The 123,538-nt window shown below is 39.4% G+C and overlaps 6 protein-coding genes across 7 annotated transcripts; 1 reads left to right on the top strand and 5 right to left on the bottom strand.

The window, feature by feature from the left end:
• Positions 1–11,384: 11,384 nt before the first annotated feature.
• On the bottom strand, positions 11,385–38,322 carry arap1a (ArfGAP with RhoGAP domain, ankyrin repeat and PH domain 1a). 2 transcript variants are annotated; one of them, XR_013816295.1, is made up of 29 exons: positions 38,269–38,322; positions 37,356–37,391; positions 36,455–36,543; positions 36,219–36,320; positions 36,012–36,081; positions 34,947–35,067; positions 34,632–34,828; positions 34,432–34,541; positions 34,038–34,237; positions 33,838–33,923; positions 33,533–33,715; positions 33,263–33,437; positions 33,036–33,143; positions 32,582–32,717; positions 32,379–32,481; positions 30,845–31,019; positions 30,474–30,683; positions 29,388–29,603; positions 29,175–29,280; positions 28,766–28,913; positions 28,030–28,098; positions 27,811–27,894; positions 27,576–27,693; positions 24,973–25,078; positions 24,304–24,434; positions 24,062–24,144; positions 16,572–16,607; positions 11,845–11,908; positions 11,385–11,704 (listed from the first exon to the last, which is right to left on the bottom strand). XR_013816295.1 is itself a non-coding variant. In XM_079814272.1 (29 exons), the coding sequence occupies exons 2-29, from the start codon at positions 37,365–37,367 to the stop codon at positions 11,675–11,677; spliced, it is 3,276 nt and encodes a 1,091-aa protein (XP_079670398.1). In that variant the 5' UTR covers positions 37,368–37,391; positions 38,269–38,322; the 3' UTR covers positions 11,385–11,674. The 2 variants fall into 2 exon arrangements, 1 of the variants encoding a protein (XP_079670398.1); XM_079814272.1 differs by having other exon boundaries at positions 24,965–25,078.
• Positions 38,323–39,260: 938 nt separating this feature from the next.
• Positions 39,261–51,399, top strand: ercc6l (excision repair cross-complementation group 6-like). The gene is made up of 4 exons (XM_079814402.1): positions 39,261–39,401; positions 39,539–39,580; positions 42,253–44,005; positions 48,824–51,399. The coding sequence occupies exons 1-4, from the start codon at positions 39,358–39,360 to the stop codon at positions 51,083–51,085; spliced, it is 4,101 nt and encodes a 1,366-aa protein (XP_079670528.1). The 5' UTR covers positions 39,261–39,357; the 3' UTR covers positions 51,086–51,399.
• Positions 51,400–52,231: 832 nt separating this feature from the next.
• Positions 52,232–77,810, bottom strand: map7d2a (MAP7 domain containing 2a). The gene is made up of 17 exons (XM_079814137.1): positions 77,481–77,810; positions 73,988–74,098; positions 73,268–73,366; positions 73,033–73,110; positions 71,377–71,540; positions 69,428–69,527; positions 63,711–63,823; positions 62,688–62,746; positions 61,972–62,354; positions 61,192–61,342; positions 60,482–60,653; positions 59,930–60,034; positions 59,460–59,510; positions 59,150–59,204; positions 56,212–57,046; positions 54,052–54,311; positions 52,232–53,493 (listed from the first exon to the last, which is right to left on the bottom strand). The coding sequence occupies exons 1-16, from the start codon at positions 77,521–77,523 to the stop codon at positions 54,053–54,055; spliced, it is 2,778 nt and encodes a 925-aa protein (XP_079670263.1). The 5' UTR covers positions 77,524–77,810; the 3' UTR covers positions 52,232–53,493; position 54,052.
• A 1,068-nt stretch (positions 77,811–78,878) lies between these two features.
• eif1axa (eukaryotic translation initiation factor 1A X-linked a) lies at positions 78,879–84,249 on the bottom strand. The gene is made up of 7 exons (XM_079813735.1): positions 84,084–84,249; positions 82,540–82,623; positions 81,243–81,346; positions 80,567–80,617; positions 80,365–80,446; positions 79,984–80,075; positions 78,879–79,242 (listed from the first exon to the last, which is right to left on the bottom strand). Exons 1-7 carry the CDS (start codon positions 84,097–84,099, stop codon positions 79,237–79,239), a joined length of 435 nt encoding a protein of 144 aa, XP_079669861.1. The 5' UTR covers positions 84,100–84,249; the 3' UTR covers positions 78,879–79,236.
• A 7-nt stretch (positions 84,250–84,256) lies between these two features.
• rps6ka3a (ribosomal protein S6 kinase a, polypeptide 3a) lies at positions 84,257–109,546 on the bottom strand. Its single transcript, XM_079813719.1, has 22 exons — positions 109,190–109,546; positions 105,940–105,975; positions 99,400–99,516; positions 99,213–99,294; positions 97,681–97,761; positions 95,548–95,627; positions 94,610–94,716; positions 93,906–93,943; positions 93,621–93,763; positions 93,434–93,504; positions 93,271–93,359; positions 93,100–93,164; positions 90,948–91,050; positions 90,724–90,854; positions 90,508–90,633; positions 90,148–90,237; positions 89,913–90,071; positions 88,891–89,052; positions 87,995–88,071; positions 87,753–87,870; positions 86,006–86,146; positions 84,257–85,841 (listed from the first exon to the last, which is right to left on the bottom strand). The coding sequence occupies exons 1-22, from the start codon at positions 109,250–109,252 to the stop codon at positions 85,719–85,721; spliced, it is 2,202 nt and encodes a 733-aa protein (XP_079669845.1). The 5' UTR covers positions 109,253–109,546; the 3' UTR covers positions 84,257–85,718.
• A 1,282-nt stretch (positions 109,547–110,828) lies between these two features.
• pdha1a (pyruvate dehydrogenase E1 subunit alpha 1a) lies at positions 110,829–123,132 on the bottom strand. The gene is made up of 11 exons (XM_079815524.1): positions 122,946–123,132; positions 118,634–118,702; positions 116,664–116,837; positions 116,371–116,497; positions 116,072–116,163; positions 115,550–115,642; positions 114,573–114,728; positions 114,389–114,460; positions 114,082–114,149; positions 112,293–112,401; positions 110,829–112,110 (listed from the first exon to the last, which is right to left on the bottom strand). Exons 1-11 carry the CDS (start codon positions 123,000–123,002, stop codon positions 111,946–111,948), a joined length of 1,182 nt encoding a protein of 393 aa, XP_079671650.1. The 5' UTR covers positions 123,003–123,132; the 3' UTR covers positions 110,829–111,945.
• Positions 123,133–123,538: the final 406 nt, after the last annotated feature.

The raw sequence follows: 123,538 nt of genomic DNA, 5'->3' as shown, positions 1-123,538 counted from the left end.
TTCTATATTATTCTGTACTGAGTGCTTGACCTATGCTGTCCCTGTTTGGAAGGCAAAATGCAAATTTGTCTTGGTATGTATGTGTAAAGTTGCCATTTAATGCCGTAATATGTAATTTTGAATGGTTATTTATGTTGATATATTTGTTAAATGTCTTTTATTACAATATAAGACAATTAAAAACATATTTGCAAAAATAGAACAGATATACTAGCTGGTTACAGAAATCAGACTTTATTCAATCAGACTCCACTGTTGCATGGCGTCCACATACGTGTATAAAAACTACATTTTTGGTGTATAAAAACTACATTTTACTCTAAATTTTAGTTCCCTTTCATAGGGTCACTCAACACTGCGAACTGTCGCTATGGGAACGCCTTCAGTGTGACGAATGTCAGAAGCCCTTATTCAATTGATTGGCCTGCTCTTAATATACAATCATTGATGAACATCTTTGATTTTAATGAAGAAAAAAAAAAAAATTAAAGAGCGGATTAGAACCCGGAACCTTTGACACAGTTTGCAAAAATTCTACCACCAGACCACTGGGGAATTCCAATGTTACTAGCAGATCTATGTATTTAGTCACTAATGCGAAGAATCTCGGGACTAATAATATATTTGACGCAAATTAATGCAAATATTGTTTGCAAATAGTCCCAAAAGGATTACTTCCCAAATAGAATTAGACATAGAATTTTGTTCACTGTTCTGTGTCTTTATGCTTTATAAAAATAAAAAAAATTGGTCCCACACAATGTTGAAGACATGGTTACGGCCTTGTGTCACGTATGCTTCATATCAGTGTTCTATGTGTCATATCATCAGATTTCATTCCTTCAGTAGGGCCCTATGAAATCCGTTTTATTTTTTCCCAAATTCCGTTTTATTTTTTCTCAAATTCCGTTTTATCCATTTCATTTTTGCTAATTCCTATTTTTTCTGTTTTAATTTTTGGGAATTCAGTTTTTTTTACCCTTAAAGGGATAGTTCACCCAAAAATGAAAATTCTGTCATCATTTACTCTCCCTCAAGTTGTTCCAAACCTGCATGAGTTTCTTTGTTCTGCTGAACACAAAAGAAGATAGAGTGAAGAATGTTTGTAATCAAGCAGAGAGAGTAACCATTGACTACCATAGTAGGGAAAAAAAATTATATGGTAGTCAATGGTTGGTCTCTCTACTTGGTTACAAACATTCTTCACTCTATCTTCTTTTGTGTTCAGCAGAACAAAGAAACTCATACAGGTTTGGAACAACTTGAGGGTGAGTAAATGATGACAGAATTTGGGTGAACTATCCCTTTAACTGTTATTTGAGTCATAAAAAGAGTGTGTTTTTAATGTTAATATAATAGAACATAAAACATAAAATAGGAATTACCTTAAATTTATTGAGGTAACAAACATCACATTTACTTTTCAGGACAAATACCGCATGATGCAACATAACACTGCACTCTAAGTACTTCAAGTCAAAACAAAATATTAGTGCTGTGAATTGATAATAAAAAAAAACTAATTAATCTTATTTTTTCTGTAATTAATCATGATTAATTGAAATTAAAAACATTGGAGTTTTTAATATTTTGATATTGTAATAATTTCAGTTACGCTCCAAATTAATTTAGAAACAACTTAAAGACAGCATATTTTAAATGTGTGTTGTAATGGCATCTTTTTATGAATGAAGGCCAGTATCACTGATATTAATGTCTATATGAAACATTGATGACATTACATTACAGTATAACTGAAAGCTACCAATTTCAACATTTATTAGGCTTTAAAAAAAACTTTTAATTTAATTTAACTTAAAACAATCTTTACATAAACCCATTATAATAAATGTTACCTGTGGCCTTCCCTGTCAGACATAGTCTACACAGATTGAAATTGAATAAAGTTATCAACACCTTTCTTAACAGCATAAATAATAAGTGAAATAAAGATGAATCATCATTAAAGCTACAATCTTCTCTGTTCCCGTTGTTCTTTAAACTTTAATGACAGACATTATCAGTGCTACTGTCACTTTAAGATCAACCTCTGCCGAACATAATGCGGATCAGACGCGCTGTCCCAAGCATCTAATTTTCTCTCAAGTAAATTTAAGACATTATTTTCCATACAGTACATTACAGTGCATTAAAAACAAGGCAAAATATAGCAAGCACTCCCCGCGAGGGAACTGCTCGGCTCGGTACTGAGGGCTTAGCGTTGCGTTTCTTAACTTTTTCGCCGACGAAAGCAGAGCCGTTGTGAGCCGCTTTGCCATACTTTCATTGTTTTGAAGGGGGAGCTGAAATGACGGGATGGGTTGTGTTGCCCAGATTTGCTTCCCCCGGTCTGCATTTTCCCCAGACATACGTTCTTCTTCCACACAAAACCACATTTCATTTCAAATATGGGAAATTCCGCGTTAACAATAGATTCTGCGTTAATATGCCAATTCCGCAATTCCGTCTGCGATTCCGTGATCGAGGAAATCATAGGGCCCTACTTCAGGAAGCAGATTCTCTGTGCCCGTTCGAAAGCAAATTTCTCGTGTTCATAGCTACCGTTTTCAGAGCAGTTTTTACTCCTCTTAAGCAGACACAATGATCTACAAGAGATGTATCAACCCTTGCAACAGGTTCATCGCAGGAGGAGACACTCATGACAGGTGCGTACTATGTTTAGGCATTCAGCATGCTCAGACTGCACTTAACGGCCTATCCAACTGTCGTCACTGCGATAGCCTGCGCCTAAAGTGTTGCGTTCGACTTACCGCCTTTACAAAAAGCCGCTCGTCTAACCCCGCCTCTCCGTTTCTGCGGCTACCGAGGCATCGCACGAGATGGATGCTTGGGGTGACGTCGGCGAGCCAGAGCACATGGAGAGTGAGCAGACGGATATCCCTTCTTTCTCTCTCCGGTCGTGTCCGGGCATTCGAAAACCACAACAGTGACAACCCTGTTTTATTCGTCAATGACAAAATACGGCCTACCGCAGAAGCTCGTGATTCGATTTCTTTTGGCTGAGGCCTTTTTGATATGATGTACTTTCTACAGTGGCTTCTGAATCTAAATGAGGGGCTCATGGGTGAAATTTGTAGTTCTCTCCCTCCGAGTGGACCTGAGAAACGCGCTTCCTAGTCGTATAACGAGCTGTTAGAAGTGGTCACTCGCGCTGTAGATAAGCTGGGGCTGGAATGGGACAGCGAGCCTGCACAAAATCAGGCCCAGTCGAAGCTGGAAGAATGATTTTTAACCAGTAGCGCCCCAACCCACTCCCGTAGGCCTCTACCCTTCTTCCAAGACCTCCAGCATGAGGTCTCGAAGTCTTGAAAGTAGCCATTTTCGGCGCGCATTACTAATCCTGTGGTGAGCGGATTTTGTCACTGTTTCTAAAATGGCGGATCACGGTTACGTGATGATGGCTGTGCTATCAAGCTGATTAATCGAAGGAGCTAGACGAGGAAAAAGGCATGACTGCTGAGGCTGTTAAGGAGCTCAGGCGGGCCACTGACTTTCCCAGTGGGTAAATCAGAACAATTATTTGTGTGTTTTGGTTGGTTTGGTGGTAAAAACAAAGGAGCTGCCGTCATCAAGCAAAGAATGTCTCATTGGGTGATTGAGACTATTTCTACGGCCTATGAGGCGCGTGGCTTCACTTCGCCACTAGGGCCGCATTTACACTGTAGGTCTTGATGCACAATTCCGATTTGGTGACTATATCCGATTTTGTTGTCGACCCGCATACATCATCTTTTAAAAGCAACCCGTATCCGATATTTGCATTTACACTATACACTAGCGAAACAGCCCAAGACGTTCTGACCCGGAAAAGGAAGTAAAACGGCACGATATACAATGGATGCAGACAAAATTATTATTCAATGTTTTGCTTTCCGCACTATCTTTAAAGGTCAGCAAAACATTGCTCTCGTAAGGCGGAGAAAAAAAGAGGAGAGCCCTTGATCACAATTCGTGTCCACCTGATTTGACGTCATTCGCCCCTTTATCAATGACGGATGACTCGCATTTAGAGCCCTGCATTTCTGCCCCTAGGGCCAGGCTTCGGGCCAATTTTCCCCTCATACCTCAAACGCGGGCCGGGCTTCGGGCCTTTTTAGGCTTCTCCTTCATTTTATATTTTAGACATTCAATAATTAAAATAAACAATGAGATGTGCTGCGCTGGTGGAAACAACATGAGACCCCGCAACTGTCAAGACTTACTCGCACAGTGTTTAGAGGACGGCGCTATGCAAGACGCATCGCCGCAAATGAGTAAAGAAAGCCAACACGCAAACTGCCACAAGTGAAACTGAAAATAAGCTAAGTCTTAGATGCTCAAAAAAACAACCATCTTCATTCAAACTAATGAGACTAAAGGCTCTTACCAGTGTTTAGGTCGCTCGTTCTCATAATGCGGTCTTTAATGTTGAAAAAGGCTGATGAATAAAATGCTCATATCGGGTGGTTTCGTTGACATGAACTCCGTTAAATGTGCATATAGCTTGGGAATTGAAGATCGGATTTATATTAATTTTGCGGAGAGGTGTAAGGTAAGACAACCAGCATGTTTTTTTTATTTATTTATTTGTTTAGATTGTGTAGTCCGTTTCGTTTGCGTGTGCTGTTGCGATCTGCCTGCCTCATCTTGTCAAAAATACCTTTTTACTGTGATGGTGGTGATAGTAGGCTAAATGTTTAAACGATGCTTTAAGTGTTTGTTTTAAGTGCTTTAAGTCAAGTGTTGATTTGAGAGGCTAAAGCTTTGGGTTAACTCACTGTCGGCCGCTGGCCGCTTGGTCGTCACTTTAAAAAGCAAAAACTTTAATTTAACAAACAAAAAAATGCTTCAAACATTTTTCTAAATTAACTTAATAAAGAAACAAAACGAAATATAGACTAACTACTTTGACAAGTGTTGATTTGAGAGGCTAAAGCATTGGGTTAACTCACTGTCGGCCGCTGGCTGCTTGGTCATCACTTTAAAGAACAAAAACTTTAACTTAACAAACAACAAAATGCTTCAAACATTTTTCTAAATTAAATTAATAAAGAAACGAAACAAAATATGTAACTACTTTGACATTAAAAACAAAACTGATCTATTTTAATGGCTGCAACTAATATGTAATAGGGAGGATTAAAAAAAAAAAACACGGGCTCCAGTCAGACTCGGGCTGATAATTTTGATGAGCTGTCGGACACGAGCTAGGCTAGGGCCTCAGCGTCTCGGGCCAGGGCCGGGCTAGGGCCTAGTTTTGAGGCCCGTGCAGGGCTCTACTCGCATTTACTGGGGAATATCCGATTTGACCGCTTACATGGCAGACGCAAATGCACGTATCCGAATCATATCGGATTTATTACCACATATGAGTGAGGCCTGAATCCGATCGGAAGATATCGGAATTCATGTGTTTTGTTCAAATGTCATATCCGATCTGTGCCACATGAGAGGGAAAAATCGGAATTGTGTCACTTGAACCGTGCAGTGTAAATGGAGCCTAGATGAATGCGCTCATTCAACCAGAGGAATGGCGTCTTCTCAGGCTCTCTTTAAGGGCTCTTCTTTGGAGGATATTTGTGATGTGGCAAGCTGGTCCTCTCCCCTAACACCATTTCTACGGTGGACGTTGAGATGGCTCCTGGCTCCCAGGTTTTATCAACTTGAGTGGACGCTTTCCACGGTCTCCCAGCTACTCTCAGATATGTGAAGGCGTTATGGTATATCGTTGCCATAGCGGCGGTTTGCAGCGTTGAGTGAACCTATGAAAGGGAAAGTCTCGGTTACGTTTGTAACCTTGGTTTCCTGAGTAGGGAACGAGACACTGCGACTCCAGCCATTCCCCTATCTGCGAGTAGTAGCTTCCTGTATATACGTGACGTATTCTCGGGGGCGGTGCTAAGCATCACTGGCCAATCAATCGGAGTGATGGTATAAGGGCTTCAGACATTCGTCACACCGAAGGCGTTCCCATAGCGACGGTTCGCAGCGTCTCGTTCCCTACTCAGGCAACCAAGGTTACATATGTAACAAGACGTTTAAACTATACTTGAACTATAAACTATAGTGTATAGTTTATACACTGCCCTCAAGTGGTTTGAAGAAAATTACCATGATAAATGAACCCTAAATGGAGTTAAATTAACTGTCCACAAATGTGGACACCATGCATGAAAGGGTTAAAAATGGTTTCTTGTGGTTTCTCAGAAACTACAGAGCTTAAAGGTATAGTTCCCTTTCAGTCGGTCACGTTCAACGTACGTCGGACATCACCAACGAATTGGGATCACTTCAGGGAGCCCCTATCAGCTTCGAGATATAGAGAACAGGCCAATGGGCCATTGGCGTGCGAGATTTGCATCTCGTGCTCCGCCCCGCACCGCGGGTATAAACAGGAAGCGAGAGCAGCACACTATTGTCATTCACTTTGGAGCCGAATGGCATTTATGTAGCAAGACTGCTTTTCTAAAAGAGAGCCTATCTACAAGAGAGATACTCCAGAGAACGAGAAGGATGCTTTGTGTTGGCAAAAAGGCCCAATCAACGCGATTGCGTGGCCACCGCTGCATCAGCATAACAAACTGCTGTTCTCACAGCAACTGTCGGTTCGGTGAGGGCGTTTGTTTCAGTGAGTGCAGAAACAGGACTGCACTTACCTCCTGTGTGCTGCCGTGGTCTTCCCCTGGGTGCTTCAGCACTGTTGAAAGAGCGTTTCCTCACAAAAGAGCAACACGGGTGTGACACTGCGTCTTTTTCAAGACGTCATTCCACCCGTGCATTTCTGGATGCGGTTGTTTCCTGTCCTGACGGCCACGATCCCTCTCGCATAAACATGTTGAGACTGCGTTCGTAGGGGATCCATGTTCTCTCAGGGGAACGGGATCACGTCGTGTGCCGTGTGCCGTCTAGCTGCCGGGTGACAGCGCGGGTTGCCACAGCAACCCAGCGCGCGTCACTCGGGGCCTCCGATGCGTGGTTGAGACTATGATACCTCAAACGGGGTTGAGTCCCTTCGCTTATACCCTGATCTAGTCTCGTTTCTGGTGCACCAGAAAAGGGGCTACTTTGGCTGATAAGCCTGGGGGACCTGAGGATTACAGTGAGGCTTCCCTGCCGAGTACACCTCTGTGGGCCTCCCACTCCTCTATCGCATCGCAAGCATGTTGAGACTGTGTTTGTGGGTGGTTTATGTTCTCTCATGAGAGCATAACCACGTCGGCGCGTTGTTCGTCTTGCCTTTTTCATAAGGGCTTGAGTGTTCAGCGCACCGTGTGCCGTCTCACAGCCACGCTCACTATCTCACATGTCTGCTGGTAGCTTACAGATGGGATTGCTGGTCCTTAAAAAAAGGGGACCTAGCGTTTCATTTGGGGCTCTAGCAGAGGACAGATGTCAATCGCTGCATCGGAGAGAGGGCTGTTATGTGTTGAAAATGAAGATGATACTGAGATTCCCAACATAATAGTGGGCGCTCGTGCTGAATCAGATTCATACTTGACAGCCATGCTTTCCCGGGTGGAAAACCATTAGTAATTCTGTTCTGCCACTGGTGTTAAAAACAGCCAGTGGTACCCAAATTCTCAAGAGCAGTTCCAATACCTCTGGGTCTCGGGAGTTCAGGAATGGTAGCGTGTGACGCTACAAAGCCTCGCCGCTCTCATTCCCCTCCCCACAAGAGGGTGAGAATGGCAGTGTGTGACGCTACAAAGCCTCACCACTCTCATTCCCCTCTTCTCAGCGGTGCGTGGACGACAGTGCGCGACGCTATGCCTCGCCGCTCTTGTTCCCTGCTGAGGAAGGAGGTGAGGTAGACCGTGTGCAACGCCACAAAGCCTTGCCACGCTCAGCCCCTCCTTCATTTGGAAAGCGCGTGTGGCGGTGTACAATGCTCCCATGCCTTGTCAGCCTCTGGTGCCTCTCCAAATCCACAGGTACCGGCTGTGGAAACGCACACAAGCGGCCTTCCCACACTCGCGCACCCCCTCAGCGGAAGCAGGTAGTTTTGTACAGCACACTCAGACCCCACTGCGTGCCGCTACCATGCCGTCCGTCGGGTCCCTGCATGCCGCTACGCTGCCCCGCTGCGGGTATGTCTGTGGTGCCGTTGGTCCCGCTAGCGCGGTCTCTGGGAGCCTGGCTAGTGCCTCCCAGCCCGTCTCCCCGGCTCATCCGTACCATCAGACTCGGCTATGCGATTCAGTTCGCCCCCCCAAGTTCAGGGGCGTTCTCTTCACTTCAGTATCGAAGGAGGACGCCCCTGTGCTTCAGGCGGAGATCGCTGTCCTATTGGCGAAGGACGCCATAGAGCCGGTCCATCCAGCCGATATTGAGTCCGGAAGGCGGCGGGTTACGACCGATCTTGGATCTGCGATACTTGAACCTCTCCCTTCACAGGATGCCGTTCAGGATGTTAACGCAGAAACGCATCTTCAGGTGCATCCGTCCCCAAGATTGGTTTGCAGCGATCGACCTGAAGGACGCGTACTTTCATGTCTCGATTGTCCATCGACACAGACCGTTTCTACGGTTTGCATTCGACTGACGAGCATATCAGTACAAAGTCCTGCCCTTCGGGCTTTCCCTGTCGCCCCATGTCTTCACGAAAGTCGCGGAGGCGGCCATTGCTCCCATGAGAGAGCGTGGTGTTCACCTTCTCAACTATCTTGACGACTGGCTGATACTTGCCCAGTCGCGGGATCAGTTGTGCGAACACAGGGACATGGTGCTTCGGCACTCAGCCAGTTGGGTCTTCAGGTCAACTGGGAGAAGAGCAAACTCTGTCCCGCACAGAGAATCTCTTTTCTCGGGATGGAGATTGACCCGGTCGCCATGACAGCGTGCCTCACCGAGGAGCGCGTCCAGTCAGTGTTGAACTGCTTGAATTCGTTCAAACGCAGCATAGCGGTACCACTGAAACATTTTCAGAGGCTCCTGGGGCATATGGCAGCCGCAGCTGCAGTAACGCCGCTAGGGCTGCTCCATATGAGACCGCTGCAACGCTGGCTACACGACAGAGTCCCGAGTTGGGCGTGGAGTACCTCTAGAACAAGTGTCCACGCATTCTGTTGTCTCCACGGACGCCTCATCCACCGGCTGGGGTGCCATGTACAACGGGCTTGCAGTTTCGGGTCTGTGGTCGGGGCCCCAACTGCAATGGCATATCAATTGCCTGGAGTTGCTGGCAGTTCGTCTTGCTCTCAGCTGCTTCAAAACGCCGCTCAAAGACAAGCACGTTCTGGTCAGGACGGACAGTACTGCGGCCGTTGCATACATCAACAAACAGGGTGGTCTACGCTCCCGCCGCATGTCCCAACTCGCCCGCCATCTCCTCCTGTGGAGTCAGAAGCATCTGAGGTCCCGTCGTGCATGCACATTCCGGGCCCGCTCAATCGTGCGGCCGACAAGCTGTCACGGTTACCGGTGCTCCCCGGAGAGTGGAGACCCCACCCCCCGGTGGTCCAGCTGATCTGGAGTCGCTTTGGGGCCGCACAGATCGATCTGTTTACCGCCCCTGACACGACCCACTGCCAGTTGTTTCATTCCCTGACCAAGGGAACCCTCGGCACGGATGCCCTGGCACACAGCTGGCCCCGGGGCCTACGCAAATATGCGTTTCCTCCAGTGAGCATTCTCGCACAGACACTGTGCAAGGTCAGGGAGGACGAGGAGCAGCTCCTCTTGGTCGCTCCGTATTGGCCCAACAGGACTTCCCGGAACTAGTGCTCCTCGCGACAGCACCTCCTTGGCCCATTCCTCTGAGGAAGGACCTCCTGACTCCTGACCGGACCTCTGGAAACTCCATGTCTGGTCCCTGGACGGGACGCGGAGGTTCTAGGTGACTTACACACAGGCTGTGGTAGACACCATCACTTCCGCCAGAGCCCCCTCAACGAGACGGCTGTATGCGTTGAAGTGGAACCTATTCGTCGATTGGTGCTCTTCTCACCGAGAAGACCCCCGAAAGTGTTCGGTCAGATCTGTGCTCTCTTTCCTTCAAGATGGGTTGGAGCGAAGGCTGTCTCAAGGTGTACGTTGCCGCCATTGCCGCAAATCACGATATGGTTAATGCGGAGTCCTTACGCAAGCACGATCTGATCGTCAGGTTCCTGAGGGGGGTGAGGAGACTAAATCCGCCTCGCCCTCCCTCTATACCCTCTTGGGACTTAACTCTGGTGCTGACCGCACTGCGGAGAGCGTCCTTCAAGCCTTTGCAGTCAGCTGAGCTGAAAATCTTGTCTCTAAAGACGATATTCCTGATTGCATTGGCTTCTGTCAAGAGGGTAGGGGACCTGCAGGCATTTTCGGTCGACGAATCGTGCCTGGAATTCGGGCCAGGCAACTCTCAGGTAACCCTGAGACCCCGGCCCGGATACGTGCCCAAGGTTCCCACTACTGCCTTTCGGGACCAAGTGGTGAGCCTGCAAGCGCTGCCCTCGGAGGAGGCAGACCCAGCCCTGGCTTTTCTCTGTCCAGTTCGCTCCCTGCGCATCTATGTTGACAGAACTTAGGACCTCAGAGCAGCTCTTTGTCTGTTACGGAGGCCAGCAGAAGGGAAAGGCTGTCTCCAAGCAGAGGATGGCCCACTGGATAGTGGATGCCATCGTCTTGGCATATGAATCCCAAGACGTGCCCTGCCCGCTCGGGACTTCCGTATGTTGCACTGCCCAAGGACAGTCCATACGTGTATTCTCCACATGGTAACTCCCTCCGGGCATGATGTGGCTTCCACAGCGTCCCTCCGTGGCACGCTTTCCTAGCGTTATCCAATAGTCTGCTGAGTGGGTCTTGCGGAACAGCAGCAGTGACTCTCCCTGCGTGAGTTTTCCCGCCCGGAACAGACGGGGTCTGAGCGGCTCTTCGCTGGGCGCTGGAAGTGGTAGTAACTGTGGCGTTTTCCAAAGGGATCCCAATTCGTACGTCGAACGTGACCGACTGAAAGGGAATGTCTCGGTTACGTATGGTAACCCACGTTCCCTGAAAGAGGGAACGGAGACGTACGTCCCGTCGCCACAGTTGCTGTACCATCACTGCATGGCCAAGTCACTAGTTCGGCTCCTCAGTGAAAAACAATAGTGCGCTGCTCTCGCTTCCTGTTTATACCCGCAGTGCGGGGCGGAGCGCAAGATGTAAATCTTGCACGCCAATGGCCCATTGGCCTGTTTTCTATATCTCGAAGCTGATAGGGGCTCCCTGAAGTGATCCCAATTCGTCGGTGACGTCCGACGTACATCTCCGTTCCCTCCTTCAGGGAACGAGGGTTACCATACGTAACCGAGACGTTCTCCCAAAATTCTGTAATTTACTCATTCTCATGTTGTTCTAAACCCATAGGACTTTTGAACATATTTTTTATATTCTTTGAATCCACACTGAAAATTTTGTTTAAAACATTATGTATTTAACTCAGCATCCATAACATACAGAATTGAGGTACAGTATACTTTATTTGGCAATTGATGCCAAAAATACAGGAATCAAAGATACAGGAATTTTTTCATTGTCACATTACTCATAAGTCAAGAGGTCAGTGTGCTGCTAGTAATAATAGAGAATCTTAGCTGGACACAGTCTGTTTAGAAACACTTTTATGTGAGGTTTCATATTTTTTTCTTTTTAGTTTCTTCCATCAGAATAAATTGCTGTTATCCAACCCATCAGCTGCTCAGAAGTTATTTCACCAGGAGGGCCAGATGTCACCATTGTACTATGAATAAGAAATGAAAAACTTTTTCGTTGGTTCAATAAAAATGCGTCACATTTTTAAATGTATATTGTTCTGCAAATTTCAATTTATGTATATTTAACTAAAATTCAAAGAAATAAGACATTAAAAATATTTTATACCTGGATGCTGTAAAATGTGGCTGTCCATTCAGTCAACTCATCTTCATTCTCACAGCACAGATACCTTAAAGAAAAAAGATCCAGAGACAAAGTAAGGTGAGCAGGGACATTAATTTAATAGAATTTAAATGTTCAAGGATGTAACCAACTAGTAAAATAAACTGTCTAACTAGTCAACTAGTAAAGTCATTGTCTATGACAGGGGTCTCCAAACTCGGTCCTGGAGAGCCACTGTCCTGCAGAGTTTAGCTCCAACCCCAAATAAACACACCTGAAGCTAATCAGTGTCTTACAAGGCCCTAGTAAAACACAAATTAACTGGTTCAGGTGTGTTTAATTGGGGGTTGGAGCTAAACTCTGCAGGGCAGTGGCCCTCCAGGACCGAGTTTGGAGACCCCTGGTCTATGATAACAAAACAAGTCAGAACAAGGATGTCCAATAAAATGAATATTTCCTGTCATATGTAAAACTATATATTATATATGATGTTCTTACTGAGAATGAATACATTGTTACAAGGCTGCAAGGATTGGGACAATGAGGGAAACAAAGGGTCTTGTCACAAATATACTAGGGGAGAGCGGGGCACCACCTAACGCTTTTTCACGACTTTCTCAGTTTGTGTAAATCCACTTGGGGTTCAGAGTATTTATTTTTTCCCACATTAACTGCACACGTCTAGTACAATTATGTGGTTTTGTTTCATTAATAGGCCTACAGTGCAGGAACGTCGTTAGGCCTATTTTAGGGGGGCTGAAGCTACCCCAAAATGTTCCTAAGCCCCCCTAAATGATAATAAGAACAACATTTGATTTATCAATAACCGTATCCTCATTCATATTTAGACACAACAAATTATATATATCCAGCTACAAAAAAAATAGCCGAAAAGTCGGAAGTTGGACAGAAGTAGCCTAACAAAGAGTCGTGCTATCAAGATGATGCACCGCGTCTCGTTGCATTGGTGTGAACTGTGGCAGCTTTCAGAGCGTTGCAGACCGGAGTGCTACTGCAATTTATGCTGCCTTCACGTGCTATCGGAAATTTGATCATTTCGACTTCTGAAGTCGTGATTACGAGCTCATTGCATTCAAGTTTCAGAATGTGGGGGCGTTCAAGTGCCATTTTTACCTCGGAAACTCGTATTTACGATAATACCGATAGCACGTGAAGGCAGCATAACTGCCCGGAGTATTCATCTGGTCTCATCGTTACCAAGGTTATAACCGTTAACGAAAATGAACGAAAACTAGGTGGGTTGTCGTTAACTGAAATAAAAATAAAAACGAGGCATTACAAAAAAACGATAACTAACCAAATCTGTAATGTGTGTTTGGCAAAACTAAAATAAAATTATAGATTAAATGTACTTAGTTTTCGTCTTTATCAATGTCTTTCATAGAGCAAATAACGTTCAGATGCATTTCCGTTCCCTCACGCTCTCTCTCTCACATAAACGCGCGCCACACACACACACACACACACACACAAGAGAACGAGTATTCGATGTTGAAAGCAAGTTCGCGAAAGGTTGGTATCTCGTGAACACCTTTACACAATCACACATTAAAAAGTGGTATAAAAATATTTTTAATTCAGAATATAATTTTGTCAGTGTGTTAATGTCGACCCGAGAAGCGATTGCTACTTTAGAAAGTGAACTAGTCGCAAGTTTGAGGTAAAATGCACTTGGGTTGTCGATGTCAAAACACTATAGAAGCTGTGATTCAAATATTAAATAATGTTATGTCATTAGGCTATTGTATATAGGGTAAATTTAGTATAGGGTGTGAAAATTGTACAGCTGTGGTATTTGTAGCCTTAGGTTTAGCTCAATTTAGGTTTAGCTGTAGGCTATATATGTATTTTAGCTCAAAAATGGGTTGAATAGGCCTACATGCGGTTCTGTGTAATTAAATAGCATTATGTGGACAACTTATCTTATATAGAGAGGAATAGTATGCTATTACTTTATCATACATTTACATGAGCAGACAGATAGCATTTAAGTCATTGCTTATTAACTCATAAGTGTAGCTCTAGATGTGAGTGCAAAGATTTTGCAAATGCAAAGTTTGTGACGTTGTCACACAGAGGCGTTGTGTGTAAACATTAGGGATGCCACAATTCTCAATATAATATTGAACCGTTCGGTACGGCATTCACGGTTCAATACGCGCTTGTGAATTGCGTTTTTTTCGGTTTCGCATTTAATTAATTATTTTTCTACAAATTCTATAATTTGCCTCCATCCCAATACTGAACAACGCGACATACATTCACATCACACGTTAGTGGTAGAGTTATACTCACGGAACACTACAGTTATTCACAATCATGAAAGTTCATTATTTGCATGCGTTTTAAAGCCTTGCCGGTTTCATTCGCGTGCGCGGTTTTAACATGCGCTTTTCAGAGCGCGCGCACTAAAAGCCTGTCAAACACGTGAATACTGAACTAAGTAGTCGTCTTACTGCGTTAATACTGTCAAATACACACAAGGTTAACATAAACACAGTCGGTTATGTCTAAAGTGAAAGTAAAATCGCAATCGTGTCTGTATATTAGATGTGTAGCGGTCTTAAACTGACAGCAGCGCAGACAGTGAACACGCGGTCCTTAAAGGGACAGTTCACCTATAAAATTATGTCATTATTTACTCACTCTAATATTGTTTCAAACCTGTATTCATTTCTCGATGACAGAATTTTCAGTTTTGAGTGAAATATCCCTTTAATGTTAATACAACAACAAAAGAGAGAAAATCACTCACTGCTCTTGACTGAAAAACTAATACAGTAGCTAATCAGTGTATATTTTATAGTGAAGTCTATGTAGTGTTTTATTTTTACATTAATTCATTCATTTCATACTTAAATGCTGCTGTACAGCTCTGAGCTGCCAGTGTAAATCTTTATATATATTTATTGTATATTATCTAATACACTAGGAATGTGTATAAGGGTTTTTTTAAAGTAAAGTTTTAAGTTTAAGTAAGGTTTTTCAATTATTTTAAGTAAAATAAAGAGTATTGCAATTAAAAAATAGTCTTTTTTCTCTTTAACCTCTTGCGGTTCCTGTCGCCTTAGAATAGAATAACAAAAAATGTATGTGACAAGCCATCAGAACCGAACCGAACCGAAAACCGTGGGTAAAAACCGAGGTATGTATTGAACCGTGGACTAACTGTATTGTTGCATCCCTAGTAAACATGATGGTTATTGTAGTTCCAGACTAAATGTGAGCATTTATTTATCTCACTTGCACAATAAAGATTCTGTACTTCTCAAAATGAATAAAATCAGTCAAATGCAAAATCAGAATACTATGCAAACCTCCAATAATTAAATGTTAAATAAAACAACTATTTTTATGCATAATCTACCTTTATATTTAATTTACCAATGTCTTGCTGCTGACCTTTGATGATGAAAATTACTAGATTTTTTGTTTTTATTGGTAAAACTTTTTTCTCCTGCATCCTATTCTACCATTATCCAGAATGGAAGCACAGCAGAGCTGCGCCCTCTACTGTTCATGCGAGAATTTGCATTTTTACCATTTTTATTATTTCAATTTTGGTATGAAGAGGTCTTTACCGTTGCACAAAAATATAACTTTTTTGTTATAAAAAACAAAACAAAAACAAGCCCAGCCCAGGTGAGAAAAAGTAATGCAAAAGTAACGTAACGCATTACTTTTCTTAAAAAGTAACTCAATTAGTTACTTTTTAAGGGAGTAACGCAATATTGTAATGCATTACTTTTCAAAGTAACTTTCCCCAACACTGGTTACAACTAACCCCCGTTGTGCCCCGCGCTTCCCTAGTCCTATTTCATTAATGGAATTACAGAATTAAAGGGATTTAAAATACATTTAAAAAACAAGTAATGTATTTAAACTATTTGCAAATATATTTTTTTAACTGAAATACCTTTGATTAGTCATTTTAAAGGGGTCATGAACTGAGAAATCATATTTTCTTTGAGCTTTTGGCGTATAAGAGGTTATCATACTAATCTTACTATAAAAACAATCCTGTAAGTTTTAGAACTGAAAAAAACCCATCTTTTATTGTCACCAAGCCCAGCGAATTACTCATTGTGGAATGTGCCTATATAGATATGTGAAAGACTGCCTCTGCAGAAGATCAACAAGCCTACATCATCATTGCAGCCCACACACTGGTGTGTTAGTGAGATGACGAGGAAAGAAGAGGATCAGGATGGACTACAAATAACATTACCTTCCATAGGATCCTAATGCTAGGAATGTGGTTATTATTATTTATTTTTTTAACAATGACAATGTCTTTGTTGATCATTATTTATTTGTATGCGATACATTTCACTGTGGATTCTTTGGTAAATCAGTTGCAATTTTGGTGCAGGCTTTGCAAAGAAAAGACTTTTACGATATGGACTCGACAGTAATGCCACAACATTTAAGTAATGCTGCATTCATGAGCTCTGTGATCGGCTACAATGCTCATTACAACAACCTTTCATGCCACGATCTAAATATAATGCCATATAACTAAATATAATTGCTACAAATACAAAAATTTTCACGATCATGTTTGAGAAATGTTTGAGGTCCATATGTAACTGAATGTTCAAGATTGAGGAAGACTAAATGTAAAATATTAAGAATCTGCCATTTACATATTAATGCCCACGGTAGTTACAGCCCTGTTTGATGTACATAGTCTAACCCTACAGACTCACCACTGTTGCTTGTCATGAATCAGCATAAGTCCCCATCTGTAAAGAGAATAAAAGAAATTACTACACACCACAAATTGCATCTCAGTTAATGAGTTAATGGTATAGGGGTATTCCTTTAATATAGTTATACAGGGATGAAAAATCATGAGGGGTGAAAAATGTGAAACAATTGTCTTTTGTGTTCAGCAGAACAAAAAAATTCATACAGGTTTGAAACTAAATGATGACAGAATTTTCATTTCCCTTTAAGCCATGTCTGTGATCCTGGGCAGTACTAATTTACAGATACACTCAGTAAGTTTCACTGGCTCTTATTCTCATTCTTACCAGAGACTTTGATTAAAGAAATATGCCATTTAATTTTGGGGGGTTACAAATGTATACAGTTATATCTAGGTTCAAATGTAATAGAATATAACTGAAAACATTATCTATATTTGTGTTTTACATTTTGAAGTAAACTTGAGGAAATTCTAAGGAGATTACGTCAGGCTGTGTAAGTGATTGAGACATTAAGTCTTTTGTCTCTATGCATTTACTGACTATTTACCATGACAAGTTTAGAGCAATACTGCCTGAGTGATTGGATTAGCATCTATGCATTTGAATGGCACTGTTATGCTGATTGAATCTGGACGAGAGACACAGTTATGTAGGGTGTGTCCTTTTTACCTATACAACATTTGCATTGTATTGTTCAGAGTGTCCCCTCCTCTGCTGTATAACCCCTCCCCCTTTGGAATGTATATAACCTATCAGGTATACTGTTAAATTAGACTGTTTTCGGACGACCTGCAGCACAGAGAGTTCTCATTAAAAGAATCACTTCTGTTTGATCCCGACGTCTCCTGGTCTCTACTTCAAGAAACAACAGAAGTTCACAACACACACCATGATATGTACTGTATATCATGGTGTGGTAAACCATGTGATATGATATATTATTAAATAATAATATTTAGAATAACATTGCATAACCTCATTGTATTTTTCACTGGCTTTTTTAAGCACTCACATTAGGGTGTATTCTCTTTTTAGATTTACGTAACCAATTTAGCAGAAGTTAACATCCAGATTCATGTTTATTTTTACTGTATATAGAATAATGTAATTATGTCTGGGGAAAAAACGAGTATATTTATTGAGAAACTAATTTGCCTCACATTTGCTGAATTTGTAATAGCAAACGTCTCGGTTACGTATGGTAACCCTCGTTCCCTGAAGGAGGGAACGGAGACGTACGGCGGACGTACCGACGAATTGGGATCACTTCAGGGAGCCCCTATCAGCTTCGAGATATAGAGAACAGGCCAATGGGCCATTGGCGTGCGAGATTTGCATCTCGCGCTCCGCCCCGCGGGTATAAACAGGAAGCGAGAGCGAATGCACGCTGTTTTTCACTGAGGAGCCGAACTTAGTGGCTCAACCTGCAGTGATGGTACAGCAACTGTGGCGACGGGACGTACGTCTCCGTTCCCTCCTTCAGGGAACGAGGGTTACCATACGTAAACGAGACGTTCCCATTCAGTCGGTCACGTTCGACGTACGTCGGACGTACCGACGAATTGGGATCCCCTATGGAAAACGCCACAGTTACTACCACTTCCAGCGCCCAGCGATGAGCCCCTCAGACCCCGATCTGATGCGGGCGGGAAAGTTCACGCAGGGAGAGTCCAAGCTGCTGTTCCGCAAGACCCATTCAGCTGACTGTATTGGATAACGCTGGGAAAGCGTGCCTGTGAAGGCAGCTGCGGAAGCCACATCATGCCCAGAGGGAGTTAACATGTGGAGAATACACGTATGGGCTGGCCGTGGGCAGCACAACATACGGAAGTCCCAGGGGTGGCCCCGGCCAATTCGTGGAGGGGGACAACACGTACCTGGGACGGCAGAGGACACTCTGCCGAGGGAAAGACACGGGCTCGCCGTAGGGAGCCGTACCGTGGAAGAATACACACATGGGACCGCCGTGGGGGTCACTACATATGGAACCCAGCCTAACACAAGTTCCACCAATGCATACGAGTGTTAGACCTGGCGTCGAACGCTCCGCCACGTCCGACTGCCACGGGTTGCGGAGGACTCAACAGGGTTCGCCGATCCGGGGAACTCGACTGGAGCAGAATAAGCGCACGCATCTGTCTACCATAGGGGAGGGAATGGCGCAGCAAGCCGACACTAGAACGGGCACGTCGGTGTTACTGACTATGGGAAGTGAGCACACAGGAAGAAACCGGCTCTACACGGAGGCTATAGAATCTAGCGAACGTGTTAGGTGTCGCCCAGCCCGCAGCTCTACAAATATCTGTCAGCGAGGCGCCACGAGCCAGCGCCCAGGAAGAGGCAACACCCCTAGTGGAGTGGGCTCTTAACCCGAGCGGGCAGGGCACGTCTTGGGACTAATAAGCCAAGACGATGGCATCCACTATCCAGTGGGCCATCCTCTGCTTGGAGACAGCCTTTCCCTTCTGCTGTCCTCCGTAACAGACGAAGAGCTGCTCTGAGGTCCTGAAGCTTTGCGTTCTATCCACGTAAGTCCGGAGAGCACGGACGGGACAGAGAAAAGCTAGGGCTGGGTCTGCCTCCTCCGAAGGCAGCGCTTGCAGGCTCACCACTTGGTCCCGGAAGGGAGTAGTGGGAACCTTGGGCACATATCCAGGCCGGGGTCTCATGATCACATGAGAGTTACCGGGCCCGAATTCCAGGCACGATTCGTCAACCGAAAATGCCTGCAGGTCCCCTACCCTCTTGATGGAGGCCAACGCAGTCAGGAGTATTGTCTTTAACGACAGAATTTTCAACTCAGCTGACTGCAGAGGCTCAAAGGGTTCTCTCTGCAGTGCAGTTAGCACCAGAGTTAAGTCCCAAGAGGGTATGGAGGGAGGACGAGGCGGATTTAACCTCCTCGCCCCCCTAAGGAACCTGTTGACCAGATCGTGCTTACCTAGAGATTTTCCATCTACTAGCTCATGATTAGCGGCGATAGCGGCAACATAGACTTTGAGGGTGGAGGGAGACAGCCTTCGCTCCAACCCATCTTGTAGAAAGGCAAGCACAGATCCGATCGAACATCTTCGGGGGTCTTCTCGGCGAGAAGAGCACCAATCGACGAACAGGTTCCACTTCAACGCATAGAGGCGCCTCGTAGGGGGGCTCTAGCGGAAGTGATGGTGTCAACTACCGCTTGCGGTAGGTCACCTAGAACCTCTGCGTCCCGTCCAGGGACCAGACATGGAATTTCCAGAGGTCTGGACGCAGGTTCCATAGGGTGCCCCGTCTCTGAGTCAGGAGGTCCTTCCTCAGAGGAATGGGCCAGGGAGGTGCTGTCGCAAGGAGCACTAGTTCCGGGAACCAAGTCCGGTTGGGCCAATATAGAGCGACCAACAGGACTTGCTCCTCGTCCTCCCTGACTTTGCACAGTGTCTGCGCAAGAAGGCTCACTGGGGGAAACGCATACTTGCGTTCTTCCCGGGGCCAGCTGTGGGCCAGGGCATCCGACCCGAGGGTTCCCTCGGTCAAGGAATAAAACCACTGACAGTGGGTCGTCTCTGGGGTGGCAAACAGGTCTACCTGTGCGGCCCCGAAACGACTCCAGATTAGCTGGACCGCCTGGGGATGGAGTCGCCATTCTCCCGGAAGCACCGGCTGACGTGACAGCTCGTCGGCTGAACGATTGAGCAGGCCCGGAATGTGAATGGCACGAAGCAACCTCAGATGCTTCTGACTCCATAAGGGGAGATGGCGGGCGAGTTGTGATATGCGACGAGATAGTAGACCACCCTGTTTTTTGACGTACGCAACGGTCGCAGTGTTGTCTGTACGGACCAGAACGTGCTTGCCTCTGAGCGGAACTTTGAAGCGGCTGAGTGCAAGACGAACTGCTAACAACTCAAGGCAATTGATATGCCATTGCAGTTGAGGCCCCGTCCACAGACCCGAAACTGCAAGCCCGTTGTACGTGGCACCCCAACCCGTGGATGAGGCATCCGTGGAGACAACGGAGTGCCTGGACACTTGTTCTAGGGGAACTCCCGCCCGTAGAAACAAAGGGTCCGACCATGGGCCGAAGGTTTGGCGGCACCTCGGAGTCACTTGGACACGGAGGGAACCGCTGTGCCACGCCCGTCTCGGGACTCGATCGTGTAGCCAGCGTTGAAGCGGTCTCATATGAAGCAATCCGAGCGGCGTTACTGCGGCTGCGGATGCCATATGCCCCAGGAGCCTCTGAAAATGTTTCAGTGGTACCGCTGTCCTGCCTTTGAACGAATTCAAGCAGTTCAACACTGACTGGACGCGCTCCTCGGTGAGGCGCGCTGTCATGGCGACCGAGTCTATCTCCATACCGAGAAAAGAGATCCTCTGTGTGGGACAGAGTTTGCTCTTCTCCCAGTTGACCCGAAGTCCCAACTGGCTGAGGTGACTGAGCACCTTGTCCCTGTGTTCGCACAACTGCTCTCACGACTGGGCAAGGATCAGCCAGTCGTCGAGGTAGTTGAGAATGCGAACACCATGCTCTCTCATGGGGGCAATGGCCACCTCCGCAACCTTCGTAAAGACGCGGGCGACAAGGACAGGCCGAAGGGCAAGACGCGGTACTGACATGCCCGTCCCTCGAACGCGAATCGCAGAAAGGGCCGGTCGAGGGGAAACGAGAATGAAAGTACGCGTCCTTCAGGTCGATCGCTGCAAACCAATCTTGGGGACGGACGCACCTGAAGATGTGCTTCTGCGTTAGCATTCTGAACGGCAGCCTGTGAAGGGACCGGTTCAAGAATCGCAGGTCCAAGACCGGCCATAACCCGCCGCCTTTCTTGGGTACAATGAAGTACGGGCTGTAGAACCCGGACCTCATATCGGCTGGAGGGACCGGCTCCATCGCGTCCTTCGCCAGTAGGACTGCGATATCCGCCCGGAGCACGGGGGCGTTCTCCTTCGCTACTGGGAAGTGAACGCCCCCAAACTTAGGGGGATGCCTGGCGAACTGAATCGCATAGCCGAGTCTGATGGTACGGCCCCGAAACGGGCTGGGAAGCTCTAGCCAGGCTTCCAGACACCGAGCAAGGGGATTAACCACAGACGTACCCGCAGCGGGGCAGCGACGCGGAATGCAGGGATCCGACTCGGACGGCATGGAGGGGCCCGAAGTGGGATCTGAGTGTGCTGTGCAACACTTACCTGCATCCGCGGAGGGGGCGTGCGAGTGTGGGGAGGCCGCTTGAGTGCGTTCCCACAGCCGGCGCCCCCTGCTAGCGAAGGGAGAGGCATCTGAGGGTGGCGAGGCATGGGAGCGTCGACCACCGCCAAGCGCGCTCCCAAATGAAGGAGGGGCTGAGCGTGGCAAGGCTTTGTGGCGTTGCGCACGGTCTGCCTCACCTCCTTCCGGGGAACAAGAGTGGCGAGGCATAGCGTCGCGCACTGTTGTCCACGCACCGCTGAGAAGAGGGGAATGAGAGTGGCGAGGCTTTGTAGCGTCACACACTGCCATTCTCGCCCTCTTGTGGGGAGGGGAATGAAAGCGGCGAGGCTCTGTAGCGTCACACGCTGCCATTCCTGAACTCCCGAGACCCAGAGGTATTGGAACTGCTCTTTTTTTTTTTTTTTTTGGGTACCACTGGCTGTTTTTAACATCAGTGGCAGAACAGAATTACTAATGGTTTTCCACCCGGCCCTCCTCCGGGGAAGAACAGTTCCAGACCAAATCCGGGTCAATTGTGTCTCTGGACCAGGGTGGACATCGTCTAGCCAAGGGCCAGCGCTGTGCGCAGGTCAACCTCAGCTCAGAACTACCCTCGTGCACTAAGCAGGGCGGAGGTGGCCTGCCAGTGGCACTGCCACCCCACCGATGAGGGTAGTGAGAGAGAGGAAAACTTTATACAGATTATGGCCCTATTGGTGTTCCATATTTTGGCACCAATAGTTCCACAATGCCAAAGCCTTCCAATGCACATCCGAAAAAAGGCAAGGGGCAGGCAAGGCGATTTACGCGTTGCACTATGCCTCAGCCATCCGGGAAAGCATGGCTGTCAAGTATGAATCTGATTCAGCACGAGCGCCCACTATTACGGTGGGAATCTCAGCATCATCTTCATTTTCAACACATAACAGCCCTCTCTCCGATGCAGCGATTGACGTCTGTCCTCTGCTAGAGCCCCAAATGAAATGCTAGGTCCCCTTTCAAGGACCAGCAATCCCATCTATAAGCTACCAGCAGACACGTGAGACAGTGGGCGTGGCCGTGAGACGGCACAGGGCGCGCTGAACACTCAAGCCCTTATGAAAAAGGCAAGACGAACAGCGCGCCGACGTGGCTTTACTCTCATGAGAGAGCACAGACCACCCACGAACACAGTCTCAACATGCTTGCGATGTGATAGAGGAGTGAGGGGCCCACAGAGATGTACGCGGCGGGGAAGCCTCACTGTAATCCTCAGGCCACCCAGGCTTATCAGCCAAAATAGTCCCCCCTCTGGTGCACCAGAAAAGAGACTAGATCGGGGTATAAGCGAAGGGACTCAACCCCGTTTGAGGCATCATAGTCTCGACCGCGCATTGGAGGCGCCGAGTGACACGCGCAGAGTTGCCGTGGCAACCCGCGCTGTCACCCGGCAGCCAGACGGCACACGGCGCGCTGAACACTCAAACCCTCACGCGGAAGGTGAGATGACCAGCGCGTCGACGTGATCCCGTTCCCCTGAGAGAACATGGATCACCCACGACACAGTCTCAACATGTTTATGCGAGAGGGATCGTGGCCGTCAGGACAGGAAACAACCGCATCCAGAAACGCACGAGTGGAATGACGTCTTGAAAAAGACGCAGTGTCACACCCGTGTTGCTCTTTTGTGAGGAAACGCTCTTTAAACGGTGCTGAAGCACTCAGGGGAAGACCGCGGCAACACACAGGTGGTAAGTGCAGTCCTGTGGTGCACTCACTGAAACAAACGCCCTCACCAAACCGACAGTTGCTGTGAGAACAGCAGTTTGTTATGCTGATGCAGCGGTGAACATGTGGTCGCGCTGATTGTGCCTTTTCGCCAACACAGAGCGTCCTTTTCGTTCTCTGGAGCATCTCTCTTGCAGATAGGCTCTCTTTTAGAAAAGCAGTCTTGCTTCATCAACGCCGTTCGGCTCCGAAGTGAATGACAGCGTGCATTCGCTCTCGCTTCCTGTTTATACCCGCGGCGCGGGGCGGAGCGCGAGATGCAGATCTCGCACGCCAATGGCCCATTGGCCTGTTCTCTATATCTGGAAGCTGATAGGGGCTCCCTGAAGTGATCCCAATTCGTCGGTACGTCCGACGTACGTCGAACGTGACCGACTGAATGGGAACTACTCTTACTTTTATTTACTATATCTTTACATAGCAGAAATAGTAAGTGTAGTATGCTAGTATGCGGTTCCGTTGTTCATCAAAACCTGCTGCAAAATCTGCTTATAAGTTAGATAAGCTCTGGAGTAGATGTTGTGTTTAGGTGCTCTCGGTTCATTACGGGGTGGGTGGATGCAGTTTGCTCCGGCAACCATGATAGAGCTTGAACTCTTTGGCAGGATATTCCCTCTCGCACTGAGAACCCTGAAAGAACAGAAGCCATCAGAGATTAAAGATCGATTAATTCTCTTCTCTTTAGTTTTTCACTCATGCAGTCTGCCAGTGTATTGCTTTAAATATGTTTATAAATATTCATACTGTATGGTTACACACCAGTGGCATTGTTTAGATGTTTACACACACCTGTAGTTCCTTGTGCAGTCTGAAGGTGTTGCCAGAAAGCTCACAATGACGAAGGTGGAAGTTTCTGCTACTTTCGCTTTTAACCTCACAAACACGCAATGGCCCACTTTTACACAGATCGCCTTTATTCTCTGCACGCACACACATACACACACAAATTAGCAAACAACTATTGCACTGCTCCTAAAACAACTTAAGCTATGTTAATGCACTAGGCTATTATTCAGGGTGTAGTTTATTGTAGTTGCTTATTCACTTAATTGTTGTGCATTCTTTATTGCACCATAGTATGTACACTACGCTACCACTCAAAAGTTAGGACACAGACTAGAAAAAAAAAAGTTTATTGTGACCGTATTAATATTTTGAGCAAAATGCGTATGGCTAAATATATGGAAGTTGAGCCAAAATATGAATTTCTTTACTAAATTAAAATGTATACATAAAAAGCATCTCAGAAGCTGCAATATCAAATAGTTTTAATTTATTTAATATTTCTGAATGCAAACAGATAAATTAACATTGTAAACGAGAATTGAAATGTGTATTTTTCAATATTTCTGGATTATCTTGTGATTGGAATACCTTCTGATCATGTATGATGAATACAATTGATTTTTTTAAAGACACTACGCACTGGTGTTTGTGTGACAAGACATACCCAGGTACCTCATGATGCTGATGATGTACTGATTCCTCTTAATCAGCAGGTGGCAGTGACTACCAAGTGAGAAATAGAGTGGCAGCACTCTTTCCTGGTAATGCAGTGTTCTCTCTATTATAAAATAAAGTAAAACCCCACTCATCAAAAAATACATTCAACCCACTGAATTTCTTCTGATCTGTCATGGGAAGCCCACATTAAGTACATTATTTCAAAGGTGCATCCTAGAATCTACTATCTCTGTGTTGCTAAAAAAAAGCGGGTCTCACTTGTGATGTTCTAATGCAAATATATTTGACTTTTATACGACCAGTTCTTGAGTACACTAGTCCAGTATGGGGTGGACTACCTAAAGGTCTCTCTCCGTTCAAAAACGTTGCTGTCGGATAATAGTGATTCCCACTTCTACTCTGCCATCACTGAGCAAGAGGCACGATGGGGCCACTTAACGTACTTTTACTAAATGACTCAAGGACAGTTCATCACCACTGCACTGCTTCTTGTCTGTGGCTCCAACACCTATTTATTTTGTTTTTTTCCTTCTGTGTATACGTGTTGTCCTACCTCACAAAAATGTCATTATTTTACTTGACTTGGTGTTTTTTATTTGTTTTAAATCAGACACATAAGGTTGTCTTGAGTATGTGTTATGTTTGACACATTTCAGGGTTTTGTTCTGCAATATCCTGCCCTGTCAAACTTTAAATAAAACTAACAACAATTACAAAGTCATTCAGAGTCATGTTCAAAAGAGAAAGCTCCCATATTAAAGGGGTGGTAAAACACATTCTTTTGAAGGCTTGACTGTGTTTGTGGGGTGCACTGTAACATGTGTTCATGCTTCGTTTAAAAAAAAATTGCCTTATTTTTCATATATTTGACCTTTATTCTACACTGCTCTGTCCCTCCTTGTAAAACGGTCTGATGCTTTCCGGGTTGTATGAAGCCAGTCCCTCAAAAATACGCGATGGGCTCAGATTGGTTAGCTGGCCCAGTGTGTTGTGATTCGCTAAACGCCTAGTGCACGTATGTCGGAAACGTCACGCCCCTTACCTTTATCGGAGGCTGTGCTTTGGTCAGTGTTAGAAACAACGGCGTCAATAAAACCATACCAATCTGAGCCCGAATCAGACCCAGAACATTTGAGTGAAGATGATCGAGCAGAACCTGTTCAGTCCTCAAGAGTAAAGACTGCGGATCTATAATGATCGCTACTGAATGGCACTTTAACTTTTGTTTTTTTAGAACGATTATAGCCAAATATCTGTCACAAGAACTAACCCAAAACAAACACTAAGCACTGGCTTTAACTAGTAAGTTAGCCAAATCACACACAGAACCATGTTTAGCATGCCTGTAGATAAACAATACATAAAAGCTCTAATCAAAGAATCATTTACACTAATGCCAGGTTCGCTGTTGAGATTTTAACGTTAGTGTTTGTAACGATAGGTGTTCGTCGGATAACGTTAAGTATGAATGAGCATTTAACAGACTGGTTTGCAGAACAGCGTTGTCATCTGTTTACTTCCTTGCTACAACCTATTACAGGAAAACACATCGATGAAAAATAAATCAGACTTACAGGTTGTGGCCCGTGAACAGCTTCTGTTTGTAAATCCAGCTTTCAGGACAAGCCGTTGTGCATATCCTGTATTGAACTCGCGAAGTTTGTGGAAGTTTGTGTTGTCCTCCGTGAAATGTGCAGCGCGCGTCATGCATCCACGCACCGGCAGTGTTTTTTTCACGTAGCTGACGTTGTGCAAATCTGGCATTGAAATCGCGAAGACGGTGGATGTTCTCCTCCGTGGATGTGCTGCAGGGAGCCCCGCGCGCGCCTGATTCCCCGCTGACTCAAACACACGTGCATATAACATGTTTTATGTTAAACGCTCTGCAACGCACCCCCGTCCCTATGAAGGCTGAACAGAGCAAGTACCCCAGACCTGCAATCCGGATGAAAATAACAGCGTTTCCTCGGCATCGCGGCAACAACACTCCAGCCTACTATACCACAACAGCGCCGCGATACAAAATGGCCTCACCCCCCCTTATTTAATATTCTCGGAGGAGGGGTTTATGTAAATATTGAGCCTGTTGATGTCACCAACCCTGGAGGAATGTGTGTAGTCGCCTACTGGCCGTTTGCTGTAGTTCTTAGAAACTGATTTCTTTAAAAGCAAATATCTCCCTTTGCTTTAAACTTTGAACGTTGTAACTTTGCAGATGTTGTTTATGCTCAAGCAGCAACATTACACGCTAGCTAAAGTTAGAATAGTGAAATCATGGTTTACCACCCCTTTAATGAAGCATATTTTGTTTTGTTACTACAGAATATTAGATAAAAGTTAAACAACAACTATGATGTTAAAACACACTTTTAATTTAAACCAAGATTGTTGGAGGAATTAAAGCTTTTTTTCATTGTTCCCTATAGCACTGGACCAAAAGCAGACAATTGTTTGTTGGGCTGTTTCGTGGCCAAGTTTATCTAGATTAATTTAGGTTTAATATTTGTATTTTAAACCAATATGTGTTGCCTCTTAACATAGAACTAAAGCAGTAAACTAAAGCAAGTAAATCGAATCATCATAGGATCAAATCTCACCCATGTCCTCTTTCTCTAGAATCTCATAGCAGCTCCAGAACTCTTCATTGGCTTTCTGAATTCCTTTAAGCTCCAGAACCACAGAAACCAACTTGAATGCTGTCATATCCGCTGCAACCTAACACATACAGTATACACAAAGAAAAAGTCTACACTGATCTTAAACAAACTGAGATGTAGTCCACACACGTCATGTACATAATTACATCAATTTAAGTTAAGATTAAATGTCCACCTGAACGAGAACCTCTGCACCCTCCTCTCTCTTCTCCAGGTAAACAGCACAAATGGTGCTGGATGGAGTTCGATTCAAGGTCCTCTGAAATATAATCAAGTCAGCAATTCATTTCAAAGTATCAATGATTTCAAATAATGTTAAATATTTATTAAATAATTTATCAAAGACTTTATTCAGTAACACACAATCAAATCAACATGTCCTGTGAATTCTGACCTGGGACTTGTGTTTATTCAGGATGACAGACGTCATGTTTAGCTGCCTCTGAAGGTCAGACTCTGAGACCTGTGACAGAAGCTTCATCTCAGTCATCATTCTTCATTTGATTAACAGCATGTTCTAAATATTCTTTATTAATATTTCATTCATAAGTGCACCAGTTGATCTCTATGTCAGTGTGTGAATCAAAATTCAATATACATTTAAAACCACACTGCGTAACTTTTGGCCCTCTAGCAGTTGAAAAATAAAACTGCATACATTTTGTGAGATGTGCTCATCCACGTGGATGAATGTGATTCGAGGCACCGTTGTACACTTGGATACAGGACATCTTGTCAGAACGAATGGACAAAATAATGTGTTTTTTGTTTGTTTGTTTTTTAACCGGTGATTCCCTGAAGGTTTGCCATTTTTAATGATCGATGGTTGAATTTTCTTGTTTGTTGTGAGCTTCTTTTCTCTGTGTCCAGACATGATGTGACATGCATGGGTGAATGACGCATGTATGGAATTTCCCGCAAAATCGGTCCTGACAAGTCTAAAATTTAAATAATTATTATAAGCATATCAAAGTATTTTAGGGTAAAGAAATAGTTTAGATTTGTTCTATATTTTGTTATTTTAAAAAAAAGTTACATAATGTAGCTTTGAACTGAGTACAATAATAAAGGAATTAACAATCATCAATGTAACTAGCTAATGCGATAAGTACCAACATCAAGACACTCACATTAAAAATGCTGCAGTAGTTTTGGATCAATTCCTCCACCACCTGAGATGCTGTGGCATCTATTCCATCTGTCTGAAAAAGTGTTGGACCGAATACGATACCAAGGTTTCGTGAAGTCATCTGATTCTCATCAGACAGGTGCTGAACACTGACAAAGCAGATATTTCATGGTCAACGGTCAAGTTCTTGGATGTACTACTAACAATAACTACATATCCAACTACATTCCTTATTATCAATTCAAATCAACCAGTCACAGAAATGTATTTAATAAAGCAGAGTAAACACTCCTATCTAGTCTTAGGGATGCTTAGACATTACCAGAAAGAAAACTACTGTTTTATAGTGATTTGGTTAGTACTTTGTAGCTTTTAGACAGCTGAGCAGGTCACATATCAATATAACATACCAAACCAGATGGTGTATGAGGACTCTGAGTGTTTCTCTGTTAACTTCTGGGAGGTTTGAGAGGAGAATCTGGTATCTATGAATCTTCTCACTTCTGTCCTCCAGGGCTGCAGAGTGTTAAAGAAAAAATACATGCTTACAGTAGTGTTGGGCTACTCCCACTTTCTAAGCAGTATTAAACATCTCGTCAAACATCACTCAAATTTTTATTCACCTGCAGCTCTGAGCCAGCTATCGCTGTTCTCTTGTCCATTAAACACTCCGTCTTTGACCTCCCTGAGAAATCGTTTTAGCGCGTTAGCCACATCATCCACAGAATACTCGGACTCACACCACATTACACTCCGTGCATCATTTTGAAACTTCTCCAGCAGTTTGGTCACATGAGAATTAACACCACTCTTTCGATAGATTCCTGATGACAACAGTCCTGAAATAAATAAATGTGACATTATGATTGTGTTTTGCATATACAAAGTCTTGGCATTTATTTGAGGAATTCCTTTTATTATATTAGACATTCCTTTTTGGAATGTGATTTACTTGGTGGCAGCATGAAGAAAAATAATTATATATTTTTTTAAATAATTATCTAGTTGAGTACGCTTTACTTAAAATTTAAAGTCACCATGAATTCAATGAGAATTCATATGAGATAGCAGATACCACAAACCATTATGATTGTCCGATGGACAAAACCAAGCCCTGCCCAACATTTTTTATTGTTCAAGAAGCCGGTCCACTCGAATATACATCACAATAAGGAAGAAAAGACAAACACAGCTTCTGTTTCATGTCGACTTGAATAGATAAAGACCAATAGACTAGTGTATCTCAACCCTTTTGACTTCAAGGCTCCCCCACTCACAATGTCTACCAATTAAATACTTAACAGAGCTGAACATAACTAGAACGATGTTTTTGTTGTTTTAGCTTATTTTGTCATATTTTAAATAATTTTAAGTCATCTTAAAGCCTCCTTAGACGTTTGTTGAGGTCCCGTAGTGGGCCCCGGCCCCCTGGTGGAGAATAGACTGAATGAGCCAATCAGCTGCCTGACCAGTAAATTAAATGAATCAAAAGGCTGGCTGTCCTAACAACCACCCAGAACACCACTGTAACCTCATATAGTAGCAGCATTCTTAAAAAACACTCAGAACCCCTTAGCAACTTCATAGCAACATTCTTGCAACAACAACAGCAGTGTAGCATTGTGGCTCTCTCAGATTTACTTCAAAAAAAATGTTCTTTAACAAAATGTTTGTGCTTTCTTTGGTAATGTGAATGTGTGTTTGTATACCGTAACGTGTTACATGGTCCAGGCAGCGGTCAATAGTCACAGGGGCACCCAGGTCAGTGAGTTGCTGTTGGGATAGCAGCTGATCTCCAGCACCGGATTTCTGCTGAATGTAGGTCTGCCAGCCCGCAAAATGAGGCCTGCGGTCAGCCAGCAAATGCAGGGGTCCACCCCGCCACACCATCACCATAGAGCCAGAACTGTCAGAGAGAGCTACGTACACACACGCATTCATATATATATACCAGCATTTTTAATGTGAGTCTGTCTTGAATGTTTGTACTTATCGCATTAGTTAAATATAGTAAATATACATAAACATTTTCATTTTGTCTCAGATCGGCACATGATTGTGTGGGTGTGCTGTAACTCACTGAGTGTGACCAGCTTGCGCAGGTCAATTGTTTGTACGCTGTCTTCCAATAAGACATGCAGTTTGAAGCCGCTCAGGCAAAACCAACCAATGCCATGGCTGCCCTCGGTGCAACGCAGACGACCCAGACGATCACAGGTTCCACACAAATCAAACAGTACAGGAGGCAGCACAGCCTAAATAAGAAGGACGTGGTGCAGTTTATTTGTCTCCTCTGCCAATATATTAGAATGTAAGAGAAACATTTGATTTCATGATGATATTTGCATAATATAAAAGCAGCTTTACAGAACGATGCATGGAAGGCTGCAAGAAAGTAGAGATGAACATTTAGAAATAAAATAAAAACTATTATAGTCTTAAAATGTAATTTATTCCTGTGATCGAATGAATCATGTCCTATTATTACTTAATGTTGGAATGATTTTTCAGGATTCTTTGATAAATGGGAAAATTTTAATTTTGTAACATCATTAATGTGTTTACATATTATTAAAAATAATAATATGCTTAATTTATATAGCGCCTTTCCCAGGCTCAAGGACGCTTAACAAGCAGTAAAAGAGTCGATTCACATAATCATAAACAGTCATTTCATATAGTTAATAATCATTTAGATGGACGGTAGACATTTGCCCAATCCGGGAATAGAAATGAGATGCAGTTGCAAATCATAGTACAATTACGAACTGAAAACAGAGATACAGCACATAATTATTAAGTAAACAAGTGAAACATAAAACATAAATATTGAGAGAAAAACAGCTGTTAGCATAGGGTAAGGAGTACTATCCTAGGTAAGGGATAGTTCACCCAAACATAAAAATTCCATAAGCATTTGCTCGCCCTCAAGTTGTTCCAAACCTGTATGAATCTCTTTCTTCTGCTGAACTCAAAAAAAGATATTTTAAAGACTATGGATAGGCAAACAGTGGTTACCCATATTCAATGGGCCCCATTAACTTCCAAAGTACGGGGGAAAAATACAATGGAAGTCAATGGGCTCTGTCTGGTTTCAGACATTCTTAAGAATATCTTCTTTTGTGTTCAGCAGAAGAAAGAAATTCATACAGGTATGGAACAACTTGGGGGTGAGTAAATGATGACAGAATTTTACATTTGGGGTCAACTATCCCTTTCATTTATTGTGCCCATGCTGAATAAATGTATTAATATAATTTAAATAAAAAAGCACCTCTTTTTGGTCCCAAATCTAAAGCTCATGTTTGTCTTCACAATATGGTATCTTCAAACGAGAGGGTAAAAAAACCAACCCTATATATATATATATATATATATATATATATATATATATATATATATATATATATATATATATATATATATATATATATATATATATATATTTATATATATATTTGACTTCCATAGTATTTTCCCCCCCGTACTTTGGAAGTTAATGGGGCCCATTGAATATGGGTAACCACTGTTTGGCTATCCATAGTCTTAAAATATCTTCTATATATATACTTTTATTTTTATTTTTATAATAAGTAAATAAAAAAGTTGATCACCATGGCAATAGCCCGAATCCAATTCTTGGCAATGCTGCCATCATCAGATCCAAACAGGTAGACTCTCCCCTCCTCAGAGTACAGCTCAAAGGTGTGCTCACAGCTGCCAGCCAATTAGAGAGGACATGATAAATATGGTGCACAAAGGGATTCGTGTGGTAAAAGCAAATTCAATTAAGGTTAGAAGGTCATATTTTTATTACCCATGTTTCCCTGGGCTGTTGACAGAGAGGCAGATGATTTCACTGGTCTTCATGCCACCACACTTGCTGTGACTGTGTTCATTCTTAAAGTAGCTAAACATTCCATCACTAAGACAACACCAACGATGAGAGAAGTCTACAATATTCACCACAAGCGATTCATACACACACACACACACACACACACACACACAATAAAACATTTGTAGATTACTAAAGCCTAAAAATCCTACAGTAGGTTATTACATTTGAAAATTTCCTAAAACAATATGAAGGTTAATATAATTTAAATGTAACTATAAACATTAATTCATGACTTTTCATGGTATGATTTTAGTCTCATTTTAGAAGTCAAGAACATCCTCACAAACACACTTTATATCATTGAGATTCACTAGTCAGTCATCAAACAGCAATTTACTAAACCGAATGAAACTATGAGGGATCCACACACCTGCTTTGGTTTTATGGTCTGTGATTGGCCGAGCTGATGAGGCGGTCTTAAAAAGGTAGCCAGAATGGGATCGAATGGACACATCTTTAACCACTGGCGTAAAAGACTCTGATAGAGAACAAAACAAGGTGAGTTTCGACATAAAAGCTAAACCCATGAAACTTCTGAACTTGTGTACCTAAACACAGTGTATCTTATACGTTGGGGTTTTGTGTGCATTTGTGCACCTGAGATCAAGTTCTGCATAAGTAGCTCTGCTTGTACTGTTTGGCTACTACGTTTGGCCAGAGACAGTGGAGAAGGGAATTCTGGGATACCAGTGTAGCAGTTGATATCCGCCCCACAATTCAACAGTGACAGAGTCTCCAACAAATCAGCAAACTGCACCGCTGAACACAGAGCCTAAGAAACAGAAAAACCAAACATGAGAGAGGAGAACATTCATGTGATGTGTAATTTAGTGTCATTTATTTGGCATTTAGATCTAATAGACTAACTTTATTGAGCGCCTCCTGTTGGCCAAAGAGTATGTGGTATTTGCGATATTTTCCATTTTTGTATTTTGCTGTTATGTGTTGGAGACGTTGCTCGCTGTTAGCGCTCGTACAGAGACTTTCACTCGGGGGAATATTCGCTCCCCAGAACTGATTTGCTTTGCCGTTACCCAGCAGCAGAAAAACCTGGCAACGCAAAATGAGATTATCAGACATTATCCAGAAAGAGAAAGGCACAATTGCAACTGCAAAGCATGAATATAACTCATATAACAGCATATAGACTGGATGCATCACATTCATTGTACCCTAATGAGGTCATCAGTCCACACTCGTTCATCCAGCTTCAGACTGCGAACCTTTGACACGTTCTGGCCCAGGCTTCTGTGTACACCTGTTATCACACAAATGTGTACGCATTTATGAGCTGACATATACATTATGAGTATGACATATACACATAGAGCTGCTGTCATTGGTTAATAGTTGTGTAAGTGTTTGTGGGTACCTGCACAGTTTTCACACAGCAGAACACACAGGTTGATTGACGCCCACTCTGGCATCGAAGAGCTGCAGTCCGCACACAAACGGTTTGCTGGCACACGCCAAATGCTCTCACACAGTCCATCACAGGACAGAGAGCGACTCACGCACTCATTGAGTATCTCGCACCATTTCTGCTTCTCACTCTCTGAATCCACCACAAAACTACAAACAGAGAGAGAGAAGCATACAAATTAAATTAAAGCAGAATTTTAATTGATATAGTGAGTTTACGGTTTCATCAATGAGCTTAGTCAAGTAAAAACTACTACAATAGCATATAATTAATAAGTAATAAGTAAAATAATACTGTTGAACGTTTTGTGTGCAAAAAGTAAAAAAAACGTTGCAGTGTTTACCTGAATGCCCTGTACGGAGTGGTGAGTGTGAAAGAGCGCTTGTTTTCTCCGTCTCTCACATTGGCCATTCGCATGTCTATGTCAGTGATGCCTACACCCTGAAAATATTCCTATATGCAAAACGCAAACATATAACTAATCTATCAAATAAACTCCCCCAAAACACTTAGAAAGACAATTATTCACATTCAGACTCACACCTCATGGCTCTTAAAGAGGAACAATTTGTCCCTGCTGATAAGTGTGTAGACTTTGGTGCGTGGTGACAACATCTCCATGTGGCCCTCGAAACAAATATTCACACTTCCGTTCTTAAAGAACAGATTCCGGGGCTCCAGACTATCTTTGCGATCACTCAGAATCTTTTCAATGCAACACACCCAGTCATTTCTTTCCTCTGTGAAAATACACACACAATATAAATGTATGAAAATCATTCACAGCCTGAATGTAAAAACAAAGGTGTGTCATAGACATTCTATAAGGTGGTCAAGAGAACATTGATAAATACGCACGAGTGCTTTCTGCTCGAAACAGGAAAGTCCGGCTCTGACTGTGGAGCTCAAATCGCAAATCTCCAACACTGACCACCTTATCGACAGACCTCAGAGAAACCATCCTTTTAGAGTACACCTCCTGTCACACAGAGAGAGAAACTCCTCAACACCCTGTATTACAGTTGAGTCTAGTTTATTGTCATTCCATTCAAAGTGCAACGAAATGTTGGTTCACAGGGTTTGCAAACAGCACAATAAAGGCACACATGAAAAGTGCTATACACAATGAAAAAATACAAAAACAAAAGGGATCAGGGATACTTTAATTTAAATTTAATTCCCCTTATTTTTACAATTAATTTACCTTTGGCCTCATCTATTGCTTACCAAGTACGTTTTTAAAAACAATTCATATTGTACATTATAATGTGTTGGTGCTTAAATTCAGCTGGAGTATTTAAAATGATATTTTAGTTGATAGTATTTTTTTATTAGTTAAACAAAACAGTATAATCTTAATATTATCCATTAATTTTCAGATAATCAGTATCATTATTATTTGGATTATTATCTCAGAGTGAGTGTATAACTTGTAATATGCCTATAAATATCTATTTGGTTTTTTTGTTCTTTTTTACAGTCGGACTCTGTCTGAACACTATACAGTAAGTGCAATTGATGGACTTTCTAAATTCCAGAAACATTTAAATCAAGATTTAATCTTTGTGACCTAAACCAAAAGGCAGAAATACATTCCAGCTTTCATACCCTCTTGTTTTTAGTGTGTCTCATGATTTAGTAATGATCATCATCCTCTCTCACCATTCCAATCATTTTCTGGTTTATCATTTTTGTACAGTAAATACTTAACTTCCTTGAAGTAAATCAAACAAGGCAGGACTTTTTATAGTCATTTTGGAAGGAAAGGAAAGAGTCTGGTGAATGAGGAAATCTATAATCTGAATGGAAGGATCTTGATGTTTTTCAAGCATATCCCTTCATGATTTCCAGGAGGATATGGTAAAGTATTTACCCACAAGATTACAGAATGGATGTATGGATAGAGACTTGAATTTATTTTACCTTGATGTTGTGAAAATATCTCAAATATTCTGAATCCAGCTGCACCCATCGACGTTGGTAAATCTTGCCACTGAATTACAAACACAAATATTATAAAACACTTATAAAATTAATATAATAATTATAAATATAAATAAATCCACAGGATTTCAGAAAAGAGGCTTAGTTATCAAGTCGTAAAAGGCACATAAGTCACATAAGTCTTACCCTTTCGGAGGAGTTTTTTCCAGCCAGCCAGCTTTAACAATCTGACGGAACTCCTCTGAGAATTCAGGAAAGTCTGTACATCGGATATCAATACTGTCCTCACTAAAATAAACAAATGCTGTATTAATACAATAGAATAAATCTAATTTCTTTTCCACTGAAGGCTCACGTAAACACAAAACAAAATAACACTATCCACATAACATTAAAATGTTATATGCGCTTCAAACACACACCGCTCTCTCTGAGTGACTGTCTCTTTTTTATCCTCTTCAACTTTCAGGTTGATGAAACACTTCTGCATGTCTCGCAGTAGATCCTCCTGCTGGAAGACAAACATGATAATTATAAATAGAAAAACCATTGTTTAAAAGTTTGGGGTCAGTAAGAATATGAAAATACTTTTATTCAGCAAGGATGCATTAAGTTGATCAAAAGTGACATGAAAAACTTTAATCATTTTAAATAAATAAAAAATTATATTTATTTCAAATAAATGTTGTTCTTTTGACATTCTACTGATCGAAGAATCCTAAGAAAAAAGTGACATGAAAGACAAATCGTTTTACAAAAAAAATTATATTTCGAATAAATGCTGTTCTTTTGACGTTCTATTGATCGAAGAATCCTAAAAAAATTGTATCACGGTTTCCACAATAAAACATTAAGCAATACAACATGTTTTCAACATTGATGATAATAATAATAAATATTTCTTGAACAACACCAAATCAGCATATTAGAATGATTTCTGGATCATGTGACACTGAAGACTGAAGTAATGATGCTAAAAATTAACCTTTTCCATCACATGAATAAATAATATTTTAAAATAGATTCAAATATTTCACAATATTACTGTATTTTTGATGAGAATAAGACACTTTCTCCAAAAACATTTAAAAATCTTACCAGCACCAAACTTTTGAACTGTAGTGTATATTCAGCAAGATATTTGTGGTAGAACAGAAAATGTATCAGACAAAAACTAAAAATGTACTAGGCTATATGAAGCACATTTTTGCTTGATGGAGTGTGAATGTTACATTTTCTCTAACATACAGGCCCAATAGAACGGCTATTTAACCAGCGGTCTCATAGACACCAAATACACACATACACAGACACACAATTTACCTTCAAAGCCATGTTCTGGGAATGTGATGTGTGTACCTTTGAAGGACACAGAACACATGAATAGATTAATTATCAAAATGAGTCAATAAACAAAACAAAAACAACAATAAAGAACAAAAAATAACATGTGTTTTTTACGTTGTAATGAGGAAATGTTGAATCTGGAGAATGCTTAGCATACTGTATGATCTATATTCCTTATCCTCCTATCAACCCTGATGCAAGGCTATCTACATTAATTACAGAAATACAAAAGAATCTCTTCCGCCTCAACCCAATTTACTGTAACACACACAATGAAGCCACCAAACCTGATGCACAGCATTTTTAAAAGCTCCCCAGCTCAGACATTTAGAAACATACAACCTTTGAAAGATATCAGAAGTAACATTATAACAATAGTCCTTTCAGTGCACACAATAATGCTCTTCTTCGCTGTGGTTAAGTATGGGAAGTAAGCTCAGATTGGTGTTCTTCATGAAACCCAGATAATAACTAAAAAAAATTCAGTCCATTCCTCTTGTGCGCAAAAACACACATTAAAAAGCACAGACACAAATACTCAGAAACTGAGGTCATAACTAAAACAATTGACCTACAACTGTTTACAAAATTGCACACATGCGTATGCTGATGTGAATTTTAGAGGAAAAAATGGGAGTTTAATATCAGATATATTGGTCAGATAATATCACAGAGTAATAACATTTTATAAATGTAACTTTTTAGCTACTTAAGAGGGTTTAAGAAACACTTTGTAAAACGCGCACACAAAAACAACACATCTTATTAAAAATCTTATTTTTAATCATTACTGTCATTATTGTCAACTATCATTCCTTGTTATTGCTATAAAATTGTGCTACAGTTTAGGATGTTAGTAGCTAACAGAGAAGAGCATAAGTTAGCCTACCTGTGCGCAGCCAAATCTGTGCCAAGCCCTACTGCATACAAGGCATTTATAAACAGACGCGCGCATAGAGCGCATAGAGCTCTATTATTTTGAAAATGAGGAAGTTATGACTCGGTGACACAGAGAGCCATTTCTGCAATTCCTCAGAGAACTATATCAAATCTAAGAGTGCTTTCGATCCTGTAAATTCAGCTAACGTTAAAAATCTCAACATTTGTTGGCCAGACTCGTTGCTTTTTTAAACAGGAGGAAGCTTGTAAAATTTTAATTTCTGAAAGTTATTTTTTTTAATCTATGAAACACGTGTGGTAAGAGCACAACGTTGGATAAGCTACTTCTGAAGACAGATGGATCCTGACTCTTGCTTTCCGTCTCAATCTACTGACTGCCACTTGTAAGAAAGCAACTGCTGAGAAACTGTGTGTAGATTAATTTTAGACTATTTGTTGATGTTAACGATTGTGTGTGTGTGTGTGTGTGTGTGTGTGTGTTATAAAGTAACATCTGCAGTTCATCATACTGCCATCTAATGGCTGCAGCAGGAGTTGTTATAGGACTTTTTAGTTTTAAAGGGTTCACCCAAAAATGAACATTGTGTCATCATTTACTCACCCTCAAGTTGTTCTAAACCTGTATGACTTCCTTTCTTCTGCTGAACACAAAATAAGATATTTTGAAGAATATAACCAAGCAGTTGATGGGCCCAATTGACTTCCATAATATGGGGAGAAAAAAAAAGAAAAAAAAAGAAATACTATGGAAGTCAATGGGCTCCATCAACTGTTTGGTTACAAACATTCTTCATAATATCTTCTTTTGTGTTTAGCAGAACAAACCCGTTTATACAGGGGGTTAGTCAGAGGAGAAAAGCTCCATTTGTAACTCCGGTTCAAATCCAAATGCCACTGCCTGCCAGTCAGCGGCCACTGCTTCAAATCAACACTCTGCGCATGCGCGGTAGTGCACAGCAAACGATTGGGTGAGAGCTGCGCGCGAACAACAAAACATTTGTTCAAAGCCGCTTCCGCAATCGAGGTGCTGAGACACATTCCGTTTTTTAATGAAAATACGTAAAAAATAACATCAAATATGCAAAGCAATAAAGTCGAAGAACTCACGGACAAGTTAGAAGGGTGAGTCATCAAATAATCTTTTATGTATATCTCACAGTTTTATTAATATACATTTGAACGTTGATTTCGACGTAAAACTGTTGTTGCATGTTGTATGCATAATATGTTTTGATTGTGTTTCTTTTCTCTTGTTGCAGATATCTGTCTTTAGACACAGAGAAGATGGACAAATACGACAGGTAAGTAACTCAAACACAATGCGTATGTAATTGTTCATCACTGCTGTAAATATGAAGATCTTATCTCGGTTGACCGTGTCACTAGACAGAATATGTATTTTACTGCCCACACTGATTTGATGGCGTGTAACGTTAATATGATAACGTTACTTTTAAATAGCTCACAACCACGGTATTTGTTACAGTGTATATTTTTTGTTTTGTATTATCATATTAAAAATGTGAGATGTAGATATTTATTAATTATACCCACCCACAAACCAGGCTAGTTGTCACACCTTTTTAGTCCATGGAATACACCTCAGCACAGGTTTGCTCAAAGTTGTTGCTGGGTCAAAGACGAAACGGGGGTTTGAAGCATTTAAACATTTATTGATTTATTATTTATTTACAGAAGACACCCACTAAAATGTCATTCAGTGTAACAATATTTATGTATCATAAAATCTTATTAGGCATATTTAAAGCAGGAATAATTGGATGACATTAAAAGACTCACAGTGCAGCTCTCAAATACTAATTCAATTTTGTATTTAATCTTTAATCTCCTTCAAACCACTAGGTTTTACCCATTTGTCAGCAAGAAGTTTTTGTAAGGAAGTGAAAATAATTTAAAACATAATAAAATGTTGTATGATCACACATTCTTTTATATTTTAATAATTAAAGGTCAGAATAAGTATATTTTCATTTTTACATAAATATATCCGTTAAGCTGAATGACCATGCTTTGTTACTCTGAATGACATTTTGTCAAAAAAGGAGATAATATTGCCATTGTTCCCATAATTGCAATGTTTTAATATCATTAAATTCGTTTTAATAATATTCCTGAGTAAATGACGGCAGAAGCAGATGTTGAAAAATAATACGCATTTTATTCTACTATTCTGATGCTCTCTGCCATGCTTGCTTAGCTTGACACTTTGTCTCCAACTTGCTCGGCTCCAAAAATTACACCTTGCTGCTATATTTATATGAATACTTTTTTTTTTGCCAACATAAATGACGTTATCAGGAAGGGTATTTTGGGTGGAGAATCCCCTCAATGGTCGCTTTTGAACTTGTGACATACCTTAGTGAGGGGGAACTCTGTTCAGAAATATTGGTAAGCTATTATTTTGACAATCGCAATCCTGAATAACTTTCTCTTTTCCTTGCTAAAGGCCTGTTCACACCAAGTATGATAATGATAAAGATATAGTTATAGTAAATCATTCTAAATATAAAAGAATAGTAGAGTCCACACACCATAACTATAACCGCACAGAGAAACGATATCGTGGAATCACTTTCAGAGCGATTTTTATTTGATTTGATTTTTTCAGCTAATGAACGATAAAAACATTGACAGCCAATCAAAATCCATTTCGCTTTAAAGAGCTCCAGCATTTAAAGCATCAGATGACAAAACTACAGTATGTGCTTAGAGTGAACTAACAGTGTTATCGTTCATTGGTGTGGATGCTGATATAGTTACTATTATAGTTATTATAATAGTTATTCTTGGTGTGAATGGGCTTTAAATGCTTTTCGGCATTTAACAGTGCCTTTCTACTCTCTCTGTTCGTGTGCATCTAAAATTAAATTAATCAACAACACAAATTAAACAATACAGAAATGAATTTAAATATTAATATTTATTAAGTTTAACACATATTTGTCCGTGCTAAACATTCCTCATTTACCTGTAATATAGCTAAATAAGATGCTAAATTTGTGCTTCACTAGAGGCCTGTTTATCTGCTTCGATTAACCCATCACAACTTATTTGATCTGCGTGAACTAGGATAACTACAAACTTTGATATTGTTCTAAAGGCTTATTACCTTCTTTTCTCGGAACACAAAAAATAAATAAAAAATGTCCCGCTTGTACACTCATTTAATGGTGACTTTCACTTTTTTCAAGCGGATGCAAATCTGTCATAAAATAATCCTATGCAACTCGTGCTGTGTAGGCTATTCAAAGTGTTCTGAAAGCATCCTGAAAATCTAGCATTGCAGTCCTGTGTACGAGAGTGTGCAGCAGCTCATGCCTCGCGCAAGGCAGAGATATATAATACATTTTAATAAAACACAATACCTACATTATAAACCTCAGAAGAGTTTTGTGTTTTAATATCTCTGTTGTGCTCTGGTTGATAGAACCAGACAGTCTTGCGTGAACGTTAATGTATAGGCCTATTTACCCAAGTCAATGCATAATTATTTCCTTTATGTATTAGTGTTTAAAAAAGATTTAACATTAATATATAACTAATTTAATAATTTATATCTTCATTCAAAAATTTTTTTAACTTACTGGGCGACCAAGATATGACAGCCGTCATACCCTGCCATACCCAATTTATGCAAAGCATAGTGAATTTATGTCTACGCAGAAGAAAGCCCTGCCTATGCTCTGCCCCGGTACGATTGTGTCGAGCCATTCATTCGTTTGGTCGTTTCATTCCCACCCGTTGTGTAGAGATCGAATATTCAAGCTGTTAATTCATTTTTCTACCCCTGACATTTTTTTCAAAAAACAAGAAAAGAAGCCATTTTCTCATTTTTCTACTTTCAATATTAAATAAATAAAAACGACTGAACGAATGATACACGGATTTGGTTGATAGTAGTATTTGTATTTTGTGTTGTTCCTGTGTAACAGTTATTGTATTATTTTTGCAGGTACCGGCAGGAGGGGAAGGAGGCTGCCATGTGTGGTGAGCTGCCTCGGGCCCTTGAGCTGTTTAAGTTGGCTTACCAGCTGCAGCCAAGTGACAAGCTGAAAAAACGGGTCCAGGCCATACAGGATCTCATTCAGAGAGATGAAGAGGAAGACGAGGAGGAGGAAGAATTTGTGGATGTGAATGATAGTGGATTGAAACTTTATAAAGGGCTCTACGACAAATTGTATGACCATCAGAAAGAGGGTGTGGCGTTCCTGTATGGTCTTCACCGAGATGGAAGGAAAGGGGGAATCTTGGCCGATGACATGGGCCTCGGAAAGACCATTCAGGTCATTTCATTTTTGTCGGGGATGTATGACTCGGAGCTGGCCAATCATACCCTGTTAGTCATGCCAACCTCGCTCATAAAGATCTGGGTGCATGAGTTTGCCAAGTGGACCCCAGGCATGAGGGTGAAAGAGTTTCACGGCTCAAACAAAGCTGAGCGGAACAGGAACCTGGAGCGAATCCAACGCAAAGGAGGAGTTATCATTACCACCTACCAGATGCTCATCAACAACTATGAGCAACTTGCATCATATGACCAGCGTGAGTTCATGTGGGACTATGTCATCCTGGATGAGGCCCACAAAATCAAAACCTCATCCACTAAAACGGCTAAAAGTGCTCACGCCATACCTGCTAGACACCGTGTGCTACTTACCGGCACTCCAGTCCAGAATAACCTACGAGAGATGTGGGCACTGTTTGACTTCGCATGCCAGGGATCGCTGCTGGGAACCTCCAAAACATTCAAAACCGAGTATGAGAATCCAATCACGCGTGCAAGGGAGAAAGATGCCACGCCTGGGGAGAAAGCTCTTGGGTTGAGGATTTCTCAGAACTTGATGGACATCATCAAACCTTACTTTCTCAGGCGGACCAAAGCAGATGTTCAGCACAAAAAGCAAAAACGTGAAGAAGACTATCGAAACAAGGAAGATCAAGAGAACAAATGTCCAAATGCCAGCAAAGGTGCAGAGATGCCATCGCTGACACGAAAAAACGATCTCATTGTGTGGACGTACCTCAGCACGGTGCAGGAGGACATTTATAATCAGTTCATCTCGTTAGACCATATTAAGGAGTTAATGATGGCTACCAGGTCACCGCTGGCAGAGCTGACGGTTTTGAAGAAGCTCTGTGACCATCCCAGACTCCTCTCCAATCGAGCCGTGACTCAACTAGGCCTGGAGCAAGGTTCCGCCTTTAACTCCACCCATCCGGACAATGAGAGCGAGTCGGCTGTGAGTCAGATAGATTACATTTCAGATGACACTTTGGTTGCAGAGTCAGGGAAGCTGCAGTTTCTTGTGTCTCTAATGGAATGTCTCCGTGAAGAGGGGCATCGGACCCTGATCTTCTCACAGTCGAGGAAGATGCTAGACATCATGGAGCGGGTCCTGCGTAACAGAAACTTTCGCCTGCTGCGCTTGGATGGCACAGTGACACAACTGGCAGAAAGGGAAAAGCGCATCATGCTGTTCCAGACCGACAGACGCTACACAATCTTCCTCCTCACCACTCAGGTGGGTGGAGTCGGCATCACGTTAACAGCAGCAAACCGTGTCGTGATCTTTGACCCCAGCTGGAACCCTGCGACAGATGCTCAAGCTGTGGACCGTGCCTACCGAATTGGCCAAACTGAAAATGTCCTCATCTACCGACTCATCACCTGTGGCACTGTGGAGGAAAAGATCTACCGCAGACAGGTAAATAAAAAAAATCTTACCTTTGACTTTCACTGTGTAGTTTTCAGGGTTAAAAAAGGTTGAGGGCTACATGATTTGGCCAAAAAATGCTATTGCAATTATTTCATCATGTATGGTGATTTTGATTCGGAATGCGTTACGATAAACAAATAATATTTCTCATTGCTGCTGCTTAGATATCAATGTGAAAAGAAGTAAAACAGATTGAATCACACTGAAGAAGATGCACAAAAACTACAAACTAGCAATCAATGTCATGTCTCAAAATAAATGTTTTGCCAATAGTCACTTTTTTAGGTTGGTAGGAAATATAAAAAATAAAAACTTTGCATTCGTATTGTACTGGTTTCTTTTTTGTCCACTTCATTTGCGTTAGCTTTACATTCACTTAATAAGATTTTACATTCACACTGTTGTTGTTTTTTAATACAATCACTTTTAATTATATTAAAGGTCCCATAGCATGGATTTTATAATTTTTTTTATGTTTCCTGAGGTGTACTTATATTGTTAGTATGGTTTTTACATCAAAAAATGTCATAATTTAGAAATAAACGGATTTTTTTTCTATACTGATATTAGCCCTCTGGCTTGAATGCTCTGTTTGAAGGGGCGTGTCTGCTGTGAGACTTCAGTGAAAACGCCCACTGTTGTGATTGGCTGACATCTTTGCATTTGAAATGAGTATTAGATTATGTGGCGGAGGGGACGTGGTTTAGCGAGGTCTGCTGCAAGCGCTGCCAGAGGCAGAGAGAGACGGACTGAACACTCGTGAACCAGAGAGACGGAGAGCTGGGGAAAGATAGCAGAGAAAGTTTTATTGTACCGAGTTGTTGAGAACGCAAGTTTATTTTGTTTGTATCTGAGAGTTCTGAATAAACACGAGTCCCAGTCACGCGACCCTGTCTTCTTCCTCCTTATTCTACAAACTTTGTGACATGTGGAACCCCTCTAAACCCACTAAACTACGTTTTTTTACCATCACAGCCGTCGAGATGAACGAATCGTCAAAGTGTTGATTATAGCATAATTGTTTTAGATCTTTTCCCATCACATGAACGGCTGCAGTGATGAGCTGTCTTGTTGATCGCGTGAATGCAGTGATCTCGTCATTGCTACGTTATTTCTCTCACAAAATGCTTTCACCACAACTAGCAGCAAACACGACATTGACATGAATACAGTAAGAGCCTCGTTGTGCAGCATAACAGCGTAATTCGTTATTATGGCAGTTTGGACAAGTGTGCAGATACACTCACAACGTGATTGACAGATCCGAGCATTATAAAGAGTGTTCTTTGATCGCTCTCTGTAATCATTTAAAGGGTAACTAAACCCTAAACCAACTTTTTTTTAGTTAAGGATCTGCAAGACTGGGGCTTTATTAATGCTGTTCATTGATTCGAGTAAATATTTTGACATTTGGATATAAAGGGTTTTAATCTAGATCAGTGGTTCTCAACTCCAGTCCTGGGGACCCACTGCTCTGCAGATTTTGTGTCTCTCTTATCTGACACACTCAGTTCAGTTCATGGAGCTCTCTCCTAACGAGCTGATGATCAGAATCAGGTGCCTTAAATAAGGTAGACATACAAAATGTGCAGAGCAGTGGGTCCCCAGGACTGGAGTTGAGAACCACTGATCTAGATAATATATGGTGTAAAACCGTCTAAGTGCTGCCCTCTTAAGGTTGAACGGTGGCTACTGCTGTTGAATTTTCCTATTGGACGTTGTGGGTCATCGTGACGTAGGATGGTTCTTCCAACGGCTCACTACCCATGCCCCTGGCACGAGCTCACCACGCCCTCAGAAATGCTTTCCCCAATCACATGATGAGAACGGCTTCACTCAAGAACTGTCATGTTACATGAAGTAGAAACATTATGAATGAAACTTACTTGACACTTGCTTTAACATTGTAATGAAGAAAATGCGGTTAAATAATGCATTTGTCAGTACATGTCAGGCTTTTCTTTGCGATTATTATTGCCGCCCGTCATGTGTACAGATAAGATTCATACATGAGACGCACTTTCAAACCCTGACACGCAAGTGGTTGCCGCGGTAACGAACAACAATACTGTAACGTGCTGGCGTATATAGTCTTTAATTAATAAAATTATTTATTAATTATTAACTTTTTTTTTTAGGAATCTGTTTATAATAGGCTATTAGGTTTGAACTTATTGGTCCTGCGCTGCTTATTGATTCAGTTAATTTGAATGAAAATGCATTGTATGTATCTGATTAGGGCTGTACGATTAATCGAAAAATAACCGAAACCGACATTCAGAATCTCTAACCGACATATTTTTCCCATGTCGGTTATTTCGGTTTTCACGTGACTCCGCCCCGTCAGTCACATCAAGTGCAGTTTGCAGGCACACAGAGATGCAGGAGCGGTTATCTGTGTTTATAGATGCCCAGAATCACTATAGTAACTGCATGTTTTACACAGTTTATATACAGGTCAGTTAATCGCCGTTCTATAGCCTATACGCGCTGACACACACACACATAGACGGCGCGCTCAAGCCGCGAAGCCAGATCGCTTTCACTTTCGTGCTCATAAAGTTTGTCAAGTACATGCTTTTAAAGGCTTGCCAGTTTCAACATTTAAAGCGATTGTGCACTATTCAAAAACAACAATACTTATCCGTTCAGTGCTCAGCTTCTTTCTGGGACACAGAGCCGTGTCGCGTCTCAACGCGCGCGCCCTGAAGGCAGATCTTTCACCTGCATCCTCACAAAGCTTGTCATTTGTACGTGTTTTAAGCCCTGCCAGTTTGAACATTAAAGCGAGTTTAGACCATCAGATGTGTATTATGTTGAACTAATGCCTGATATATTGTGACAAACGAACAGTCATACAGTAGCTTGCACATCACGTGAAGATCGCGCGCAGAAACGGTGTCAACGCTGTCCTGTGACTAAAGTAAAGTCACTAAAGTAGCTTAGAAACTCAACCATTATAGCATATATTTTAATACCTTTGAAGTACAAACCACAGCTTCATAATGAATAGAGACGGTATGAGTAATTCACACACACAATCACTCTCTCATTAATGCATTCAAATTAATGTAATGTAGTTCTACTGTGTTAATTTATCTGTATCTGATGTACAACAAACAGAAATCTGCCCCATAGACAATCACTGCTGAAAGTGAACTGTTTCCTTCAAGTGTTTTAAAATCACAAAGAAATGCACTTTTTCATTAGAAAAAAAAAATTCCACCTTTAATAGTAGAACATATTTACAGTACAAACCTTATCAGAAACTTACTCAAAAACCTTACGAGGGCAAAAAAAATAAAATAAAGCAAAATAATCGTTCATTAATCGTAATCGAGGTAAAATGTTCAATTAATCAAGGTTTTTATTTTTGGTCAAATCGTTACAGCCCTATATCTGATCTATTTTTAGTGGCATTCAGTATAGGATTTGACTGTTCATAGATTAGGTCAGTACTCTTGCGCTGCTGCTTCACTAGCATCGGGAGTTAACGCAGTTTGAGCCTGTGGCTCGCATTGATAAGGCTCTGGGTCTGTGTCTACAGACAATTCACTACTTCAGGTGAAGGTGGGGGAGAATGACTGCTCTGTTGCAAAGCTACTGGCGTCACTCCAGTCATTCTCCATCTTTGCGACTCGCGAGTCAGACAGCTGTCAATCAATCTGTCACTGCAGGTCTCAGGTGCACGCCCTCTGCTAAGTCCCGCCCTCGGGTTCATCCCCTCTGTGTCCGCTGAGCTCTGCCCACTTTTCCAGCATTTTTCAAATATTGCCAGTGGGTGGAGTTAATCTCTGAGCTGGGGTTTAGTTACCCTTTAAATAACAGATTTGCTTCATGCTACTAACAGAAACGATGTGAAGTTGATCGTTTTAGTCACTGGCTTGATTCACTGATGCATTACGCTTAGGGCATCAAGACGGCCAGCGGCGGGACTGACAGTTTTAAAAAGATTTAGAAAGAAAGTCTGTGTGAACTTGAATGATTAGCTACACATCAGAAATCACGGATCACAGATCAGGCATTAATGAAAACTTTTACTCACTGTTTGTGGCGGTGCTGTTGAGTCCATATGGTAAAACAACTGATAAACTGAATCCATTTCCTCTTCGCTCAGCGGGCAAAGCAGAGGAAGGGGAGGTAACCATAGAGGTAACGTTTCCCCATATGACGACATACAGGGAAGATTCCAGATCGGCTCGTCTGAGCTTTCATTTTCTCAAAGGCAGAGCAGGACAGCAAGAAGTGTTGATGGACATCACCAGTCTGTTTACACCTATTGAAATTTCTAGCCACTTGGGGACCATATACAGGCTAGGGGAACCCATATTAATGTAAAAAAAAACTCATAAAATGAAAATTTCATGCCATGGGACCTTTAAGTAATATTTCTATGCTAATTATACAAATTAAGGCAGAAATATATTAACATTGTAATTTTACCATTGACCTTTCAAGTAAAAAGTGATATAAATAACCCAATTTCAGAATCTTCACTATAGACTATTTCTTAAATCTGTGCTTTAATCATTGTTCTAAGCTATATCGTAATTCCTTTCTTCAGTTAAATTGTACTGTCCTAGAAAAGAGTGGCTTTTCTAGGACAATTAAGACAAAAACTGTTGATGCGGCTACCAGGCATATTTCATAAAGTACAACAACTGTGGCAAGTGGCAAGCAATTGATTTTGTCATTTAGTAATGAGAACTAAAAGCTAGTTTTCTGCTATTCTTATGTCAGTAAAACAGTTCAAAATATACCTATAATTAGTTAATAATTTTTTCCCCTGTGTTTCTATGTCTGCAGGTGTTTAAAGACTCTCTCATCCGGCAGACAACCGGAGATAAGAAGAACCCGTTCAGATACTTCAGCAAGCAGGAGCTACGTGAACTGTTTAAACTTGAAGACACACGTTCTTCCTCCACTCAGCAACAACTTCAGGCGATGCACGCACACAACCGCCGCTCTGACACCAGCCTGGACCAGCACATCGCTCACCTTCACAGCATGGAGATGTTCGGCATCTCCGACCATGACCTCATGTTCACTAAAGAGGCGGCAGCCGATGAAGACAGCCCTGAGGATGCAGAGTCCCATCACTATATACAAACGCGTGTCCAGAAAGCACAAGAGCTCATGCAGGCAGAATCAGAACTTCACGGCCAGCTAATGGACAGTGTGGCCCAGAACACCGAACCAGCTTGGCTCAGGCAAACAGGGCAACCGAAATCTGCTGGTAGAGACCGCCCGGCCCCTCCTCGTATCAAAAACGAGCCGGTGATGGTTGATCTGACTCATTACAGTTTCGATGAGCCTGAACTGGAGGAAGATGAGCAGAACTCTCCAACAGTTGAGGAAGTGGTCGAAGTTGTAAGTGAAGAAGTGGAAGTTGTTGATGAAGAAGTGCAAGTGGCAAAGGAGTCTCCTCATTCTGGTGGAGAAAGAAATGTGCATGTTCTAAAGACTGAGGTTAGCCCTGTTGCCGACAAGCTAGCTCACCATGTGATCACCCTGGATGACAGTTCAGATGAGGCGGACGAGGTGGATGAGTCATATGGTAATGCAGCATCTGAGCATCAATACTCACAGCACAGCTTCCCAAGTCCTTCTCACCAGTTTTCAAAGGTGGAAGACTTTTCTGTAGCATCTGATGCACTTGACAATCGAGAGGTTCAGACAGACGAGCCCCATTCGACGGTGCTCTCGACACCCCCTTCTCGACATGAGGCCACAGCAGAGGTGGAAATGCTTCAGGGAAACTTCAACCTACAGCTGGAGGACAGCGCAGATATGTTCTCAGTTGAAGAAGAGGAAGTTCTTGAAGTGGAGGAGTTGGTAGCAGAGGAAAGTCCTGAGTTTCAACTTCAGATGGACATCAGTGGAGAAAGACTGGAAGAAGCAAGTATCCATGACAGCAGACGAGAAGTTAAACAAAACAACAGTGAAATCAGAAACTATAACAACAGCGAAGTCTGCAGCCATAACAATGCTGAAGTCAGTAACTGTAACGGTGAGGTCAGCAAGCATGAATCTCTTTTGAGGATCCGTTCTGCTCCGGACACACCTGTGGACGACTCCTTTGTGCATTCTGTTCGGAGAAAGAAAAGACAGGTCATCTCTGACACAGAAGAAGAGGAGGAGGATGAATTGGAGAAGCCATGTTTAACTATCAGCCCATTAACTGATGGCCTCTGTAGGTTTGGCTCTTCCACACCGAAATCCACTTTGACTGACGGAGCTCGACTCCGCCGCAGCTTGAACACTTCTGTGGCATCAAGAAGGTCCTTTGTTGTGTCCATGCTGGAGAATGAATCTGATGAGGAGTCAGCAGAGCCCAGTGAAGATAAATCCTATGAGACATCTGAAGCCAGTGAGACTCGTGCAGATGAATCAGTGGAGGAAGAGGGGGACCCCAGTAAAGGTGAAACTAAATACTATGAGATATCTGAAGCAAATGAAAGTCATGCAGATGAATCAGCGGTGGAAGAGGAGCCACCCAGTGGAGATCAAACCGAATCCTATGAGATATCTGAAGCAAATGAAAGTCATGTAGATGAATCAGCGGTGGAAGAGGAGCCACCCAGTGGAGATCAAACCGAATCCTATGAGATATCTGAAGCCAGTGAAACGCATGCAGATGAGTCGCTGGTGGAAGAAGAGGAGCCCAGTGGAGAGACTTTAAACACAGAAGAGTCCAAAAGTGACGAGGAACTTGAGAAGGTGGAAGAGAGTGTGGAGTCAAGAGGAGACCAGGAATGGCACAGCGCCCTGCTCGAATCCACTGCTGATGTTGAGCTAGACTCTAGTGAAATGATGGACCAGTGTGCCCCTAAAACATTCCCTCCGGAATCCCAAATTCTTCCTGTGAGCTCCATAAGCAGTGATGTGACTGCTGCTAAAGCTTTTGAGAATACATACGAGTCATTGGTCTTGTCTGGGAAACAGAGTTTGGCGGAGGGGAGAAAGCAGGAAGCTCTGGATTTCTTTCTGAAGGCTATTGACATTAATACTGGAGATGCTGAGATCCAACTCTTAATTATTCAGTTGTACAGGCAACTTAGCCAATAGAGAAATTAAAATGTACACAGCCGAATAAGACTTTATCATATCTGTACCATGTTGACAAACTTTTTGACATGCCTTTTTCTGTCTGCCCGCTGGTAAAAAGAAGTTTCAGAATTAATGTGACTGACCAGAGGAACCAGTTAAAATATGTTGTGCATGCTTATAGTGTTCATGGACTTTTCCCAGTAGTTCCTCTGAATGTTTCTTTGTTACTTTGATTTGTATGTTTCTTTGGTTTAAAAAAAAAAGTTCAATTTATCATATTCTAACATGTACATTGAATGTGGAGGGGGGAAATAAATTCTCATAGGTTTCATACCTTGTTTCCTGCATGATTTTTCTACATTCCAGAAATTAATCTTATCTTATTAACTTCATTTCAGGCACAAGCTTCTAAATGTTTGTGCCCCTCTGGGATAAAAGACCAGTCTGAAGCACTTGTCTTAAAAGTCCTCTGTTTTAAAGCAATATTTAGGGTTAAATACTGTACACCATTTAATTGACAGCATATGTGATAAAACAATTATTGACAGTAGTCAACTTAAAATAAGTCTATAACATCCATACATTTTTTTCCCAAATCAGTTCTATATATATGTTTGTAGGCACAATGAACGTTTATGGGGTATGTATTAGTTATTTTCTGTGGTTAGGCAGTGGCATGTACTTTACGTTTTCTGGCCAGATGTTTAGTGTACATTAAAGACAATATACAGTATAGAAGTGGGCTAGGTTAAGGTAACTGGTCTACATGTATAGCCTGGATGCCAGGCTACTACATGTATATGGTGTTGCTAACTTATTGGGAAGGTTTTACCCTGTGAAAGTGATCATGTTATTTTTGCGTAACATAAGATCTGCCTTGCAATTGGTTTGATAACTTCAACAAAAATGTGCATTACATTTATGAGAGACCCTACATACTCAAAATACTAGGTGAAGCAGGCCATGTCCTAGTAGGCAGTGCTGTTTTATAATATATTGTTCAAAGTGTGCCTCAGTAATTTCTACATTACTTACAGAACACAGATAGAAGACGATAAAGTGCTGCAGATTAATTTTTAGTGTGCGTAAATAAATGAAATGGTCACACTATTTCTGTCTTCTTTAATAAATACTCATTCAAAAAAATCTTAGCAGACACATGATCTGGTAAAGACAGTTTATTGGGTTTTTTAGGCATATAATTATGGCTTGATGCTCATGCCACCATGCACATCATCTACAGTAATCACAACTTGAAGTCACTGCTGTACTGTATTTAGAGATTGAAGCGGAGACACTTGGAGAAGTTTAGATGTTCCCTGCAGGCTAATTATAGAGTTTTTCAAGTAAGCTTTTTTTGTGCATCCACACTATATAGAACGATTAAACAACAAAGCCGTTAACTCTCATACCCACCCGGTCCAGACCTGAAACACCCGTAGTCTATTGAAGTGTTTAGGCAAGTAAAAGCACACCAATGGGTTTTCGATTTGGACCACAACACTTTGTTTCTTCAATGTCAAGGAATAAAGTCAGGACTCCAATATAACTGGTTTACATTTGTCAAAAGAACTTCTGAGGCTGAAACTACATTGATGCACAGTGATGACACCGGAGGAAGAATATGACACTAACATCGAGTTCATTACTGGTAAACTAGGGCTTTAAAATGGGCTTACTTCCTTCTTTTTTTTTATAATATACATGCTGTATTTGTCGATGGTCATATTTCTCTAATGTACTAATGTCCTGCGCTACTAGCATTTCATAGCAAACTGGGGGTTCAATACAATGCAGGTTGTGCGATGCAATGCGGGAGATGTTAGTTGAGCTTAAAATACACGGCAATTACTCAACAAAACAGTTCATAATAATACTGTTACCAATGAGAGAGTCGACTGACAAATAAACATTGTATCATGTATTTCTACCTACAAATAGTTAATATTACACACTATATTACTTCATACATTTATGCTTCCTAAAATGTAAGAGTAACCAATCAGTGTTCTGTCTCTATCCAGTGATGACAATGTTATTGGAAAATGTTGAACTCTGGCCTGAGATACCAAGATACCTTCAAAGTATTATGTCCAAACCCTCTTACCAGCAATTTTGGCCATCCATATCTGTATATAAACATACACACAACACGCATATCTAGAGAACACTTCACACTTGAGTTAAAGTCTGTCTGTAATACTGAACCAGGGATTCAAAACACTTGTTTTTTGTGCTGTAAAGATTAAAGGCAAAAGGACATCATTTTTAATGAAGACAACATTGAAACTAGACAGATGAATTTTGCACTTATGCCCAGCAGTATCTCCCTTCTTCGCATCTTCATTTCCATAATCTTTCACTTCTGTTGAAAAAGATGAGCAATTATCCCATTGCAGTCAGCTGCAACAATGTAGTCACGTTACCTGTTAAATAGGCAGAAATAAAATAAATATCATGTTTATAATGGCGTGTCTATGTGAAAATATCCAAACTGGCCAGTGTCTTAAATCATGAGAGATGTATTTATGTTTGGGGTCAGCAAGAATGCATTAAATTGATCAAAAGTCTAGTAAATACTTTTATAATGTCAAATAAATGCTGTTCTATTGAACTTTATATTCACCACAAAATCCAGAACAAATGCATCACGGTTCCCACAAAAATATTTCAACATTGATCATTAAAAATGAATCATTCTTGAGCACCAAATCAGCATATTAGACTGATTTTTGAAGGATCGTGTGACACTAAAGCTAAAAATTCAGCTGTCCATCACAGAAATACGTTAAATTTTAAAATATATTAAAATAGAAAACAGTTCAATTAAATTGTAATATTATTTCACAATATAAATGCAGTCTTGGTGAACATAAAACCCTTATTAAAAAATCGTACCGACCCCAAACTCTTGAACGGTAGTGAATATCTGTTCTTGCGTACAGTCTATTTGTAGACATACATTATTTCAACCGATTTTGTACCTTATTGTACATGGTGTTTGTCAGAGTTTGGAGGGTTGGTAGGGATGAGTTTAGAGTCAGATCCAGGGCTACAGATCCCTTCTATTAGATTCTTGTTGCAGTCGCCCAGGCTGGCAGCAGGAGAGAGTCTGGGATAAGCTACTTGCCCCGTCAGATCCAACAGGTCCTCTAGAGCACGCATGTTACTCATTCCATTCTGCTGGGGAGAGTTCAGTGGGGAAAATTCTGGGATGGAGATTAACTCCTCCTTCGAGATGGGGCTGAGAATACACAAAATAAACACAAAAGGATTAGACAATTTTCCCAGTAAATTTGAGGTGCTTCAAACCCCCGAATATTGTTAATGGGTTCATATTCGTTTAGAATAATGTCAGCTGTGTGTAAAAAAGCAGACACCATTAAATGGATACCAAAAATATCAACTATAAAAAAGTGTTCAGATATCATGAATGATATATTCACAATGGAGATAAAAAAATATATATATTTGAACAATATTTTGTCAAAATAGATTCAATATAGGATGTATATACACTGATCAGGCATAACATTATGACCAATTATGACCAATCCTAATGTGTTGGTCTCCCTTTTGCTGCCAAAACAACCCTGACCCGTCAAGGCATGGACTCCACTGAAGATGTTAGATGATGTTAGCAGCAGATCCTTTAAGTCCTGTAAGGAATTTGGAGGCCAAGTCAACACCTCAAACTCGTTGTTGTGCCCCTCAACCATCCCTGAACAATTTTTGCTTTGTGGAAGGGCGCATTATCCTGCTGAAAGAGGCCACAGCCACCAGGGAATATCGTTTCCATGAAAGGGTGTACATCAGGGTTATTCAAATCTTGCCCTGGAGGGCCAATGCGCTGCAGACCCATGTTTAGCTCCAACCCTGATCAAACTCACCTACCTCTGACTTTCTAATGAACCTGAAGACATTGATTAGCATGTTCAGGTGTGTTTGATTAGGGTTGGAGCTAAACTCTGCAGCGCATTGGCCCTCCAGGGCAAGATTTGAATAACCCTGGTGTACATGGTCTGCAACAATGCCTAGGTAGGTGGTACGTGTCAAAGTAACATCCACATGGATGGCAGGACCCAAGGTTTCACAGCAGAACATTGCCCAAAGCATCACACTGCCCCCGCCAGCTTGCCTTCTTCCCATAGTGCATCCTGGTGCCATGTGTTCCCCAGGTAAGTGACGCACAACCATCACGGCCATCCACGTGATGTAAAAAAAAAAGGGATTAATCAGACCATGCCACCTTCTTCCATTGTTCTGTGGTCCAGTTCTGATTCTCACGTGCCCACTGTTGGTGCTTTCGGCAGTGGACAGGGGTCAGCATGGGCACCCTGACTGGTCTTCGGCTATGCAGCCCTATACGCAACAAGCTGCGATGCACTGTGTATTCTGACACCTTTCTATCAGAACCAGCATTCAATTCTTGAGAAATTTGAGCTACAGTAGCTCGTCTGTTTGATCGGACCACACAGGCCAGCCTTTGCTCCCACGTGCATCAATGAGCCTTGGCCACCCATGACCTTGTCACCGGTTCACCACTGTTCCTTCCTAGGACCACTTTTGATAGATACTGACCACTGCAGACCGGGAACACCCCACAAGAGCTGCAGTTTTGGAGATGCTCTGACCCAGTCGTCTAGCCATCACAATTTGGCCCTTGTCAAACTCGCTTAAATCATTACGTTTGCCCACTTTTCCTGCTTCTAACACATCAACTTTGAAGACGAAATGTTAATTTGCTGCCTAAAATATCCCACCCACTAACAGATGCCGTGATGAAGAGAGAATCAGTGCTATTCACTTCACCTGTCATCGTCATAATGTTATGCTTGATCTGTGTATATACTGTATATACATTAATATGAATAAAGGATTGAACATAAATAACATATTGTGTAATATGCATCTCCTTCATTCTTATGTTTTATTTACATTTGTTTATTTGCTGTTGTTGTTTTTTTAGGCTGCTGCAGATTCAGTATTAGTGTGTGTAAATAAAAATCATAAAGTGGTCATACATTATTCTATTCTTTCTCATTTTTTTACCTTTTTTTTTACTGTGATGCAGTTCCTACCTGGTCGGTGTAGGGCAGTCCAGTGTACAGGGTATGTTGACACAGTCATTGTGTCAAACTCACCTAACCTCCATGTACTGCACTTGATCTGCTGAATCCTCTGCCGCTCCACTCTTCCCTTCCAAAGTGTCCAGACGTATAAGAGGCAGAGGCGGTTTTGACCCTGGCAGTGAGGTCAATGAAGAGGCTGGGTGGTCTTTCCCCCCCTCCTTTGATTTCACCTGTGTTATCACATATCCCCCAGTCTGAGTGAGAGTCTTTGCTTGTGGGACAGTTACCGTTGAAGTCCCCTGTCCATTGGCATGAGGGATGTCTGATTTCTTCACAGTGATTTCCTTCTTGGGTCCCTGAGCTGCGGCCTGTCCATTCATTTGCACATTTACAGGTGTTTTCACTTGGTTACTGGCCTCCTGTTTGGCCACCTGAGTGATAGTTTGGCTTTTTCCATTGGGCAGGCTGTTTACCTGTAAGCTGCGAGTGGGCATATTTGCAGGTACTTTTTCTTGGGTGGAAACTTTGGGTTTGCTGTCTGTAGTCACAACACTTGTGATATTTGCTACTGTGTTTTCAGGCGAGCTCTTCAGCGGGGTTACCTGCACCTTTGCTGTTGATGTGTCTTCTCGCTTTACCTCTTCTTTCACTTGTAAACTTTGGGTCTTCACCTGTTCAACCTCTTGTCTAATAGTCTTGGTATTCTCTTCACTTACCTTTCCTTTCTCTTCTGTTTTCACTGTAGTATGATGGATGTTTACTTGGCTGTTCAAGGAGGGATTTTTAGAAGACTTCATCTGTTTATTCGTACAGCCATTCTCTGATCTTTTCCCTTCACTCTCCTGTTTGTAAGTCTGGCCATGCACAGGGGTTGTCTGAATGATGTTGGAGGTCAAATGGTTACCACCTGAGAAGAAAAGAGGTGTTGGAGACTCTTATAAAAATGTATACTATTTTTAGCCTGATATCAGTCTGCAATAGACAGCAAAGCACTCTCATGTTAGTACACCAGCAAGATTTTAACTGGTGTCGTATGCACACTTTTAAAGGGTGGTGGGAAAAAACATACATACAATACACATACACTATATTGCCGAAAGTTTTGGGACGCCTGCCTTTACATGCACATGAACTTTAATGACATCCCATTCTTAATCCGAAGGGTTTAATATGGAGTTGGCCCACCCTTTGCAGCTATAACAGCTTCTACTCTTCTGGGAAGGCTTTCCACAAGGTTTAGGAGTGTGTTTATGGGAATTTTTGACCATTCTTCTAGAAGCGCATTTGTGAGGTCAGGTACTGATGTTGGACGAGAAGGCCTGGCTCGCAGTCTCAGCTCGAATTCATAGGTGTTCTATCGGGTTGAGGTCAGGACTCTGTGCAGGCCAGTCAAGTTCCTCCACACCAAACTCGCTTATCTATGTCTTTATGGACCTTGCTTTGTGCACTGGTGCGCAGTCATGTTGGAACTGGAAGGGGCCATCCCCAAACTGTTCACACAAAGTTGGGAGCATGAAATTGTCCAAAATGTCTTGGTATGCTGAAGCATTAAGAGTTCCTTTCAATGGAACTAACGGGCCCAGCCCAACCCCTGGAAAACAACCCCACACCATAATCCCCCTCCACCAAACTTTACACTCCTGGCAACCACCAAACCCAGGCTCGTCCATCAGATTGTCAGACAGAGAAGTGTGAATTGTCACTCCAGAGAACAGTGGTGGCATGCTTTACACCATTGCATCCGACGCTTTGCATTGCACTCTGTGATGTAAGGCTTGGATGCAGCTGCTCGGCCATGGAAACCCATTCCATGAAGCTCTCTACACACTGTTCTTGAGCTAATCTGAAGGCCACATGAAGTTTGGAGGTCTGTAGCTATTGACTGCAGAAAGTTGGTGACTTCTGCGCACTGTGCGCCTCAACATGCACTGACCCCGCTCTGTGATTTTAGTGGCCTACCACTTCGTGGCTGAGTTGCTGTTGTTCCCAATTGCTTCCACTTTGTTATAATACCACTAACAGTTAACCGTGGAATATTAAGTAGAGAGGAACTTTCACGAATGGATGCACAGGTGGCAACCTATCACGGTACCACGCTTGAATTCACTGAGCTCCTGAGAGTGACCCATTCTTTCACAAATGTTTGTAGAAGCGTCTGCATGCCTAGGTGCTTGATGTTATACACCTGTGACCATGGAAGTGATTGGAACACCTTAATTAAATGATTTGGAGGGGTGTCCCAATACTTTTGGCAATATAGTGTATTCGGTAGGATTTTTTAATGTTTTTGAAAAGTCTTTGATCGAAAATACAGAGTAATTACAAATAATATTACACTTTTATATACATGTTTTCTATTTCAATATATTTTAGAAGGTTATTTATTCCTGTGATGGCAAAGCAGAATTTTCAGCAGCCATTACTTCAGTCTCCAGTGTCACATGACCTTTCAGAAGTCATTCTAATATGCTGATTTGCTGCTCAAGAATTTTTTTCTTATTATCACAGCTGAAAACAGTTGTGCAGTTTAATATTTTTGTAGAAACTGTGATACACCTTTTACTGGATTCTTTAATTAATAGAAATAAAGTTCCAAAGAACAGCATTTATTTAAATTAAATATTTACTGACAAAATAAATGCCTGCAATGTAAAACAGAGCAGACTAAATTTAGTCTGTGTAGTCTTTGAATAGATCACCTTGAACACAACCTATGACAGAGAATATGATCCCCTGCTGCCCTCTCCTGACATTGCTGTAGATACTGCAGTGATGGAAAAATACCAGCAGGCCTTCCTGACACATTAAAGGTATATACGCTAGAGGGAGAACAGTCTGCATTCACAAAACAAGGAAACCTATATGCATGGGTAACACATTTCTATGGATAGCCACATGAAACAACCTAGGCCTCCTTTTTTATAATAATTTAAAATGTAGTTATTAACATAGGTTTTTAAAATGTTGGTTTGTGAGAGTAAGTGTCAGAGACAGCAGAGTTGAGTCCTACCTGGAGGAGAGACAGGGTGGGAGACAGGAGATAGGGGCTCTGGGCTATCCTCTCTCTGTGTGAATAATAGGTCATTCCGTTACTTTAACTTTCAGAGCAATCATTTCCGCTCTACTTTCTCTACTTGACACAAAAAAAAGGGCTATTCATTTCATATCCACATGGATTGTAATCCATGTAGGTAGCTGTACAATGCTTTACGTAATTGATAAAAAGTCTACAGTTGAGTACATATACTGTATTCAGCTTAGTTGCCACGCTAAACAGTTAAACATTTCAAATTGATGGATGGACTGTTTCTCACAGATACCTTCATCTCGCCGTCACTCTTTCTGGTTCTCTTCATTATTTCCTCAATTCTCTGCAGAGAATTTAAGCACATATCAGTCACAGTATTTACCTATGCACACTTTTTAATGTTGAATCCTATTGGTTATTACTAAATATGATCAAATGTACCTTTAAAAATGATCAAATGTAAGCCTAAACTGGACATAAACTGTAAACTTGGCCTCAAATCTGATTGGTCGATGGAATGTTGGAATGTTGTTCCAGGATCAGCAAAGTTGTTGATCGAGGAACATGTTGTACTTGGTGAAAGAAATCATATTCACCTACTAGAATGAAGTGGTCAGTGAGGTTTGGTGTTTACAGTTTATATCTACATGGTGTAATATTATCTTCCACTGCATGCATTGCTTCAGCTCATTTACTAGGTTGTGTATTATACAGCTGATTTTTGCAAAGTTGCTTACTGTGGCTTGCTGCTGGCAGTACTACCTTTTTTCGCTGTTGTCTCTCCTGTTCCTCCTGCTGTTTGAAATGCTCTCTCTCCTGCCGCTGATGCTCAGCGTCCTTCTGAGCACGCATTTCTGCCTCCTCTTTCTATTAAAAACAGAAACAACTGAAAAGATTAGGAGACAGACAGACAGACAGACAGACAGACACAGACACAGACAGACAGACAGACAGACAGACAGACAGACAGACAGACAGACAGACAGACAGACAGACAGACAGACAGACAGACAGACAGACAGACAGACAGACAGACAGACAGACAGACAGACAGACAGACAGACAGACAGACAGACAGACAGATAGATAGATAGATAGATAGATAGATAGATAGATAGATAGATAGATAGATAGATAGATAGATAGATAGATAGATAGATAGATAGATAGATAGATAGATAGATAGATAGATAGATAGATAGATAGATAGATAGAGATGATGGATGGATGGATGGAGGGAGGGATGGATGGATGGATGCTAATGCATTTTGGTCCAGTGACTGAAAAAAGTAATTTGACTCTGAATCATCTGACCTCTTTCTCCATCTGGGCCTGGAGCTCCTTCTCTTTCTGTTTTTTCTCCTCCTGCTCTCTCTGTTTCTGTTGTTGCTCTTGTCTACATTTCTCCTCCTCTGCTTGACGAGTCTTCTCTTCCTGTCGAACTCTTTCCTCCAGCTGCCTCTTCTTAAGTTGCTCACTCTTTATTCTGAAAATCACACACAGACCAACACAGTCCCATGAGGAAACGACGCTCTAGCGCCTTTTATCCCACACCACCAAAACGTCACTCTTGTACTGTATTCAAGTGGCATTCAAACATTACCGGCGAAGTATTCAACAATTTTTTTTTCTTTTATGTATTTTTAATTCTCTTTTATAAGATAACTTTCAGTTTCTTATAATTGCATAGCATTTTGGTACTTTTGATTTTGGTATGTTATTCCCAGATAACAACCAGTAAAAACTGAAAACACTTGCTAGGAAAGTTTTTTTTATCGTGGAAGTTTTGCATTTGGTGAGCTAATAAAATATTAGAACTCAGAACTCAGAACTCACTCTGTCAGGGTTTATTCTGCAATAACAAACAGCTGGTTGTACATTATCCCTTACTTGTAAATACATTTTCATTGAACTGAATTGAAAAACACATACAAAAACCAACGCATACTCATTTTAAATGACTGAGTCATGTTCAACAAACACTATACATACACAAATACAGCACCAGTCTCACAAACACATACTTTTCCTGCTCCTCCAGTTCCCTGCGTTGTTTCTCCTCCTGTTCCTTCAGCACTCTGACCAGACGCCTGCGTTCTGCAAGCAGACGAGACGCCTCCTCAGCATCTGTCGTTCCAGCAACCACCTTGCCAGCAGAGTTCACAGGTGAAGGGTCTGTCAGAGAGTGAAAGCAAGAAAAACTATTTTCACAATTTGTAGCCACTGTAAAGAGAGAAGAGAATAATATAAATTGTCATTGCAGTTAAAATAAGTTTAAACAAGTGAGACACTAGTCACAACTTTGGAAAGCTCAGGGACTACAAAACAGGATCCCTTTAGTCTCTAGGGCCAGACTCCTGATTTAAATAATTTTTTACCTGAAAGTTCAACCCAAACATGTTTATATATTACATGTAGTAATGAATGGCTATTTCTTTGATAATCCAGTGAATTAAAAGCTTTTAAAATGAATGAATGTTACACTACTTCATCTCACTTGATTTTTTATTTTAATTGTAAAGTATTTGGTATATTTTGTATTTTTAGAGCGCTATAAATTATTTAAATTCATTTCAAATCATTAAATTGACTGACGCAAACCAAAAGATAAGATATTCATAACAAATGAACGGTAAGCCAGTCAACGGTGCACATAATACAACTTAAATAAAAAACAAAGTACACAAAAAGTAACATTAAAATTTGATAAATAAGCTAAATTTGAAAAGCCACAAAAATGGCTGGAGTGAGTCTGCACTAGTTTACTGAAGCGGGTCATATAGTGTTAAAGGTTTCAGACCCACCTGCACACTTGTTTGCAGTCGCGTCATTACAGTTTGATTTGGGATGGTTTTTCTCGGGGGTCTCCATCTTGTCATGCCTATTTTGTTGGTTTTCCAAAACTATACTTTTCTTCTCCTTTGCCCCATTAGTGTGATTTTCTATCTTTACTGTTCTTCTTTCTGGAGGTGGTGTGCCGGAAACAGGTGTCTCCATTTTTGGTGCCTTATCCAAACTTTCATTGTTCGGGCCCTCCTTAGAATCCTGACTTTTGACGTCCTCAGCTTTTTTGTCTTGTGTCTTCCTGTTGTTGTCACTGACTGGTGTGGCGGGTCTGTGTTTCATAGGGGAGGGTGGATACTGCCGCACTGCACATGGTGACTGAGTACGACTCTTAGGCAATAACCTTCAACCATACAAACAAACAGCTGATTCAGATACTTATAGTCAGCACATTACTGAATAAAAATGTAATTAATTGGAGATCACTTTGCTAGCATCCTATATATACACAGTATATAATATGTATAGATAAGTGTGTGTGTGTGTGTGTGTGTGTGTGTGTGTGTGTGTGTGTGTGTGTGTGTGTGTGTGTGTGTGTGTGTGTGTGTGTGTGTGTGTGTGTGTGTGTGTGTGTGTGTGTGTGTGTGTGTGTGTGTGTGTGTGTGTGTGTGTGTGTTACTGGGGTGTGGCAGGTGAGACAGAGCGCTGTGTAACATCAGCAGGAGATTTCGCTTGCCTCACTGGTGAACCTGTGGCCGGTGAGCCAGTCCTCCTCTCTCTACGCAATCTCTCCTTCTGCACAAACACAGATAACACATAACACTTTGTAATTTTTTACAAAAACTATCAAAAAATTCCATTGGTGAAATCAAAAGGGCAGTCTTTAAAGAAACCAATAATGTGCTGTTTTAAGCCACTTGACAATCGATTTCCTCTCCAAGATTTTCCAGATGTCAACCTTTTCAACCTAATTTGAGACAACCTTTGTTTAACAAACATTACAATTCAAAAGATAAGATTTCTTAATGTTTTTGAGAGAAGTCTCTTATGCTTACCAAGGCCGCATTTATTTGATCCAAAATACGGTAAAAACCATTAATAGTATGAAATATTACTACAATTTCAAACAATTGTTTTCTATTTGAATATATATTTTGAAATGTAATGTATTCCTGTAATGGCAAAGCTAATTTTTCAGCATCATTACTCCAGTCTTCTGTGTCACATGATCCTTCAGAATTCATTCTAATATGCTAATTCGGTGCTCAAGAAGCATTTTTTTAAATAAAATATTGTTGAAAACAGTTGTGCTGCTTAATATTTTTGTGGAAACCGTGATATTTTAAAATCTTAATGACCTAAACTTTTGAACAGTAGAGTAGCTTTACAAAATATTGATAAAATATAACTAATTGTTAATTCTGCATTAATGAATGAGACATTTAATAATACATTAATTTAATTAGAGTAATTAATAAAAATGAAAAAAAATAATAGTTTTCGGTTCTATTTTCCATTGTGATACAATAGGGCAAAATTTCTCTCTAAATTGTTCCCCATTTTTTTCCAAATTGTAATTATAGTGTTAAAAATCATATTAAAAAAACTTCTTAATTAAAGTCAACATAGAAACAGATAGTGATAATGAAGATAATGCATACAATAGAAGGACAAAAGTGTTTGTTTGCTTGTGTTTGCATGACTAGCTAAAAACAAAATAGGTGAACTTCTTTTGAATTTGTTGCAGATATGTCCTGACCTTGGGGGTGTTGGGGGCACTGACAGCTCCACTTGACTCTTCTGCTGGCACAGGATTGTTTCTGCGGCGGCTCGGTGACCCTCGGTACGGTGACCTGTGAGGACTGGGGGGCACTGAATGGAAGAGACATAGGAGCATTTCTCAGTCCGAACAGATCTATCAATATTACCATTTTTGTCTACACAGCTTAAACTGACATTAAACACTTAGTAAGCCACATATACACGCATACACACTCTTTGGTTATCTCCAACAAATAACAAACAAAAACATATTCAGTGGCACAAATGAACACAGATGTAATTCAGCTCCAAGCTTTCATAACATAATACACCTGCTGCGGTGTGTGTGTGTGTGTGTGTGTGTGTGTGTGTGTGTCTGTGTAGTTATGTTCATCATGCCTACTGAGATCCAAATAGAAAGAAAAACTACCCATATACAGACAAACATGCACACGCAACACTTCAACACTGAAAGAACCATAGCTGTGATTAAAGTACTGGTTCACACAAATTAAGTTGTTAGTAAAAAAAAATGTACACTCAATCATACAAAACTCACAAGACACAGCAGCACACGGACATTCAGATTTGCTTTGACTTTCACCAACCAAGTACTGAGCTACAGAGCAAGTGCAATGAATATACAGTGCTGTGCCAAACAATTCAGTCAAAAATTATCCCATTCTCTGTTTTTTTAAAGCACCGATATTGCTTACCACCATATAGAATTAGTGCCACAGATTATCAGATAGACTAAGACCAGAAATTAGCCTATTTCTTTTTTTATAAGGTATATTTTTAGGGGTATTTTAACATTGCAAGTGGTTCCGGCCTGTGTAAAACAGCATGTTTTGAAGCTAGGATTTTCTGGGTGGTTGCCAGGGTGTTGCTATGTGGTTTTGCATTGACCCAGCTTAAAAGAACCCATCCCCAAGTGTGATACACTCAAAAAATCTTTAGGCCTAGATTTAAGATATATGCATTCGATTTCCAATACAATTTCAAACTCATGTGAAAACTTTTAAATACACAATAACCAGTTTTATATATATATATATATATATATATATATATATATATATATATATATATATATATATATATATATAATATATATATATATATATATATATATATATATATATATATATATATATATATATATATATATATATATATATATATATATATATATATATATATATTAATATTAAATTAGGTTAATTTTAAACTTTGGCAAAATCCTTTCATTTATGTATGACTGACAATGCATCACATTTATTTGTTTGTTTGTGTTAAAACCGTTAACCAAATGGATGGAAATGTTATATGCAATTCGCCTAAATGTTTTTGAGCGAGTCTTTAGACATGGCTCATGTCCATCCTTTAATGGGATTTTTTTTTTTTTATCACCCGGCAGGTGAAAATCATAAGTCAGCTTGTTTAAAAAGCATTAGCATTTTCCATAGCATTTTGGCTTTCAGTGATTAAAACTAAAAGAAAATCACTTAAAACTGAATTGAATTCAGTGGTTGAGAGAAGGTGCTATAGGCCTGAATATGTGTACACGGCACTGTACATTCCGATTATGTATAGCAGCATGTGAATTGCTCAGCAAAACAAAAATCTTGGACATTATCATACTTGAAAGCAGCCTCCTCTTGTCATCCCCTTATCTTGCTGGCTCTTGATCTAAAAACAATTTCAAGGTAGCTAATTTTACATAAGCGTTTATGGACAGTCTCTTGCCTGAGACCTAAATGCAAATGGGTCGCAATTGGATATTATGCGAGCATTTACCCCATTTAGCCCCCTATAAGTGCTCAAGCAGGAACCAGGGAAGGAGAGCAGGCTGGTTTAGAGTTTTGGGATGGAAACCAAAAAACTAGAAGAATGGTGTCAATCTGAGGGGACAGGAGGCAGAAGGTGATGAGAAAAGGCCAGCTATAGGGTTCATACCGTTGCCTGATTCGATGGCAGGAGGAGAGGGGGCAGCGAGGTCATGGGGGAGGGCGGAGGCAGCAGAGAGAGGAGGCGGGGCATTCTCACAGTCACCTGGGCGATGGGGTCGCGGCAGAGCACAGCAGAAACAGCAGAGCGTTATGGACAGACTGGGCACCCTTAGGTGAAGTGTGTGTTCTTGGGGTGGTGTGTGTGTACCTAAGCACACACACCTACACACTTTCACCACATCCTCTGGCGCTCTCTCCAAGCATAGCAGCCAGACACAATGAGCAGGGCTGATCTGACTTCAGACACACTCAAACTCAAAACCTGTGTCCTTCACATTCACACACTGCAATCATCATATCAAATCAGAACACACTTTTATGATCAAGTCCTGAAATCATCCGAGTGCTCTCAATAAGCATTCACATTTAATTTCGGAGAGAAAACATAAAGCAACAGCAATTAGGATGATTGTTTCTTAAGATCACTGTGGATAAATCACACGCTAAATTAATAAATTTAACTTTTTTATTGAAGATGTACTTTCAGTTTAAAAAATATATATGAATGAATAAATTATTTAAAGCCGCAGTCCATACGTTTTGCCTCTTTTCTCGCCATCTCTGTTTGAAACCTGCAATTGCAGTTAGTTGTGGAATTATCATCTTTACGTGGGGTGTGCATCAGCACGGATGAATCCTCAGAGCGGATGAATATAATGTTTTGTTTTGAGTATATGTGAGTATATGTGTCATGATTCCAGCCTGTGTTTCCCTGTCTTGTGAGGACTCTTTTGTTATTTTCTGTCTAGTCATGTTTTGTAGTCCTTTGTAGTTTTTCATGTTGTTAGTTCTCCCAGGTGTTTCCCATTTAGCCACTCTCTCGTTATCTTGGCTGCGTCCGAAAACCTAAGCAGTAACTCGTTGCCTTATCAGACAATGGCTTGTAAGGCAGCGTTTGTGCATGAAGGCACCTCACAAAACTAATTTTGTACAGACTTCTTAGGCAGTGTAACCGTTTAATGTTCTACAGCAAAATAGAGAGAGTTTTGGTGAGAACTAAACAAATATTTAATTACTACATTAGTAATTTCTCGCTAGAAATGACATCAGCAGTAGAAAATATTGGTAAAAAACTTACATTTACACACAAACTGACCAGCTAACGCAACCTTCGGACGCCATCTTTGTTTCCCAGCTCAACTGTCACAGAATGGAAAGCACAGGATTGAGGGATATCAAAGGCAGCGAAGGATACAAATATGCTGCCTTCAAAAATCGATCAGATGAAGGTATCTCTGGAGACAGGAGGTGAAGCTAACATTAGATTCGGACGTGCCTTGGTGCCTTCCTGCCTTGAAATGTGCCCTTCGAAGGCAGCATCTTGTTAATCTTGTTTCCCTGTGTGTATATATACCCCAGTACTTCAGTTGTTGTTTGTCGGTCGTTGCTTCTGTATGTGTGTTCCTGTCGTTGCGTTTCTGCCTGTTTTTGAATACCCTTGTTCTTGGATTTACTTTTGATGTTGTTTGTTATTAAATTGGTTATGCTGCATTTGGATTCTCACTCTGCTTCATCCCTGCTCACACGTTACAATATGTGTAGGCTGTGACCGCACCGGTGTGGATACTGTACTAAATTACAGATACTACGTCTTGGAAGTACGACCAAAATAAGTTTCACCGGAAAATTTCACTTTTTTTTTGTTCTGACTGACAAAAAAAAAGGCATTACAATAAATTGCGCTACCAAAGGTGATTAAATCTAATGATTGCTTAGCTCATATCACATGAAACCATGCAAATTACTATTACTTTTATACTTTGTTCTCAAATTGTTAATTTTAACAACATCAGCATTGCGTGACTATATGTATTTAGTGTATTAGCGTTACCTAATCTTTTGCTTTTGACTAAATTGTCACTGATGATTGTCGTTTGCTCCTTTCTGGATTATAATCCGCTATCAATATGATGAATTTAATTATTCCAGCTGCTGCGAGAAAAGGCTATAAACGATCCGCCACCTGCAGCATCCTCACATGCGACATAGCCTTCCCGGGACTCTTTCTTTATGTATACAGATGCGACGCAATAATGCCGGCATGCTGAATTCCCAGCAGAAAGCTTCCAGTACCACTCTTATTAGAACACATTATTACAAGTTTTACCGTTGTGAATCGTGCTATGGTAAGGAGATTGTTTTGAACAACGTCTGGTTATGTACTTGCTCAAAATTTGATTTTGGATCATTTTTAACCAAAAAAAAGGTACGGACTGCAGCTTTAACAAATTAAATACATTTTTTTTAAAAAATTTTTTAAAAAATTAATTAAGTTAAATTAGCCCCCAACCATCCACCTTAGATCTAAAGATATTCCTCATGGAGTTATGACACACATAAAACCCTACAGACACACATGTAGCTAAGTAAAAAACAAAGGTAGCTTTCACGTTTTACGTTTTTGCTAATAAACTTCATGAAACATGCAGAGATCATGGAAAATGGCACAGCATTACTTTCAGCAGATTCACCCGCTTAAAAATAGACATAATCCATCACTCAGATCTAAAAATCACCCACAGAGCACATAGCTAAGTAAAAAACAAAGGTAGCTTTCATGTGGCGTTTTCACTCTTAACTCTTAACATTAATCACACATAGATTATAGAAAAGATATTCCTCATGGAGTTATAACAATAAAATGACATAAACCGTAAAACACTTGTTTGGAGAGGTTTTTTAAACAAAAAGGCTATCTTGGTTCCAAATGCTATAACTTTTGATTCCTTTATGCTATCACCACTCAATTTGATCCAGATGCAGCTCACATGGAGAACGTCACCAAAAAAGTCCTACATTATTTCCTTCCTGAGTTAATATCAAATAAGAAATGTATGTAAAATTTCCATTTAGCACACTTTTTTGTCTTTAATCAGCAGTTTCTCAGCATGAGAATGTCCAAATGTAATAAGTAAGTTTTCTATCAAACGATACCTACATTTTGAAACGTTTTGCTCTTGGAGTTATGAGTTTTTACTTTTGTGTATGTCACAACTCTAAAAATGCCTTCAGGGCTTAAAGGGTTAAATGTATTTTATTTGATCTGAAATCGATTTTACAATCTACAATGACTTCAGAAACAGTACACAGACACGTTTTTCCTTTTGAACTTCCCTAGCTTTTTAAATGATTAAATCTAAGGCTCCAAATCAATAACCAATTTCTTAACCAATTAATGAGCTTGTATCTAAATCAAGCCAATAGGACAGGGACGCGTAGCTCACAGAAAGTGCTGATTCACTAATGCCTGCCTGTCTTTCCTCTCTGATGAACTGAATTATGAAACCTGAGCTCTAGTAACACTGTCCTAAAGTCCAGATGAAAACCATACAAATGCAAGGATACTGCATTTTCTTAACAGGATCTTAACATTCACTGCTTTGTGGAAAATTCTAAATAAAATAAAAAATATCAGGAATTTAGACACGTTTATTTTAAAAAAGCATTTAAAGCCAATAATCTTGTATTTAACTACTATGTAAAAAAACACATTCATGACAAAATGAGGATGAACATTTTAATAATAAATTAAATAGAATTTAGAAAAATGCTAACTAAAAGCATTTTCATGAGTGGTCTCAATGCACCATTTCATGAAACATTTTAAAGCAGTAGTGCCTTCCTTCCATTCTCATTCCATCACTCCCCTCCTCCTAGTCTCTCTTTTTCTTCATCCAATGTGATGTGTGTGCATTACACTCACCTTGAGCGGTGCCGTTGGGACCCCATACCCAGCGTTTATTTCTGTTCTCCAGTTGCAGGCTGCGCTCAAGTGATCTCCTCATCATAGCCTCCAGACGCTCCTGTGTGTGCCGTTACAGCACAGGAAACAACAGACACTCACTTCACCAATGGATATTTACACAAACAATATTAGTACAACCCCTCTGTGTGCAGATACATTCACTAATAGAGAAATGGTCTTCATCTAAACTACACATAATTCCATGAATGCTCATAAACATCACCGTTCAAAAAGTTTGGGCTAAGATGTTTTTATTTTTTTTAATAAATTAATACTTTTATTCAGTAAGGATGCATTATATTGATCAAAAGTAACAGTAGAGACATTTAAAATGTTATAAAAGATCTCTATTTCAAATAAATGCTGTTCTATTCTGTTAATTATAGAATCCTTAAGGGATTGGTTCACCCAAAAACAGCTCTTGTTAATATTTACTCATACTCAAGCCCTCCTTGATATCATATGACTTTCTTCTTTCAACCAAACACTATCTGAGTTATATTAAAAAATATTCTGGCTCTTCCAAGTTTTATAATTCGCTGGAACTAGACTCACGTACAGCCTTTACCGGAAACCAGTGATTTTAGTTATAAATATGGATATTTTTCCTAGAAAAACTCATCGCTTCGGCTTCAGAAGGCCTTTATTAACCCCATGGAGCTGTATGGATTACTTTTATGATGGATGGATGAGCTTTTTTGGGCTTCAAATTCTATGGTACCATTCACACCCATTATAAAGCTTGGAAGAGCCAGAATATTTTTTAATAAAACTCAGATTGTTTGGTCATATACACAGAATGGCTTGAGGGTGACAACATTTAATGACTGCTAAAAATGCAGCTTTGCCATCACAGAAATAAATTACATTTTAAAATATATTAAAATGTTTTTACTGTAGTTTGGATCAGCCTTGGTGAGCATAAAAGATCTCTTTCAAAATAATTTTAAAAATCTTACAGACCCCAAACTTTTAAACATTTAGAACAGCACATCAGCGACTCAGATAATAACTATAACCTTAATTTTCAATTTTCCCTCATTAAGTTTACTAGAACTCATTCCCTTCCAGAGAAATGGTGCTAATAAGCACCGCATGATCAGCAAGTCGCATACTCAAAGTTTCAGCCATCTCCTTTACGCTTCCATTTATGCTTGCTTTGCATCTATGAAAATGGTTCCAGCAACATTTGTTGAGACCAGCAACACCTCCCCCGCATGCCACCTTGTTCCTCTTTCTTTCTTTGCCCACTCCTTTTCAGGATCAGCCTTTCCAAATGAACATAGTTGTGAAAGCTGACTGTGTGGCAGATGAAGGCCGTGTTTGAGAAGAATAATAATGAATCCACAGCCCAGCGAGAGACAAGGATTAAAATAAAGTCTGATCTTATCCGGCCAAATCCCTCTGATTGGAGACGTATCACAAGCCACGACACCCAGTAAACACTCACAGGCTCATAACAGATAAATGAGTGTGTAAGAATAGTGTCTGCTCTGTGGGTGGGTGATATTACATGGCGAGGCAGGAATTCATTGCCATAGATACAGTGCATTTGCTGAAAATGTCATTTCACACAGCATAAAAACATATTCGCAATGCACCATATTAATTTAATCACAATTCAGGCCTAAATGTATTCACAAAACGGGCTCTATAGCTGTCCTACAGCTATTGGAGATGAATCACAAGGGATGTTTGAAATTAATGACTAAACGGAATGAATATCTAATTGTGTCCAGACATCTGGCAGATCAGTGCCGTATGAGGGAAAAAAAAGCATTCAAAAGGTCAAGGGAAGAATAGCACAATCATCTTGTGGCCTTCTCAAATGAAAAGAAAAACAGTATCTGTAATTCCGGTGACTCATTGAGCCCTTGGAGTGGTGGATTTGATTATAGATCTCTGACCTTCTCCTCTTCTAGCTGCTGTCTTCTCTTCTCCTCCACGGCTGCTCTGCGAAGCTCCTCCTTCTGTCTCTGCTCCTCCAGCCGCTTCCATCGCTCTTCCACTGTCTTCTCATACTGCAGCTGTGCTCGCCTCTCCTTCTCCTTTATAGCTTGCTCCCGTGCAACTGAGAAGAAGCAAGAGAAAATATTGACTTCATTTTGGCTTGTTATGCAAAAAACACCTTCAAACTCAGAGCTCATCATCAATTTCAATCAATCATCATCAATCAATCATCAACTTCTCAAACACGGCCTTCAACACGGCTCTCACAGGGAACGTTCTTGTGTGCATTCGCAATATTTTCAATTGTTGGTATATGTAAACATACAATAAATTTGACAAACCCAATCTTGTGTTTTTTTCTACATCTTTGGCAATTAGCATTGTGTAGTTTAGATATCAGGTCAGGTTACTTTAGTTGTACCCTCAGGTAGATCTGGTTTGTAGTGGATGAGTTAATACATCTTAACAAACTTACAAAAAACACAAACAATGGACAACATGATAAATATGCTCCAAGTTCCCATCATCACTATGGCCACTTAAAGGATAGGGATAGTTCACCCAAAAATGAAAATGATCACATAATTTACTCACCCTCAAGCCATCCCAGAGGTATATGACATTCTTCTTTCAGACGAATACAATCGGAATCATATTAAAAAATGTCCTGCCATTCACTGCCATTATAAAGCTTGGAAGAGTTCATGGTTTTATAATGGCAGTGAATGGCAGCCCAAATTTTGAAGACCAAAACAGTGCATCCATCCATTATAAAAGTAATCCATTCGGCTACGGGGGATTAATAAATTCCTTCTGAAGCGAATTGATGGGTTTTTGTATGAAGAAAGTGCAGCGCCTCTCACAGTTCAAAATGCTTACACTACGTCTGACGTTATCGTTGCGCCATTTACGCTTTTTCCATAAGTTGAATATGGAAGGCGGCCCGCCAGAAGCTAGATATTTTCCTTTATAGCATGTTAAATATGGATATTTTTCTTACAAAACCCATCGATTCGATTCAGAAGCCCCTTATTAACCCCCCGGAGCCGTGTGGAGCACTTTTATAATGGATGGATGCACTTTTTTTGGACTTCAAATTTTGACCGCACCGCATTCTCTGTTCAATTTATGGAAAAATTGTTGAAAGTTCCCCTGCCGATCGAAAGACTAACGCGACCAGTTACGCTCGTCATGACGTCACGTACGCATCTTGAGTTTCACTTTCAACATTCAACACTTTTCCACGGAAGGCGGTCGGCCGAAAGTTTACTTGATAAAGATTTAAATATGAATATTTTTCTTACACAAACATGTCGATTCGCTTCAGAAGGCCTTTATTAACACCCCGGAGCCGCGTGGAGCAGTTATTTGACGGACAGATGCACTTTTTATGGACTTCAAAAACAGAGCAACTATGAATCAAATTCTAATGCTTGGATTAGCCTGGACTTCTGTAATATAACTCAGATTTTATTCGTCTGAAAGAAGAACGTCATATACACCTAGGATGACTTGAGGGTGAGTAAATTATGGGCTAATTTTCATTTTTGGGTGAACTATCCCTTTAAATTCACTGCTCCCACACATACAGAGACATGAACAGACACACTTACCAAAAGTCTTCTCCCTCTCCTCACGTCTCTCTTTGGCAAGCCTCATCCTATCATCGGTCTTCAAATAGCCCTCCATATCTTTGACAGAGTGACAGGGAAACATAAAAACAAAGGAAAATAGACACTTTATCCTCTTAGGTTTTACACTGCTTGTGCTTTTAGACAAACAATCAGATGAGTTAGAAGATGTCGACTCAACCACACCAACAGAAAAGGTGGGACTTACATTGTTTACCTGCATGTACGTTGGTATTAGCCGGATGGCGTGAAGGTGAACCGTGCCCATTGGTCTGAGTTTTCTTTTCTGTGACAGTGGGTGGGGCCAGTGCATCAGCTTTAGATAGGATGAGGATGAAGACTGTGTCAGCGAAAGTTCAAGTAGTAGCCATTTTTAATAATAAATATAATATAATATAATATAATATAATATAATATAATATAATATAATATAATATAATATAATATAATATAATATAATATAATATAATATAATATAATATAATATAATATAATATAATATAATATAATATAATATAATAATATCGCCACCTTAGAATTATAAGGTTCTATCTGCATTCTGAGCAGTTTTGAGATATTGAGCTTCAGCTTTTGCATTCCATTCGACTTTGTAGATAGAACCTTTTATTTCTAAATAAAACATAAAAAATATCACATAATGTAAATAAGTTTTCACAGAATATGAATATGTGAATAACAAAATTTTGACAAAAAATGTCTGATAGAACCCTATAGTTCAAAGGTGATGAAATGCATTCCTGTAGCTCAAACAGTAGAGAATGGCACTTGCAACTTACTTTACTTTAATATTTTATTTAACATACTGGTAGTTTTGTTTACTTAAACGTGTCTATAAGTTTGCACACTAATTGATTCATCACAAAAAAAGAAACATTTCAACTTCAATGTTACTGGACAAAGTGTAAGAGGATCTTACTTTGTTTCATTGAAGGGCTGCCTTGGTTGGTTTTCTGGTAAGTTGGTGAGGCATGACCATTGCTTTGAGGTTTCTTTTCCGGAGTTAAAGGTGATGTCATGACTTTAGTAACTGCAGAGAAATGGAGAACACACCAATCGTGGTGAAAATTAATTGAAATGGCAAGCTTCAGTGTTGAGAAGACCTTGACATACATAGCTGACCTTGTTAAACATAGAGATATACTTGAGTTATAAAGTCCCACTAATAGTACACAGAATTACTATTGAACAAATTGAGGTAAGCTAAACAGAGAGTTTGTTTCTGTTCTGAGTCTAGCACAAAGAAGAGACCATGGATTCATTCTGGACTGGATTATAAATCTGAAGCTGTGGCTTAGTTACTTCTGCTTCATCTATATTCCCAAACTCTAAATGCAAACGCAATCAGACGATTCACAGACACAGACACTTAATAGAGTCAGACATTTGATCATTTACCCAAAAAGATTTGCATCTTAAACACTCACTGAAATAAACAATCCACTGGCAATCAATGTATTAGGCAGTTTAGTAGAACCAAATTGCATTTCGTGACTTGAAGAGTGCAGTGGGCTCTAAAAATAACTAGACGGTTCTTAAATGTTCTACTTTATTTTCTATTTTCTTGTTGACAGCATTGACAAATGCATAGTGTCAGATGTTATTCTGTTATGTTCCGTTTCCGATGCTCCTTCCTCTGCGTGACGGTTCTTTTAAATAAATTGCTCACTCATGATGGTGTCCATTGTCTGCTCTGTCTCTTTCCTTTTTTTCTTTCTCTCTGCTTCCAAATCTATATCCCAATACGCACACAAAGCTCTGCTATAAGAAGCAGAGTGTGCATAAAGCTGACTGAGAATCTGTGAGCTAAATGTCCCACAGTTCCATGAATAAAGCAACACAGCATTACAACTACATATACCTCATATGCAGAACACTCTTGTGGATTTTGTAGGTTCTCTGGATGTCTTTACTTGGCACTACACTAAAGACCATGTATATACAACACAATATTCCATAGAGCCGAAATGTTTAGATGCATTTGTGTCTTGTGAAGTGGCAGATAAAACTCAAACTGATGTAAACTCTTAATGATAAAGGCTCCAAAAATCATATACACTGTAAACTGTAAATGCTTAATTGGTTTGAGTAGAGCCATCTTAAATTAAACAAATTAGTTCAAACAAATTAACTAACTTTAATGAGTATTTAGAACTTTCTTTTGAGTTTGAATTTTACACATTTTAAGTATGAATTGTTTCATTGTTTTGAGTTTTATGAACTTGTTTCTTTTTATTTAGACTAACTTAAATTTAACCGAAACTGGGATTTCTATTTCCCAGCATGCTTTGCCATGACACTCAAAAGGGACAGTAACTGTCAAAATTAAGTGTTATATTACGTTTTTTGTGTGTGTGCAAGATTAACGTTAAGTGGGAGATTTAGTAGTGTTTAATGTTTTGTAATGTAATGAGTTTCTGTTGGTTTTGGTGACGAGTAGAGCATAAGCTTAGTTTGAGAACAGATATATGTTAAATGTATTATATTGCTGTCCTCATTCAGCAAGTGTTATGCTAATGCTACCAAAGCATTTTGTAACCAATTAGCAAGGTGGCATTTAATAAATTAGCTAGTTCCACTACTAAAAATGTGAGATTACATGATATTTTTAAGTTAAATGTATGAATTAGTTTACTCAAATATTTCAAGTTCAGAGTAATTAAAATGTATTATTACAAAATAAATATTTTGTTCTGCTAAAAGTTCTGCTTAGTTAAACGTTTTAAATTTCTTAACTTAAACAATTTGAGGCAACTGATTGCCTCAATTTTTTTTAGTTTTGCCAATTTATCCGGGTTTACAGTGAAGCAAAGCAATAAAAGAACGATTTTGGGTTCCCTAAAGAACTTTTCTGTGAACACTGAACAGTTCTTAAAATAACCACTTTTCTCTAATCTAAAGAACCTTTTTCCATTAAAGAAACTTTGGTGCAATGGAAAGGTTCCATCGATGTTAAAGGTTCTTCAAGGAGCCATCAATGCCAATAAATAACCTAAATTACAAAATAAATGTAACTGTAATCTGTTACAGTTACTGAGAAAAAAAAGTGTAATTAAATTACAGTTTCTTATGAAAATGTTAACGATTACAAAGGGGGGTTACATCTTAATATTTTCTGTAAAAATCTAGGATATTTTCAATAATATTAATTTGTTTGATGTGCATGTTGTCTCCTGCCATTTAAAGTCCATTTAGTAAATCAATTATATTCTGATGAGAATTGAATTACAAAGGGGACAAATATCTCTATTAGTTTGTCCCGTTGTGACTTTCAAAATAGAGCTATTTAAATACACAACGATTGGTCATTGAGTCTAATTTAGGTTGAATATAACTTAATAATAATAATAATCCAATGCATGTTATGACAGCTACACTGGGGGTGTCTGTTTGGGTTGCCAGTGAGTCTGAAACTAGAATCTATTCTTGCTTCTGTTAGTGAGAAATCAATATTAGGCCTTATAAGGATAATGTTTTCCCTTCACAAACACACAGTGGTAAAAAGAATAGCAGCCTATGCAGATTTGTACTATTTTTATTTATAAGATGAAAACATCATGTTTATATTACAGTATAATGATCTAGAACTGTGTTTTCTCTTAAATATAACTCTCTGTTTTAGAGGTTAAATGTTTGAAAATGATTAAAACAAAACTTAACAGTGATCTGTCAAAATGTCACACACTGCGTGCACTATTGAGATTTGGTTAGGACAAAAAAAAAGTAGGCTAACATGCGGTGTGACAGGGAGAGTTCTGCAGATGCTGTTTGCTCTTATCACACGCATTCACTCCCAGCTATAGGCCTACTGAAGCGAGCTCCTGAGACGGATGTAGCTCTCCATCGATTTTCCATTAAATTAATTTGGCAAATGGACGTGGTTGAGTCTTAACGGCTCTAATCTCATCAGAGTTTTGACTTTATAGTGTTGGGCGGTGTTCGCCACGTCAACTTTCGAGAGGCTCTCATGCCTTGGAAATGCAACGCAGTACAAAAATAATGGTAGGTAACGTTAGGCTACTTGTCCCATCTGATGATGACCAACAAACAATAAAGACCTGCGCCGAGTCACACCGGCAGTTGTATGAAACAAACAAATCTGATAAAAGCAAGAGGTTATAGGACTAAATGAAAGAAGAATTTCGAAGTGGAGCAAGGCCCGTTAGCATATAAACGCATAATAAATCGGAAGCTTTAGCGGTTTTTGTCGGCCAGATCAGACAGCAGCATTTTGGGAAGGAAATGGGCACGTCAGTCATTGTTCTTCATCGCCCCACTGTAAGCTAGTATGCTATATAGGCATAAACATATGTAAGCAAGTCATTGTCCTACTCAACCATTACCAAGCTAACAAAACACCGCAGGTACGCTTACTGAATTGTTGACATGTTACCTTTGCGCAAGTCGCTCACCTGTCGTTGTACTGACAGCGGTGTTGACAGCGTTTTCCGCCATCTTCGTGGTCCACCGGCGGCTCTCCCAACCGCAATGTCACGGACGCGCCGCAGCAAAATGTTACCCCCCAAAAAATTCAAGCCAAGAGAAACAGCATAGCCCGCTCCTTCCTGGACTGCCGCTGCGGTACCGGGAACTGATCCGCTTTCCACAATCTCAGCAGAATGCGCTCTGTGGCGCTATCACAGATTGTTGGAATTGCAGTGATGAATCGATTGAGAGAAAGTTAGTCTCGCGCGGCAGCCTGGAGTATTCTTACCAGCTGTCCCGTAAAGAGAATACTGTGTGGTAGAGAATAATGTGGAGAGTCCGGTTAAAGAGGCTGGACTGGACAGCGCAGTAGTGCTGAAACATTGAGTGACGTCATCCACAGCGGGCATAACGAGCCAGAGATCGGATTTCGCTCTAAAACTTTTCAAATTACATATTTTAAAAATATAGCTACTTAGGGCGAATTGAATAATCGTTCAATTAAAATCGTGTGTGGTGTATGTATATATATATATATATATATATTAGTCATGTCACATACACACTGATCATACTTTTTTCTTTTCTTGGATGAGATATACATATCAAAATAAGAGAAGAGAAAATGAACATTAGAAGCAAAAATGTTAACGGACCAACCATTTGTTTTTGCTTGTGTACATTTTAGGCAGGCATCGCCGCGAGCCAGGATAAACCAACCACTGTGAAGTATTAACAGTTAAACACGGAATCATTTTCCAGGATTAACAATTATAAGTGTGAAAAGCCTGATTTACACTTTGAAAATTGCTCAAAACTGGTAAAAAGAAACATTTAATCAATGACCAAATGCTGCATCACAAAGTATAAAGGAAGGTTAATGGCAGGTCTCCAAGGGTAGTGAACAAACGGTTCTTCTGTGGAGACGGTCCATGTGATATGGATTAAACATGGCAGTCTGATACAGCCAGAGGGGCAGCAGGACTGGCAGTAATGAGTCCAAATGAAATGGGTCAGTACGACTTCTCTAACAAAGCGATGTGCACAGAGAGGGAGTACAACAGTAGAAATGATCGTCTCCAGACAACATCCAGAAAACGTACAATTGCGTGACCAAACTAATGTCTGCAAAAACTATACTTTTACACCGAATTTGAAGTCCTGTAATATTGATCGGGACTGTCTAGGTGTCATCTAAGGTTATGACTGTAGGGTTTGTATTCAATTCAGTACCAGGCAACAACAAAAAATAAAAATATATATCTTTTTATTTCAGGCACAGCAGAAATGCATGCAAATGCCAGTGTAAATGGAGCAAATAAAATACAGGGGAAAAAAGCAAACAAACATACAATACAAGAAATAAAGTTCAGTCCAAACAGATAAAAGGCTCGACTTTTTATTGTAGATTGTGAATTTCCTTGCGTTTTAAATTCCACCACATACAGTGGAATACAATATAAATACTTTAAAACCATAACAAAAATATGCGGTCTAAGTTGTGTGGCTGTCATTAAATGTGAATGAAAGATTTATGTGACCGTCAGAATGCTCGGAGAAGACTTGTAGTCAGATTACGTGGTAGAGAGAGAAAAACAGTTAGAGTTAAGCGATAAGCCTCCGTGTGTTTCTCTGAGGGAGGTTGCAGTAGGATATAGGGCATCAAATTATGCCCAAGTTGCAATTTTTCCCCAACAAGTTTTCTCCTCTGTGCAAACAGTATAGCCCACCAGCAGTCGTGACTCAGATCTGTGTGAGAGGGCAGAAGCAAACACATTAAGCTATAGGTTTCCCCAAACAGTATGAGGTTCTAACCTTAAAAGTGGGGATTTAGGCTGTTTTATGCAGATAAACAGCGCAAAGAGATTCTCTACAGCAGTAAGACAGTTAACATAGTTTACATTCAGTTTACTTAAAGTTACTGTTTATACTTAATAGATCAATGTCAAAACATAACTTGTATTATGCTTCTACACTACTGTTAAAAGATTTTGGGGCAGAAAGATTTTTTAAAGTTTCTTATAGAAGTCTCGTATGCTCACAAAAGCTATATTTATTTGATTAAAAATACATTAAAATCAGTAAAATTGTGAAATACAATTTAAAATAACCATCTTATATTTTAATATATTTAAAGTGCATTTTATTCCTGTGATGGCAAAGCTGAATTTATATCATTACCATCTTCAGTGTCACATGATCCTTCAGAAATCATTCTAACATGCTGATTTTGCTGCTCAAGAAACAGAACTAGAATTTGAACTAGAATAATTTGTAACGTTATAAAGATCTTTACTGTTACTTCAATTTAATGTGTCTTTTCTGAATAAAAGTATTCATTTCATTCATTCATTTTTAGTGAATCGAAGTTGTATACAGTGGACATACTCTAATACAGGCAACAGAAACAAACTCCAGCACTTTGAAATTTATAACGAATAAGACACTGTTGCTCCTGTCATGATAAAAAAAAAAGAATCGTGCACTTACGTCATCGATTTCCTCATCGTCATTATCAATATCATCAAACACAATCTCATCATTATCTCCAGGTCCAAATGTGTCCGTTTCATTGATTTTAGCTGCAGGAAAGACAAAAGAGATCAGCCAAGTCTTGTACTTAGTACACACTATCATCCTTGAGCATAAAAAACTTTGAAGAAGAAAAAAAAAATATATTTTTTAAAAAATAAATTCAATTCAGCAAGAAGACCCGCATGCTCTTTTCTGTAATCGATAAGCAGAATGGGAATCGTTAAAAATCAAACGATACCCAACCCTAGCTACGTGAGAGCTTTACTATATCATCTGGCACTTATACAGTTAAAACAAAAAGTCCAAAAACATGAATAATGGCAGTTTGTGACTTACCATGTTCTGGAAGTTCTCCGTAGGCTTTAAGACTGCGAGCCTCATCTGCATTGTACTTTAAAATGACATCTGCTTTGTTATCCTGTGAAATACACATGCAAAAATGAAAAAGGCAAATAATGCTCATAACAATAATAAAGCATCTATTGATGAAAATTACAGGGGGACAAAAAAACAAAGGGAAAAAAACAACACCACCTACCTGGTAATCTCGAAGACCAACAAGGATTATGTCAGATGCATTGATCCAAACCTAAAGGAGATAAGACAATGTGTTTACTACTTGGGCTAGGGGAAAAAAAGTCTAAGTCCAACAAAAAAACGAGAGAAAATAAAATAAATCAGGTAAGTTGTGTCCTTTTTAAGTTGTCTTCTATGCAAGCAGAAATAAGAGGTAAAATTAAACAATAATGATATGAAAGCATCTATAACATACAGCCATAAAGAAAAAAATGACAGTCATTAAGATCCTTAAGCCTACAGAACATGTCAGATCACAGAGCCCTACTGTTCCAAGAGTTTGAGCCATTACCTTCAAGTCTGAGATATAGGATGCCAGTATTTGTTTAAAATAAGCAGAGGGAAAAATCCTTCTTGCCTCAGGCAAAAAAAATGTTTCTCTCAATGAAAGGTAGTGGGGTTTTGTGTGCGTGTGTGTGTGGGGGTGGGGGGGGGTGCAGAGTATGTCTATTGAGTATGAGTATTGTCTCAGGTAGGAGTTTGGTGGATTTTATTGGGGATAGATGGGAGTTTTACATTTGTGTAAATTGCTTGGGTGAACGTCATGCGTGTTGAAACTCACTGAAACAATTTCCCCACGGGGACAATAAAAGTCAATACAATAAAAAGAAGAGACGTGGTCATTAACATGATCATACCTTTTTCCGGAGCTTTCCTCGAATGTGGCAAAGCCGCTTGACCCCATCAAAGCACATGGCCTCTAGCCGCCCATTTCCCAGCATCTTTATCACCTGAGCATATTCTAGCACAAGACATTGGGACATTTTGGATCACTAAAGATCATCTTAACTGAACAACCATTCAAAAGTTTGGGGTCGGTTAATTAAAAATATATATATTTTTGAAAGAATTTATTTTAAAAAAAGTATACAAAAGCAGTAATATTGTGAAATAATGACATTTTATATTTAAAATATATTTTAAAATGTAATTTTCAGCAGCCATTACTCCAGTCTTCAGTGTCACATGGTCCATCAGAAATCATTCTAGAAACATTTCTTAATATTAATGTTGAAAACAGTTGTGCTGCTGCCTGCTAATAATATTTGTGGAAATTTTGGGATTATTTAATGGATAGAAAGTTTAAAAGAACAGCGGATCCTGGCCCCACATCGCTCTGCAAATTTTGCATGTCTCTCTTATCTAACACACCTGATTCAGACCATCAGCTTGTAAGGAAAGCGCTCTATGAACAAAACTGAAGCTACATCTACACCAGCGTTCCTCAAAACAGGTCATGGAGGGCCACTGATATACACCAATCCGCAATTGCTGTCCTGTGCCAAAACATGAGGGCCATTGCATTTTAAACCATACATGGAATGTTGATTGAGTGCAACCCTGAAGTGGTGGAATGCTTTGCTAATAGAATAGCATGAGAACTTTATGTCTGGTCCCCTGCTATCATCTCAGTGAGCTTATATTATGTTTTACAAATGTGCAGTACAATGATTTATGCGCTTTCCGACATTTTAGTGTGGACGAGAAACTTTTGGAAAATGCTTGAAAACGCTAAAGTGGACAAGAGCGTTTGAAATGACAATGCAATTTGTCAAATATATCTGGCATAATATAGATATAGCCAAAGTGCGTCAGATAAGAGAGAAAATATGCCCAGGGCTGGAATGCCCAGGACTGACCCTTGCTTAAAGTATGAATTATATTTTATATATATTTTATATATATATATATATATATATATATATATATATATATATATATATATATATATATATATATATATATATATATATATATATATATATATATATATATATATATATATATATATATATAACTCACCCCAAACTGATGACAAAAAAAGCCTACCAAAAACTGAGTAAAGGTGTATAAAATGATATGTTGAAAATGGTAATTTCTTTGCATATATACAGAGGGCTTAACTATCACTGGATTTGAATGCCATTTACTTACCCTGGCCATCCTCCTTGAAAACCAGCTCTCTTTTTTCTGACTCGTTCTCATTCTTACCACGCCGCCTATTCTTACCTCCTTTACCTGAAGAAATGAAAAGCAGACTGAATGATATTGTTTATAAAAAGCAGACATTAGATCTTCTCTTATACGCCAGTTCCCTCTCTCATCCTGGTTATCACCTTTTCCAAAATCTAAAACGTCTGATTCCAATCCAAAAATTCTCTCACCATTATTATAATAACATTCATGAGGTGTTGTACTCACAGCAACTGTTGTGGTAAATTTTCTCTCTGAATATTCACATTAACTCTATAAACCGTAGTGTATCATTTTTGATAAATGAACTTCTGCCCTCTGAATTAGTTTTTTTAAAGTAAGTTAATGCCTATTAGTATAAATGTTCACCTTCATGTCATGGTACATTAATGATTTAACGTAAGAGAATAAACTTTTATATTGTTATGAACATTTACTAGACTGAAGCAACTTGGGTTTACTTGACTATACACATCATATTTTCTTTATTATTTTTCTTGATTATCCATTGTACATCACATCTCAGCTATCATTGTATTGCATTACGTTATATGTTATGGCCCCAACAACTAAAAACTACAGATCTTTGTAAATCATAAAACTGAACATTTAAATATCCTTGTACGAAGATGGGAACCAGAGTGACAACTGATATTTATACGCATTTTATCCAAGTAGTTTGCCATTACATCCATTTACAAGATGTCAGAATTTAATCTTCATTCTTTTTGTAAGAAGTACACTCAATTGCATGTGTGCTAGGTTTGGGCCACCTGCCCTCCTCAAGTGCGAGTTCCATATTCTCACTATTTTGTACACTATATGGGCCATAAAAGCCTGATATATCAAATATAATGCAAAACCATAAAATACATATGCAAACATTTTTTCATATATATATTCAATATATATTTTGTCCAAAGGTTCAATTAACGACTCCATTAGGAAAAAATCTGGCATAGGCTAATTTATATAAGGCTTTACCGGGTAAATTCACGTGTCACGTAGAATAAACCCACTTGTTTTTAACGAATCAGTTAAGTGAATGACTCATTTTTTCCCGTTATTACACAAGGCAATACACACAAACGACAGGTGTTGTGCCGAATTTTAACTCCCTGCCAAATTATTATCCCCCTCGTTGAGGCCGCTAAAGTTACCTGGTTGTCTAATCCTAACCCCCACGTCGAATCCTATACCTGGATATGTATGATGTAATAAACCGGCGGGGGCCAAAATTCGGCCCAACGCCGGTGTAATGATGCAACCCGCAGAAATGGTATCTGAACAAATCTTTATAAAAAGACAAACTGTATGGTTAAACTCATGTGTGTCAGTACCTTACTAATAGACTACCTCTCAACCAGCGACTACTTTCCCTAGACAAGCAACTAGTTTAGCGCATGCGAGGGCTCATGGTCACGTTGCTCGCAAAGGCCGGGTGGTTAGCTTGAGAGCTAGGCTGAATTCAGCTCCATTGATAAAGGGTGTTCTGTTTGTCTTACCTTTATTCTTTGGCATGTTCGGATTACAAACACTGCGGTCTTTGTTCAATGATGTCGTATAACAAAGTCGTTGATGAAATAAATGTTAAATTTCGAGGAGGACCTCAAATAATCTCCCTCTCCCTTTCTGAAGACTTCCGTGTAAACCAGTAATCCACGACTGCGCAAAGCATGATTTTCCAACAAAACTTTATTTATAACAGTAAAGAGATCATTTTGTTGGGATAATGCGTAAAAACGTGTTAAGTGAGGACAATATATTTTCAAAGTTAAATGCTGTCGAGTCATTCAAAGAAAAACATAAAACTGTATTGCAAGATTTATTTATTTTGTTTAAACTTGATCATTTTTTTAATACATGATTAAAAACCTGCTATCCCATGCACAAATGTGCTGAAAAAAAATATATGGCCTGTGTTATACAATAGAGGCCAGGAGGGATCACAAGGACATATTTCTCACTTGCACTGTGATTATTAAAATACAGCAGCAACAATAAAAAAAGATTACCAATTCATGTAAATTAATTCCAGTACAAGGGCCAGAGTCTCCCTTAACATGTGGCTTCACATACATACAAACATAGAGATTAGATCATCAACAGGTATAAAAATAATACATTCTGAATAGTCTTTAAAATCTGATTAAAAAAAACTGGAGCTATCTTGGTAGATACAGCCTGCATATTTCCCTTTATTTTCATGGAGAGAATAAACCAAGAAATACAAAAAGAGGAGTGTTACGAATCACTTAGAGTAAGACAGCAGTATATTTATATATTGGTCACTCCCAGTAGAAAAAAAACCCTGCCCTTATATAACCACCTAAAGTCAGGTTCTACACAATTTTACCAGATCCATTATGAAAGATACAGAATACAATTTGTCTCATATTAGTTCTGATGAGCAGCTCTTATATGAAGAATATTGGTCTGCTGGAGAGGAAAACAATTCCAAGAACGAGGTCACAATATGATTGTCTTTTTTTGTAAATCAAATGCCCTTTAAGACACATGTGCATGACAAAGGGTTTTTTGGACCACTTTGCCCAATTAAAACACTGTATTAAAACAAAATACTTGGTTTGTGACAATCACTTTATGATTCTAGGGACATACAATAAAGATTGTAAGTTTACTTGCATAGTTCTCTTTGATTTCACACAAATGGTTTCAACACCATGTAAAGTTGCATATAGTGGCATCACAAACTGATAGCTCTTTCTCTTAAAAAGAAAAGCTTGAGCAAGCCATTTCAGCATGTGAGGTCTGTCTTGAAGAGACTGGGCACAGCTATGATTGGTGATTCTAGCAATAGTACGGTTCCATGCAGTCTTTAAACATCAGATCACCACCAAAATACAGACTGTATCACAGTCTCTTAACATCATACATGATCATCTCCACACAGACTGAACAGAAATACTTTTATATTCATATATAATTCCATATGAAGTAAATTTCTAGAGTATTTTCATAAAACAATTGTACAGGAACTTAACATACTGCTAAGAGAGTTGTATAATATTCTACATGGTGATGCAGATCCAAACAATTTTTGGACTGCCATTACATGACAAAGCCAGATATCTCACAAACTTATGTGCCATTTGTAGTTTGGGGTTAGATCTGAATGGTCACAGGGCGGTAGAGGTCAGCTTTTTGGCACCACGGCGCTGAGCAAGTGTGGAGCAACCCACCGGCTCCAGTACAGTAGAAACATTTCTGTTTAGGGCTGAATAGGTGGCTGCCATCGCTCCCTGAGATGAAAGGTACAAATATTAATAAGACTATAAAGTCAAACATAAGCATTGAGTATTATAATGCAAAAAATAATGATAGGGCTGTTGGGCTGAGAGGGAAACCATAATTATTATTCTGATATTGTTAGTTTCACATTTGAATCTATTATCGCTATGCAAACCTTCACTAGATGAGGGGCGTCCTGGCGGTTGAGTTGGAATTTTGGAAGCTGATCCTTATTGATTATCCATCGGTGACGAAGAACCTGAGCAGCGGTCAGTCTCTTATGAGGGTCAACATGAAGCATCTTTGATACCAGGTCCTGTCAACAAAGAAGTTTAAAGATTATAGATCAAACAGATAGAACATATACAGTGAGGAAAATAAGTATTTGAACACCCTGCTATTTTGCAAGTTCTCCCACTTGGAAATCATGGAGGGGTCTGAAATTGTAATCATAGGTGCATGTCCACTGTGAGAGACATAATCTAAAAAAAAAAAAAAAATCCAGAAATCACAATGTATGATTTTTTTTAAGGTCAAACGTTTCCTGTAGTTTTTCACCAGGTTTGCACACACTGCAGAAGGGATTTTGGCCCACTCCTCCACACAGATCTTCTCTAGATCAGTCAGGTTTCTGGTCTGTCGCTGAGAAACACGGATTTTGAGCTCCCTCCAAAGATTCTCTATTGGGTTTAGGTCTGGAGACTGGCTAGGCCACGCCAGAACCTTGATATGCTTCTTACAGAGCCACTCCTTGGTTATCCTGGCTGTGTGCTTTGGGTCATTGTCAGGTTGGAAGACCCAGCCTCGACCCATCTTCAATGCTCTAACTGAGGGAAGGAGGTTGTTCCCCAAAATCTCTCAATACATGGCCCCGGTCATCCTCTCCTTGATACAGTGCAGTCGCCCTGTCCCATGTGCAGAAAAACACCCCCAAAGCATGATGCTACCACCCCCATGCTTCACAGTAGTGATGGTGTTCTTGGGATGGTACTTATCATTCTTCTTCCTCCAAACACGTTTAGTGGAATTATGACCAAAAAGTTATATTTTGGTCTCATCTGACCACATGACTTTCTCCCATGACTCCTCTGGATCATCCAAATGGTCATTGGCAAACTTAAGACGGGCCTGGACATGTGCTGGTTTAAGCCGGGGAACCTTCTGTGCCATGCATGATTTCAAACCATGACGTCTTAGTGTATTACCAACAGTAACCTTGGAAACGGTGGTCCCAGCTCTTTTCAGGTCATTGACCAGCTCCTCCCGTGTAGTTCTGGGCTGATTCTTCACCTTTCTTAGGATCATTGAGACCCCACGAGGTGAGATCTTGCATGGAGCCCCAGTCCGAGGGACATTGACAGTCATGTTTAGCTTCTTCCATTTTCTAATGATTGCTCCAACAGTGGACCTTTTTTCACCAAGCTGCTTGGCAATTTCCCCTTAGCCCTTTCCAGCCTTGTGGAGGTGTACAATTTTGTCTCTAGTGTCTTTGGACAGCTCTTTGGTCTTGGTCATGTTAGTAGTTGGATTCTTACTGATTGTATGGGGTGGACAGGTGTCTATGCAGCTAACAACCTCAAACAGGTGCATCTAATTTAGGATAATAAATGGAGTGGAGGTGTACATTTTAAAGACTAACAGGTCTTTGAGGGTCAGTATTCTAGCCGATAGACAGGTGTTCAAATACTTATTTGTAGCTGTATCATACAAATAAATAGTTAAAAAATCATACATTGTGATTTCTGAATATTTTTTTTTTAGATTATGTCTCTCACAGTGGACATGCACCTACGATGACAATTTCAGACCCCTCCATGATTTCTAAGTGGGAGAACTTGCAAAATAGCAAGGTGTTCAAATACTTATTTTCCTCACTGTACATTTGGCTAAGAGGTGTGTTAAACAAAAGAAGAGCCTGCAACCTTTGCTTCAAATGATACAGAATTCCAGTATCCACCAGTCAGGGAAAATTTCCCACTGCCAATCCGAGCCAGAATCTCTTCTGGTGTATCTTCGGGCCCATTAGCAAATGGAGTGAACCTGAAGGATGCACAAGAGTGGTGAGTTTTGAAATTGACACGAATATTTTATTTGAACTAAATCATGCTAAATCCTCCATTTTCTTAGAAGATTTAAAGATAAAAAGTACAGTGAGTTAATGTACCCTGTAAGCATGGTATAAAGGAGAACTCCCAGACTCCATATATCACAAGCTGCATCATAGCCTTGCTTCTTCAGGACCTGAGCAGATAACACACACAAACCATAACACATTATGATTACAGAAAATATCTTACAATAATAATATAATTAGTGTTGTCAAATATATAAAAATATAGAAATTTCACTACATGTTGATTCTAAAATATCTGGTTCCAATACTCCTTTTCTGTAGTATCGATACCGATACCAGCTGCACGTCCTCGCTCTCTCTTCTCTCTGAGGTCCTCTCACTCACTTGTTTAATTTGCTCTGGTTGAATAGTGCTTGTACTGCGCATAATTTGACTAATTCACACAGGTTTCGCATTCACATCTAAAGCATGTGCCCCACTGATCCATAAAAGTGCCACTCTCATAGCTCGCGGGTACCAAATAGAGTTGTTTTTCATGGCTTATTGCGCTTAAAAGATCAAATACACACAAAATTGTCGAAATACCCATCTTGGTGACTACTCAGGTAAAAAAAGGTTTTGCAGTTTTGGAATGTAAATAGTTGAGAAAGTAACTAGTCACTTCTTTTGACTGAATAACTTTATTAATTGTAAGCATTAATCTGCATTTCATTTTTACAATAAATAATATCCAGTGTTATTTTACATTGTATTACTTTATTTAATTTCTGTAGTATTTCTTACCTGAATACTATTGTTAGACCCACCTGAAAAACTTAAAGCCGTGTTTATTTCACTTGTCTCTTTATTATACTGGATTTATTTGTGCTATCATTTGCAGTTTGTTTATTTGTTTTTATTTTATTACTGCTGTGTGTAAGCTATTGCAACAAAATTACCCAAATTATCAATAAAATAAAAAAAATGAAATAATAATAAACAGGTACCTCTGGAGCAACAAAGTTAGCAGTGTAGCATGGTGTCATCAGCAGCCCGTTTTCTGCTCTAAGTTGTTTGGCAAAACCAAAATCACAGATCCTGATCGATTCTGGGTTGCCCGATTCATCCACATACAATATATTACTGGGCTTTAGGTCTCTGTGTACTACCTGCAACCAAAGTGCCAATATATTAACCATATAATATAGAAAAATAAAATATGTATTTAAATAAATAAATGCATATAAAAAGATATAAAAAATGCATATAATACATTTGATAACCAAAGTGCCAATCTTTGGATCATAACCCTAGTAACTCATAATAAATATATAATTATATAATATGTATTTAAATAAATACATTTATTTCTACATATTATAAAAACAACTAAACAAATAAAAGTAAACAAAAACAACAATACATTTATACACAGAAAATATACAGTACCTGTCAAAATTTTGGAAACATTACAAGAATTTAATATATAAAAAATTCCATTTAAATTATTAATATATTATAATAAAAAAAGGTTAAGCAGCACAACTGTTTTCAACATACTATATAATAATAATAATAATACAAATAATAATAATATTAATAATAATAAGCAATGTTTCTTGAACACCAAATCAGCATTTTAGAATGATTTCTGAAGGATCATGTGACACTGAAGGCTGGAATTGCTATCACAGGAATAAATTACATTTTGAAAAATATTCAAATATAAAACAGTTCTTTTAATTTGTAATATGTTGCTGTATTTTTTATTCAATAAATGCAGCATTGGTGAGCATAAGAGACTTCTTTCGAAAACAATTGGGAAAAAACAAAAAACAAACAAATATGAATGTTTCCAAATTTTTGAGGGTACATTACAGGAAATGTACATTACCTATATATAAATATATTAATAATATTCAATGTGTTGCAAAAGTAAGAGTGCATGCTGATTTTTTTTATTTATTCTGGACACATTAAATATTATCAGTAATATTTGGTGTGTGTCTGTGTGAGTGAATGTTTTTACCCCTTGGGCATGCAGATATTCAACAGTCTTTGTAATGGTGTGAAGGACAGCGCTGGCCTCTCTCTCAGAGAAAAACTTTTGTCTGAGGATTTTATCCAGTAGTTCTCCACCTTTCATCAACTCTGTGACCAGGTACACTGATCTCCCATCATCGAATACCTATAACCCCACACAGACTCAGAATAACGACAGACATCACCTGGGATATTTGAGTAATAAGACAAATGTCACTCACGTCCTTCAGCGTAATGATGTTGGGATGTTGTCCATATCGCCGCAGAATCTCAACCTCCTCTGCTGGATCTCTCCTCTCCTTATTGATAATCTGCAATCCAATCAGAACAAATGAGAAATCTCTAATAAATCTAAACGCTCTTTTGAACGTTCTATCTTTCAAAGAATCCAGAAAAATGTATCATGGTTTCCACAAAAATATGAAGCGGCACAACTGTTTTCAACACTGAAAACAATAAGAAAATAGTTTTCTTCTAAAATTGACACACCAATCAGAACTGCCAATACATCTCTCTATAAAACTGTATAAAACATAAACCCTCAATAAATCAATAAAACAGACAAAGAGGTATGCGGTTACCTTAACTGCATAGTCCATGGCTGAGCTCTTGTGCACACAGCGTTTGCAGATGGAATAGGAGCCAACACCAATGTCTTCTTTAACATCATATACATCTGTGAACTGAAGCGTGCTCCGGTGGGGTTGCTGTATAACATCCACACATGCACTTTATTCCCATGTGTACAAATGTTAAAGGGGTTTGAAAGGAGGAGCGAGCGAGTGATGCGAGTATACCTGCAGTAGGCCGCTCAAGTTGACGTTGCTCTGAATGGGCGGCTGGCTCTCCTCTTCTACTCCTGTAGCAACAAAGCTGAACCCTCTGAAGAGCTGATGAGCATTGGCACTTGGAGGGATACCAGGAGAGTCTGGGACCAAAGAAAAAGGGAAGTAAGAACCATCCAATTGTTGTGCCTAGAAATGCATCTACAGCTAGGAAAGGGAATGTATGCGTAGCTTACCTCGTGGGGTTTTGGCAGTGAACTCTGAGTCAAAGTAGACTGTATCGTCTGGCCTCTGGATGGCTGGCTTAAAGGGAGGAGGCACTTCCTTTCTGAATAATTTCTAGAGGGAAAACAAATACTATGGAGGAATGTATTGATATCACAATTCTGGCTGATACTGATAAGCCAATAATTAATTTCACATTATAGCCAATAACAGAGTAGAATTTTCCATATCAACCATTTGACTGTTTTGCCTAATAAAAATACAACACTAATAACTAAAATCAATCGTTTTAAATGCTACAAGTGAATTTAGGCATCACAATATAAAATTTTACAGTATAAAAAAAAAATTCATTCTCAGATTTGCAAAAGATTATATGTAACTCTTATTAAAGGGGTGGTAAACCACGATTTCACTATTCTAACTTTAGCTAACGTGTAATGTTGCTGCTTGAGCATAAACAACATCTGCAAAGTTACAACGTTCAAAGTTTAAAGCAAAGGGAGATATTTGCTTTTAAAGAAATCAGTTTCTAAGGACTACAGCAAACGGCCGCTAGGGACTACTACACATTCACCCAGGTTTTGCTGACATCACCAGGCCCAATATTTACATAAACCCCTCCTCCGGGGAATATGAAATAAGGGGGGGTGAGGCCATTTTGTATCGCGGCGCTGTTGTGGTATAGTAGGCTGGAGTGTTGTTGCCGCGATGCCAAGGAAACGCTGTTATTTTCATCCGGATTGCAGGTCTGGGGTACTTGCTTTGTTCAGCCTTCATAGGGACGGGGGTGCGTTGCAGAGCGTTTAAAATAAAACATGTTATATGCACGTGTGTTTGAGTCAGCGGGGAATCAGGCACGCGCAGGGCTCCCGTCAGCTGCGTGAAAAAAACACTGCCGGTGCGTGGATGCATGACGCGCGCGCTGCACATTTCACGGAGGACAACACAAACTTCCACAAACTTCCACAAACTTCGCGAGTTCAATACAGGATATGCACAACGGCTTGTCCTGAAAGCTGGATTTACAAACAGAAGCTGTTCACGGGCCACAACCTGTAAGTGATTTATATTTCATCGATGTGTTTTCCTGTAATAGGTTGTAGCAAGGAAGTAAACAGATGACAACGCTGTTCTGCAAACCAGTCTGTTAAATGCTCATTCATACTTAACGTTATCCGACGAACACCTATCGTTACAAACACTAACGTTAAAATCTCAACAGCGAACCTGGCATTAGTGTAAATGATTCTTTGATTAGAGCTTTTATGTATTGTTTATCTACAGGCATGCTAAACATGGTTCTGTGTGTGATTTGGCTAACTTACTAGTTTAAGCCAGTGCTTAGTGTTTGTTTTGGGTTAGTTCTTGTGACAGATATTTGGCTATAATCGTTCTAAAAATACAAAAGTTAAAGTGCCATTCAGTAGCGATCATTATAGATCCGCAGTCTTTACTCTGGAGGACTGAACAGCTTCTGCTCGATCATCTTCACTCAAATGTTCTGGGTCTGATTCGGGCTCAGATTGGTATGGTTTTATTGACGCCGTTGTTTACACTGACCAAAGCACAGCCTCCGATAAAGGTAAGGGGCGTGACGTTTCCGACATACGTGCACTAGGCGTTTAGCGAATCACAACACACTGGGTTACTAACCAATCTGAGCCCATCGCGTATTTTTGAGGGACTGGCTTCATACAACCCGGAAAGCATCAGACCGTTTTACAAGGAGGGACAGAGCAGTGTAGAATAAAGGTCAAATATATGAAAAATAAGGCAATTTTTTTTTAAACGAAGCATGAACACATGTTACAGTGCACCCCACAAACACAGTCAAGCCTTCAAAAGAATGTGTTTTACCACCCCTTTAAATTACTAGTGCTTTTAAACTACCTTTGCTGTTATCTAATGCTCACCTAAACTTAATGTAAAAAAATTACAAATAGAGGAAATGCAAATGCTCAATAAATGTCTAATATTGGTTGATATTAACCAGTACTGACAGACACTGATAAATAAAAACTCAAATAAAACACTCTACTGAAAAATAAAATCTCTCAATATTCCTTTTGTGTATATGGTAAGACACATGAGGATGAGTACATTATTATTTTGGGGCTTATATCTTCAATTTGTGATTCATTCAATTTCTTATAAACTTACATTCCAGTCAATTGTGGTGAAGAATGAATGTCTTTTGATCTCTTCTACTCCATCAGGCCCAGCTCCTGAAATTCCAACCCCAACATTCAATGAACAGACTGAAACATTCACCAGATTTACTCAGCATGAACAACCTGTTCCCTGAAACTAGCTGAAAATGAGCTTTTTCACCTAAGCGGTTGCCAGGATTCCTCTTGAACAGATTGCGGAGCAGAGACTGAGCCTCGGAACTGAGAAACTGAGGCATTCCTAGCTTAGCCCTTGAGGCACAAAAAAAACAATGTCAGTGCAAAGGCTCAGTTATGTAAATCAATATTGAGGAAATAAGACTCACTTTAAGATCATTGTCATGGTTTCCTTGCGGTCTTTCCCTTGGAATGGAAGCGTTCCAGTCAGCATTTCGAACTAAGGAAGTAGAAATACCCAATAATCACTGCACTGATACACAAATAGTGTAATTGATATTATATCCTGTAATGATACACTGAAGTATAATTTCAGCGTAACCCCTCCCCTCTCACCATTAGCACGCCATAGGACCACCAATCAGCGCTGTGGGTGTGACCTCTGCGGTTGACAACCTCTGGAGCCATATACTCCACCGTACCACAAAAAGAATATGCCTTGTTCTCATGGTCAATGGACTCTTTACTCAACCCAAAGTCTAAGTAACACACACATAGACAACAAATCTAATACATATTGACACATTGTGAGATGCTCACAAAATGCGTTAGTGAGTTAATTCAAGATTGTTTTATATCAATATAAGCCCTTATCATTATGCATTGATAAAACGCACATACCTGTAAGTTTGATGTGTCCATCATTATCCAAAAGAATACTGTAAGAGATCAAAATTTGGTTCACTCGTGAAAATGTGTCAAGTCACTTTTATTTATATAGCGCTTTTTACAATGCAGATTGTTTCAAAGCAGCTTCACTGTGCAATGCACTGGCTTTGTCAGTGTTATTACAACCATTGTAAAATCTACTGTATATAGTTACTGTATATAGGTATACTGTATATTGTTAAAATATGTTTACAAGTAAATGTGTTCTCGTTTGCTGCTGTACTTTGAGCTGTGACCTCGCATAGGGCCGCCACGATAATCAATCAACTTATGATCAAATGATCCTTGCAAAGTGGCACTCAAATCTTTTTAAGCGCATTATCAACAGTTTATTGATGACTCACTCACAAAGACAGTCCCTTGCCGCCACCTATTGCCATAACAATGTAACTGCACTGGCTGACAGCCTGTCTAGCTCACACAGAGACGTGCCAGATGTGCATGATACTTCTGAAATAGCACTTTTGGAAAGCCTCTTGTACAATCAGAACTGTTATAAAAATAATAATAACCCAATGAGCCTATATATATAGCAAAAAAATAATAATTATAATATGGCGACAATATCAAGCCACTCAAAATCACTGCAAGAGAAATTCCTTTACCACGACAGCCCTAACATCACATTTTATGTAATATGTGGGTGAGAAACACACTTCTCTGGTTTGAGATCTCTGTAGATGATTCCCAGTCCATGTAAATGGTTCAAAGCCAAAGCCAGCTCTGCAAGGTAGAATTTAACATCCTCCTCTGTAAACATCACCTAAAAAAAGACAAAACAACAGCAGAGGAATTAGCAGAACTTAATCTATACTAGTATTATTTTTTTTGAATTCTTGATCATTTTAAAATGCTTGTTCACAATTAAAATGAGATTACACTACTGTTCAAAAGTTTGAGGTCAGTAAGCCTTTACATTTTTTTTGTTGAAAGTTTGTTTTTAATTTAGCACCACACCAACTGCAACGGCTATATTCATGGCGAAAAAACAAGTGAAAAAAGTGAGAAAGTAAATCAACAAATAAAAGCAAAATATTTTTAAAGTTTCTTTTTTTTATTTATCTAAAACTAAATCTCACTTCATTCAAAATCTTTTCATAAGAATCAACCAAAAAATGTAAGAATCCTAGAGTTTATATAAAAGTATTAATTTATTTTAAAAAATACAGCAAAGATGCATTAAACTGATTAAGTGTCACAGTAAAGACTTTTACATTGTTGCAAAATTGCTAAAAAAAAAAACCTTATATCTAAAAATTCTTTCTATTCATCAAAGAATCCTGAAAAAAAGTCTTGCAGTTTTCTTGCCACCAAATCAGCATATTAGAATGATTTCTGAAGGATCATGTGACACTGAAGACTGGAGTAATGGCTGCTGACAGAAATAAATTACATTTTAAAATATTAAAATAGAATACAGTTATTTAAAAAAATGTAATATCATTTCATAATATTACTGTTTTTACAGAATTTTTGATCAAATAAATGTAGCCTACGTGAGTGCAAGAGAATTATTTCAAAAACATTTTTTTTTTTTAAATCATACCAATACCAAATGGTAGTTTACATGTTAAATTTATCTGTACTAATTCACCTCTTTGGACAGGCGAGTGAAGAGATCTCCTCCTCTGAGGAAATCCAGAATCAGATAGAGTTTGCCTTCTGTCTGAAATGCTGAGGAATCAAAATTAAAGTTGCAAGATCTGTAACAAGGGTACTAAAAATATTATTTGTACATTCTTAAAAGTTCCCTGGGCTAGGCAACGAAACCATAAAAATCAATTTAGTTAAAGGGTTACTTCAGTGATTTAGCATTAAAGGTGAACTATGTAGGATTTTTGCAGTAAAAAATCCAGAAATCACTAGGCCAGTGTTATATATTTTGTTCAGTTGAGTACTTAGAATATCCCAAATGTTTTCAACTATTTGTAAATCGTGAGAAAATTGCTATTTTAACCAAGGAGCCGGGACGTGTGAGCTATGCGTGTGAGGGAGTCGCCTGTCGATTGCGTCATATCTGCATCACCCTCGGTCTCCGGTTTTATTCAGTGAAACACTTTACTCTCACTGCAGTGTGAACAAGTGTCATAGCAGCCGCCGAGCGAACGTCATAACTTCCTTTTCAACACACTCAGATATATCTAATACGATAAACAGAGCTGCGTTACCTCACACTCAGCACTGGAGAAGAGGAAGTGCCGCCGGCAACCGTGTCATAATAAAAGTCCCGACAGCGACTATGCCATAATAACAGTCCCGCTCTTCAATCGCTCCTGCGGCCTTGCTCAGCTCCACAACACTCGGTCCTGCTCTGCTTCAGACTACAGTAATGTTAATAATCGCATCCATGAACATGATTTCTGCCCGAGTCCTATCCTGACTGTTTCCCACCGGCTGTGAGGCAAAGACCACATGTCCCGAGATTCTGCGCTCAAACGTGGCGTCATCAAACTACGCCTTTGTTTTGAACAGGCGACCTCTAGTGGACGGAAAAGTTACATAGTGTAGCTTTAAGCTTTGTATTTAAACTGGGTCATTTATGCAGTAGAAATGTGAAATTATTTTTGAATTTGGTGCCTTCTAGACTGAGAAAAGACAGAAAATGTATTTTGGTCTCATGTGGATGAAAGACAACAACTCCCAGAATGCACTTTCTTCGCACTCCGTACACCACGGTTTTGATCTTCATAGTAATTCAATAATTTCGTTCAGTTAGAGAATAAACACTACAATTAAAAACTGAACGTATCTTTTCAATAAAGTGTGAGTGAGCTGAACGAAAGTCACGGCACAGGCAGCAGTGTCAGATGTCATTCCTCACGCAGAGCTGAACTGAGCTGAGATAACGTTAAGCGCCAGTCTGGCACGTTTTCAGATCGCATATGGAAGCTAAACTATCACAGGAATTAATTGAAAAGTTGAAACACTCACTTTACTCTGCACCGCGCTCCGTTATTATGAATGTCCATGCGGGCGTCTGTATTACATTCTGTGTGTGTGAGATCTCTTCCATGTGGGCGGGTTGATAACACGAGGAACAGCTCCATCTAGTGGCTGTAGTATTTGCCTTTAGGCCAAAATCTCCAAGTAGGGCTCGCTGCAGCCTGCAGTGGATATCCAACTCCGCCCACATCCAAGTGTGACGTCAGAAATCCCGCCCTGCAGCTAATTTCATTGGTTACAGTGACGGGTAGGTTTAGAGATCAGTGTTTGGTGTAGGCAATCAGTACTTAATTCGTTACAGTGACGGGTAGGTTTAGGGATCAGTGTTTGGTGTAGAGGCAGTCTCTACTGTGATTGATATGACCAATAAAATCGTAAAAATCGGCTGCAGGGCGGCAATGGCCTGGCCTCTGACGTCACACTTGGATGTGGGCCGGGTTGGACATCCACCGCAGGCTGCAGCGAGCCCCTTCTCAAAAAATCCTCAGATCACGCAAAATGACGATTTTTGCGTCATCGGAGGAATTTTTCCAGAAATAAAATGCACAATTCTCTCGTCTCAGGGGGATATGATGGTGGAAAGTACCATAATTTGAATATACTACCGGGTTTCTACTGATACAAAGCCTAACGCTAAATCACTGAAGTGACCCTTTAAGAACTTAAAAGTACTCCATATAACAAGATATGATGATGATGTACTGCAAGTTCAATTCAACAGAAATGCACAACCATGAAGCATAAAAATCTCACGGGATGTCGATATGGGATGTCAATAACTCACCATAGTGCAGTTTAACAATAAAAGGATGGTTGACCTCAACTAGGATGTCTCTCTCCATCTTTGTACGCACTCGATCTCGTACTGAAATACGAACAAACACACAGACAAACAAACAAACATTGTAAATAATAATTTAAACTTCCTTTTTTAGTGTGTATGTGTTCAATAACATAAAGGCATAAAGCAACATACCCCATAGGGCTGGGCAAAATGTAAAAAATATTTTATCGATAAATCACCTTTAAAAATATTGCGATATCTGATTATATCGTCTACCCGAGAAATGAATTCCGTTTCATGAGGAGAATTGTACAATTGTTGTATAACTGAACAAAACAGAACCCAATTTGGTAATTGTAAGAATGGTAAATGTATGTTTATGTCACACAGCAATGAGTCTTTCCTATTTTTTCCATAAGGTCCAATGTTTCTCTTTCTTTTTGGCTTTATTGCCTAAAAGTATCAAGATAAGTTTCATTTAATTAATTATAACATGTACTCATGTAGCACGGTTTTTAAACGGTAAAGTAATTATTTCTTTCTGGTTAAAGTTCCAATGTCTCATTAGGCCGCTTATAACAATATAAAAAATACTGCTTTATTTATTTAGAAACAGAAGTAATTAAAAACATTTACTTTATTTATTAATTTTTAATCTACCGCAAAGCTGACACTCCCAATAAGTTATAACAGAGCTGCCTGTTCGCGTACATAAGATATTCAAAGCAGCATCATTTCTAACAAAAATTTTAATTACAATGGTCATGTTTGTGATTTTTGTTTATTTATTATGTACACTATTTAAATGAATATTCAGAAACAGGTGCAATTACTGAGTGTTACCATTTTATTTTCATTTTTCTGAAAAACTTTTATTATACTGCAGACCAAAGTAGCTAAATGATGTTTGATACAGGGAATGCATCTCCAAAGCATAGTCGCAAAAAAAGAAACACGTTGTCGTTAGAGCAGTTAGCGCCAAACTACAGGCAAATAAAATATAGATTAGGCTAATTAAAAAGTTATTCTGTCAAGTTTAGTGAGTGATTTTCTTTTTCTTGTTCTTTGATTAACATTAATGGCAGCGGGTTTAACTATTAGGCTGCTGTCAATGCATGGATCCAATAGGCTTATAATGTTTTTCTCTTCCTCAACCGTTTATGTTCACGGGGTAATTTTGACAATTATGTGTGTATTTGTCTGTGCACTATATGACTGAGAATACATGCGCGCAGCACATAAAACAGAAGTGTTCTCTTTGGTGATTTCTTGTTCTTAAAGAATGGTATCAAGAATTGGAATAAATTTTCTATTCATAACCCTTCTAACTACTATAGAAAATATTTAATTCATGCTATTGCATGTTAATAAATATGTGTATGGTAACTTATGGGGCTGTGTGAAAAATATGTCATTTTTTCCAGATATTGTCGATGATCGTCCGGTAACTGACTGTTATAATCTACATTGCGTTACATCGTCGATATACAATAATATCATCATATCGCCCAGACCTAACACAAAACACATACCTTTCAGTGTAGCTTTCTTTAGTACTTTCATAGCATAAAGCTGTCCTGCATCTGGCCCAGTTATCTTCTTGACAAGGAACACCTGCACAAACGTGGACCATTATTAACTGAAACCAAAGCAATGCTTCTAAACGTAAACACAAATCATTTTCAGTCATTATACTTATATATGTGCAGTTCACCTGACCTTGCCAAAAGAGCCCTGGCCCAGAACCTTGCAGAGCTCAAACTGTCGTGTGTCAGCTTTCTCCGAACCCTCCTTGACGTGGTGAGTGATGCTGATTTCCTTGACAGAGCCCTCATCCTATGAAAGAAACATATGAAATGAGCACACTTGTGTCAACCACAAAACATGCAATTCAACACCAAACACACACACACACACACACACACACACACACACACACACACACACACACACACACAGATCACGTATCTTGTTCTGTACTGTTAGAAACATAGTGATGACAGCAGTGTAACTTAAAAAAAACCCAACAACACTAAAATCAAATGTCAGGATACACCAACACCACTTCAAAACATCAATACAAACTCATGCCCAAAAAATGTACAGAGGGTCAGGCAAACACACACACACTATATGAGAGGTTGTTATTAAAGAGAAGCCTGGATGGCTGGTGTCTCTGCAGAGGAGCAGCGTGCCAAAGCCTGTGGGAGGAGAAAAAGAATAAACACCACAAACAAGCAGTGAGGGGTTTAAACCTGGCCCATCTGACAAAATGAACAAATAACTGACTGAATGCCCACCAATGAGCAGAAGAAGAGATCACCAAGGGGAGAACTGTTCTTCAGAGAAAGAGCAAGAGTGCTATGTCAGAATCATCCCACTCTGGACTAGGGCTGTCCCTAACGATTATTGTAGTAATCAAGTAATCTTCTTATTAATCGGATATTTTTTGTGGTAACAAATATAGACCCAAGCAAATACCTAAGCCTTTAAAATGACTTAAAATACATATATAAAAACAATGAGGCAATAATATTTGGTTCAAATAAAGTATCAAAAGCCAGTAATCATATGGTTTTATAGAACAACACTGTTAAAATACATAATATAAACAATCATCTTATGTACATTATGTATAACAAATGCCTGCAGAGGGCACCAACGGCCTAGGGTTGTGTAGATTAAATGTTACTATTAAATATTTATTTTTTATTAGTATTCATAATCAGTTAATATTATTTATCTGTATTATTATTATTATTATTATTAACTAATATTCATAATCATTTGTATTATTATTATTTAGTCAAAGTGACCCTGAGTACAGAAGTGTGAGGGTTACATGGAGAGGAGATCAATTTGAACACATAATTATGCACATGGAACAGAAATTCTCTGTAAGGAAGAATTGTGTAGCATGATGTTGTTTTCCTGCCAATGCATATGACACAAGTCACAAGTTCTCTATAAGACATCTATTTTAAACAATGAACAACAAGTTTCTCTATGCATATGTTCAAGGGTATATTGTGCCGCACGAAAGCACGAGGTATAGCGTAAACCAGGGGTTTTCAAACTTTTTGTGTGTGTGGACCACCATTTGTAATCAAAAAATTTTGCGGACCACCTCATAACACACATAATAAAATATGTCTACACACAGTCCTACCTGAATTATTCCGCACCTCTAAATAGGCTTACTAGCACTAAAACTATAACTAGTCATCACATCAGTACAACAGGCTTGTTAAAAGAAAGTTTACTGCACACAACGGCTGCCACATATTTAATTTATTTATTCTGGCTCATAGATGCATCCGACTCACTGTCAATCTCTTCATTTTTTGTAACTTCTGCCTCTGTCTCTTTTCTCTTCAAAGAACCTGTTGCTATCCACCGATCCATAACGGCACTGAACTTGAACGTCACAGCCGAGCGCCACTAGCCTATTTTAGTAATCGCACAATAACTTGACAATTTAATACAAATGTTATATCAATATAGGCCTACATATTCTTTTTACTTTTTATTTTTTTATGGGAATTTCCTGGTAAAATGAAGGTAAAAAAATATTATTTTATTTTATTTTATTTTGCCTTTCCACGGACCACCTGCAGTACCCTCACGGACCACTAGTGGTCCGCGGACCACAGTTTGGGAATGACTGGCGTAAACAACCGGTTTTCTGGTAATGTAATGAATTTCTCTGTTTAAGCAGCCTATAAAATCCAGGAAGGGTTATGGTTAGTGTCCAGGAAGACAGAGAAAGCTGGAATGAAGACCATCTCCCAGAAAATTGTCTCTCTCTCCTATGTCTGACATATAAAATAATAAAAAAAGAAAAATGATTGGCAAAATAACTGGTGTCCGGTCCTGGGAATTAAACTACGACGGGAAAAAGCTTAATTTTTAAGTCTACAGGTTGCTACACTTTACAACAGATCAAATCCTTGTTTAATATTCGCCAAACGACATTTAATTCAAATGTTCATTTAATCTTTAATATTTGGCTACTTCTTTACCATAGAAATGCTACAGCCACTGCAAGGTTTTAAATGTTTATTTTTAAATTGTGAGGAAATTTGCATATTTAGAAACAGTGATGTATTCTCATTTGTTGGCCTAGGTTTAAAAATGATTTACCTGACAAATCTGATGAAATGGTGTATATTGCGTTCCCAGATGAACGTTATAAGCAACCCAAACTACCAGCATATGCAGAGATGGGAGTTTGAGACGCACTCCACGAATGTAAATGATAACAGTTCATGTGGAGCAGCATTTACTGTGAACAGCACGTAACCTACAAGCATATAAATAATTAAAGCGCATTTAAACCTTTAAGGCATATATTTATTCAACTGAATCGCAGCCTTTGTGAATTCACAATAGCATTATGTTATAGTATTTTTTAAAATGTTTTTTATACATCGCGCAGCCTTAGAAAACAGTCTAATGCAGTTCATTGATTCTCGGAATTTTGCCGGTTACGCAACATGGGTAAACTGCAATCGAGGATTTGTAAAAAATCAAGTACTCGAATTTAATCAAGGAATCGTGACAGCCTTACACTAAAATGCTAATTAATGGTCAAATTGGTTAGAGCTGAAAGTACTACACTTCACATCATATCTCCTTTTTCTTTCACTCCAGCTCTCTCTTATTCTTACCATACACTTGAGAGCAGGGTGGTAGTGACTTATCTAGTCATCCACAGAGATTTTCATCAATAAATGCCACACACCAGCAGTCTGCCAACATGAATGAGACTGAATGGTGGATGATATCTGATAATCTATTGATGGTGGAAAAAGACCACAGACATCAATATCCACCAAAGCGATGGGACATAAGCATGTTTATACATGTGTAAAACAGCCCTTGCAAATGATGTGGGATGCAAGTCGCTTTGTGTTGGCCCATAGTATTTTTATGCAAGAAGAATTTCAGAATTTCAAATATCTTTAACAAACAGTCAGCCTTGTTACTTTGATTGCCGTAACCATGTTTTTTGGAAGACTGCAAACTTCATTAATAATCCACACTCCTGACCTGCTTTCATTAGCAGTTCTAGATCATGTGACAATAGTTAAAAGCTCATCAAATAAGAGAGTGTCATTTGTTTCATAAACAAGGTTAAGGATGTTTTAACAAGTCAAATAAGGATGTTTTATTAAGCAAATTCATTAAGCGCTAAAGGATATAGTAACTGATATGTAGACAATAACAGAATGTGTTAATAGCCGTTAATACATCATGCATTTTAGCATGGCTGAAACATTGTAATGACCAATCTGCATAAAGGACAAGAAATAAGAAATATCCCTTCCGATGCCAAATTTACACTGGCACAGTGTGTGTGTATATATACACACTAGGGATGAAACGATTACCGGTTTCACGATAAACCACGATAAAATGTAGTGACGGTTAGTAATATCGTATAAAATTTAATTATCATTAAAACCGCGTGTGATTATCACGATTTTAAAACTCGCGGTAAATCTTGTCCAGTCAGCGTCAGTCTGGCTGCAGCGCTGTTTTCTGAATGAGAAGAAATGGCAGAAGGCAGTGACAGCGCCGGGAGATTTTTCAGCCTCTAAAAGGACCAAATCTGAGGCGTTGTCATATTTTGGCTTTTACAAAAGTCCTGAGGGAAACTTAATCTAAGATGGTCACCCTGTCTGCAGAACATGCCAGAATAAAGTCGCTGTAATAGAGGGGAACACTTCAAAACTACGAACGCAAGGCAAGTGGACTTTGACCTCAATACCAAAACTACTTCTGGGAAATAATAACGTGAAGCGAACAAACAAGTTCAGACAAGACTAGGGTGACATTTAAGGGATAATAATCAGGGCTTGACATTAACAACCGCCATTTGCGGGTGTAAGTTGCGGGTGTAACTTCTCAAAATCCATCTGTTATAATCGCGTTGCGCATTATAACCACTCACACGTGTTTATATTGAGTTTATGAATGCAATGTCTCATAATCAGAGGCGTTCAGATTATCCGGAATTTTGTTCAGAGCGCGCGCCGCTCGCCTCTCACGCGCTGAAATCTACACTAAAAGCAGAGATGTGTGTGTGATGTACGCAAGAGATTCACTCATCATACTGAGGTTGACTGTTTTTATTCTATTTCAGCAGCGAAAATAGTTTCAAACAAACACAGCAGAACCACAGCGCATCTGATATGACTGGCATAAAGTTGGTGAATTTAGGGACCGTCTCTAAAGTTACACACAACATTGGTAACGTTATACACGTTTGAAACTTTAATAGCATTTGAAGAGAATGAAAGTCATAAAACTGGCTGTAAAGTGATCATCTAGGTGTCAGGTATGATGCAGACATTTTGATATTTAATAAAATAAACTGTCAAATCATATGGAAATATGGATATGCATTATTTCACTAGGATACTGTTTGGGCTTTTACACAAAATATGCTAGATTTAAATGCATCATTGTTGAACACTGATGAGAATATTGCTTGAGAATATATTTACAGAGATAATATTAGAGATTATATTTACGATAAATTATTGTTATTTATGCGTTGATATTGACGACGGCCATTGTAAGGAAGAAAATCCCACAGAATCTTGCTTAAAAAAGTGCATAGAGCTGCTTTAGTTTGTTTGTTGATTTTCAAATATAAAACTTGAACAAAATCGTGATAATATTGATAACCGTGATAATTTGGGTCACTATAATCGTGATGTTAAATTTCCATACCGTTTCATCCCTAATACACACACACACAGACTGTTTCATACTGCTCAAAGTGACAAATGCATTTCCACAGCAATTACAACAGTATACTCTGTCTTTTGTGTGTCATTGCATCTTCACACTGAATTTAAGCAGACACCGAGCAGCCTTAACTTGGCTAGATAAAGACTCATTAATTAAAGGGAAATTTAATGTCATTGTATAGGAAGCAGAAATGTTTGTTCTCTGTTTTAAGTGAATTTCTCTGACATGCCGTTTTAAGTCCCACGCCACGACCACAACAAATGATTTGCATAAAATAAATTAACTTAAATAGAAGCTTCAGAGCAAATGAGATGACTGAGGGGGCCTGATATGAGAAAGAGGAGCCAGAGAAAGAGTTAGCAACCCTCAGAACACTTTAACTGAAGTGTGACCAAGGATGATGACTGAGGGACACCTCACGACAGGAACAGGAAGTGAGCGTGGGTGTTACACACACTATGTCTCAACAATCCTCCGTCCCACATACACGCACACAACAATGGGACCGGCCTAAATATACACTACCGTTCAAAAGCTTGGTGTCAGTACGAGTTTTTTTTCATAGTTTTTTTTAAAGAAATCAGTGCTTTAATCAGCAAAGACTAATTAAATTGCTCAAAAGTGTTTAACATTGTTACAACAACAAAAAAGCTATTTGAAAATAAATGCTATTCTTTTGCATTTATTTTAAATAGCTTGTTTTTTGTAACAATGTTACAAAACTTTCCATCCATCAAAAATGTATCACGGTTTCCATAAAAATATTAAGCAGTACAACGGTTTTCAATATTGATAAGAAATATTTCCTGAGCACCGATGGATCATGTGACACTGAAGAATGTCACTGGCAGCAACATTTTCAGCTTTAGCATCACAGGTATAAATTACATTTTAAAATATACCAAGATAGAAAAGTTATAAAAGTTTTTTTTTGTTTTGTAATTTTAATTCATTTTTCCTGATCCATCTTTATTGATCCATTAAATGCAGCCTTGGGGAGCATGAGAGACTTTTTATTTATTTTTTTCCCCTCCAAACCACTCCAAACTTTTAGACTGTAGTGTAATGGTTATAAGGGAACACACTGCTGTATCACAATCAACCCCATCAAATGATATCAGACAGCTTTCAGTTTCTGCTGGGTTAGTGGAAAATGAAGCTCTGCTTGAAGAGAATACTGAACATCCTCTTCTCCTACTGGCTGCTTGCCATGTCACTCATCCAACAGGAAACCAATAAAACCAGGCTGTCCTCTGAGACAGGAAATGTGATGTTAAAAGCCAACTAGCTTACATAGGAAACTCATCTTTGAATTGAAAGACAGTGGGACATTAGATCAAATTCTCATCAAGCTGTGAACGAAGAGCTCGTCTGATAAACTGTGAGGAACCAAAGTTGAAGTGCTGGATTCTGTCAACATAATTCGTTCAGTTTGACAGACAACTGACAGATTACAAGTTCACATAAAACACACACACATATAAGTGTTGAACTTACTTGAACAGGAGCATCATCGTCAGCCATGGAGTCATCCTACAAAACAGGAAACATGATGTTATTAACACAAAACAGTAAAAAACATCATGTTACTATTACAAGCGCATTTGCAAGGACTACAATCACAACATGTCAACAATTACAGAAAATCATAAAAGGAACCAAAAAAAGCCATACAGAAAATTGCAAATACAGTCTATTAAAGGTGCAATGTGTAATTAAAGGGTGTTTGTATTAGTCTTTATATGAGCGCTTTGTAAACACAGGGGCGGTACTTCTGCCTACGTCTAGCGTGACTTTCCAACATGATTACGTCACCCATAGCACCTTGCAGAGCTTAAAAGGTTAAAAGGTATATACATTTGTTTGGGGGGGGGGGGGGGGGGGGGGCGACCATTCTTTTCACTAGATAATACCATAGCTAATACCCTATTCCTCATCTGGGATCACGCAGAGCCTTCGAAGCCTTTTGAAACTGCATTGATTTGGACCTTCAGCTTTTTGGTTGCAATTGAAAACCATTATATGCTGAAAAATCCTGGAATGTTTTCTTCCGAAAACTTTTCGACTGAAGAAAAAAAGACATGAACATCTTAGATGAGATGGGGGTGAGTAAATTATGAGGACATTTTCATTTTGGGGTGAACTAATCCTTTAAGTTCAGTAAGTACATATGAAGTGAGTCATTTGGGAAAGGGCCTTCATGACTGAGTCATTGAATCATTCATCCAAACAGATTTTAAAAAATAATAATAATAAAATTATTAAACTGCAGCACTTCATATTTTGTCAGAACCTCTAGTAAATTAATGTTATTTTATTTTGTTGTCTATTCCGAATCGCGGGAGAATAATGATCTATATTTTAAACAAACAAAAAAAATTGTGATTCTTAATTCATCAAGAATTGTGCAGCCCTTGTATATGCAATATCAAATCACCAGACCACATGTTGACAAAAGAGTAAAATGACAGTGTGGAAGATCGTTGTTTACATAAAGTCACAGACTAAGTGATTATTTATAGGTCCACACACAAACAGGGGACTAAAAACAAGCAGCGGACAGCTATTTTCAGACCACAGGATTAGCCTGGATCAAAGGGAAGTTAATTAGGGAAAGAGTACCAGGGGATAGAGGGCTAAGAGTAAGAGGGAAAATACTTGTTACTATTTATTAACTCAGAAGACATTTATCATAAAAGAAACAACTGTCCCCTTGAGCAAGCAGGGGTTCTGTATAAATCATAATGATATACTCTCAAAATAGTTGATGGATTATCACTACTGGGGTTTGAAAAACTTTTTCAAGTCACCAGCATAGATTTTAGATTATTTGGCTCTGATATACTCACTCAACCCAAATCCGATATTGTGTGTGTATATTATTCTGTGTTATTGTTAAGCCCCGCAAAATGCACAAAAACATTAAAAAGAAACAACATTTCCGTGCACCATATTCCAAATCTTCTGAAGCCATTCTGTAGTTTAATGTAAGGTGCCTCATTAAAAAGCTGCGCTATAAATTGAAAAGAAATATATTTTCATTTCATAATATATATTTAAATATAAATATATTTACATAAATGTATGAGTCATACATGACAAAGTCATGAGTCATGAATGAATGAGTCAGCCTGACTCCTGTTTATTTTGAATATCTACTAGTGAAGCTATAGGTTTATTTACAATTTTTGCACTGGTGCACAATTATCTAATAAATAATTCACTAGCCTTCATGTGTGCCTGTTTGTTGTTTTGTTTTACAAAGTTAGGAAAGTAAATGTTTAAGTCTAATGCCTTTCACTAAAGAATGATCCCAGTCTCTTCCACACAGTGAGCCATACAGTTTATTAGATAATTCAGCACTTTTTTATTATTATTATTTTAATATCAGATCAGTACTCTGTATCTGCCAATTCTGAATCCCAGGTATCGGAGGCGAAAAGGCGGAATGGAGCATCCCTGCAAAAGTCTAATAGTATTTTTATTTTCCCAATAATTATTACAGATCGAATATTCAACTATTCGTGCACAACCCTGGTTTTTCTAGAGTTGTTATTGAATTTTAAATCCAGCAAAGTCACGTCACACATAACCCTCACCAATCAACGTTTACATTATCAATCATTGGTGTTACTTAAGAGAACTTGTGCACATCCCTAGTAGTAGTCAACTGTAAATGTCATTGAATGTTTTTCTGTAAGTTGAAATAAAAAAGTAGTAATAAGTATTATACTTAGTTGGTGGTGTTAAATTGCAATACTTAATATCAACAACCCAACAATGTAACATCTTACATTCAGGGATTTAGATCAATTGGAGGTTATCCTAACTTTAAGAGGTTGTTTACAATTATTTATGTTTGTGTTAAGAAAAATATTAAGAAAAAAAAAGATAAGAACATTCTTATGAAGTTCTTAAGAAGCATTTTATTCTTAAAGAAATGTTTTGTGAATCCAGCCCCAGGACCAGAATACAAGGTTGTTTCATAATCTAAGTAACACACTGACCATGTCTGAAAAGCTAAATGGGACGTCTATCTACCAAGACAGCATTTGGGGACATTATAAACTTATATTTTGCACATTTATGGCATTTTGGGCACGCCTATGACGCCCAAAAATGCAGTCTAGGTATGTAGGCAGCTCACTGGGTTTTGAGAAACAGCCTGTCAGTCTTTGTAGAAGAAGTTAGTTCCCCACCCTGAGTTTATTGCCCAATGCATACTCGAGTTAAACTTAAACCACTTACAAAAAGGCCAACATGTGTCCATTTTAAGTAAGAACGAATCACGTAAACGTACATCGAACAGACACAAACACACACACACACACACACACACACACACAAACACAAACACTGTGCTTGTCTGGTCAAGTCTAGCTTCGACGGCTTACACATTCTCTAGCTTTACCAAGTAACTAGGCACGTTGGTCCAATTAAATGTCTAAGTTAAGATTTAAAAGACACACGTCATATCGCTTTTAATATTGTGTTGCATTTTAACGTCGGCTAAAGTATGAAGCGCGCACTTTTCTGTATTCAGTTATGTGTTTGAAAAGTAGCGAAATTCTGAAACGCAAACTTTTTTGTTAGAATTCAGTGTGTGCAATCTGTAAACTACTAAGTTACTCTAAATATGCACTTCAGGACTGTAACGTACACTGGCATTCCTGTGACACGAAGTATCTGCTTAAACGTGGTATCATACAGTAGCACTCCTCGATGTCGTAAACGTAATACAACCAACCTCATTCTCCATATGCCCCATGGGCAGCTTCTGCCAGGGGTCTGCAAACTGCGCCAGTGGCATCTTCAGGTCCCGATCTTTAACTTACGATCACCCCGTGAAGTGATTTGACGCTGTCAGTCAGTGTAAAGTTGCACAAAGGAGTCCCACAAAGAGAACGGTCCCTTTCTGGCGCGTAAATAAATTAAGAATTCAGCTACAGTGCCTTCCAGGCAGTTTTTTTACTTCTAAAATGTCCTTTTCCTCTTCACAAATATTCAAAGTATGTTTTAACTGCAGAGTAATACACTTCCGTTTTCGCTCAACATGGCGTCGTCGCCCCGTTCACCTGTCTGTCAGAACGAGGCTGGAGGAGACGTCATCATGCGTCATAGAGCGACACCGTGGCCACCCAGTGGTACCGACCTACCCGACCCTGCATATTGGTGCAGGTAAAGTTTAATTGTGTCGATGAATTAATTCTTCTTAGTAAAATTTTGGTTTGAGATATTATTTTTCATATTGCCTTGTTATTTAGACAGCCTTTAAAACTCGTCTCTACTGCTTTTTTGAACAGCGCACTGTGAATCACAATTGGAGCATCCTTGGTTGTGATTTATTTTTGATGATTATGTAGAACATTCTTCTCTCAATCTTTTAAAATCTATTTTTCCTTCGTAGCATCCACGTTTTCATTTATTCAGTCCCTCATAAGAAAAACACAATTGACACAATAAATAAAGTGCACAATCAAAATCGTTGCAGAGGGAGGGAGGGAGGGATCACACCAGCATCTCACAGTACCAGGGCTTAGAGAATAAAGCTGATTTGAGGATTGTGCTTTATTTTCAGTCTTTTTTTATGAGACCCAGTTTTTTGGTGTGACCCATTTCTCCACATAGTTATTTTTAGTGACGATCATGCATAGAGTGGGATAAAATGCAAAAGAGGCTTCCTCCTACAAATTAAAGAGCTCACCTCGTGTTCATGTCATATTAAACAGAAATACTTATTTGGCATGGTCCCTTGAGAACTAATGGCTGGGTAAGATCCGATTTAAACTATATATACATACTCATACTCGAGAGGGGAAATATTTATAAGAATTTATATGATGAAATCTTGATAAAAGTCTGATAAGAATTAAGATGAAATTCTGATGGCTTGTAGTGTAAATCAGTGGGATTTTTATAACAGTATAGCAGACTACTTACATAAAATGCATATATCACTTGTTACTCTATATTTCACAATAATGTCTTAGTAAGATGATATTTAACTGCTCGGTTTTATGATCAAAAGTCTTTAGTTTTAATCGGGGGTGGCAAAAGATAATTTTGCAATATTGCAGATATATTGCACTGCAATATATAATTGATTGAGAGACAAATAAGCCTTCCTCAAAAGCCTGATGTATAATTTGATACATAGCCTACATTTTTAACATGATTTTCCTAAAAGAAAATTAATATGATTTTATGGCAAAAAGACATTTTTAGAACCATACTAACCTTTTACTTCTTAAAAAGTATAAACCATCAATCAGAGAGAAGATGTATCAAATATGATAAAGTAGGCTTTGTAGGGTTATGGTCTGTATCCATTTTCGTTGAACTGTATCTGTGATAAAACAACACAAAGGCATCTAATCACACAAAAATAGTATTTGAAATATTTATTTGTAGTTTTATGGTATAAAAACCACATTGGATACATTGCCTGATGTTTTTGACTCCTCATCCTGGTCAACACACCATAATGGTTTAACCTGTAACCCTGATGCCCCCTTCAATATCTCAACAGCATCCTAACTATTGAAACAACTGTATACTTTCCTGATTCTAAATGATTTTAAATTACCATTCTATTAAAACAATCATTATTAAACTGGAATCCGCAAATTTGAGGTTATACCCGCAGTAACGCCGTTTGTAACAAAAGCATTTTTTTTTCATAATAAATATGACACAATAACCCGTTTTAAATAAGAGAGCGAAAGGAAAGGTAAAAATCTATAAACCATTTCCCATTCTAAAGCCACATTTTAAGTGTTTTTTTTTTTTACTTCTAATTAATCTTGGTTTACAGATAACATTTTTTAACACTATAAATGAAAGTGTTAAAATATGACAGATAGGAAACATCCCATTTTACACCCCATAAATATTACACAAACATTGTTGTAGTATGGCCTTCTAGCTTTACATTTTATCAATGTTAATACAGTTTTAATTCAAACTGCAAGATTGTTTCATTTCACTGACACCTTGGACCAAAACACATTCTGCTGATATATATATAGTGTGTGTATGTGTGTGCGCGCATGTCCGCACAGAGCAAAGATGGGAGGTGTTGCATGGACACTAGGTAAATATTCCATCATTGTGTGGACACTAGGTATAAGTGATAGTTGCACTGGAGACATTTGGAAAGTACCAATAATTACAAGCCATATACCGCCTTATTTATTCACATATTACATGATATTTCTGAGATGTTATGTAAGATGAAAAAATATAGCATTTTTGTTTAGAACTGAAAATTTATAGTGAAGGTCAGTATTGTAACTGATGGAGACAACAAGAAAACAAGGCAATGATAAAATGTAAAATGAGGCAACTTGTCTCAATGTGGCTGAGAGATTTGGCTGAGTTCCCCAACAACTGTCTATGAAACCTTTCGCCACACTGGATGTGACAATATTTTGCTGTGCGCTTCATCAGGAGAGGGTCAACTGGTAGGAAGAGGAGGGGACTTGGGATGATAAAGAAGGCGATTTAGCTGACAGACTTGAGTTTGGCCCAGGGGTTGGTGCCACGCACTTCCAAAGGAGGGTTATTATAGAAGATGTGGTTGCAAAGATCGTCCAATGGAGGCTCAGGGTCTGTGGTGGCAAACTGAGCGCCATCTTCAATCTCCTTCCTTACCTCAACATCTATCTCCTGCGAAAGGTGTCAGTGTTTAGTGAAACTGCAGAAATGTCCATGCTTCAGTATTTTCACATTCTTAAGCATAATTGAGTAAATGGGACTGGATCAGAAATTTCATACTGAAGTGCAACTGTCACCATCTCAATGATTGTGTCCTACTTCAGTGTGTCTCTGGTAAGCTCGAACAGTCTCACCTTAAGCTCCTCCACACTGGCCATGTTGTTGCTCAGCATGCGATCCTTCAGCAGTGAGATGGGGTCGCTTTTACTGCGCACCTCCTGGATCTCCTCACGTGTACGGTAACTACGGAGACAGGTGATAAGGAGAGCAAAGGTTGTCAGATATGAGCACTAGATAGATAAAAAAGCACTAGTTAGGGCTGGAACGATACGTCACTCACAAAAGACTCACAAACCCATGCTGAATGAGCAGAACTGCACTGGACAACTAGTTGTCCGCCACATCATATAATGTGAGAGCCACACTGAACTGTATAAACATGACGGATTTATTTTACTCATGGAGACGGAGAAATTATTTGTGTTCATCTGCAGATCCACCGGAACTGCAGTGGGCGCCATTTTTGATACTGTCGGGTCTGTCGCTAAATACGGTTGTGACTTCAGTTGTTCATTCATACATAAATGTATTGAAGATACTTTAATCTGGTGAATGAATGAACAAACATTTCAAGACTCACACTTTGCTGTCAATCCCAAACAGTGACTATGAATGCAGCCTTCATGGACATTTGTATTACAGATTTTATATTTTTATGTTGGTATTTTTTAAATTTGTATTATATGAGAAAATGTTTTAATAAGACATTGAAAGATTATTGGGAGAAGTTACGGTTATCATTTATTGGTAGGTTAACTAAAGGATTAATCTACTGATAAGAAAATAATTTATAGATTAATCGACTACCCACAAAAATAATCAATAGATTAATCGATCATCAAAATAATCGACCACGGCCTAAAATGAACACTTGTCAATCACCAGTTGGCCGTTAACATTTTTATGAACTCTAATAAGGCAATGTTGTTAGAACATGAACAAATGAGAACGACGCTTGGGACAAGTTGATGGCCAGTGCTGCATCGTCACAAAAGATTAAGCCATGTCCATTTAAATATTCAAGCACAAGACACGAAAGGGAAAACAAATTGCAAACATCCAAAGTGCACTCCCAGAAAGCCGCATCTCAGACAGAGCACAAATACTAAATTGAGCTCTTTTCCACGTCTTATTGTGCGTAAGGGATAGTTCACCCAAAAATGAAACTTTTGTCATCATTTACTTACGCTCAAGTTGTTCCAAACCTGTATAAATTTCTTCTTCTGAACACAAAGGAAGGTATTTGGAAGAATGTTTGTAACCAAGCAGATCTCGGCAACCACTGACTACCATAATGCGGAAAAAAATCCCATGGTAGTCCATTGCTAGCGAGATCTGATTGGTTACAAACATTCTTCCAAATACCTTCCTTTGTGTTCAGCAGAAGAAAGAAATTTATACAGGTTTGGAACAACTTGAGGGTGAGTAAATGATGACAGAATTTTCATTTTTGGAGGACAAATTCATACAAAATTATGTAAAGAAATGCCCATTTCAGAGGGTATCCCAGTAAACATAGTCAGTTGTGTCTTAAGTGAACATAAAAAGTTGAAAAACTAATTTTTAGTATACTGGATCCATGCTTTATTTAATTTCTGTACTTGAAAACTACTGTTAGACCTACCTGAAAAACCTGACAAGTTTATTTAATTCGTATCTTTGTTCTATTGTATTTATTTGTGCTATTACTTGTAATTTGATTATTTTACTGTTTACTTGTCTTTAATAATTATTTAAATTTAATTTATATGAGTTAGTCAAAATTGGAATACACAGAATTGTGAATGTCCACTGGTATCTAAAAGTTTGCCGTTATTGCAAAAACAGTTTCATGGCTTTGGTTAAGATGATAGAAGATATTACCTGACTCCTGGGTCACTCATACTGTGTCCATGGTAACGATAGGTTTGCAGCTCCATCAGAATTGGACCCTATGATTATAAATTTCAGGCTTTTTATTTTTTGCTACATAACTGTTAATATCCCAGGAGAATATTAATCTGCTTTCTGGTCCTGATACAAACATTTCATAACCAGTGGAACATTTATCGTAAAGATGCCATTGTGGAATTATCCATATCATTATTGTACATTAAATCATCAAAAATCACACTTCCTAACAGAGGTTTTTCCATCCTGACAATTTCACATCATTCTAACCAGAGCTCACCTTTCCAGATCTGCAGTGATCAGCAGCAAATTTGGTGGCTTCCCTCACACAAAGGACATCCATGCCATCCACCTACAAAATCAGAGATCAGGTAAGGAGATATTCTGACATTTAAAGTAATTTCAGTGTACTAACTGAGTTGTGACACAATTAAAAGCATGAAGGTGTCCTTCCTGCATCATACCCTCAAACCAGGGATAAAATCGCCTCTCTTGTAGTAGTCGGTGCTAGCAGACGCTCTCTCCACAGAAGTACCCATGCCGTATTTGTTATTCTCGCAAATGAAAATGCAGGGCAGCTTCCACAGAGATGCCATATTATATGTCTCAAAGATCTGACCCTGCAGAAACAAAAAAGTGCAAAAGTGTATGTGTAAACTTGCTGTACAACCACAGCCATGGACTCATTATAATTATTATAATGCACTATAAAGTTGTTCAGATGGTTATGGCCCTGTTTACAGCTGGTATTAAGATGTGTTTTGGTCTAAAACTTAGTGAGCTTGTCCACTTCCAGAGGTAGTCAAAAACACATTCGACCGGATTGCTTTCACAGTGTAGATGCTTATGTGGTTGAACAGCCACAAAAAAACACCTACTCTCCACCTACTGACCTAATGCATAAACATTATGGGAAGCACACTAGCTAGACGGGACTTAAACTTTGTCGGCTGGAGACCCAAGTTTGGTTTAAAGACAAAAGACATACCAAGCGCAATGTTCTCTCACCATTCCTGATTTCTAACGCGCACTCACAGCGTTCGGCGTGGTCTTGCGGCTGTCAAAGCAGAAACGAAAGCTGCTGCTCTCCGAAGGTTTTTCGGTCATCTCCAGTCACATTCATATGTGAAAAAATAACAAATTTACCCACCCATAGACCCTATCCTCGAAGAAATCAGGACAGAGGTGGTTTAAAGTGGACAAAAGAGACGGATTAAAACACAGACGTGTAAACGAGTATGTGTCTCCCTCGTCTACTTGTGATCCTATCGATCAAAACGCATCTTTATACCAGGTGTAAACAGGGCCTATAAGGTAAAGTGGTACAAGACAGCACAGAAGACAGATCTGTGTTGAAATGTTAGTTAGTAGCTAAATCAGTTGATAGGATTTTGCAGTGGGTAAACGCATGATTGTTTGGACCTGCACGGAAGTGACGTACCTGATTTGCAGCACCATCACCATAGAGACAGACACACAGCTCATTTTTGCCCTGGTATTTGCAGGCCAATGCTACACCTGCCCCAAGAGGCACCTGGGATACACGTATGAAATATAAATCAGGGTTATAATAGTTAACTAAAACTCTATGTACTTGATGTACTAAAAAATATTAATGATAAATATAATATCTCAATTAATCTTTTTTTAATGCCATGCCAGCTTCTATGGCTATGTTCATGGTGAGAGCCAGGCTATTTATTCTAAAAAATAAATGTTTAAGATTCATTTTTTTTCTAAAAACCTTACGACTAAATTTGGATTTAAAAACCTTTTCAAAAGTATCAACAGAATAAAAGAGGTTGCTCAAAGGGGTAGAAGTATTACAGCCCAATAAATATGTTTAATAGCCAGTGGATTCTATCTCAATGATACTAAAATAACACTGATATCAGTGCTGATTTAGTAAACTCTTCACATCAGCACTTTTCATAAAGGACTCAAATTGATTCAGTTCAAATACCTGAGCTCCCACAATTCCGTTTCCTCCATAAAAATGTTTTGTGTACATGTGCATAGACCCTCCCTTTCCTTTGGCAATACCTCCTCGACGACCTGATGGAAAAAGAGAGATACATAGACACAAATAGATATATAAACAAACAAATATAGAAGTAAAGAAAATTGAAAAAATAAGAGATGAATAGTAGAGAGATCAAAAATGTAAAAAAAATGTATTAAAAAAAAAAAATACTTCTGAAAAAAAAATATTTAGAAGTCTCTGAAATATTAAACTACATAACTCCCTTTTGTTGTTCTCACCAGTGAGCTCAGCCATGATCTCACGAACTGTGCCGCCTCTAGTGAGAGTGTACCCGTGGGCACGGTAGGCTGTGATCAGATGATCTGATAGATTAATACCTCCCTCAATACCCACTGCACATGCTTCCTGTTAGAGGACACAATGCACTTGTAAGAGTTTCTGTCTTTATTATAAACATTTGAACCAATTACAAATGACTTTTCCAACTATGTAAATAAAAACATAATATTTAACTTGACCATTTTGCATACGTCTTCTGCTAGCAAAGATGCCTGTGTTTGCAATGTGTCACCTGTCCATCATAAAGGTGACAGAAGCCCCTGATAATCTTCTGCTTGTAGAGCTGATCGGCTTTGAGCTCCATGCGTCTCATCGTCTGCATTGTGCGGTAGTACTGAAGCCCCTCCTCTCTTGTAAGCACAGCCTGTAGTGGTGGACCCTCCTCCAGCTTGTGCAAGTCACATTTCTAAAAAAACAAGTGCATTGTCATGAATTCAAATGAATTACGAAACAGTAAAATGCACAGTACAGTACCGTTTATAAGTTTAGGGTCATTACTCTAGTCTTCAGGGTCACATGACCCTTCAGAATCATTCTAATATGCTGATTTGGTGCTCAAGAAATATTTCTTATTATTAACATCAATGTTCAAAACGGTTGTGCTGCTTGATATTGAAAACTGACAAAAGTACAAAGAAAAGATTCTGGCCAACATTATTGTATTTTGTAAATATAAACAAATTTTGGTTTTAATGGCTGCGACACACTCCAAATGGACATAAGTAAAATGAAAGTGAAAAGATTATAGAATAGTTTTGAAACAGCCCACAATAAGTAGGTGAACTGGTAATAGATTAGGATATCGTGTTTGTGTATAAAATGGCATCAACCAAAGACTTTGCAATCAAATATGGGTCATGGCTCGCCACTTTTTTTTACAAATTTCATGTCAAATAACTCAAAAATCGAATTTCTCAATGCAAGGCTGCAAAGAATGTAGGTCTTTTTACCTTGCATACATTATATTGTGAGAAGATTCAGGGGATCTAGAGAAATTTCAGGCCGGCAAGGAAAACCTCCACATGGGCTCTGAAGTAATTTGAAAACTGTTGTAAATGAACACAGTCTGCCGCTGCTTCAAGAAATGCAACTTTAAACTCAAGGAGAAATCTATACATCAGTTCTATGCAGAGGTGCCGGCGAGTTCTCTTGGCCCGAGCTCATCTCAGATGATCCAAAACACAGTGGAAATTTGAGCTTTGGTCAGATGAGTCCATGTTTCAAATTGTTCTTGGGGAAAATGGACACATTTTTGGGAGTCTCAGTACCAAGTACTTTCATCAGTGACAGGTGCAAAATCAAACATTGTCATGGGATGGGGGTGCATCAGTGCAAACGGCATGGGTGACTTGCATGTGTGTGAAGGTACCATTGATGTGGAGGCATAAATTGGGATTGTAGAGACATTTAAAGGATTAGTTCACTTTAAAATGAAAATTACCCCATGATTTACTCTAAAGCCATCCTATGTGTATATGACTTAGAGTTTCTGATGAACACAATCAGAGTTATATTAATAAATATCCTGACGCATCCATGCTTTATAATGACAGTGCATGGGGCTCACAAGTTTGAAGCTCAAAAAAGTGCACCTATCCATTATAAAAGTAATCCATACGGCTCTGGGGGGTTAATACAGAAGACGGTCTGGCCGAAGCTAGATATTTTACTTTATAAAGTTTTAAATATGGATATTTTTCTTACAAAACTTGATCGATTTGCTTCAGAAGGTCTTTATTAACCTCCGGACAATGCCAGGCCTCATTCTGCAGGTCCTACAAAAGAGTTTCTTAGACCCTCTACACCATAGAGTAGATGTGCTTGGCTGACTGCCTGCAGTCCAGATCTGTCTCCTACTGAAAATGTATGGCACATCATGAAAAGGAGAATCAGAAAAAAAAAGCCATGGACTGTTGAGCAGCTGTCTTGTATCCGTTGAGATTGGGCAAAAAATACATTTGCAAAACTGCAACAATAAGTATCCTCAATGCCAAACATCTAAAAGAGTTGTAAACATGCCTCTGTCCCAACTTTTTTGGAGTGTGTTACAGCCATTCAAATCAAAATGTGTTTATATTTACAAAGTACAATTAAGTTTATCAGTGAAAACATTAGAAATCTTTTATTTTCTGGAGACGGAGATGTATATAATGACGATTTGTATTTGCACTAAAATGTAAATAAATATCTGATAAAACTCACCTTAATATCAAAGCTGGCCTGAGGGGTAAAGTCAGCATAGGTCCTGGCAGATACCACCACTCTTGCACCCTTTGAAACATAAACAACATTAAAAAAATTATAGAACATAAATTAATATATGAATGTATGTATGTATGTATGCATGCATGCATGTATGAATGTATGCATGTATGTGTGTGTGTATGTGAGAAACAGAAGATGATAACAAAAAAAAGTAGTCCACAAACAAACACACACACACACACACACATCCGACAGGAACTGAAATGTTAACAACCCTGGTCAAAAGCACTCTGTCTGAAGCAGGAAGCAAACCCAGACACAATGAAATATGCATAATAATCTGACCTTAATCACCAGTGTAATTTTACTCAACAACCATATCAACAGACCTGCAATCTAATATGAATAAATCAACACAGGGGGCCTAGATGCATCGCATCATCTGCACTAACGGTGCACATCTCATTGATTACAGGTTGTGATTTAATAAACTGACACATCAAGAGGAATTCATCCACAATTAGATGCGGGACCAACATGCGGAACACAAGTGTTATTATAGTATCATTGCAATACTATAATAGTTTTTTATTAATAGCTTGAATTAGCTTTTATTTTTATATTTTCCATTTTAATTTTATTTTTTTGATACAATTTTAGTAATTTTATTGAGGCTTTATGTCCTTTTTATTTTATTATGTTTTGTTTTTTACTAATTGTGATAGTTTTTCTTAATTTTTAAATGAAAATTAGAAAAGTTTCCTTGGCAACTAGCAGAAATAAAATTACGTTTAAAATACTTTTTTTAAAATACTTTATTTTTGAATTTCAATTAGTGTTATTATTATTATTTAGTAATAATACAATAAAGTAACAAAAAAATATTTTAATTGTTTTAGTTTTAGTTAACTTTAACTTAACCATGCTGTGTACAAAACGGTTATTTTTCTTCAGGTAATTAACTGGGACAAAGAACGAATAAAGTTTGTAGAAGTAAAATCTGTTCAGTGATCAAAAAAGAGAGTTTGAAGAAACCTCTGAAGTATGTAAGTGCTCTGGGTAAAGGGAAGGGGCATGCAACACTCCATAAGGAGGGTTAAGCGGTGTTACATGAAAAAGACGATATATAAATTTTAATATAGGGGCTGCCAGTACTCACAGCAAGCTGTGGCTCTGGTAAGGCAGTCTCTTCAGCCAGGCTGTGGGTGATCTCTGGGAAGGAATTATCAGGGCCCTGGAGGCTCCCGGCTGGTGGGGGACAATTGGACGTGAGGGGGTCTGTGCTGGTTACGTTGGAACTGCTGTTAGCTACTGCAGGGGTTAACTGTGCTGGATGGGGGGCTGGGTTAATAGGCAACTTAGCTGTAATTAGAGCAGGTGATGGAGGAACATCTATAACTGGAATAATAGGTTTTTCTCTTTCTGATTTTCTTACTGTAACAGACGGACCCAAACTTAATTCTTCTGAGATGGATGAACCACTGGTCATCCCCGGTTCTACACAACAATCTTTCTGAGCTATAGACTCTGTGGGAACGACATCAGTCGGAAATCTATCACATGATCCAGAGCCTCCTGAAGACTGGTCACTGGTGGTGTCTCCTAAAGCTTTGTATTCTACAGAAGTGTTTAGAGGTATCTGTGTTAATGGGGGAGAAACTGAAGGGCTGAGGGGTTGTGGATCTTTTAAGAGTGAAGGGGGGTCGAGATCACGGTCATGTGGAGCGGTCAAATTAGCATATTCGCCCTGGACCGCCAGGAGCTGCAGAACGGCCCGGAGAGTGGAGGACTGTAAAAAGAAGGGCACAGGTCACTCCAGAGGGTCAGACTCAGATGGTCATAAAAAGGGAACGCTTAAAGACCAAGGAGCAAGACGAGACCTTCAAGTGTCTAGAGACCACACAAAGGAGTTTACTGTACTCAACCAATAAAACTCTAATCTAAGCTAAACTACACTAGCCTACTCACAGGCCATAAAAAAATCTGTTTACGGCTACTGGTCAGATCACATTCAAAATGGTCACAAAGGCCAATGTTGATACCAATATTTTAATTCCCAATAATTAATATAAAACTGATACCTACATACAATTGAATTACTTCAACTGTTGGAACTGACAATCACTTTGGATAATTGGTCACATGGACAAATACCAGAAAGCCACAATATATCTCTAACAGGTTTCAATTGATGTCTCCTTTGTTATAAAAAAAAATTCTAAAACCAGCAGAGGAAAAATGGGTACTTTCCATTCCATGGGAGTGCTTTTAACAAAAGTGTGTGTGTGTGTGTGTGTGTGTGTGTGTGTGTGTGTGTGTGTGTGTGTGTGTGTGTGTGTGTGTGTGTGTGTGTGTGTGTGTGTGTGTGTGTGTGTGTGTGTGTGTGTGTGTGTGTGTGTGTGTGTGTGTGTGTGTGTGTGTGTCGTAAAGGTAGGATGTGAGATGTAAGTAACTAACTTGGGTAAATGGAGAATTATTCCCGGCAAACTAAAACAGCCATAATATCAGCAATAAGTAAAAAGCATGTAGCAAAAGTGTGTTTAATAAGCCAGAACCAAACAAGTGATTGGAAACTCAACGAGGAAGAGAAGGTGATCTAAAAATCATACGTGAGGAAGAAAAGATAATCTAAAGAAAAATAAAATAAGCTTTTGTAATGGAATAATTTCAGGCAAAAATAAATAAATAGATAATGATCACAATGTTTACACCAAGAATAGAAAAAGGTATGGACAAAAGAGCAGATGGACGTCATGTCATTAACCCCATTCCTAAAGCTACTCTCTTACCTCTGATACCAGTTCGGCTCCCTTTAAAGGCAGCCCACGGAACAGTAAGGAGGAGATATTGATATTGAGAGAGAGAGAGAGAGAGAGAGAGAGAGAGAGAGAGAGAGAGAGAGAGAGAGAGAGAGAGAGAGAGAGAGAGAGAGAGAGAGAGAGAGAGAGAGAGAGAGAGAGAGAGTGTGAGTGAGTGAGTGAGTGAGTGAGTGAGTGAGTGAGTGAGTGAGTGAGTGAGTGAGAGAGAGAGAGAGAGAGAGAGAGAGAGAGAGAGAGAGAGAGAGAGAGAGAGAGAGAGAGAGAGAGAGAGAGAGAGAGAGAGAGAGAGAGAGAGAGAGAGAGAGAGAGAGAGAGAAGAGAGAGAGAGAGAGAAGATGAGAGGTAAATTATTAGAAGGAAAAGGAAGGTGCCTGACTTGTTCTGCAAAATTCCATTCATTTTATTGTGCCAACAAAACAATGGCATTCATTTCATTGTATCAACAAATCGTTTATTATTAGACTAAATGTCACAATGGACTCTGTCGGAGTTTTGAACCACTCAGAGAGAGAAAATAATAAGGGGTTAAGGGAAAAAAAGAACAAAAAATTACCCCTGCCGTGAATTCCTCTGATGTTTTATTACATGTTTACAACAATGGGTTTATCAACTCAACGTACAAATGTGTGGCTCATTTGTAGTATTTTTCAGTTAAATCAGCTTTGAAAATGCAGAAGGAAGAAAAAAATTACAAAACATTAAACACCATCTACATATCAAACTCTACTATGGCAATAGAGCACAGAGGTGTATAATCTAAAGTATCTGAAGAAAATTTGTGATACTGTTTTAATATGGTTAGGAAAAATATGCCCTCTGGTATACACCAGTCTTAAATTAATAATTCATATATATGTGTAATAAGTTTTAACACTCTTGCCTAACCTAAACGACAGTGACCTAAGTGACATTAAATTATTATTATTATGGATTATAGCGTTTCTCCACTAAATGTTGCGTAAAACAGAACATCATCCATCTGGACTTCTGCCACTGCTCAGTGAAAGTGATGAAAGATAGTCTGTCTCTCTCACTGAGGTCACCATTTATAACTGACAGAATTATGGCAATAGACTACCATTTAACCATTTCTATGAACAGCATATACATACTCACATTCCAAATCTCTTTTGGTATAGTCTTTTATTACAAGTTTGTAGAAAGGCAGCTTGTTGACTAACCAGTTTAGACGTTACCATCCCTGAGCAGCTAGCCAGCTAGCCAAGCTCAATCACTATGAAAAAGAATTGTGATATCTGACTATATTTACATCTATAATACAAATAAATGCTACCCTGATTTACGTTAAATAAACAGCACCAACATGCGCATTTAACAGCAGTGTGTCTCTAGTAGGGTGTCAGCCGGGCCTTGTGTACCCTGCAAGGTCAACATGGTATGACTGCGCTTCGATAGCCGTCAAAACAGCCGTGAATTTGCCTTTACAAATCATAGCGGCAATATTATGATTTAAGGGATAAAATACTTACGTTCCTGCTGGCGCTGCCCCTCAGAACGTTAGAAATAATGGTTAGCATCTTTCGCATAATATTAACTCACAGCTAACCAGAAAAAGATCTCCTTCAGTCCTCCTCTCAACAGAAACCAGCCCAACCAGCGACCGAGGTTTACACCGCTGCAGATTCGCTGCACGTTCATTTGAAAATACTGCCCCCTAGTGGCCAGAGCACACATTACTGGACCATAGACTGTAAAAAAAGAAAAAGAAAGAAAGAAAGAAAAAAAAAGACTATCGTTTCTCAGTATTGTTCATGAGCTTCATTCCGCGTGGATTCTATCACTAGGAGGATCTCAAATGTAGTATTCTTCTTTCAGTCATATACACTACTTCGTGCACTAAAATATGTTTGTTCAATACGGTTATTTTCTAACTAAGGCATCAAACTTCGGAAAGTAAGTGATCCACATGCAAGGCCCACTTAGCCTACTTGTTAACACGAAATAATTAAATTTAAACATTTATTGCAGCATTTCTGGAAAGTAGGCTACATAAGCAGATAGAAGCAGAGAAAATGCACCAATACTATAATAGCTAAAACAACAATAATCTAGTCAGCAGCTA

This window comes from Gobio gobio, assembly GCF_949357685.1.
Source record: "Gobio gobio genome assembly, chromosome: 4".
Classification (NCBI taxonomy): Eukaryota; Metazoa; Chordata; class Actinopteri; order Cypriniformes; family Gobionidae; genus Gobio; species Gobio gobio.
This window is presented reverse-complemented; position numbering and strand designations above follow the sequence as displayed.

Coding starts and splice junctions, on each gene's coding strand:
- arap1a (XM_079814272.1), bottom strand. Junction 34,542..34,631: donor TCCTCTTTAAGAGCCATGAG/GTGTGAGTCTGA, acceptor TTTTGCATATAG/GAATATTTTCAGGGTGTAGG. Junction 27,694..27,810: donor GTGCAGAGGTTCTCGTTCAG/GTGGACATTTAA, acceptor TGTATGTGTTAG/GTTGCAGCGGATATGACAGC.
- ercc6l (XM_079814402.1), top strand. CDS start 39,358: ATGCAAAGCAATAAAGTCGAAGAACTCACGGACAAGTTAGAAGG. Junction 39,581..42,252: donor AAGATGGACAAATACGACAG/GTAAGTAACTCA, acceptor TTATTTTTGCAG/GTACCGGCAGGAGGGGAAGG. Junction 44,006..48,823: donor AAAAGATCTACCGCAGACAG/GTAAATAAAAAA, acceptor CTATGTCTGCAG/GTGTTTAAAGACTCTCTCAT.
- map7d2a (XM_079814137.1), bottom strand. CDS start 77,523: ATGGCGGAAAACGCTGTCAACACCGCTGTCAGTACAACGACAG. Junction 74,099..77,480: donor CGCTGTCAGTACAACGACAG/GTGAGCGACTTG, acceptor ATTTCTCTGCAG/TTACTAAAGTCATGACATCA. Junction 60,035..60,481: donor AGGCCCAGATGGAGAAAGAG/GTCAGATGATTC, acceptor TGTTTTTAATAG/AAAGAGGAGGCAGAAATGCG.
- eif1axa (XM_079813735.1), bottom strand. Junction 81,347..82,539: donor TTTCAAGGAGGATGGCCAGG/GTAAGTAAATGG, acceptor GTCTTGTGCTAG/AATATGCTCAGGTGATAAAG. Junction 80,076..80,364: donor CGGAGAACTTCCAGAACATG/GTAAGTCACAAA, acceptor TCTTTCCTGCAG/CTAAAATCAATGAAACGGAC.
- rps6ka3a (XM_079813719.1), bottom strand. CDS start 109,252: ATGCCACTGGCGCAGTTTGCAGACCCCTGGCAGAAGCTGCCCATGGGG. Junction 105,976..109,189: donor TGGGGCATATGGAGAATGAG/GTTGGTTGTATT, acceptor CCTGTTTTGTAG/GATGACTCCATGGCTGACGA. Junction 93,505..93,620: donor GGTCCTATGGCGTGCTAATG/GTGAGAGGGGAG, acceptor CTACTTCCTTAG/TTCGAAATGCTGACTGGAAC.
- pdha1a (XM_079815524.1), bottom strand. CDS start 123,002: ATGCGAAAGATGCTAACCATTATTTCTAACGTTCTGAGGGGCAGCGCC. Junction 116,838..118,633: donor AGGCCAGCTTTGATATTAAG/GTGAGTTTTATC, acceptor TTGTTTTTTTAG/AAATGTGACTTGCACAAGCT. Junction 115,643..116,071: donor ACGGAATTGTGGGAGCTCAG/GTATTTGAACTG, acceptor CGTGTATCCCAG/GTGCCTCTTGGGGCAGGTGT.